At 35.6% G+C, this 144,179-nt stretch overlaps 7 protein-coding genes across 7 annotated transcripts; 2 read left to right on the top strand and 5 right to left on the bottom strand.

Moving 5' to 3' along the window:
- Nucleotides 1–3,043: 3,043 nt before the first annotated feature.
- Nucleotides 3,044–33,797, top strand: LOC117337895 (FACT complex subunit SPT16-like). The gene is made up of 25 exons (XM_033899037.1): nucleotides 3,044–3,168; nucleotides 10,586–10,684; nucleotides 12,342–12,506; nucleotides 12,845–12,904; nucleotides 13,208–13,300; nucleotides 13,800–13,946; nucleotides 14,423–14,574; nucleotides 14,985–15,157; nucleotides 16,569–16,733; nucleotides 16,860–16,972; nucleotides 17,935–18,099; nucleotides 19,943–20,058; nucleotides 20,381–20,463; nucleotides 20,902–20,972; nucleotides 22,235–22,362; nucleotides 25,444–25,579; nucleotides 26,322–26,448; nucleotides 26,765–26,883; nucleotides 27,368–27,493; nucleotides 28,009–28,197; nucleotides 28,613–28,782; nucleotides 29,677–29,806; nucleotides 30,712–30,853; nucleotides 31,354–31,422; nucleotides 31,657–33,797. The coding sequence occupies exons 1-25, from the start codon at nucleotides 3,100–3,102 to the stop codon at nucleotides 32,046–32,048; spliced, it is 3,399 nt and encodes a 1,132-aa protein (XP_033754928.1). The 5' UTR covers nucleotides 3,044–3,099; the 3' UTR covers nucleotides 32,049–33,797.
- A 2,021-nt stretch (nucleotides 33,798–35,818) lies between these two features.
- On the bottom strand, nucleotides 35,819–42,071 carry LOC117337898 (aurora kinase A-A-like). The gene is made up of 8 exons (XM_033899041.1): nucleotides 41,966–42,071; nucleotides 40,784–40,963; nucleotides 40,360–40,471; nucleotides 40,079–40,158; nucleotides 39,559–39,697; nucleotides 39,032–39,180; nucleotides 37,662–37,893; nucleotides 35,819–37,149 (listed from the first exon to the last, which is right to left on the bottom strand). The coding sequence occupies exons 2-8, from the start codon at nucleotides 40,915–40,917 to the stop codon at nucleotides 37,057–37,059; spliced, it is 939 nt and encodes a 312-aa protein (XP_033754932.1). The 5' UTR covers nucleotides 40,918–40,963; nucleotides 41,966–42,071; the 3' UTR covers nucleotides 35,819–37,056.
- Nucleotides 42,072–45,433: 3,362 nt separating this feature from the next.
- On the bottom strand, nucleotides 45,434–58,893 carry LOC117337896 (serine/threonine-protein kinase Aurora-2-like). Its single transcript, XM_033899039.1, has 9 exons — nucleotides 58,771–58,893; nucleotides 57,765–57,902; nucleotides 56,056–56,199; nucleotides 55,476–55,587; nucleotides 54,763–54,842; nucleotides 53,817–53,955; nucleotides 52,929–53,077; nucleotides 50,395–50,626; nucleotides 45,434–49,457 (listed from the first exon to the last, which is right to left on the bottom strand). The coding sequence occupies exons 2-9, from the start codon at nucleotides 57,890–57,892 to the stop codon at nucleotides 49,365–49,367; spliced, it is 1,077 nt and encodes a 358-aa protein (XP_033754930.1). The 5' UTR covers nucleotides 57,893–57,902; nucleotides 58,771–58,893; the 3' UTR covers nucleotides 45,434–49,364.
- Nucleotides 58,894–63,653: 4,760 nt separating this feature from the next.
- Nucleotides 63,654–74,472, bottom strand: LOC117337897 (serine/threonine-protein kinase Aurora-2-like). The gene is made up of 8 exons (XM_033899040.1): nucleotides 74,411–74,472; nucleotides 71,499–71,794; nucleotides 70,521–70,632; nucleotides 69,027–69,106; nucleotides 68,283–68,421; nucleotides 66,930–67,078; nucleotides 65,764–65,995; nucleotides 63,654–64,683 (listed from the first exon to the last, which is right to left on the bottom strand). The coding sequence occupies exons 2-8, from the start codon at nucleotides 71,747–71,749 to the stop codon at nucleotides 64,591–64,593; spliced, it is 1,056 nt and encodes a 351-aa protein (XP_033754931.1). The 5' UTR covers nucleotides 71,750–71,794; nucleotides 74,411–74,472; the 3' UTR covers nucleotides 63,654–64,590.
- A 5,004-nt stretch (nucleotides 74,473–79,476) lies between these two features.
- LOC117337105 (E3 ubiquitin-protein ligase RNF31-like) lies at nucleotides 79,477–109,376 on the top strand. The gene is given in 25 exon segments (XM_033897893.1): nucleotides 79,477–80,303; nucleotides 81,156–81,417; nucleotides 81,980–82,132; nucleotides 82,715–82,920; nucleotides 83,228–83,318; nucleotides 84,169–84,378; nucleotides 84,881–84,953; nucleotides 85,630–86,062; nucleotides 87,244–87,307; nucleotides 87,936–89,522; nucleotides 93,519–93,878; nucleotides 94,799–94,981; nucleotides 94,983–95,069; nucleotides 96,631–96,909; nucleotides 97,253–97,471; nucleotides 97,979–98,152; nucleotides 98,928–99,026; nucleotides 99,483–99,575; nucleotides 101,087–101,201; nucleotides 101,582–101,700; nucleotides 101,881–101,994; nucleotides 104,530–104,678; nucleotides 105,888–105,933; nucleotides 105,935–106,057; nucleotides 106,199–109,376. Coding segments are annotated over 24 exon segments (5,220 nt in total). The 5' UTR covers nucleotides 79,477–80,303; nucleotides 81,156–81,213; the 3' UTR covers nucleotides 106,238–109,376.
- A 215-nt stretch (nucleotides 109,377–109,591) lies between these two features.
- LOC117337106 lies at nucleotides 109,592–116,831 on the bottom strand. Its single transcript, XM_033897895.1, has 2 exons — nucleotides 116,381–116,831; nucleotides 109,592–114,143 (listed from the first exon to the last, which is right to left on the bottom strand). The coding sequence occupies exon 2, from the start codon at nucleotides 114,122–114,124 to the stop codon at nucleotides 112,100–112,102; it is 2,025 nt and encodes a 674-aa protein (XP_033753786.1). The 5' UTR covers nucleotides 114,125–114,143; nucleotides 116,381–116,831; the 3' UTR covers nucleotides 109,592–112,099.
- A 15,476-nt stretch (nucleotides 116,832–132,307) lies between these two features.
- LOC117338442 lies at nucleotides 132,308–135,341 on the bottom strand. The gene has a single exon (XM_033899795.1). The coding sequence runs from the start codon at nucleotides 135,336–135,338 to the stop codon at nucleotides 133,311–133,313; it is 2,028 nt and encodes a 675-aa protein (XP_033755686.1). The 5' UTR covers nucleotides 135,339–135,341; the 3' UTR covers nucleotides 132,308–133,310.
- Nucleotides 135,342–144,179: the final 8,838 nt, after the last annotated feature.

Genomic DNA, 144,179 nt, shown 5'->3' on the forward strand with positions numbered 1-144,179 from the left:
ATGATATCACAAATAATATTAATTATAATATAAAACATTTTGCTGATGATACATCATTATTTGTAATTGTAAATAATCAAGATGACCTTGATACACCTGCCATCCAAATTAATCAAGATCTTTCTACTATTTCTAACTGGGCTCATCAATGGCAAGTTCTTTTTAATCCAAATAAAACCACTGCACTAACTATAACCAGAAAACACACTAATAATCATCCTCCTCTACTCTTTGATAATCATCTAATTGCACAACGTGATCAGCACAAACATCTAGGATTAACATTTAACATGAGAGGTACCTGGGCTGAACATATTAACAATATTTACAACAAAGCCTCTTCAAGATTGAAACTTCTCTAATTTCTTAAATATAAAGTAAATAGAAATACATTGAAAACTCTGTATTTACCATATGTAAGACCTAGTCTTGAATATTCTTCTATAGTCTGGGATAATTGCACGGAAACTGAATCTGACCTACTTGAATCGGTCCAGGTAGAAGCCATGAGAATAATCACTGGTCTTAGAAGGGACACTTCTCATTATAAACTCTATTGTGAAACTCAATTTGAAACATTAAAAACAAGGAGAAAACGTCAAAAAATATTATTTTTATTCAAAATTATTAATCACTACACTCCCAGCTACCTCCAAGACATTATTCAACCATATATTAATACTAATACTAACTACAATCTTAGAAATGAAAGATACTTTAATATACCTGCTTCTAGAACTAGCTCCTATCAAAACAGTCTCTTCACCTCTTCTATGAACTTATGGAACTCTTTAGATCCTTCTATTAGAGATTCTGTATCTATCTCGAGCCTAAAAAATAAGCTTAAAACTGTATTCCATGTCTTTATTTCTGATGTTTTTCTTGACTGTAAGCCTAGGGCATTAAATATTCTATTGTGTCAGTTGCGTAATAATGCCAGTAACCTAAATTTTGATAAGTTAGTAATAGATCATCTAGTTCTTGATGGCTCATGCATTTGTGGAGCAGACTTTGAAAATTTGGTTAATGTTTTCTTCCAGTGCCCACTACTACTCTACCTTTAGGCACCATATCACTTCTATATACAATCGTGTGGGATTTATTAATTTACATATACTTTTATGTGGCGATATAGATTTATCTCAAGATATTAATCTATATATCTTAAATCATGTTTACTTATATATAATGAGCACTAAAAGATTTCAACTATTATGATTATGTTGCTCATCATTATTTTTCATGTCTTCCCTTTATGAAATTGTGTGTAAGTGAGTGTGAAAGGTGTGCTGTTTAGACTATGTATAATTATTATACCTATCTGCAACCGGTCTATGGAAAAGACTTATATAGGGTAATCCTGTTGTCTGATCCTATTATTTCATATATATAAATATTTAAAATAAAACTTAACAAATGATAATAATATACATAAATAACATTTAAATTTCTAATATAATTATGTTTATTGATTGTATGTATATTGAACATGTATTTGTATATATTTGGAATAATAAAATAATGTTTGAATTGAATCTAATATATATATATATATATACATTATGTATGTGACCCTAAGATACAATGTTCTCTTACCCTCAACATGTGTATCCGCAATTTTACCGGTATGATATCTCATTTTCTCTCACCCTTGACAGGAATGTCCGCAGTTTTACCGGGGTGAGATTTTCTAATCTCGCCCTAGCCTAGGGAAAAGACAAGCTACGTCACGACAGCGTAGTCTTGCATTGAGGTAACGGCAATATTATGTACATAAAAGGATAAAAAGGGTAAAAGAAAATAATCTTTCGCCCAATGGAAGTGAGACAATGGAATCTCAACCATCATGGTAAGATACTTAAGCTTCCAAAACTCGACAAACCTCGTGTTTGACAACTTAAGAATCCCCCCCCCCCCTTTTTTTCGGGTTGAGATCCCCCTGTCTCACTCTAAATGGGGTGAAAGATTATATTGTTTTCACTTGCGGCCTAGGCAGAGATCTCAACAATTTTACTGGTGTGAGATTTTCTTTTCTCTTACCCTGGACAGGGATATCCGCAGTTGTATCGGGGTGATATGTTCTTACCTCACCCTATGGAAAAGACAAGCTACACGTGCTCTTTGCACGTTTTCAACAATTGCATTTCGTCACGTCAACAATATCATGACGTCATGTAACAGTACAATGACGTCACGTCGACAAGTCAATCACGCCCCGTCAACATTTCCTTACATTGATGATACGTCAATATTAGATACATAAGAGGGTAAATAGGGTAAGAGAAAAATAATCATTCACCCCCATAGAAGTGAGACGGGGGAATCTCAACCCTCGGGATAAGATAATATTAAGCTGCCAAGCACTCGGCAAGCCTCGTGTTTGGCAACTTAAGAATCTTCCCCTTGGGTTGAGATTCCCCTGCCTCACTCCAACGGGGTGAAATATTCTATTAGGCTTATCCCAGTGTTGAAACAAGCTACGTACGTGCGCTCTTTGCACATCAACAATACGCCATGACAAAAAAAAAGAGAAAAAAATGACAATACAATGACGTCACGCCGACAATTCCATCACATCACATCAACATTTTCGCATTGATGTCAACGGCAAGAGAGTAATCATGGTAAGAGAAAGTTATTCACCCCCAATTTTCTCGTATTAAACATCCTTATCAAGCGAAAATACAACTGATATACTATAAGTGACCCTGCGATTACAGGAATTGGAGACTGTCCCTATCTGTTAGTAACGACGTAGGGAAATGACATCAAGTAACAATGCTACCTTATTTTGATCCACTATTCTCCAAATATTCAATCACAGTATGCCAATATTTCCTTACATTGGTGTAATCCATATTAGATACATAAAAAGGGTAAACAGGGTATATATATATACGTAGGAGAAAAATAATAAGTGGTTATTGAAATAAAGAAAAAAGAGTAAGCATTTCCAAACGTGCTCGACACTTTAACATTTTTTGTTCCGGAATTATTTGCCAGACTTCCGTTTTTTATAGTATAATTTACTCTGCTAATCTCCCGCCATTGCAGTGGAAAGGTGTTTTCAAGTCCGCTGACTGTGCATGAAACACGGTCATGGCTAATCTTCACGCCGATAAAGATGCATTTTATAGACGAATGGGGAGGTTTTATTCCGCATGGAATGTAAGTATTTGTATGTCAAGTGTTATTTGCGTAAATCAAACCCGGAGAGAGAGCCGAAAATGAGACGACTTTTTTTTCTTCTCATTTACGCACGTGAGATCAATTGTAAACAATGCCCGATAGTTATTTATCGACTTGATCTCGCGCTGTTAAACAAGTAACGGGACTGCTACAATAATACAAAACAAAATATTTGATATGACAAATCGATAATATCAACTAGGTCTACCTTCGGTTAGATTTTCTCTCGGTTACCTTGGACATGATGTCGCTGGCAATATGCCAGTGACCAGGCCATGGCAGTAACACCCGATTCAATAAACCGCGTTTATTCATCATAATAATACCTATTCAGTTATATTTACTATATATTGCACAACAAACTGTTGCCATTGGCTAATGATGAGTTTTTTCTTATCCCAACATGAAAAAAATCAACAAGAAAGTTGTGTCGCATATTTATTAATTAGGCCTTTAAAAAAAATGTTGTGTTTCCCCTTTCGTCTCTCAAAAAAATAGGGTAGGTAGGTAGGGATTTTTTTTTTTTTTTTTTTTTGGTAATTTTTTTTAGCAAATATTTCCCAAGGATGTATAATAAAGAAACAGAGAGACATAGTAAGCATCAAATTATAATCTTTAGAAACTTATGTTTGTCTTTTATATTAATGTACTTGATATCAATCAATATTTAAATGATTTGATATTTCAATTTTTGAATATTTATGCTCTAGGCTATATTTATGCCGTATGAACTTCAAAATCGTCATATTGCAGTGTTTGGACATTGTACTCAAGAATATAAATGTACATTTAAAGTTTGTAAACATAAAATTTGCAACAATATTGAAATGTTTCTGATTGTCTTGAAATCAAATGTCAAAAGATGACAATAAAACACTACAAATCATATTCGCGGTGTTTATTTTCTTAAATCCAAACACTCCGGACATACCGGAAGAACAGTTTAATGAAATCAACTTTCGTCTTTTCGTGATATCGGTAGAAAATATCACCACACATCATGGTATGAGGCAATGTGGTCATTATTATCCCCCGCGAAACACGTTTGCGGGGGATATTAAATTGGGGTCCGTCTGTGTGTCCGTCCGAGATTCTTTTCCGGGCTATAACTCCATAACCGTTCAACGCAGCTCCTTGAAACTTTCTGTATATATCAGACTAGTGCCCTAGTTGTGCCTTTTGCTATTGCGGACCTTCCATTTTCGGTATTTTTGCTGTCACCATGGAAACAGTCAAAAATACCAAATTACTGTTTCCTTAATAACTCTTACTTTGAGCTTGATAACATGTATTTGGGTTTGCATACTAACTGCGGGGCGTGGGGGATAATGCCAAGCTTTGCGGCCCCTTGTTTTCTTTTCATCCATATGACTACATTTGCAGACCTGCCAACTACTACTATTTTATAGTAATCTTTACTATTTGTGGTGGTCGTTACTCTTTTTTCTCTCGAAATAGTAGCAAATTACTCTTTTTGATGCAATAGATTTGGCAAGAATTGTTAAGAATTACTCTTTTTTTGCTCAAAAATGGGCCAAATTACTATTTTTGAATTTGAAAGGTTGGCAGGTCTGCATTTGTGAAATGTCAAAGCCATCACTACAGACGGCGTGCAAAAGTCTGCCATGTTTTTTTAATAATGCAAGCGTTTCCAAGACGTGAGTGTGTAACAAGAAAAACGGAAGACAGGCTAAATTTCCTGAATTTTCCGGATGACCCCCCCCCCCCCCAAAAAAAGATTAGGGTCGGTGGGTTAAAATAGGGTCGGTTGGGAAAGCGGAAACACAACATTTTTTTTTCTAGGCCTTACCTATGTTACAACATTGCTATATTTCCCAGTTATATAGTTTTCTTTTTATGATAACTCCCTTCCGTCAATAATGACGATTTTGTGGAGTGTTTTGGTGTTGGGTGCACAGTGGCGCTGAATTAAAAAGTTACTTTGTTACTAAATATAGCCAAATTCACTCTAAAGTTAACTTGTTCGAAATTTTCGTCCAAGTCACATTTATTTAGTCATGAAATATATAAATGCAAAAATAAAAATTCTTGTTGCATAAGTACCAAAAATTGATGCAATACTTCAGGTAGAGTAACATCAAGTTTCTTGATAGACAACGCTTTCAGTAAACATATCTAGAGTAAGATATTTTTAACGTCAGGATGCCTTTGGCACCTGCCGTTATAGTCGTGGTGGGAAAATGTTGTTAGTGACACTTTTGTTTCCGGCTAACAATTCCTCTTTTCTGTCATACAAATGATATACATCCGCAGCCTAATATAGTTCCTATTTTGATAGCAATTCAGGGATCACCACAATTTCAAAATGATGGGTGGAGGAAAATTTTTTGACAATTTTTTCTGAACATGTACTTTTGTGGATGTCATGCAGCCTCGCGGGCGAGGTTTCAAGAAACATCATCAATTATGACATTAAGAATAGAGATTTAATTATGTTGTTTGATTTAGTTCTAAATAAATATGCATTTTAATCATTTGCTCACTCTATGTCATAAATATCGTGTAAATTAAAACAAAATAACAGCTTATACCATTACTTTAAAAAACTACAAACATACATTCCTCATTTAAACAATCATCAATTTATTTTCACAAAACCATTTCAATCTCAATTCCAACTCGCTGTTCTTAAATATAACATTGAATAAAACAAACTCAAATAGCATCTTTTACTGTTATAAATATGATAAACATTCACATCAAGATCATATTGCATTGTCAAGTATTATAAGTTAAAACATTTCAATTATTAATTTCATAAATTGCACTATAATATTATCAGTGAACATATTAATAGCAACTATTATATCTATGATACAGCATCTACAAATCAAACTCAATGGCAACTTTTACTGGACATAATATAAGAATATATAAAGTATTTAAAGCAATGCAAAAGCCACAATATAATTTCAATTAAGATATCAATTCAACACAGTCACTATAATTTTCTCCTGAAAATAGTCTTCACTATGAACAATTGAAGCCAAACACAATTTGTCTCTCCAAATGACATAAACATTCTGCTGTTGCACAGTCCCTTCTAGAAAGAAGCAGCTTTCTTGTAGGGAACTCCCTGGGTAAACACCATCATCAGACAGTTCAAGATCCTCTGAGAGAGCCTGTTCCTGCTGGTGGTAATAAATAAATAAATAAATAAATATTTTTGAAAAGCTTGATGAATCTTATTGTGGTCATTACCATATTATAATTATGAACTTCTTATTCCTACAAATTTGTAATAAGCAAAACAATTAAAACCATCAATAAATCTTCGGAAAAAAACCCAAAAAACAAATAACATCAAATTAGAATCTAGTACATATTCATTACAAATGTACATGTTATTTTTTAATTACACATTGTATATACTTTAGGTGCTAATTAACTTATCTTTATTTAATAATAATTAAAGAAAATCAAATACCTAGATAACACTTATCAAATAATAAATAGAGAGATACATTAGGAGAGATTCTGAGATTATTTATATTATTGGACGTTTCGAGATCGTTTTTGGAAGGGAGATCACTCTAATAGTACTTTCTAAAAATAGCACGTGACAAGAAAACCAATGCACGAAATATTCATTAGATTATTATCATTATCTAGCAAATCAAATATAGGTTAATTGTAAGCTTACCTTGGTCATCTTCATACACAATTAATCCATGCGCATTTATGTAGCCGTGGCTTGCGCGATATATCAGATTTCAGTCTGTTGGCTGCAGGTTTGCTAGATCGGTTGTCGCGATCGCATGTCGTTCACATGGTGTTCCAAAAAAGGAGCTGATACTCCTCTCTTCATAGTGACATTGCCATAAAGTTTTCAAAAATGTATCAATGCTTCTCAAACATCGGCTTAGGTATTGATATTATCAGTTGGATTATCCCAGCTGAATATTAATTGTTGTGAAAAAAAAAAAAATCTTATCGGACCGTCGGTTTTTCCGATGTAGACGATGGTAACATTTTCTTTGATGTCCCGATCGACTGAAACCATACACTCACATCTGTTCCCATGGTCAGAACAGTACACCTACTATTAATTAATTGTCACCATCGATATAGGTGTGATCAAGAGATCAGTCGACCGTATCAAAACATAACGGTGAGGCACCTTACCGAGATCGCAAATCGTCAATTAGGCCTAGTTCACCTGTAAAAACAGGGGCCAACAGGTAATGAGTATCGGACGCTATAGAAACGGGTCAGTTTTCTGCTTGAAATCGATACAAAATAGGGGTGTGAGGTAACAATTACATGCGTGGCGGATCGAGTGAATTTGGTTGTGTAAGCGTGGCGGGTACCCAGCTAAGCGTGGCGGGCCGCCACGTTAAAACAGGCAATGGTGATCACTGCAATTATTGACACAGTTTAACTGATGTAAACCGTGTTTACTGCAATTATTTATATAACATATGAATGTTTGGTGTTCTAGACTATTTTAGAGTATAAATATAAACATTTTCCTCGTCAGTATATGCAATTTTGTTGGCGTAGGATTACGTAGTTCTGTCTCGATCCTGCCTCGAAAACGAAAGTAAAAAAATCAGTTTGATCGTCGTGGAAATTTACATGCATTCACAGAGAAACTATCCACGTACATGTCTTAGACTCATATGTTTATCCTGAGTTCATATGCAGGAACATTTTGTATAAGCCAAAAACCAACCCTATTTATGTAGTCAAATGCACCCGAGCATTCCACGAGATAACTTCAGCTGTCACGAACTCATCACTAATCGGCCAAAATGGCGGTTATGTCTAATGTAACTAAACCAAAGACCGTTCGCAGTTTCATTTTCATTTGTATGTCGCTAGAATACACAAGAAATATCACCAGGAATTGAAGGCAAGTTGTACAAACTACATTGCCGTTTTTCGTGAGGATTTTATTAAATAAGGTTATTATTTGATTATTTGAAAAGAATCTAATGATTATGATCTGTGACTGATATACTGGCGTCGATGTCAAAACTAGATATGTCTCGTTGGACAACGCGACCGCAATTTTCTATCGGAGTTAAAATATGTTACTAGGTGTCATAAAATAGATGTTTGCTAGGCCTAATTAACATCTTATAGTATAAATGAAATTAAAAAAACTTAGGTTGTGTACATCTTGGATTTTATCTTTGGTTGTACAACATGTTCTGTTAATAGACCGATTTGTCTTTCAGTTGATTTTTTTCAAAGTTTACAAGCAGCTTTACTGATTCAGGAGTATATCAATAATCTTCCACAAGCATTAAAGAAATAGGGAAAGAACTATACTCAGCTATTGGAAAGTTGTCAGCAGATAAATATGTTATGCATGTTTTCTTGAATATATATAGAATAGGAATAACCAGATTAAGACATTTCATCTGATACAAATGTAACTGTCTGACTATAAAATCCAATTTTAAATTTCTTATATGACCTCAGACCCTGACGTTTCTCAGGGTTTTGGCCCTTTGTTTTACGTTGTCGTAAATTAAATCGCCATTAAATAAAATATTTCTTTAATGTTTAATCGATTTTGTCTATATTTAGTAAATCCATACTCGTTCTGGCGTATACTACGCGAATTCACATATTACAGAGGAGCCCACTTATTTGCATATCGGTTATTTGAATATCCTGCTTATTTGCATAAAATTCTCAGGTCCCGATTTTTGTCTTCTTTATCTTTGTAATTTAATCCCGTGTATTTACATCGACTAAAACACCAACTCCCGCTTATATGCATATAAAAATTCCAAAAAATCGAGAAAAAATTAATTGATTTTAGGGTATTTTTGTGATTTTCCCGTAATAAAAGTTTTATGAAATGTGTTTTAACTTACATATTGATTCGACGCTATGTACAACGTTATCTTATCATTGGTTCACACTTCGTCATTACAGGTTACGTTCGATGCATCGATATCGACATTTAGTTATTATCCAGACCATATCAGTAGCAATGTGCAGAAGAATTACTGAATAAAATACCTATATGCCTCATCTTTTGATGAGATTTGTTTATTTATTATAGCATCGATCCAAACCTGTGTTCTGTGCACTTGAACACTGCTGAGGCAGGTTGCGATCGCCATGATTGTTTACTAGGCGCGTTGCATTGTGGGGGCATATTTGTAATGAATGACAACTCTTTGTGTGTGTGCGCCATTTTCCAAAACAAACCCAAACGACAATACACATGTCACAGTCATTTAAGACAGTCTATTGCTTCAGCAGTTCATCATCTATGATCAAACAACTAATATACTCATAGCAGGAACACAACGCATCTCGAGACGATAATGAATGTTAATTGAAACGATGACATTGTACATCGTAGTGCCAACCCACGCGCGTATGACCAATAGTATCGGACCAAGAGACTCGGAGTGACAAGTAGTAAACGATGAAGTGTATGCAAATATTTGTACATTTACAAAGAATAACAACCCATGTATTTCGTATTTACTCTTATATTTTAAATAATGTTGTTTTTTTTAAAATATATTTTTAATGCGAGTAACGTAAACAATCATATATAGCGCCTATTTTGAGTACCTACCTGACAATCTACATAGTGTATAAGAGGGGCCAAAACCCAACTCCGCCTATACGAATACTCCGGTTATTTGCATATTTTGTCATGGAAAATGGGCTATGCAAATAAGCGGGTTGCTCTGTATATATGCAAGTTGGCTTTTCCCCCCATCCTTATTAAAACTATCTATAGATTGTTATTGTTAGCATCTGGATTAGAATAAAGTAATCAATGGTAAATTGACGATTTTTGTCTTATAGCTGTGTATAGTTTCAGTAGTGATGGAAGGACTCAAAACTTACAGTGGTTTAATCTAACTACCTCATGTAGTATATCGATTTAGCAATGAAGTTTCTGTTGCTATCATAAACATACTTAGTTGCATATATTTAGCATAGTGTCAAGTGATGTCATCAATGCATATTTAGCTTGTGTCATATCCATCTGCACCGTACATCTTGCCAACATGGCAGCCTGTGACAAGCTTCAGAGCCTGCTTCTCTGGCTCATTTGCTGAAAATTTGGCTTCCCATCTTTCAGAGTTGTAAGGCCTAATAAGGAAAAATGATTAATTCAGTATTTCATTTTAAAACAATCTCTTTCGTGTATGAATTGACAAAACTTCTCTGTCATTTATATATAGTTGCTTGTGTATATCCACATGTACATTTTGTATTAAATTTATTACCTTATTAACCACCTACATGACTGTTGCTATGTTTCTTCTCATCGACTATACTATAGTTAGTGTTTTGTCAGTGCTCCAGTTTTGTACATTGAAAGCTGTGTTGACTAATAATGATCTTGATGATTATGTGACCTGTAATGATTAGATATGTTCTTTCACAGAAAGCTTCAGGTGGGGAACCTTTGGCACAGATGGATGCATTGGTGGCTGCTGTAGGGGTGGACGAGGAAGTAGTATACTCAAAATCTACAGCATTACAGGTAAATTTACATGTCTGGGTCTGGTATCTACAACAGTTCAGTAAAATCAGGCAATAAATGTACTTTTATTAGGTCATCTGACCCAAAGGGTCATGATCAGGATGACCTATAGTCATCGTGCTTCGTCCGTCGTCGTGCGCCGTGCGTAAATTTTTTGTTTCAAAACGCTACTCCTCCTTAACGCTTGGGTGGATTACTTCCAAATTTGGTTTGAAGCATCATTGGGGGAGGGCAATCATATTTTATATAAATGAGGCTGGTCTGACCCCTGGGGCCAGAGGGGCGGGGCCCCAAAAAGGGAACTTAGGTGAATATTGCTATAAAATCCTACTCCTCCTTTACCCTTGGGTGGATTACAACTAAATTTGGTGTGAAACATCATAGGGGGAGGGCGGTCATATTTTATATAAATGAAGTTGGTGTGACCCCTGGGGCCTGAGGGGCGGGGCCCCAAAGGGGGAACTTTGTTGAAATTTTGCTATAAAATCCTACTCCTCCTTAACCCTTTAGTGGATTTCAACCAGATATGTTGTGAAACATCATTTGGGGAGGGCGGTCATATTTTATATAAATGAGGCTGGTGTGACCCCTAGGGCCTGAGGTGCAGGGCCCCAAATGGGGAACTTTGATGAAATTTTGCTATAAAATCCTACTCCTCCTTAACCCTTTAGTGGATTTCAACCAGATATGTTGTGAAACATCATTTGGGGAGGGCGGTCATATTTTATATAAATGAGGCTAGTGTGACCCCTGGGGCCTTAGGGGCAGGGCCCCAAATGGGGAACTTTGATGAAATTTTGCTATAAAATCCTACTCCTCCTTAACCCTTTAGTGGATTTCAACCAGATATTGTGTGAAACATCCTTTGGGAAGGGTGGTCATATTTTATATAAACGAGGCTAGTATGACCCCTGGGGCCTGAGGTGCAGGGCCCCAAAAGGGGAACTTTGGTGAATATTTGCTTTTAAATCCTAATCCTCCCTAACCTTTTGGTGGATTACAACCTAATTTGATGTGAAACATAAGGTGACGGCAATCATATTTTTTAATGAGACAGGTCTGACCCCTGGGGAAAAAAAGATGGGGCAAAAGGAGCGCTAAGGTTAAACATTTCTTAAAAATGCAATTCCTCCTTAATGCTTTAATTGATTACAACCATATTTAGTATGAAACATCATTGGGGAAAATCAATCCTAATTTATATAAATGAGTCTTGTCTGACCCATTGGGACAGAGGGGCATGCCCCAAAAATGGGAACTTGGCTAAAATTTTGCTTTATGATGCTGCTCTTCCTGGACAAGCTAAATGGATAAAAACCAAATTTGATCTAAAACATAACTGGCTGCGATAAATAATTTATGGTAATAATGCTGGATTGAGGGGTGTGTCCCTGCTGTAAGTGTAAGTCAGATGACCGTTAAGGCCCATGGGCCTCTTGTTATAATAATAACCAGTGCTTGGGGGGGGGGGGGCAACAATAGGTCCATAGAAATTATTTCACATCAAAGCAAAATTTGCAGTTAACTTATGAAAATCTTTTCCTAATTCACCAATTTTCTTCCCAAAATTAGGGAATCAAGACTTGGGCAAAACCCTTAAAAAGCTCTGATACAATTCTCACCATTTCAGGGATAAAATACTTTTTACTATTTTCAGACTTGGCTGTTTGGGTATGAATTGACCGACACTATTATTGTCTTATGTGAAAATTCTATCAACATCCTTGCCAGTAAGAAGAAAATAGAATTTCTTAAGCAGATCGATTCCTCAAAGGAAAACGATAATGGTGTTCCAACCATTAATCTTCTTGTTCGAGATAAGGTGAGCATTAGATATATAAATTGTATATTAAAGATGTACTGGAAAAGTAACATGTCTGATGAAGTTAGCTCTGAGACTCCTTAAAAACATGTCTTCATTGAGATTTTCTTCATGCATGCCAATATATTTTCCCCCATATGGATGATTGCCAAATTAAAGTATAAGGACATTTTAACAGATTGAATCAATGTTTCAATGGTTTCTATGGATTATGGAAGATAAAATAAGGTTTTGGTTATGGTCGCTTTATTATTTCAGAGTTACAGCCATTTGATCGATAAAATAAAATAAAAATATTTTCCTTTTTTTTAATTGAATAAATATACATTAAATTGCAGGGCGACAAAGACAAGGCCAACTTCAAGAAACTGGTGACTGCTATTCAAGAGAGTAAAAAGGTAACTACAGAATGCAGATTGTTTCAACATTATATGTATCAATTGTAAATGAATTATCCCCATGATAACATGTCATGCAATTGAAAATTATCCTGTTCATAGCCATTGGATAAATTTATATATATGTTTGTTCTTGTGTATAACCATGGTATTTGGCTAACAAATATTTCCTCAAGTATATTGAACTTATAAAATTTTCAAACTTCATGATTAGATTGTTATTATGAAAAAATATATTTGTAGTGTTGTATATTTCACACAACAATGTGTTTGTCCATTTGAAATTTGATAAATAATTTTCAGGGCAAAACTGTTGGAGATTTTTCAAAGGACAAGTTCCCTGGTGATTTCATGAGCTTGTGGCGAGCTGCTCTTAAAGGAGAAGGTTTTGAGAAAGTATGTAAACTCTGATATCATGCATGTGTCAGCCTGATAGATTAGTGACTCCACCTGAGAGAAGGATCCCTTAGATCATTTGACAGAACAGTAAATAGGTGAAAGGTCTTGTGTTTGATATCCATCAGAAGAAAAGTGTTGAAAAATGAAATTATATAGTTGAAACATTGACACCCATGTAGGAGCCTGGAAATTAATTTGTTCCTACAAGTATGGAGGTTAATCTCTGAACACCTGTTTTGCTACATCTAGGCCCGTAATCTTTTTACATTGAAAGCAAAATTTCTACTGTCGTAATTGAAATCTTGTGGTTTTTTTTTTTTTTTTAGATACATCTAAACTGCATGACTAAATTTTGATTCAAGATGAAATGTAGCAATTTCTAAATTGATGTATCTGTTGTGTTAATGAATTGTGATGCGTTAATGAATTGTGATGACCATCCGTGATAATGACTTTCATGGATTGGTTAAAAATATTGTCAACTTAATCACTGCAGGTTGATGTCAGCTCTGTTATGGCGTATGTGATGGCTCCAAAAGAAGAATCTGAGGTGAAGGTTATACAGCGAGCCTGTACTGTAACTTGCGACATCTTCACAAAGTATTTGAGGGACCAGATCATGGAGATCATTGATGCCGAAAAGGTGAGAATATAATTGTGATATATATGAGAAGCCAAACTTGTTCTAATTAGTCCTGATTTGTTTCTCTCTGATGTCAAGTTTTGAAATATATTATCTATTAAGTGTCTATTTCCTGATTTACTTGTTGGGTCTAATTCTCGTAAGATTGACTGAAACTTTAGACACCTAGTGTGTTGACAGCTGAAATTCAGTTTTAAATCATCTGTATACATATGTGGATGTAGAATAAAAGGATAAAATGATAAGATGACAAATCATCCAAGTTATTTTAATGTACTGAACCAATGTGAAGTTTGGTTTAACGAACTACTGTACACTCAACACAATGATACCAATGACATTTAGGATCTCATTCACCATATTTGCCTAAATCATACTTCCAAGTGAATGTGAATTTTCTGTCTGCATCTGGTGCATCAGGTGCTTTATTGAATTTGATGACATTTGATCCAAGACTGATCTTGTCTGCCTGACAGAAAGTGAAGCACTCCAAGCTGGCAGATGGTGTTGAGTCAGCCCTTCAAAACAAGAAGTATGTGACAGGTGTGGACACATCACAGCTAGACATGTGTTACCCAGCTATCATACAGAGTGCTGGAAAATACAGTCTGAAATTCAGCACCACCAGGTAGGTACCACATTCAGTTCAGCACCACCAGGTACCACCTTTAGTTCAGTACCATCAGGCAGGTACCACATTCAGTTCAGCACCACCAGGTAGGTACCACATTCAGTTCAGCACCACCAGACACCACATTCAGTTCAGCACCACTTGATACTAAGTACCACCTTTAGTTCAGCACCACTTGGTACTAAGTACCACCTTTAGTTCAGCACCACTAGATAGGTACTGTGAAAGAGAATTGGTTTCATTCAGTATTAGAATTTATAGACATATATTAACAAATTTGTACTTTTATTGGCGGTAGGAACTTTGTTAGGATGACAATATACAGATTTTTGGCCACCGTCCTGTTACAACTGTAGTACTGTATGCTTGTTTAAAGATCAGTATTGACCTTTTCTTTGTATGTTTAGTGATGACAGTGTACTCCACTTCGGGACCATTATCTGTGCAATGGGAGTGAGATACAAATCCTACTGCTCCAACATTGTCCGCACACTGTTTGTAGACCCTACAGAACCGATGCAGAAGAACTACGAGTTCCTCACTCTGGTGGAAGAGGAAATTCTCGGGAAACTAAAGGATGGTAAGACTATGTGATTCTCAAGAGGTAGAAGGAAAAATTGTAAATGCCTCCATCAGTGATCTGTCTGTCCCACTTTCGGTTTTGCAGAATGACTTAAAATTCACAATTTTCATATGGTTCTTATTACAAAGAAATTTCTTACCCCGAAGACTATGACATGGTAATCATGTTAAGTTCTACATTAATCCTGGGGTGATTTCCTAACCAGAAATCCAAAGTTAGTGTAGGAATTCAGTGAGGACCTATTTGAAAGATATGCAAATAGTGTAGTTGTCTCCCCTTAGAATGGAGTCGTGAGGAATCTTTAAAAATATTAGCTCATCTGATCTTTGGGCCAGGCGAGCTTTGCCATGGTGAAGTATCCATCCAGTGTCAACAGTAACTTCTTCTCAAAAATCAAAATACCTAGAAACATGATATTTGGCTGGTAGGTTCCTAAAGTTAAGCCTACAACGTTTGCAAAAATAAATGACCTTGACCCATATTCAGGGTCAAAGTGGTCATATTTGTTAAAACACTCAAACAGATTATTCTGATTAACCACAGGGCCTAGATTCATATTTAGATGGTAGGTTCCTGAGATGACACCCAACAATGTTTTCAAAAGCAAATGCCCTTGATCAAAATCTAAATCACAACACAGGGGTCAAAGCGTTGATTGGTGCACAAAATCATAAAAAAAAAGGCGAATACCAGATTTGTAATACAGGCCCATAATCATTTTTTTTTGAAACTTTTGAATGTAGTAACACTAAACAGGTAAAAATTACCTTTTGATGGAGTATCACTAAACACGGGTAAAAATAAAAAAGTTGCACATTCTTTTTATCCCCTTTTTACACTTAAACTAGAATATTGATTTAGGTTTGTCCGTCTGTTACACTTTAGTTCTGTGCAATTACTGCAACAAATGTTTATAGATTTTATTCAAACTTGGTAACCGGGTTTAAAGCCTTAATGGTTTGGCCAAGTTTGATTGCCACTTTTGCCAGACTTTATTTGATTGAGTTATGGTCCCTTGTTTAACTAAAAGCATTGATTTCTGTCGTTTCCATAACAGTTGTTAACCAATTTTCTTCAAACTTGGTTTGATGCTGTAAGTGCTAGGCCAAGTTTAATTGCCACTTTTGCTGAACATGCTTTGGCAGTTATGGCTCCTTGATTAACAAAAAAAATTGTTTTCTACTGTTTCAAAGCAATTACTCCCAACATATATTATCTGAATATCATCAAACTTAGTTAGAGTTATCGCCCCTAGATTCAACAGAATTTATCATTCTGTCGAGCTATAGTGACATGTTTACTCCTCACCTCAAAAAAGTTGTTTTTTTCTCTACAGTATGTCACGAAAGCGGGGGATATGAATTTAAAAAAAAAAAAAAAAATATTAACTAAGTATATTATTTTGCAGGTGTCCGACTTAGTGAAGTATATGAACATACTGTGAGCTATGTCAAGAAGGAGAGGCCAGAATTGTTAGACAAGATGACGAAAAATATTGGGTTTGCAATGGGCATCGAGTTCAGGGAAGGTTCTCTTCTCATCTCGGGGAAGTCGAGCATCAAAGCTAAGAAAGGTGAGTTGGTAATCAGTTATCGATGCTAGAGGTGAAATATCAGCCAAGAAATGGATAGGATACTTGTATATGGCACTCAAATAAAAAGTAGTTTTATTTCAAATATTATCATTTTCCTTTTTGCAGGGATGGTGTTCAACATCAACGTTGGTTTCTCTGATCTGAAGAACAAGGGAGCAAAAGACAAGGATAGTGAAGTTTACGCTGTGTTCTTGGGAGACACAGTCATGGTTAATGAGGTACAACTTGATGTTTTAATGTGTATCTGTTTGTCAGTCTGTCCATCATTCAAAGACAGTTATTTGTTATCATCAGTATATTTATTTACAATTGCCATCCCTTAAGTAAGCCCCTTCTCATGCTTGAGCCCCTTTTTTTTCGATCTTGCCTATCTGATTTATAATTTGGATGTCTATTATTTTGTGAATTTTTAGAATGTCAGCAAGCAGATTTGAAAATAGAATAACATAGCTTAAGGAGCATTATTATTTATTAGTTTGCTAATCAGAACAGTCAAGATAAAAGCTTATATCACCATGCATCACTGTGCAGAGGTACCGTCTGTATACCAAAAGAAAACAGATAGAGCTAGAAAGCATCTAATTTGCATGAGGCCCGAAGCAGGTTATTTTTGCAGCACAAATTCACATGCAATATTAAAGTAGATCAGGCTTATTTTAGAATGCTCTATTAAGGTAGGTACTGGGCTGGTTATTATTTAATTTTATTGTTATTGTATTTGTGAATCCATTCTATTTTGGAATGAAATAGATACCTATAACATGCCTCATAAGCATGAAGGTACAGCGATTGGCCGAATACAGGTGAATGCTGAAGACAGCATTGTGAAATGATTTATATGTAATTATGGCATATATTTGCAATCAGTATCCCAACTTGTTTAATAAGTTAAATTTTATAAATTCTGCGTTCTATGTATTCATTAACCTCCATTATATAACTGCATTAAAGTTTCGAAAGGTTATCTGATCAATATTAGCCCCGTATCTTGACCGGTCAAATTGGGTCACTTTTCCAAATCGAACCCTCTCTATATCGACTAAATATTAATGTAAGATGCATGATCAGTTAATGGAAGTTCTATAAATTTTTATTTTGAAATGATTTGAAAATCATGTTAGTATCTTATGTATATGATAATGATACTGAATTCTCATGATAAACTCGCTTTTCTTCATAGGGAACACCATGTACATTGCTGACAACAATGAAGAAGAAAATCAAACATGTAGGAATTTTCCTGAAAGATGAAGAGGAAGACGAGGAGGAGGAGGAAGAGGAACCAGAACAAGAAGCACTCCTGGGGCGAGGACAAAGGAATGCTCTGCTGGGAACTAGGACTAGGGTAAGCTACTTACCTTCCATAAGGTAAAGGTCACTTTCTAATAATAGAACAGATTTTACTCTGAAATACAAGGGGTAGATAGGGTAATCTGTACAGCAGGGCCATTGCTGCTGTTTTAGACAGATATTTATTATGCCCGCGCCATGAAATAGGGGTGAGGGGTTGGTGGATATAATGTTACCCATGCCCCTCCCATCCTGATGCAATATAACTAGCTAAACCCAGGAACTGCTAGGGTTTCAGGGTGTCGCGTGGCATTTTCGGACATTTTCTAGTTATACAGTAGTTTCCCCCCCATATGAACTATCTTCTCGAAATAAATAGAATTGTTTTTCATGTGGGGGGCATTTTTCAGAGACACCACCAGCTATTGAATATCAAATATCAAAACATACTTACATAAAGAAATCTTGAAAAATAGGGTTTTTTACCCCTACCACTTTCTGCTTGAAAAAATGCAGCGTATTACATTGTATATACTGTTTTAATTTAATAAGTCCATTCTTTTGGATATACAGTCAAACTTGTAATAGTGGACACCCTTATATAGCGGACACCTGTCCATAACGGACACTTCCAGGAATCCCCAATGAAAATCACTATATAAATATCATGTATATAACGGACACCTTCCTAATGCGGACAGCGGACACTTATTTTTGTCCGTAAAGTTGTTAAAAATTCCGTATAACGGACACGTGAAACCATAGCCGTGTTGATCTTTGTGTGTAAAACGTTTCTAAATAACAAGCAAAGCCTTAATTACTCAACTCCCCTGGCAACAATGCTAACTTAGGAAGCCACTTCATCAGTCACTAATTGTCCTGTTACCTGTAAGTTGTTGTAACAATGGGCAGTAATTACAAGAGAGTGACCGATCGCCATCGGCAGAGGTGTTTGTTTACTCAACCGGTGACAGCTAAGCTTAGCCATTCAACCATAGCCTAGACAACAAGAATGGTCAGGGGGTAATTAAATCATTATCAAGACCAACAAAAGAGGGACAAAGCAATAGTTTTGTCTGTCATAATTGTTTTACTTACAAAATCCACCGTATGCAAATCTGACAGGGCAGGCACATGGTTGTCAGCCGCCATTTTCTCACACTCGGAACTCCTCGGAATATGACTACGTAACCTATTAAGAACAGCCGAAGAGTTCCGAGTGTCTTTGTATACACTACTAATTTACTGAACCAGAAAACGGTATTTATTAATTAAATCCCTACATGGATTTCAGAAAATATGTCTCAAAATAAATGCTTAGGAAAATGCACTTTCATTTATAAAGAGTTAATGTTGTAATAGAAAAGATATTTCAAACATATTTATTTTCCAAAATATTGAGGATTAATGAAAATTGTTTTACTATGATAAGAATTACCTTTACATTCTTGACTATGTTGAGTATTTGTCTGAATAGATATTCCGTATAGTATGATATTGTGAAGATTGGTTTAAAAACTATAGGCTTAATATAAATTATTAAAAATATCAACTTCAATTTTTGTGTCAGATGAATGATTGAAAATTAATTAAGCATTTATCTTTAATTATTTGTCTTTTATTCATTTGTTTAAGTGTTTAAATATAATAAATCAGGAGACATATAGTGTACTATAAACAGACTTTGGTTTGTTTCTTCGTTTATAAGGGACATAACTCGTTGAACCTCTATATAAAGGACACCTCTCTATAAAGGACACTTTTGTCTTGTCCCTTAGGTGTCCTTTATAGACAGGTTCGACTGTACATAGTTTACTGGAATAGCCAATCAGAGGAATATTGTTCATGTTCTTGTTAATGTGGCTGTTAAATATATTAATTTTGAGGATTTTGTTTAGACTGAAATGACAACAGAGGAAAAACGAGCAAAACATCAGAAGGAGCTCTCTGAGAAACTGAACGATGAAGCCAAGGAGAGGCTGAAGGGGATGAAAGGAGGCACAGAAGACAAAAAGTAAATAGATCCTTATCAATGTTTTCATTTAATACAAAGAAAATAAGAAGTACATTTGTGTCAAAAAAGAAAAATGACTTGATCTAATTGTTTCACTGTAAAATTAGATGTACTGATAATCAGTCATAAGAATATGACATGATTATGCAGCCAATTCAGATTATTAGCGACTTGTGAAATTTTTCTGAATAAACTTTCAAAACGGAAAAAAAAATCAAAGGACGTTCAATTAGTATTTATATAGGTTAGTAGTTAAACAGAAATGCTTTTAATTCAAGAATTGTCATCGCATCTTACATTTCTACATTTGTTTTATTTTTAGAGTACGAAGATCCAATGTTTCTTACAAGAATCCCTCATACATGCCACAAGAATCACAGTTACGAGAACTGAAGCTATTTGTTGGTAAGTTACAATTTGGACACAAATTTCTGGTTCATTTTCATACAGAACCTGTGTATGATAATTTGAAATACAACCTTTCAAGTCAAATTAACATTAAATTAGCTGTAGTATATATACAAACCAAGGTAATGGCAAATATAGTGCTATAAATGTCAGTAGAATTATTTTAATATTGGATCCCAACTGACAGTTGAATGATAGAATTTTTGTGTTTGTACATAGGAAGTTTTACAATGAGTTTTTGACAAATAAAATATAATTTTGTGATTTTTTACTCATTATAAGTTGTGTGTCTAGTGCCAGACTAATAAGCTAATTATCCTGCATTCATGCTATATATAATTTCCACCTGCTATTAATGATAAATTACATACACATTTTCCATGTTGATATAATTGGTGAAATGATAAATAAATGCATTCTGTTGTTTGTCTTCAGATAAGAAGTATGAGACAGTGATCCTTCCTATATTCGGGATTCCCACACCTTTCCATATATCTACAGTAAAGGTAAAAACACTTGGAATCAAAATACACTTTAAATCAGTATTAAATATTAAAAACTTCAATACTTCATTTATCATACAACAAAGAAGAAGACTAGCTTTAGAAGAATGACATCAAGGGTAACTTCATCTACTAATGTAGTTTTCATGCAATTTGTAAATATTGTTAAAGTGTTTATTCAATTGTAATCTTTTTTATGCTGTAAACATACTTAATTTGACGCTTTCAAATTTTAGCATAAAACCAACTTAAGACAGTTTAAATAGCAGAATGATGCAATAGCTCACCAACAATGATTGCCATAGAAACCAATGTAGATATGCTACAATTAGGGCAATCATGATTTAGCTGAATCCTTTCAGCGCAAAAAAAAATGCTGAAATAAGATAACCGCTTAAGTAATGTAAGTTAACAGTATTTTGTACAAGAAGAGTATTTTAGAAATAAGTTTTTTCTAAACTTTTGAAAACAGCAGCTTCCTTTATCAAGCAAAGTGTGGCAATTACTAGTATCATGGTCTACATACAGTTGATAACTACTCAGTGATGTCAACTGTCAACGGTCATACAGAGACATTTGGTCTCCAGGTGTATGCTGACAGGAAGATAATGTGCAACTATTTACCTTGCATACTCCTGCTTTCATGTACTTTTTGGCCAGTAGATAATGAAGTGCATGTGATATGTCAATTCATTAACCTTTGTTTTTATTAGACTATATTTACCATTGTATGGCACTGCCACTATATAACCCTACCAATTCAGTTGCGAGTTCACCAGCTTATGAACTGCCAACTGAAATTTGAATTTGAAAATTTCAAAAAAAAATTGCACGACAAATAAAAAATCTTAGATGGTAAATATAAGCATTGAACGGCTTTCAGTTGGCATTCATAGTCAATATGAATGCCAACTGGACAGAGGCAAATTAGCCTCTGTCCAGTTGGCATTCATATTGACTATGAATGCCAACTGAAAGCCGTTCAATGCTTAAATATATATATATGGGTAATTATGTCCTGCAAATTTGTGGGGGCCATTTAGGGGACACATGTAGCAGTGCCCTTTTACAATAAGTACTTTTTGTGAATTCCCCTTCATTGTTACTGTGTGAAAAGTTGGTGGCCCAATTTCTAATTGGACCTGCAGCTACCAATAGCAGAATTGTACTCTATGCTTTAGCATGTTAAGAAAATTTGCAGCATCAACGTTCCTGTATGGGGTTGCAATTGTCAATTTATCATTAAAATGTGCATATGATTGTAGAACATCAGTCAGTCAGTGGAAGGTGACTACACATACCTACGTATCAACTTCTTCCACCCTGGGTCAGCACTTGGCAGGAATGATGGAAACCTCTACCCACAACCAGATGCAACATTTGTTAAGGAAATGTAAGCTATTTTGTGCTGCATTTTATGTGCATGTTATTTTTGCCTTTCATAGGTCATTCCTTTTATGAAAATGCTTGTTTCATCAAGATTAGCCACTTGTTTCAAAGTTGAAACAATCAATGTTCGTTATTGATGAAAAATTATCTAAATTCTTTATTTTGCATACAATTGATTTCACAAGAATATCTTTTTAGCTTGTCTCTTCGAAGAAGGGAGAGAGCTAATGTCGGGGTGACATTGGCATTGGTTTTCCAACTTTGGTACAAGTGTTAAAAGGCATTAACACTTTATAATTGTACTAGGGTACTGATATTTGACATAGGGTTCCTGTAGGTTAAACTATTCACTACCGGAGTCAAACTATGGGATTTTTTTGTGTGGAAAAAATGCTTTATGACGTGTTTTGGACTTGGATATTTAAATACATTTTTGAAGATATCAGAAATTTTTCAGCTATTTATAAAAGATGTCTTTTAGGCTGAGTATCACAAATTAATTCTGTAAAGTACACAATATTAATCTTATTTATCCAATATGCAAAACAATACCAATTAACATATATTAATTTTTTATTGACATACATTTGTGGGACAAGCTATGCTGTTCTACAACAGCTCTTGTTATGTCTATTTCTGGGGATGTTTAGCTGTGTTTCACTTATTTCTACGTTTGTTATATATAGAGAAATTGTTTAAAATAATACTCCAATCTTCTTGTGTATGCCAATTAAGTTGCATGCATAAGTTCCATTCAATGAAGCATCATGCCTATCTAGCCACTCACTGGCAGCCGTTATGACAAACTGAAATGAGTAGCACCAGTTTCACTTTCAGTGTTAATACTCCCGATACATTTCAGTATTAATACTCCCGATACATTTCAGTATTAATACACCCGATACATTTCAGTATTTATAATCCTGATACATTTCAGTATTAATATTCTCGATACATTTCAGTATTTATACTCTCGATACATTTCAGTATTAATACTCTCGATACATTTCAGTATTTATACTCTCGATACATTTCAGTATTAATACTCTCGATACATTTCAGTATTAATACACCCGATACATTTCAGTATTAATACTCCCGATACATTTCAGTATTAATACTCTCGATACATTTCAGTATTAATACTCTCGATACATTTCAGTATTAATACACCCGATACATTTCAGTATTAATACACCCGATACATTTCAGTATTAATACTCTCGATACATTTCAGTATTAATACTCTCGATACATTTCAGTATTAATACTCCTGATACATTTCAGTATTAATACACCCGATACATTTCAGTATTAATACACCCGATACATTTCAGTATTAATACTCTCGATACATTTCAGTATTAATACTCTCAATACATTTCAGTATTAATACTCTCGATACATTTCAGTATTAATACTCTCGATACATTTCAGTATTAATACACCCGATACATTTCAGTATTAATACTCTCGATACATTTCAGTATTAATACGCCCGATACATTTCAGTATTAATACACCCGATACATTTCAGTATTAATACTCTCGATACATTTCAGTATTAATACTCCCGATACATTTCAGTATTAATACTCTCGATACATTTCAGTATTAATACTCTCGATACATTTCAGTATTAATACTCTCGATACATTTCAGTATTAATACACCCGATACATTTCAGTATTAATACACCCGATACATTTCAGTATTAATACTCTCGATACATTTCAGTATTAATACTCTCGATACATTTCAGTATTAATACTCCTGATACATTTCAGTATTAATACACCCGATACATTTCAGTATTAATACACCCGATACATTTCAGTATTAATACTCTCGATACATTTCAGTATTAATACTCTCAATACATTTCAGTATTAATACTCTCGATACATTTCAGTATTAATACTCTCGATACATTTCAGTATTAATACACCCGATACATTTCAGTATTAATACTCTCGATACATTTCAGTATTAATACGCCCGATACATTTCAGTATTAATACACCCGATACATTTCAGTATTAATACTCTCGATACATTTCAGTATTAATACTCCTGATACATTTCAGTATTAATACTCCTGATACATTTCAGTATTAATACTCCTGATACATTTCAGTATTAATACTCCTGATACATTTCAGTATTAATACTCTCGATACATTTCAGTATTAATACACCCGATACATTTCAGTATTAATACTCTCGATACATTTCAGTATTAATACTCCTGATACATTTCAGTATTAATACTCCTGATACATTTCAGTATTAATACACCCGATACATTTCAGTATTAATACACCCGATACATTTCAGTATTAATACTCTCGATACATTTCAGTATTAATACTCGATACATTTCAGTATTAATACTCTCGATACATTTCAGTATTAATACTCTCGATACATTTCAGTATTAATACACCCGATACATTTCAGTATTAATACTCTCGATACATTTCAGTATTAATACGCCCGATACATTTCAGTATTAATACACCCGATACATTTCAGTATTAATACTCTCGATACATTTCAGTATTAATACTCCTGATACATTTCAGTATTAATACTCCTGATACATTTCAGTATTAATACTCTCGATACATTTCAGTATTAATACTCTCGATACATTTCAGTATTAATACTCCTGATACTTTTCAGTATTAATACTCCTGATACATTTCTGTATTAATACTCCTGATACATTTCAGTATTAATACTCCTGATACATTTCAGTATTAATACTCCTGATACATTTCAGTATTAATACTCTCGATACATTTCAGTATTAATACTCTCGATACATTTCAGTATTAATACACCTGATACATTTCAGTATTAATACACCCGATACATTTCAGTATTAATACTCCTGATACATTTCAGTATTAATACACCCGATACATTTCAGTATTAATACTCCTGATACATTTCAGTATTAATACACCCGATACATTTCAGTATTAATACTCCTGATACATTTCAGTATTAATACTCTCGATACATTTCAGTATTAATACTCCTGATACATTTCAGTATTAATACTCTCGATACATTTCAGTACTTACCGGAGTTCAAACACAAAGGAACCTGGAGAGATATCGGCACCATCCTCCAACCTTAACACAGCCTTCCGCCTTATCAAAGAAGTACAGAAGAAATTCAAGACACGAGAAGCTGAGGAGAGAGAAAAAGAGGTGAGCAAGATTCTATTAAGCTTTATTATCGGTGGTCTGGTGGCACAGTGGTAGCACACTTGACTTTCATCTAGTCAGACATGGTTCAATTCCTCCATCGACATGAAGAGGTTATGGGGATTACTTGTTTTGCGATTGTTGTAACATAAAGTTTACATTCTATAATATAGTTACACCACAGCTTCTCTAGTTCTGGGAATTGTTTAAACTGATCTTGCTTTTTCAAAATTAACTGTTATTGCTCTTAAAAACTGATCTTGCTTTTTCAAAATTAACTGTTATTGCTCTAAAAAGACTTGAAAAAAGCTTTTAAAGCAGCAACATAAGCTAGGAAGTTAGATTTGGTGTCAAATGTCTTGATTATTCAATAAGCTGTTCCAATGTGTTGTAGTTACATTTATATAAAAAAATTCTTGAAAAAAAGAAGTTAACAGCTAATTGAATGATGCCTATTTAACTTAGGATTTTGATGTAAGAGATTCAGTATGTGTGTTTTATGTTCATCAGATTAAGACAATTGATCCTTTGATTGAGGGTCGTCAGGGATAGGAATCCATTATTTCAAAAGTTCTTGATTTGATCCTTCAATCACATCCCTAGTTCTACTGTCACAAACTGGTGATTACCAATGTCATATTTCCCAGCGGTCTTGTCCAGATGTATATATATTTGACCATTACAAAGCTGTCTTGTCCAGATGTTTATATATTTAACCATTACTAAATTGACATTTTAATTTCAGGGAATTGTCAAACAAGACACACTCATCATCAACCCAAACAGAGGAAACCCGAAGCTGAAGGACCTCTACATCAGGCCCAACATCGTCTCCAAAAGAATCTCAGGAACACTGGAGGCACACACCAATGGTAGGTGGCTGTGAGATTGGCTTCCATGATAAGTCTAGAACTGTCAGGCCCGGAGCTGTAAAATACTTAAAGCGAAGATTCATAAGTATCTAATTCTTCCTTAATATTGTGCTCCTTGGTGCTTGACTGTGCCATAGTGTCTTTCACATTGACGTTAGGTCAGTTATATTGCATTGATGTTTGTAGGTTGGAAAGAATGATCATTTTACACAAACTTAATTTCTATTTTACTTGAATTGATATGTTTTAGAAACTTTTGTATTAAAGCTTCTTGATAATGTTTACTAAGCAAATACATTATGATAAAAACCTCCAGGTTTCAGATTCACATCTGTTCGAGGTGACAAAGTGGACATTTTGTACAACAACATAAAGCATGCCTTCTTCCAGCCATGTGATGGAGAGATGATTATTCTGCTCCACTTCCATCTGAAGGTAACCAGCGACATTCTGTTCATTGATTAAAACAACCTCCAATGATACACAGTTTTGTGGCTGAATAAGATTTCAGAATTTCATACACTTCATTCTGTAAGAATTTGTTTTTCATTTCTAATTATGATATCTTTTGAATATCATACATTATAGACCAAGGGTTGCAAATACAACAATTGTTTTATAAATTTATTATGAAATTCAACATCCTTTATTTCCATTGAGATACTGCACAACCTGCTCTGTCACACCTGGAAAATCTACCTGAAATAAACTTTGTAGCTTTAATAAATAAGCCTTTTGCAATAATTTCACACCAGCAGAAGGTAAATCTTATAAAAGGATTCAAGAAATAAAGAAATCCTATGCATGATGGGTGCTGGAGAAAATGTGAAAGTGTTTGAGTAAAGCCACTGCTTCACCATCCATATCCCATGAAAATTGTTATGCATCTTCTGAACCGAGATGTTATTTTTTTGCACAGCATGCCATCTTGTTTGGTAAGAAGAAACATGTCGATGTCCAATTCTACACAGAAGTTGGAGAGATCACAACAGATCTGGGAAAACACCAGCACATGCATGACCGAGATGATCTACATGCAGAACAGGTATATACAGACAATTTCATGTAGATTTGATAACATGTGTACTGTACTGTAAAATCTTCCCACAAGAAAAAAACCAAATGGTATAGTGAATAGATTTCATTACGTATGACTCCCCAGGTTTCAATGAAGTTATGATCAAAGACAGTAAGTTTTTCAAAATATTGAAACCGAAATGTAAAATTGAACAAATTTTGTAATATTTGATCTGTAAGTTTCAATGCAGTCTGGATCCAGAAACCAAGCTATAAAAATGAATTTTCCAAAATACTCAAACTGTCTTCGGGAATGTAAGTGTTTGACATATTAGCTACTTGCACTGTAACTTTAATATAATATGACTGATTTAGTACAAATCAAATAAATTTTTGGACTAAAAAAATAGGTTAAAAAGAGTTAACAATACTAATAAAATGGTTTTGCCTCATTTACTCAAAATCAGATTTTCAGTTATAGATAAATGAAGCCAATGTTTGCCAAATTTCACTAAGTATGTATTTTTTTGTTATTTTTTTTAGGCTGAACGTGAGTTGAGACAAAAGTTGAAATCAGCATTTAAGAGTTTCTGTGAAAAGGTAGAAGCCATTACGAAGCAAGATATTGAATTTGATTCTCCATTCCGAGAGCTTGGTTTCCATGGCGCCCCGTACAGGAGCACAGTGCTGCTACAGCCCACAAGCGGTTGTGTTGTTAATTTTGTGGAGTGGGTAAGATGTTTTCTGTCACTCTAATCTGCAAAAACAGCACCCACAGTATATTAATATATCTGATAAAGTCAACCAAGAAATGGAAACTAATCGCAGATCACTGCCCAGGCTACAGATATCATATATAGGACCATAGTACAATAGGATTTCTTCCAGATGTAATTAATTATTCGCTTCAAGTTTAAATGATAAATGAGAAGCTCAAACTTTTAGAGAATGGTAATAGTGTAGAATAACTTTTAGTATTGTGTGAAGGTATACAACACTTTCGAACAGTCTATACTTGTTTTTGAATCAATCGTAATTACTCAGAGATGTAGCTCATTTGCATGACTTACAGAGATATGTGAATTATAGTACAAACATCAAAATAATCACTTAAATGGAAACTTGATCTGATTTCTGTTACCAACAGCCACCATTTGTGATTTCACTGGAGGAGGTAGAATGTATCCATTTTGAGAGAGTCCAGTTCCACCTCAAAAACTTTGACATGGTGTTTGTGTTCAAAGATTACAGCCGGAAAGTAGCCATGATCAACTCCATACCAATGAACGTGTTGGACAACGTCAAAGAATGGCTCAAGTAAAGATAACATTCACTACTCCACACACCTAATGTATCAGCTATCAAAGATAATAGAACTCCAGACACTTGATACATCAGGCGGTAAAGATACCATTTAATAATCCAGACACTTGATATGTCAGGCAGTAAAGATACCATTTAGTACTCCACGCCAGGCAGTAAAGATACCATTTAGTACTCCAGACACTTGATACGTCAGGCAGTAAAGATACCATTTAGTACTCCAGACACTTGATATAACAGGCAGTAAAGATACCATTTAATAATCCAGACACTTGATACGTCAGGCAGTAAAGATACCATTTAGTACTCCAGACAAACGATATGTCAGGCAGTAAAGATACCATTTAGTACTCCAGACACTTGATACGTCAGGCAGTAAAGATACCATTTAGTACTCCAGACACTTGATATAACAGGCAGTAAAGATACCATTTAATAATCCAGACACTTGATACGTCAGGCAGTAAAGATACCATTTAGTACTCCAGACACTTGATACGTCAGGCAGTAAAGATACCATTTAGTACTCCAGACACTTGATACGTCAGGCAGTAAAGATACCATTTAGTACTCCAGACACTTGATATGTCAGGCAGTAAAGATACCATTTAGTACTCCAGACACTTGATACGTCAGGCAGTAAAGATACCATTTAGTACTCCAGACACTTGGTACGTCAGGCAGTAAAGATACCATTTAGTACTCCAGACACTTGATACGTCAGGCAGTAAAGATACCATTTAGTAATCCAGACACTTGATACGTCAGACAGTGAAGATACCATTTAGTACTCCAGACAAAAGATATGTCCACTTCATGATCCTTTAAGATTGCACATAGATCTTAATCTTATAAAAAAGAATTATTTGTGATTTGTCTGATTTCCAGTTCCTGTGATGTGCGGTACACTGAAGGAATTCAGAGTTTGAACTGGTCCAAAATCATGAAAACTATTACTGATGATCCTGAAGGATTCTTCGACAGTGGTGGCTGGACTTTCTTAGATCCTGAGAGTGATGTATGTATATTTCTCACCTGAAACAAACATTCATGTGACCTGATATGATCACCTTTGTCTGTAATGCCCATGAACGTTCTCAAAATAAGAAATAAATTTTATGCGTCAAAAAAAAAAAATAGCATGCATGCAGGAAGCTTCCATGGTACAAAAATATCTGATATTGTGAATTAAATGATTTAGTACCCAGGTATGGCCCAAAGGACAAGTTTCAAATGGGCAACGTTAGCTTGGTCAATGAAGTATCAGACTATTGCAACCTGAAGTGCTGGTCTGAAGTGCAGGACTGAGGAGCATGATTCAGTTCCTCCCTGGCTTCTACTCTTACAATTAAAGGGACAAATGGCTTAAATTAAAAAAAAACTGATTGTTCAATAGCGTGCCTGTAAACAGCCTGTTCGGGATTGGGTCTCCTTGTAGTAGCTGGTAGCTATCTCACTGAAACATACAGGAGGCATGTTGTGGGGTAAAGGACGCAACTATGACAACACAGGATAATCTGTGATCCAGAGGTTCTGAAAAATGTCTTGGTTAGAGACCAAACCACACCTTGCATCTTCACTTTATGGTGATTTAGTCAAAAACAAATCATAAACTTTTCTATCAATGGAAAAATGGAGAAAAATAAATGCTACTCTCAAATTTCTAACGAAGGTATCAAACTGAATGTCATGGATTGTCACTTGACTCAAAGAGTCCAAAATTTCATCAATGAAAAGATGTGGAATATTAGTGGTAAACTCCAATTTTGATTTTTAATTGAACATCTTTGCCTTGTTGCAAAGTTTGGCCTATAGAATATAAGTACACAATATCCGTCAGATGAGTTAATGTATTTTTTAACATTGATGGCTTTGACGTTAAGATGTGTCAAACAAAATTGAGAACAAAATTCTTACTTATAGGCAGAGCAAGTTGACGATGATGACGATGAGGAAGATGAGGCATATGCACCTACAGATGAGAGCAACCCTGGAGAAGACAGCAGCGAGGATTACTCAGAGGAGGAGAGCGACTGGGAAGGAGAAGAGGATGAGGATGATTCAGGTATATAAAACCTTCTAATGGTTTGATGTCTTAAAGATGTTCATTTGCAGAAATATGAAAATTTATGGCATGGGGAGTCGCATTGAGCCTGTATCCTGTATCATGGACCTGTTCCTTCATCAGTATTGGAAATAGACAAGACATACTACCAAATTACAATGTCTGTGCTTGGGAAGAACTATGAAATTTGTATATTTAGCTATTCCAGTGAAATCTTTTCCTACATCAAGAAAAGAAATTCTATGCATGGTGGGTGCTAAAGAAAGTGCAGCTTATTATATGGTACTGTTTGAATTAAATTGATTCTTTCTGTGTTTCTTCTTTGACAAGCTTAAGACTCCTCCTGTTTGGGGGTTAGATATTTTATGAGCATAACTCTTTTAAACATTGAGGTGGCAACAACATATTTAAATGTTGGTTGGTGTCATAAAAAAGTTAGATGGACAGTTAAGGTTTATTCATTGATGATCCATGAATAAAATAATAAAAACTATTTGCAGACGAAGACCTTGGGTCCAGTGAAGAGAGCGGTAAAGATTGGGACGAGTTGGAAGAAGAAGCTCGCAGAGGTGCATAGAAATCTATTGTTGTGTTTCATGAAAAAACAGCTCTTCAGCTAATTTCGTTTAGTATCAATAATTCTTATCAACAAATAATGCAAAAAAAAAAAAATTCAATTGACAGTTATTTATACACAATATTTGGTATTCATAAGCAAATCGCTTTCATTTTAACAACAATTGTTTGATAGTCTTGAAAACTTTCCTGAAGTTGAAGTTAATTTAATAATTCTAATATTGTAGCCGATGCTGAAGGCGATATGATGGTGGAAGAGCCACGCAGCCATCACAAGTCTCATCACAAATCTCATCATCGATCGCCGAGCAAGTCATCATCCCACAAGTCTCATCACAAATCTCCAAGTAAACCCAGTAAATCTTCTCACAAGTCTTCTTCCCATAAATCACCGAGCAAGTCTTCATCACATGGAAAATCTTCCTCGCATGGAAAATCTTCCTCACATGGAAAACCCTCCTCACATGGAAAACCCTCTTCGCATGGAAAACCCTCCTCGCATGGAAAATCTTCTCATTCATCATCCCACAAATCTCCAAGCAAATCGTCATCCTCTTCCTCCATCAAGCGGAAGCGGGAAGCAAGTGGAGATCGATCTGAGAAGAAGAAAAGGAGATGAAGAGATGCTGAATCATCAACAGATGTTGAATGAGAATAAAAATGGGAAATATCATGTACATTTAGTGGGCATGTTAAAAGCTTATCATCATGCTGTTGAAAACATTTATCCGACATGTCCTTTTAATCATTGTTATCAATGTCAGAACAAAGAAATGTGATATTGTACTTTAAGTTGTTGTAAGTACACATGTTACAAGCATTTTACTGCTACTATGTATATTATTGTTTTTCCTGACGGTATTTCGTATGATTGCAACCTTAAACATATTGTAATATTGCACTGAAATTACATGCAATATATTCTCACTAAACTACTCATTTCATATGTGAAAAGTTGTTCATATATCACAACCAATATTAGGTTTCAGGTTTTGAGATATTATTCATCAATAAAACTTGTTTTTGAGCGTAACAGGAATTGATTGTACAAAGTAAGCATTTAATATTGCTGACAAACGTTTTACTCTATATACAAAATGTAAATACATATGATGTAAAAAGAGAATGAATATATTGGGGTTTTACAAACAATAAATTAATTCAATAGTGGTCGTGATATACGATTATTACTTCACATACATGCTTACCAACCTTAAGAAAATGTTCCATCTCGTTTCATCTTGGCTTATCTCATCAGTTAAGTGTCCTGTACATAAACATTTATAATGCTTACATGTGCATGCCAGTTTATGAAGAATGTAGTTGGGACCACACTTCTGAACGATCCTGCAACATTTACATCATCATAGTTCCCTTGTTATTGTAAACCTAAAGACCAGGGCTGTTTTCGTTTTTGTGGACCAAACAGAACGACCAGTTGGACCGTTGTTGTTCGTTTATGAAATAAACACGGACCTGATGATTTTATAATTGTTTTCAGACGAGCCTTGACAAAGACTCCCAAGGCATATATTAACATTTGCAGGTCTGTCAAGATACATGTTTGAAATATTACATTTAAAAACTAATGAACCGGTTTGTCCGCATAAACGACCAGGCTCCTGTACTCTGGTACAGCATCTTCATAGATTTGTTCAACATTTAAAAAAAAATCCATTTGTTTTGGAAAATGACATGTTGCGTAACAAATAACAACCTAGGTCTAGTCCATGTTTGGATTCATGCTAGGTCACCTAAAGGTTTAACGTAGCAATATAATCTTTGTGAAAGAAAATAGGGAAATTTTCATTTGCTTGGTTAAATGCAAAGAAAGTTTCAACTTCAGAAGACTGCCACAACCATAGTGAACCAAATGTACAGGCTGCAGGATCTTAACTATTTATTTATGGAAATAAGGTTTACAAATGGATAAAAGTATTCGCTTTCCAAGAAGCTAAGAGGAAAACCAACCATAACCAAACAACAGCATTGCGTTACATGGAAAAGCAAACAATGTCCAACAGTACTGTATGATCTCTGACTTTATCAATTACATTTTGTTTGCAATTAAGTTGTGCCTCTACGAATGGTGACAACACAGACAGCAGATAACCAACCATTGCCTGTAAATTATACTAGTGAGAAATGATTACTGAGAGGATGCAAATGCAAATGAGCATTAATTTCACATGTTACTGTGTAAACATTGAGAAGATGGCAACTTTTTACTGAAACATTGTACTTTGGGGGCTTTGCAGTCAAAGGAATGTATAAAGACTATATCGAAAAATTACCAGAGTATGCATTCTGCTACACAATATATGGTCTCGTAATATCAGTGCTAAATAAAAGAAATGAACATCATAAAGGATTTAGTTATATCTATGATTCATAGTAATTTTACAAGCTAGAAAATTCAACGGCAGTAGATAACTAATAATGACAATGCGATTTTAAGTAAAAAGGAAACGCATTATGCTGAAATGATTGTACCAATAGGGACATCTTTAAGTATGAATTTAGTAATATAAACTGACTTTATAAGTTGAATAATTAAATACAAAACTACATCATACAGCCATTGTATCCCACTAGGACTAGTGTTTATAATGTTGGAAGCCAAACTCCCAGAAAAAAACTTAAGTGGAGGGAGGAAAAGAAACAAATTCTATGCATGGTGGGTGCTGGAGAAAATGGTATTATGACTATAGTCCTGTTTGAAGCTTGAATTAAACATTTCTATGGGTGATCCCGGTCTGACCTCCCTTTTGAGATGGTGGGGAGAACTAGTTTTCCTCTCCATCCGGCTGTCATGTACGTATGTAACGTCAGTTTGTCAGCACTCTAGCAGCTTCATTATCCCCTCGCGACGAAAGTCGGGGAGGGGATATAGCGTTCCGTTCGTACGTACTTATGTTAACTTTTTGTCAGCGCTCTTGCGACTTCATTTTTGAACGGATTCTGACCAAACTTCATATATGGGTCCAGCATGGGAATACCTCGAACGAGTTCGTGTTTCAGGGTGCCAAGGTCAAGGTCAAGGTCACTGTTACTATTTATAGAAATTCTTTGTCAGCACTCTTGCAACTTTATTTCTGAACGGATCCTGACCAAACTTCATATATGGGTCCAGCATGGGAATACCTGGAACGAGTTCGTGTTTCAGGGTGCCAAGGTCAAGGTCAGCATTACTATTTATAGAAAATCTTTGTCAGCGCTCTTGCGACTTCATTTTTGAACGGATCCTGACCAAACTTCATATATGGGTTCAGCATGGGAATACCTCGAACGAGTTGTGTTTCAGGGTGCCAAGGTCAAGGTCAAGGTCACCATTACTATTTATAAAAAAAATCTTTGTCAGCGCTCTTGCGACTTCATTTTTGAACGGATCCTGACCAAACTTCATATATTGGTCCAGCATGGAAATACCTCGAACGAGTTAGTGTTTCAGGGTGCCAAGGTTAAGGTCATGTCTATTGCAGTTCAGTGCAAATGACAACTGATGTTATTTCAATGTCCTGCAATAACCCCACCCCCCATTTTGCGTCAGAGTTCATGTGTTAGCACGCGAGGGGATTTGTATCGTTTGCGATGCCTTGTTCCTTGAGGGATTTTGATGGTAGTGCACACAATGATAAAGGATCATATCATGGACAAGTTTGAGTGTCAGGGGTGTTGGGTCAGGGTCATAATTAATAATTTTAGAAAATCCTTTGTCAGCACTCTAGCAACTTCATTCATTCATTCATTCATTGAGTTTGAGTGTCAGGGTTGTTGGGTCTAGTCAAGGTCATTTACTATTTTTAGCTCACCTGGACCAATTGCTACTAGTCCTGAATGCCTGAATGGATTTTGATGAATTTGGTCTGGAGCATTATTGGGCAAAAGGGATCAAATGTATAAACGGAGGGTGTGATCTTTACAAGCACCTGTCACAAGTTAATTGCCATGTAATCCTTTAACATTGTTGGGAGTAATATTCATGTGAATACCCAGTAATAAATTGCACATTATGATCTGTTAAAACATTTATTTATATCATATTGGTACAATTTCTCACTTTTTCACACAATTCACTAAGCTTGCACAATTATTAAGAAATCACGATAGGACATACTTGCATATTGCTCCAACCTATAATTTGTGATTATCCTCAGTGAAGTCAAGATTTATCTTGATAATTTATGGAGAGTGTATTGAGACAATGCATAATAACTGATAGTACGGTAGATCATCCTCGATACTCTAGGGATTATGTTCACCTTTCACTCTATGCACCACTATCCTATCGGGGGGGGGGGGAGGATCTGATCAATCAATATCATAAGCTGATATGTTTTTTTTTACGAAGACCACAGAGAAGGGAAAATCAAGTTTAAAGCCAGCCAGTTTAACAGCATGCTGAAAATTTGTTTAATGTACATAATAGGAAATTTGTTTTATCGACAATATGGTAATGACTGAGAATTCAATTGTATAATATATTCCAGAGGTGCCCAGAGTGGAATTGAATGTAATTCCTGAAATATCGAGGATGATAGTAAACATGTCAATGGATTCAAATATCAATGTATTTATATATATATAAGGGAACAGTATCTTTTATGTGATTTATGAAACAAGTACAAAATTTCTTTTATTATCCGAATCAAAATGAAACTGTAAGAAGTAATAATTCTTATTCAATACAAGTTGAGAAACAAAATGGTTCAATGTGTTTTTGACAAATTCTATTGTTTTCAAGTGGAGCTTAAGATGAAAATCTAGTATCGTCTCCTATATATTGCCATAGGAATTCTGACAAGATATTAAGGTTAACACACAAGATATAAAAAAAAAAACCACAGAAATTAAAGTAATGAAGAGTTCATAGGGAGAGTAGAATAACCCGTTTGACTATTTGTCTGTAGTGAGAAGGATAGAATTATATATAGAACACATTACAAAGGGACACAAAGGATGATGCAGCTTTAGTCTACATGATAGAGATACATGTATATTTCACGGTGACGCACACACGCAGAAAACACAATCCTAAATATACTTCTATACTACATGTAAAACTTCAGGAATGACAACCAATTTTTTCCAGATTAGCTGATTCCAAAAATATATGTATATTGTGCCCACAAAAAAATGGCTGAAATTTGTGACAAATTCATTTCTTTTAATATCATGACACTGGATCTAGTTTCATGTTTATTTATATTCTATTGAATACACTGAATGCCTTTTTGGTTTATGCGTATCAAGATCTATTGTCCACAAACACCAGTTTCTCTCACAAATCTTACTGTCAGTATGTTTGATAATCACAGTAAAACAGGTGACACAGCGCCAGTGTTAAGAAATATCACAAAGTTGTACCATCACAAATCCTTCAGTCAATGTTTTGGGACCCAGGTAGGCATGGGCATTATGTTGATGACACAGATGTCCCAATCGCCTTACACAACACCCCACATCCAAACACTGCTTGTATGCAGCATCGTTGCTATTTTTAACATGATATCCTTTTATCTTGAATGACTGGTTGGTACTGGGATATTGAAGAATTTGTTTCCTTTTCTTTTATCCTCCTATCTGGAGAACTTGGACTGCCCCTTGCATTCTGATAATGATTTTTTCTATGGTGCTGCTGGGCGCTGGTTTTCTTTGATCCAGGGATGTTCCAGTACCTTTTCCAGAGTAATGCGCTGACTGGGGTCATGCTTTAGCAACTGAAAGTGACAAAAACAATGAGATTTCATCGAAGTTCATACAGTACTTGAAAGTAAAAACAATTTAACTATTGAATCTATTGGACGGAACTTCACATTATTTTTTGCTAAAAAAAAATGTCTGTAAAACATGAATGTCCTTGTTCCTATGGGAACAATGTGTTTTGTGACTACCTTTAATCCTGTAACCTTGACCAATGACCACCAAAATGTGGTCAGACAAAGAACTTGATGTTAATCAATGATACCCCATGTGTAAATATGAGCCAAATCTGTTGTTTGGGGTTCTAGTGATATTTTATAGATTTGGAACAGGACTGGACAGACAGATAGGACATGTTTAACACCATATGCCCCTCTTCCCCTCACAAAATGGTGATGGGTATAAGAAAAAAATTACGTCACCTCTGGAATAAACTTAAAAAAGGAAAAAAAAATAGCACTGTTTATGTAGCTTATAAAATTGTACATTAACTCATCTTAATCATTTCAAAATCGGACTAATATCTCACCATACTAATAAGATTTCTAGCTGGATGGGACACATATGGAGGGAACTGAAGATCCACTTTGGTTATCCGTCTATATGTATCTGAGTTGGTCTCTGCCTCAAAAGGAGGTTTCCCTACAAGGAACTCGTAACATAGCACGCCCAAACTCCACAGATCCACCTTCTCATCGTGAAGTTTGCCCTCAATCATTTCTGGAGGTAGGTAATCTAAGGTTCCGCAGAGTGTGGTTCTCCTGTAAGATATCAGATGTTGGGTTTAAAATAGGCACAGGTTATTCAACGGCTTACCAGATATGAGATAAACCGAGAGCAATAAATATGTCTACTACCCAGACACAGTTATGACACTTAAGTTATTGCATGGAAAATCTATTGATATAGCACTCCTGAATAAAACAAGATAGTGTTTACATATGTGCAGATGCTTTTAAATTTACAAATTTGAGCTTGTTAGGTAATTACTGTATAATGCCTAATAAGGGCACCAGGTGCGGGTATTTAGGGTCATATCTTAGTAATTATTCTGAAACAGACTATAGCCTCTGGCAGTCAAATTTGGTGAGCAAAATTCCGTTACATGACAGTCAAATGCATTTGCTCACTGATCACACATGAGGTCACATAACCACCAAAGTGAAGGACTTGGTTCATTGCTTTTGTAATAACAAACACATAGTGTATATACCTGGGGGATGTACATGTAAACTTCAACCTGCGGATGTTTCCTGGAAGAAGTCTGAAGTACACTTTACTGAGAAATATGATTGGTACTTCAAAGTTGTGGTCAGCCTGACATGTCACAGAAAAAAATGCCCCCCTACCAAAATCGTGTTACTCAAATGGCTCAAGAATGTGTGATTGTGTCCGAGATGCTTAAAAAAGTCATTCAAAAAGTATACTTCTAACAGTATAGCTATGGATAAATCCATCACAATTTAAATTGTGTATACTTGTATAATCTTGTGTGAAATCAATGGATTTATTTGTGGATGTAACATTCTTAACCAAGGTAAATGTGTGTTTTTGTCCTTCACATTAGAACATTAGTGTATTGACACCTTTATTGGGCATTAAACAATATACTTGAATAAGGTAAGGGTATATGCACTTAGAGACTTCCCAATTAAAAAATTGTCCTAGATGGCTGTGGACTAAATAGTTAAGATTGATAAGCTATTTAAATGGACATATTTCGAGTCATCTGGGTACTCTGGTCTTCTCCAGCAGTAGACCCCTTGTACACTACTAACAAGGGAGATTAGAGTTTCTCTATGGTTATTAGTTTATATACAGAGTCCATGCCCTGAGCACTTGAGGCTTTAACCTGGATAAGGTGGTGGTGTGGTCCGACTAGCTGAGATTTTCACTTACCTAGACGAGGGAGCATGAACTGACCAGCCAAAGTCAGCGATTTTTAGATCTCCTGTAAGTCCAAGGAGGAGGTTCTCGGGTTTGATGTCCCTGTGGATGACCTTTTTACTGTGGCAGTACAGCAGGGCACTAGTCATCTGGTACATATACTAAAACAAATTGAATGGAGAAATATGTCTAGAGTACAGTAACATGAAAGACAGTCTTACAAGTAGTCAATTAAAAAACATTTTAAGCTCTAAAGCAGCTTTCACATTCCACTAAAAAGATGTGACCAGTATCAAAAACTTAGCCTCTATCTCCTATCATATCTGCCAGTCAAACGTCATTAATATCTGATAAGATTTTAAGGGTTGACACTAACCTCATTATCTTGGCAGACCACGGGGCTAACAGATTTTGAAGTAAAGTGGCAATGGTATGCTTTCAGTTGGCAGCCAGACTTGTACAAGCCATGAACAGATGGTTTTAATCAGATTAGTATTTCAACAATCACCCTCAATTTATTTTTTACGAACTTAACATACTGTTGCTGTCCGTTTCTCATCAAATCTTGTATTCTTCATGAGCTCCTTGTAAAGTTCTCCCTTAGGGGCATACTCCAGGACCAGGTAGACTCTTGTCTTGTCATGGAAGTATTGAAACAAGCGCAGAATGTGGGGATGGCTGCAACGTTTGGATAAATATTCCATTATATTAATTCACTTTTCAAAAATAATACATCGGAGGTATTATCATGACAACAAAAGAATTTTTACAATCAATGGCATCTCCATTTGAGATATATCCATGTAATAAATACTCTATCCTGGGTTATGTCGTGCTTTAAAGGCAATAGGACTCTACTGTGAAATTGACAATGCAGCAAAAAATTTTCAGGTTCCAGACATTATTGCAAGCTTGGAATTTAAGATAAATATCACAAAGAAAAATTTTGAATTCATTTAATTTACACCAACTTGACACCTAATATGAAGGCTTAACATCTCCCTTTCCAAATCTTAACAAATGAGACTACATACTTGGACAAGTCTATCATGTTCCTACCTCAGATGCGACTGTATTTCTATCTCCCGTCGAAGCTGGTGCTCAACACCGGCTTTCTGTAACTGCGACTTAAACAGTACCTGAAAATGTTACAATAAAATTTATCAATCTGAATACATGCAATGATAAACAAAGAAGAAATCTTCATTTACTATTTTTTTTCTTTTCTTTTTATTTTTGGAAACTTTCTTTCAAGAGAACTAGAGTTAATTCCTCTTTAATAATGATCAGTCCTTCTAGCAAATACTAGATCCAATCTATGAGGATTCCCAATAACTTACCTTTATTGCTACAACATATTTGGTGGATTTCTCTCTGGCCAGGTACACATTCCCAAACTTTCCTTTACCCAATGGCCTCCCTATATCAAAATCCTGCAAACACCACTGTTTTCTGAAAATAAAACATGCCAAAATTTTATATGCCCAAACATTTTTTGTACATAACTAACAGAAAATCATTACCAGAAGTATAAATTATCATTTATATTTTATTTGACCTTCAATATCAGCAATCATTATTGTAGGATTTTGCTAGGCAAGTCAAGAACACCATTTCCAAATTGTGTGAAGTCAAAATAGTATTAAAGAGTAATAAATAGAGTAGCTGCAGGTACATGTCCTTAAAATTTGGGGGAGACCCACAGGAAAAAAATCTATGACTCAAATATAGAGATTATCTGAGTTTCCTTGTATCAGTCAGTACCTTTCAGGTTGTGCACAAGTGGATGTATTTTCTTTGGCCTGTAACAAAGCTGTGCCCGGTTTAACTGGCGAGATGATATCTGGACCACTAGAACTGTTGAATGGTTTCAGTACACGGCCAGGCTCCTTAGCCATCTTAGAAAGGTCACTAAATTACTGTGCCTATCAGCTGATTGCACACCTGGAACACAAAGGCAACGTTTACTAAAAAAAAGAAATAGTTAAGTGATCAGGATCAAATGAAAATAAGAAAGCTATTACATCTTTTGAAACATTACCAAAAGTTACATCCTTTAGTTTTTTCCAGCTCCAAACGTTTGAGCTTCCCTTATTTCATTTAATCTTTTTTTTTTTTTACTAGTTAAAGTACAAAGTATGTGGATAAATACTAAAGTGCATCTAGATGAAATTATACCATGCTCTGCTTCTTTATTTTGCACTTTACTTTTGGTCTCATAAGCGATCATTTTAAAACACTTTTTTTTATATAGATCATTTCAAATTGAGGGTGGTATTTTATGCATATGTCTAATGGCAGGACAGGGCCACAGGCATTGGCATAGCCATGTTTTCCCACAGTACCCTGCCATAATTTTTTTAATTGCTATATTACATGCGGGGCTGGCTGGCAAAGACAAAATCCTAGTCTCTTTTTTTTTCAGATTTTGATCTAGTTCATTATATAAACTAAATCTAAGCTGCAGTTTAATTATATATAGGCCTATGCAAATTAGATTTATATATGACTAGTGCACGCTTTTCTATGCTATTGCGTTCATATATATCGGTTTTAATATATAAATAGAGTTCATGGTATTTTGTTTTTATGGTGTATCGTACCGACGTTAATGGAACTTGATTTGATAATATGGTGGAACGTGTTGGAAGAGAGAGGGGGGGGGGGGGGGGGGGGGGTGACCGGAAATATATACACACTTCATTCATAAACACACATCAATAAATGATAAGTATTCATTTCTATTTCATATAGGCCTACAGTAGCGAAAATAACACACAAATTCATTATATTAACATTGGACAGAAGTTCAGATCGCGTTGAAACTGACAAAACACCAGCATGTTTCCCGTTTCAGTTATTGCCAGCAATATTTATCATAAATTTCAACCTGGTCCAAATATATAATTATCAATATCCTCAGTTATAGTTATGTTTAACCCTTACTTGATCTGCAAATATTATCAAGGCTAAATAAAGAGATGATCAACTTCCATTGTTGACAACACCGACGTAGCTCTCTGTGTAGCGGCGGGTGCGATTTCCCGAAGTTCCGTGTTTGAAATTCGTGTCGGGCTATTTGATTGGTGGATTTCAGTAGCACTAAAATATGTCCTGTGTGGAGTACGAAAAAGATACGCCTGGGAAATTTAATCGATCTGTTACTTCGATAACCGGCTTGTATTCGATTATTTACAAAAATATTAAATGTCATTAAAATAATCAAGTACTCTGCAATATATAATTTACTTGATCGAGTCATCGGATAATGTAATCAAAGGGAGATAATCGATCCTAACTGGAAATATTTTGTTAAGACGACCAGTAAAGGTAATTTATGTTCCTAACGTTATATATTGACCTGATCATGTACTTGCTTTAAAGTTCGAGTTGAATATACTTACAAATAGCTTTGTTTTATGTAATATATATAAAATATTACCTTACAAAAGGTTTTCGTAAAGGAAAATTGCACTATAATAAATGTCTAAGCATAGTACCGGTATTTCTTGGTCAACATTATAAAAAAAAAAATAATAAAAATCAAACTTTCTCCCTCCTCTGTTCCATACTGGGTACGTCCATATCGAAAGAACGGACTGTCAATTAGATAATGTAATATACATTGTTTTTATTGAGTAAATTCCACCTAGAGTTTGAGATAAACAACAGATCGAATTCGGAGCAATGTGTTCAACATTTTCTTCATTTTACTGAAAGGTCTATAATACTAAGCTGAACACATATTTTCATGGAATCAATAATTTATAATCAAGATTCATAAACATTATTTAGAAAACCACAACACAAAATGTCAAGTCTCCGTACTCTATTTAAAAACTTTATTTCACATAGGGTAATTGACTTGGCTTGAAAAATGCTAAAATGGTACTAATTCCTTTTTCTCATAGGCAGGATTTCCATAAATTAATCAAACCTCTTGTGTATAAATAAGACACAGCTAGACTAAGACCATGGCTGTGAATTCCATTATATTTCTGACGGATTATAAGAAGAAATACAAGATAGTTTGGTGAATTACATGACTGCCTGTTCCTAAATAAATATTGATTACTCTGAACATTCTACTTTCTTTTAAGGATTGCCAGTTAAAATCTTCATATAGTCGCATTTCACATCTAAAACATATGGCATTGAAAAACCTGTAATAGATTCTAATTCTGGCAGCTTCATACTGTAGGTTTTCAATAGCTTCAGTGTCTCCTTCGTAGCCAAGTTATCCCAAACCTCACAGATACATTTCGGGCTTAAGATATATTTTTTTTCTAAGAGTTGATGAATACTTCTTGGTTTTATTGCTATAAACATGAACACTCCATTTGGCATCACTACTAATATCAACTTGTTAATGCTTGGGAGACATGTAGAAATAAATGTTTAATTAGTTCATATGGTAGGGTGGGGAGTTAAGATTAATAACCATTAAGCACTTCGTTGTCACACCAAAGATTTGGCTGTTCTAGATCAAATTTTATAACTGGCTCCAATTCGGCTGAATTCCAAGTTGGATGTATCATCAAGTGAAATCAATGATTTTGAAGCTCACCGGCAGCAGCAATCACACTATGCACTCATTTTTTATGCATACATAAGCATGTCATTTTGAAATTATACGTCACATAACATCACTCCTAGACCTCTAATGAATGTATAAACCAAATTAGAAGGGCGTGAGGTGCACTTTTGGACTTAAAAGCTTTCCAAAAACTTACCCCAACAAGTTTGGTCTTGGGGTGGGACGTCGGCGTCGGCATGGATGCGGAGGCATATGCCGGGGGTACAGCATTAGCTCAACGTTACTAGTAACCGGTGAGCTAATAATGAAAATGCACCAAGATAATCAGCTGTTGATGTTAAAACTATTCCGAAACCATTCCTCGCCCAGCTCTTCATTCTTCCACACCCTCTCATGAAAGGGCCAATGACAATATACTGGTCTAGTTCAGATTTGGTTATGTTTTCTTTTCTTTTAAACAGAGTTAAGGCAATCTTCGTAAAGATTTTTTATTAAAAAAAAGAAGTTACCAAAATTGGAGAGCCATGAGGTGGGATCTAAAACAAAAATCACTTTGATAAATTCCATTTGACCACTTGTGGAAGAGGCACTGTCCATTTCCCTCTATTGTGTCACCCTGTGCTTGTGGTATCTGGATATATCTTGGTAACTTTAAATTTCTCTCTAAAATTATCTGTTTATTATATACATTATATACATTATTCTGGATTCTTCATCATTACAGGCACAACAATTTCATTTAAGAAGTATCAACATGAGGGTACTGTAGTTTCTTTTCAATCAGCTACATTTGTCTTATAAAATTATGCCCATATGGGATTTATATTGCCACATTTTGGAAGTTCATTCCTTTAATCCACAGTACAATAGTAATGCATTTTAATTATTCATTTTACCTGATAATTTCTTGGGTGCAACTTTGAAATTTAAACCAGGCTAGTTGGTATTTTACTGAAGACAACCAGCTTTGATCTGAGAGGGACCCCAAGATATTTCAGTATTGTACACACCCAAAATGAAATGTTGGTAGCTGCTTCAGGTGTGCTCTTTCTATAACTTATAACACATCCAGACGCGGACCAGGAATTTGAAAAGGGGGGGAGGGGGGGGGGGGGGGGGGGGGGGGCAGTAATTTAGTAGTAATGCGAGCGCCATAGGCCCGAGCCGAATTTTTTTTGGCGAGGGGTCTGGGAGCCAAAATTTCGGAAATTGAAATGATTATAGCAAATTTTGCAATCTTTCAGGGATAAGATTTTCTATAAGCGATAAAATTCAAATTTTGAATATATTTGACCAATTTGACATTGACAATGGGTCAAGGTAATTTACCTGGTATATGAGGAAAACTTTACAGCATTCTTTTGCAGGTACATACTGGTCAAATGTCAGGCCTTGATATCTTAATTATTAAATTTGAGAAGATTCTGAAGAATTTTTCTAACTCAACTCTGTGACCTTGAAAAAAGGCCACGGTCAATTTCATGAGAAAATTTTATAACATATTATTCTAGGTACATGTAGTTGATGGCAAAATATCAGACCTCCAAATCTTCTGGAACTTGAGAAGATTCATGGAGGTTTTAATATATTTGTTGATCCTGGCCTATGACCTTGACAATATGTAAAAGGGTCATTCATGAGAAAACTTTATTGTACTCTACCACAGGTACCTCCTGGCCAAAATATAGGGTACACAGTTTAAAAATTGTCAAACGGTAGCCAAAATATAAGGTACACAGTTTAAAAATTGACAAACGGAAGCCAAAATATAAGGTACACCTTATAAATTGACAGAGACAGACGAATGGACAGAGACAAACCTAATGGTCACCTCCGGTTTATCTGATAAACTAATAAAATGTTCACTTCACACCAAATTGATAATAATACTATTTATTTACATATGGTAGAAATATACATTTTGTATCAAAACTACATCTGTCTTACTTCCACAATTACTCAACCATTTCTATTTCCATACATTTACAACAGTTCACTCAGAGAAGCATGTCATGTATTCTCATAGATCAGTCACACTTTGTTACTTGCATACAGAATTAAGAATAGAGAACAGCATCAAGGATTCAAGAGTCAGCAAATTAAACAAACATACAAAAATCTATTTCCATCTTCTGTGTCAAAACAATTAGAGTCTGTCAATCAAAATTGTTTTTAATGATATATAATATGCTACCTAACCAAACTGTACTTCCTTCCAAAAAGAGTTCTATTGAATTCATTTATTAAAATCATGTGAGAGGTAATGTATACATGCCTATTGTTAATAATTGAATTATTTATTATTACATATCAACCAGCCTTAAAGCTTGATACTCCTGAAGTTATGTTCATTTTTGCTACCTGCATCACTGGAATGTGTAATTGCAAAATAGAATGCTCAGTCAATCTTTTGAAAAAACTACAAAGCCAAACGTATGCCCCTTTCTTCATTATTTCAGAATGATCAATTTTAAAATAGTAATCCAAGAAGGTTCACAAATAATAATTTATCCCTCTCCAAACTTTAATGCCAAGCTATTACACTAGGTGAGGGGGCTCATTTGAGGATAAATATGGTACTAAACTATTTGAGGATAAATATAGTACCTAACTTTTACACTAGGCCAGGAAGGGGTTAATTTTAGGATAAATATGGTATTTAAGGTAAAAAGAGTTGGTCAGTGTGACTTGTGCCAAAACAGGGTAAGAGAAAAATAATCATTTACACCCTTGGAATTGAGATGGGGGATTTCAAAACTCTCGTTAAGATTCTGTTAATCTTTGATGTCATATTCTAATGTTACACCCGACAGCTTTTTTAATTGATTCAACTGTCTAATATTTTGTTACTTGGTTTAAATTGATTCCAAAAATATGATCAGTTCAATTCTGTAACTTACAGTTTGATTACAAACAATCTAGGTAGCAAAGATATATTCTAATAATCACTTCACTGTTCTTCATTAATCTGAATCTCAACAAAATATCTGTAAATAAGAATGCGTTATTCTAAACTGATGATTACTGAAAATGCTGATGCTAAGATACTTATACATGTAGATCTTCATCAGAAAGACGTCATCAGTGATAATATCTGACATTTCATTAATATCAAATTGTAAATATCTATATATCTATCCATTAATTACCCTATTATGCATCAAGTAAATCTGTGTAAAATTTTCATAACTCTCAACCTTACATCCAAATAAAACAAACAGCACAAGGTTGTGACATTGCAGTGAAGACAACAGATATGGTGAGGCTCATCTTTTGACAGTCTACGAAAAAAAATCCTACAACAAATATTTTATATATCAAATACATATTTTCTTGTTAATTCGAAAAAAGAGACATTGATTTTGTATGCATTTCATTTAAAATTGACAAGCTCATCCTTTAACAGTTTTCCTTTAATCTTGTCAGTAATAGAACATAACTACATGAATTAGAGATGGAAGGAACCAATGCTTAGGCCAGACAAATTAATTACTGGGTTCTCAGGCCCTCCTTCATCTGCTTTGAAGCAAAAATAAAATCCCCTCATATCAATAGTTTCCCGATTGGATAAAAAATAATCTCCCTCATTATTAGAAGAATGTGTGGAGAAAAGCATGACCAACAAACCTCTCTCCTGTAATATCCATTATATTTAACCAAGAAATTAGAGCACCTGTTCATTAATGTGAAACAAAGAACCATGACAAATTATTGTTTCCCATATTTTGAAGCAGTTCATATGTCTAGAAAATGTCTGTAAGACATAAATGCCCACGCTGCCACTTGACACCTCGAAACCTCAGCAGTTTCTGAGATTAGCTAGTTACATTGCATCGGGAACGCGAGAGGATGGGACGGAGATGGGTAACACTATATGTTCCCTAATTTCATGGCAAGGGCATAACAATGAATAATTGGTTTGAAAAATAAAAACAAGAAAATGTCCGTAAGACATAAATGCCCCCACTGCCACTTGACACCCTAAAACAGTTTGGTGAGGATCACATCAGCAGTTTCTGCAATTAGCTACTGTAAATATTTCCAATTAGCTACTGTAAATATTTCAAGTTTTGTTTGATATTAATCGAGTCATTATACATCGTTTTGGACCTGAATACGGTAACTTGCTCAAGTGAGATTACATGTGTGCGGTGCGGCTCACGATCAACTAACATAAATCCACATAGCCTAATTGCTGATAGATATACAATTTCAAGGGAATTAAACATCTAAATAACCATTTATTTCTTTGATTATTTGTTCAATATTTACTTACTACATGCTTTATATATATAAGTATTAAATCACAATCCTACTGTTGAGGGAAACGATTACAAATCTCGCATTACATTCATGACATCCATGCATCTGACTAGCAAAGGCTTGTACCTGCATATAGTGCACAGTGGATGTTTTCACTTGTCAAATTTTGAAAAAAAGTGTGCACTATATGCGAATATTTACGGTAGTTACATTGTATTGAGAAGGGACAGGACGGGATGGAAAATTGACCCCAGAACCAAGTAATTCATTTATTTAGCCTTAAACTAGCCTTAAAATATCAACAAAAGATCAAAAAAAAAATTAGCACTACACTTAATAAAAGATCACACAACAGTCACACCAGAAAACCATTTATATCCTGTTCTCAATCTATAGGGCATACCAAATAAATAATGTGATTTTCACTATCCCAATCAAACATTCAATACACTTCAAAATCACACACACTCAGAATATCACATTCTCTTTCAAGATCTGATAGTAAGAAACAAATTCAGAATTTTACAAAGTACTAGATGATTTTGAGATAAGGAATTATTCCTTATTTCAAAATCATTCAGCGTTTTGTAAAATTATATATTTAATACAGCATTGAGTAGGAACAATCTATTAACATTTTGTCTCTGACCTCTTCACTGAAATCCAATCATTTTTGAAATCAGTAAAACTATTTTTCATTTTTTTTTTTATAGTTTTTAATTTTCCTAAAGAATTTGCATATTATGCAGAATAAGCCCAATACAATAATATTTTCAATATTGGCGCCAATTGCCTTTACAAGATTTGGGCCAGCTGTTAATTTATCTAAACACCTTTCAACACTTATTGGTGTAGAAATCGTGCTGTCTTCATACTTAATGTATGTCTACAAAATATTTTAAAGAAAAAATAATAATCTTTGATGACTAAAAAATGTATTTCGCTCTGAAAAAAGAGTTTCATTTGACACTGGAAAATATCAAGTAGGTAAAATCATATTGGACGTTTGTCTGTGTAACACTATCTGTTTAAAATCAATTCAGTGACCAAGAATATTGACTGGTACAAGGTAAAGTGAGACAATCTTATCACTGGAGATAGTTACCACACACACGGAATGTCAATACACTTCAGCATTTGAGTATGATGATTAACACATTACATGTATTAATACATCAGGACCAGAAATGAGTCGTCCCTGTAATGCCCTCAGAAAAACCAAACACTTCTGCTGAGTAGAGATCAATAACTTTGACGGAGAGTGGAAAGGTGAGTTCCACAGCCTGGAATATCTCGAGCATGGATCTTCGTGTAGTTAAGCGGCGACATCACCATGATACTAAGTATATCCTCTCGCCCACAAAAGTCCATGATATCAGTTTGACCGACAAACGAGGTAGAGTAGGAGCATCAACCACTGTAATGATTTTTTTTCACTCAATCTCCAGTTTTTGAGAACAAAGACATGGTATCTGGATGCCCATGCTGAGAATACAGTCATGGAGTCCAGACGATCACAAAAGTGCTTTTACACAGAACTATGGTCTACGATGTTATAGGACTTAGATTGTCTTTGATCCACGGGTGTTCTAGTACTTTGTCCAGGGATATCCGCTGATTCGGGTCATGTCTCAGCAACTGAAAGCACAGCAAACAATTATGAGGACCACAATTATCGAAATGCATGCTACATTCATATGTAACTATATGTACTTATAATTTAGTTTTTGCTATAACAAATGTTTCTATTGGTTTATTCATTCTATCAGATGGTAAGAGACATGACATCCTCTGTTTGGTCAAAAATGCTTTGTTTTGATACAATAATTGAATTTTTAAATACAGATGCTTTCTTTTTTTTTCAGTTTTGAAATCAATAAGGATTAAAATACAGTAAATGTGTGCTGATTTATTTTGGCACACTAAAATTTTAGCACAAAGCCCAATTTAAATAGATTAGCTGAAAGATAAATTAGTGCACATCAATGCTTGCCATATAAAGAATTAACAATTAACGCAATCATAATTTAGCGGAATGCTTTTGGAACAAAAATTGCTAAAATAAGTTTACCGCTAAAATAGGTATTTTACAGTAAAATTAAATTGGTCTATTGACCAAATATTGAAAACAATTTTTTCAGAAGTCTATTTAATAGTTCATTCTGATTGCACCTCCATTTTCGTTCCATACATCCTTGAACCATTTCAATATCTAGTTCAATACTTAAATAGACAGTTAATGGGTATGGCAACATTTGGACACTGCATCATAACCTTCAAGATTGATTATATCTTACAGTAGACCTGAGGAAGTAGGTCAGCCAATATCATGACATTTGAAAATGTACAGGGCTGGATAATGATTCTGAAGTGTACTTTGTACTCTCTTTCCCTTTACTGAACTTTATTCATGCTAACTATCCTTCGATATCAATGCAGATTAATTTCACAAAGTATCTATTGGGTGGAAAACAGAAATTTGAATTATGAATTTCCAAAGAAATAAGTTGTTACATGTGATATTTGTTTAAATCAAGAGTTAAAAAGATTAAGCAGAAATAGATTAAGATCTCACATTTGATATAAGATTTCTACCAGGCTCAGACACATATGGAGGGAACTGAAGATCCACTTTTGTTATCCGTCTATATGTGTCTGTGTTGGTCTCTGCCTCGAATGGAGGTTTCCCCACAAGGAACTCGTAACATAGCACGCCCAAACTCCACAGATCCACCTTCTCATCGTGAAGTTTGCCCTCAATCATTTCTGGAGGTAGGTAATCTAAGGTTCCGCATAGTGTGGTTCTCCTGTAGAAATGATAGATGTTAAACATATATATACATAGTATATACCATTTGGATTTTGAATCCTTTACATTATCAAATTTTTATTCATTTATTATATTAACTAGAACTGTCATCCAAATGATAGATTAATAATTTCTTGTTCCCTAATCCACCCAAATTGTTCAAATTCAATCCTTAATACTTGTTAATTAATGGTAAAATGGGGGAAAATAACAGCACAAAAACAGTACTTAAGCACAAAAACAGTATTAAGTATAAATGCGCCATTTCATTGTACATGTTTGCAGAAAACAGTTTATAGGACAAGATTCTGTCTACAAATAGGAAAAGGGGCATTAATGCTATTAAGGTAATGGTGAACAACATCTGTGTATGCAGACAACATCAGGAAAGTCTGAATGCAACCTGGAGGAGTGATATTGATCAAAATAACTAAAAAGTTAATACCAAAACAACTGCATGCTATAAACATCTTGTGATATTGGAGGTTGGGTAGGGTGATCATCCAGTGATATTGGAGGTTGTGTTGTGTAGGGTGATCATCTTGTGATATTGGAGGTTGGGTAGGGTGGTCATCTTGTGATATTGGAGGTTGGGCAGGGTGGTCATCTTGTGATATTGGAGGTTGGGTAGGGTGGTCGTCCAGTGATATTGGAGGTTGGGTAGGGTGGTCGTCCAGTGATATTGGAGGTTGGGTAGGGTGATCATCCAGTGATATTGGAGGTTGGGTAGGGTGATCATCCAGTGATATTGGAGGTTGGGTAGGGTGGTCGTCCAGTGATATTGGAGGTTGGGTAGGGTGGTCGTCCAGTGATATTGGAGGTTGGGTAGGGTGATCATCCTGTGATATTGGAGGTTGGGTAGGGTGGTCGTCCAGTGATATTGGAGGTTGGGTAGGGTGGTCGTCCAGTGATATTGGAGGTTGGGTAGGGTGATCATCAAGTGATATTGGAGGTTGTGTAGGGTGATCATCTCATGATATTGGAGGTTGTGTAGGGTGATCATCCAGTGATATTGGAGGTTGGGTAGGGTGATCATCAAGTGATATTAGAGGTTGGGTACGGTGATCATCAAGTGATATTGGAGGCTGGGTAGGGTGATCATCAAGTGATATTGGAGGTTGGTAGGGTGGTCATCCAGTAATATTGGAGGTTGGGTAGGGTGGTCGTCCAGTGATGTTGGAGGTTGGGTACGGTGATCATCAAGTGATATTAGAGGTTGGGTACGGTGATCATCAAGTGATATTGGAGGTTGGGTAGGGTGGTCGTCCAGTGATATTGGAGGTTGGGTAGGGTGGTCGTCCAGTGATATAGGAGGTTGGGTAGGGTGGTCGTCTTGTGATATTGGAGGTTGGGTAGGGTGGTCGTCCAGTGATATTGGAGGTTGTGTAGGTTGATCATCCAGTGATATTGGAGGTTGGTTAGGGTGGTCGTCCAGTGATATTGGAGGTTGTGTAGGGTGATCATCAAGTGATATTAGAGGTTGGGTACGGTGATCATCAAGTGATATTGGAGGTTGGGTAGGGTGGTCGTCCAGTGATATTGGAGGTTGGGTAGGGTGGTCGTCCAGTGATATAGGAGGTTGGGTAGGGTGGTCGTCCAGTGATATTGGAGGTTGGGTAGGGTGGTCGTCCAGTGATATTGGAGGTTGTGTAGGGTGATCATCCAGTGATATTGGAGGTTGGGTAGGGTGGTCGTCCAGTGATATTGGGGGCTGGGTAGGGTGGTCGTCCAGTGATATAGAAGGTTGGGTAGGGTGGTCATCCAGTGATATAGGAGGTTGGGTAGGGTGATCATCCAGTGATATTGGAGGTTGGGCAGGGTGGTCATCTTGTGATATTGGAGGTGGGGTAGGGTGGTCGTCCAGTGATATTGGAGGTTGGGTAGGGTGGTCGTCCAGTGATATTGGAGGTTGGGTAGGGTGATCATCCAGTGATATTGGAGGCTGGGTAGGGTCGTCGTCCAGTGATATTGGAGGTTGGGTAGGGTGATCATCCAGTGATATTGGAGGTTGGGTAGGGTGGTCGTCCAGTGATATTAGAGGTTGGGTAGGGTGGTCATCCAGTGATATTAGAGGTTGGGTAGGGTGGTCATCCAGTGATATTGGAGGTTGGGTAGGGTGGTCGTCTAGTGATATTGGAGGTTGGGTAGGGTGATCATCCAGTGATATTGGAGGTTGGGTAGGGTAGTCGTCCAGTGATATTGGAGGTTGGGTAGGGTGGTCGTCCAGTGATATTGGAGGTGGGGTTGTAGTGGGAGTTCTGGACTCAGGAGGTTCAACAGGAGCAGAGATTATTCCTTACCTGGACGAGGGAGCATGAACTGACCAGCCAAAGTCGGCAATTTTGAGGTCTCCTGTGTGTCCTAGGAGGAGGTTCTCAGGTTTGATGTCCCTGTGGATGACCTTTTTACTGTGGCAGTACAGCAGGGCACTGGCCAACTGGTTGATGTACTGTAATATTTATACAAACTTGTATAAGATAACAGTGAAATTCTACTCTATGTCCTACAACAGAGGTCATTGGATGATACCTAATGTGATACGACATCTAGGTCTGCTAATCTCGGAGTCAACAAAACTAAGAAATGTAGCAATCTTAACTTGGAAAATTGAAAATTTGCATTTTCAAGTTATAATTTTATGAATGAGATTTTACTTACCACCTGAAATACTTTAGGATATTATCTCCCTTAACTCAGTTCGAACTTGTCCAAAAAATCAAGTGTCTCACTAACCCAATACATTCACTGTACAATTGACTCTTGAATACTCAGACCTTCCTCAATTTTATATTCTGCGATGTGCAGTTAAGGTAGATAATATCCTAAAGTATTTCAGGTGGTTAAGTAAAAACCAAATGAAATAAAAATAACACCCCTACGGCACAAATAATTATGAAACAGTCTAACATGAGCCTATTCTTAAAGTATAAAGTACAAGTAGCTTTTATTTTTGTTCAAGAATTTCTCAAACATTTTCTCTTGAAATCATTCTTAAAAAGTATTAATCAAAAAGTGAATTCAATTTGTATTTAAATTAATATAAATAAATATAATGATGCAAGAAATATCATTTTTTCCCAATAAATCAACAAAAATGGTTGTTTATTGTCATTCAGGACAGTAGGACACACCCCACTACTAACCCTTTTTCTATAAATAATGATCACATATTGTTTAATATGGCTTACAGTGACAGTTCGATTCTCATCAAATCTTTTATTTTTCATCAACTCCTTGTAAAGTTCTCCCTTTGGAGCATATTCCAGAATGAGGTAGACCCGTGATTTGTCGTGGAAATATCCAAACAAGCGCAGGATATTAGGATGTCTACAATAAAGGAAATAAGTCTTATTCCATAATTTTGAATTACCTAATATGATCATTTTAAACAAATCTGCATGAACATATATAAAAGATAATGCAGATTTGTCAAATCCATAAACTGATCAAATTTTAAAATGAGAGCATGTCATGTTTTTTTTAAATATGAAATTCAGCGATATAGCTACTTCAGCCAAACAAAACTGATGGCTTTAGCAAAGTCATGGCAGACTCAAAACTGGTCTAGTTGTGTATATAAACAGATACTGATATCCAGTGGTGATGTACTGATAATTGAAAACATTGATTAAATTTGACATTCAAGTCTAATCCCCTTTAATCAATTTCACTTATAAATGTCAGATTTAGGTTTTAAAATGATGGTCAGAAAAAAAGATACACACTCATTTATTGTTGTTTCACTTTTTTTTTAATAATCTGAGATTAATACTATAGACATAATCTGTTCATCATTATCAATTTCTCACACTTATTCCTACTTGAAATAAAAAATAATTCAGATGTGTATTATTTACAATCTAATGGTCCGTGAAGTTATCAGACACTTCAGCTAATGGCTATACACTACAATGTACATGCAATACTTTTCATATGGAAGACACTCTGGAAATTTGCTTTGTTGCTAGGGTTAAGAGTTGGGTTAACCATAACCCTATTGAGGCAAACATGATTTCCAGGATTGACCGATACCGAGGCCTGATAAAATTTTTAGAAACTGGACTGATTCCAAGCACTAAATCCCTCACCTTACCTAACATACATGCTCTGTTGACATGTGTATTTTGTTCCTACCTCAGATGGGACTGTATTTCTATCTCCCGTCGAAGCTGGTGCTCAACACCGGCTTTCTGTAACTGTGATTTAAACAGAACCTGCAAAAATAACAAACACATAACTGTGAAGCAATGTCAAGGGAGATGCAAGGAAGAAGAAAGTTATTCAAAAAGAACGGGAAAATATAAGATCCCAAATTCAGTTGCCTCTAAGATCATGCAATGGGGCAGCAGGTGTAATTCTTATGACCTAACTGCAGTATGACTTGGTTAATCAAATGACATGAATAGATATGATGGACATGGTTAATTTATCATTCAAATGAAGACATGAATAATCAAGCTATATGTATGTAAAATTTGAATATTCAAATGAGGACATGCATAATCAATCTACATGTAAAATTTGAATATTCAAATGAGGACATGAATAATCAAGCTACATGTAAAATTTGAATATTCAAATGAGGACATGAATAATCAAGCTATATGTAAAATTTGAATATTCAAATGAGGACCTGAATAATCAAGCTATGTGCAAAATTTGAATATATGTAAAATATATACAATGTATGTAAAATTTGAATATTAAAAGAGGACATGAATCAAGCTATGTGCAAAATTTGAATATTCAAATGAGGACATGATTAATCAAGCTATAGGTAAAATTTGAATATCCAAACGAGGACATGAAAACATATTGCAATACATAAAGCATTATAATTGCCTTACCTTAAGAGCAACAACATATTTGGTGGATTTCTCTCTAGCCAGATACACATTCCCAAACTTTCCTTTACCCAACGGCCTCCCTATATCAAAGTCTTCCAACGTCCATTTTTTTCTGAAAATCATGACTGATATTAAATTTTCTAAACATCAATATATTAAAAGATTATACTAATCTTTATCCTGCCTCTACCAACAGAATCTTACAACAGAAATCAAAACCAGAGTAGAACATTCTCTTAAATGTTTCCTTTCTACATATACATGTATACTTCAATATTGAAATGGTTATACCCTGGTACATCGACAATATAGACATACAGTCTGTTTAATGTTAAATCTATCTTTGTAGTTCACATGATGGATACTTGTGAAGGAACTACCTTCTGTTAACTCAATTACCTCACATTATTGACACACTCCCTTGGAGTTTGAGTTATCAGAGTTTTACTGTATTTTAAATTATATTTCTTTTCTTCAGAAAAATCATAATTTTCTATTTCATTTACCATGTTTGAATCTGTTTTGAGAACTGAAGATATAAATAGTGCTAATTTTATTTCTCAACAGGATCTCTCTATACCTTGTTGCTTCTGAAGACATATGAGTTTTCTCTTTGGCCTGCACCCTGCCAGTGCCTGGTTTGACTGCTGCAGTGAGATCTGGACCACTAGAACTGTTGACAGGTTTCAGTACACGGCCAGGCTCTGCAGCCATCCTTTGATACCTGGATTAAAATATTTCATCATAATGATTGAACTTGTCTCTTTTAGCAGATAGTCTTACAGACCAGGGAAAACTTTTGCAATTTTATATCTATATCATAGCTCACTATCTTTGGTCTTAAGCTATATCAACTGATATTAATCACGCACATTGGCCCGGATAGAAGCACATGAGGGGTCTTATTTCAGTAGGAAACCAAAGTACCTGGAGAAACCTATGTGGTCGGGCAGGTGACCCCATACCTTTTCACATTGGTTTGATCAGGGAATCATAACACAAAAACATGATTATCAATACGTATATACCAGACCAGTAAAAAGATTTTGCCAGGTATATTAAGAATAAAACCCATCCTAAAGTTTGGAAAATTGTTTGGTGTTTTATTAAAAAAAGGAACAAAAAAGAATCAGTGTTGAACAGTTTTCGAACAATTTGGAAAATATATGAATTTTGATAAAACCTAAGAATAGCTCATCTTTTTAATATATTACTATAAACTGACACATTCTTAATTACAGGTATAGAACACAAAATTCCTTTTGCTTAACTAATTATAAGCAAATAAACAGATTGTCTTCAATTTAAGATGATTGAAATGCCTTAACAAGAAATAAATTATCTAGATATATATATAATAAACAATTGCAGATTGGGAAAATTTAGAATGAAAGTGGCAAATATAGTGCTAAATTGTAATTTTCAATTGAGAATAGGGCCCATATAGTTTGTTTGGTTTGTTTTTGTTTAACGTCCTATTAACAGCCAGGGTCATTTAAGGACGTGCCAGGTTTTGGAGGTGGAGGAAAGCCGGAGTACCTGGAGAAAAACCACCGGCCTACGATCAGTACCTGGCAACTGCCCCACGTGGGTTTCGAACTCGCAACCCAGAGGTGGAAGGCTAGTGTTAAAGTCAGTGTCGGGACACCTTAACCACTTGGCCACCGCGGCCCCCTAAAATAGGGCCAAATAAAGAACCCGGAATATAAGGCATACAGCATGAGAGGCACATATTTAGACACAACATGATCACAAGACATCAAAATCTCTAACAATAGAATCCATTGTATGATCAGCTTCAACTGTGATCTGACATTTAGGCATGTTTGATGCTATTTGAAATACCACTATCAGGCAGTTCCCGACGATTTAGTGGTCACAAGCTTCGGGGCTTTCATTAGTTGATCTTTGATAGGTTTTTGATCAGGGCTCCCTAAATTGAGTTTAAAGAGACATGTCTGCCATAAGACCCTCCAGATTTCTGGGAAACTGTGGTTTGACTTCTGAAATTGCTAAGAGTTATAAAAGGTTAACTGAAAGCTCAGCCCCAGTTCTCATTTTGAGAATGTGACCTTGACATCAACTGGATTTTTATCGTGGGCGTTGTCATCATTTAAGCGAAGACATTTGTAACTATGAACACATTCAAAACACTTAATCTTAATTATTTCCTTTGTACCTATTCAAATGTCTCCATGTATTTAAAGCTATATTTTTATCCCAATGGTACCAATTTCAAGTTTAAAGATTTTTTTATATACTGGCATTCTTTCATTGGTTTTTGTTTACCTAGCTGAATCTGTGGAGGTTGGAGTTTTCTCCTGCACCCTGCCAGTGCCTGGTTTGACTGCCGTAGCAAGATCTGGACCACTAGAACTGTTGACAGGTTTCAGTACACGGCCAGGCTCTGCAGCCATCCTTTGATACCTGGATAAACATTGTTTTAATTCCTTGTCACATATATCGCTGATAATATATAAAAATCAGAGCATAATCTATCTTGCTGAAATCAGATAATGATGGTGTCAAAATAACACATTTAAAGATTTAGGAAAGCTTTTAAAGATGATTAATTATAAGTTTGCAGCTATATATTGCTGTATTGTACCTGTACTGTAGACACAAACTGAACAGGCAATATATATGCCTGTCACATTGGGAAGTAACATCTGATAGAGTGATCCATGATTAATCATGTGTAAATTAGGTATATAACATACACAAAGTTGACATTGATCAATGTCTCCACTGGACAAAACAATATCCCCTGATTAATTGTGTATTCATATTTTGTCCCTGAATTTTAGGTCGACAAATTGATGTTTGAACTATATAAAGTATATTGTATGTGATCGATAGTAAGTGAATCATTGAAAAGGAGAATGCGATTTTCAGGGGAGGGGGCTTGACACATTCTTTGACGCAGAAACCCGAAGGTCCGAATTCCTGATCACTTCTAATTATAAACATATAATAGGCCAGTACCTCTTAAAGCTTTCGGAGTGAAGTGTCGAGAGGCTTCTGTTTTAGGCCTGAACTTGTTCATGTTTATTTATAATTAATATGGTATAGGTGACGACAACATCGCAGATCCAAGATGTGGGGAGTATACTAGATGCATGCCATAACATATTTACTAAGAGCAGGTTGCGCTAGTGAGTGTGCTTCAGACAACGTTAACACGCATGGCATCCGCCATTAGAACAAGATCATGCATGATCGTAAATTCTTCAACGATTTCAAATAAATTCATGTGTATATTCAAGCACTAGCTTCAGTTGAGCTAAACCATTACCTGTCCGACGGCCAATGTTGATCGCTACTGGCTAAATATTATTTTATATTTTGGGTTCAACAAGTACGATCAGTGTGTTGACATTGGAGCTAATCAGTGCGATTTCCCGTATTCAGTGTTTGAAATTCGTGTCGGACTTTTTGATTGGCTATATCGTGTTTCGATAAGGAAGTAACGGACACTTTCATTGGGTTGTATAGATTTTTGTTAGAAATATCACAATATTAATGAATTTCTTATCCAAATTCTCAGATTTGGCGGAAATCATATGAAATGTACGATATAATGCTTTTGGAATGAAATTTCAGAATAATTTCTACACTTTGCATCTAAAGTCTGAAACGGAAGACGGTTCACTGAATATCCGGAATTAATGCAGAGATGTACATTGTCGAATTTCAATGAACAAAACGTCTTATTATTTAGTGATAAAGTGAAATATTTGATTGTAGGTTAAAAATAAGCTATCTTAAAGATAACGATGAAAAAAAAACTTTTTAATGTGGCTGGTTGGGAATGTTTTCGAGTCGAAAAAGCGAAAAAAAAACCTTTTTTTTTTAGATGCGCTTTCGGGTCAAAAAAGAATCATCGTTCTTAATAACCAAATATTGGTGATTTTTCACCGTACTTTCTCATGTCGAAAAGTGACATTAATGAAGACGGGCCTCAGTCAACAGTAGGGTAGTCACCAACTATAGCTATATCTATATATCTATAGTTTACACACACACAAACAAGGAAGCAACGATTTGCTTATTTTTTGTTATTTCCCTCACTTTACTATGGGAATGAAAATTAGTTTAGATCGAGACCCAATATCTACTTAAGTGGTTCTTTCTCTTTTTATTTTCAAATAAAAGAAGAGCAATAGATGTACGTTTCCTTCCTCTCAATGCTTGCTCTGCTTAACGAAACAAAGTATAACTGATAGGCCCGAGTTTTCCGTTTAAATATGTACAAGAAACAATTTGGTAATTATATAAATATACATTGTACTTTATGTATATTTATTTCACTACAATATAAATCAAAATAATTCTATACCACTACTTTACTAGGAGTCTTGATTGAGCATGTATGACAGGGTCCTACCGACGAAGGGCGCGTGACTTTCCCTCTCAAAATTACAAGATACGTGTGCAAGAAGAAATCAGACTGCACTGCAATCCTATAACGTTAAAACAAACATATTATGAAAAGATGTACGCATTTTTCTTCTTCGATTTCAGGAATAACACATTTTAATTGCCTCGCCAACTGGTGCAGTTTCCAAATTGGAAAAATATTCACGCGTTTACTAAATTTGTTTTTTGATTGCAATCTAAATATTTGCACAACGCCAATTTTAAAAAAAAAGAGTCGTTCCATGCAAAATCCCCATATTCTTTATGAGTGTTTTTCCAGAAGAAGAGGACAAGTTTTACCGTCCGCCTGTAATATTCTCTCCTGAACGTAAATCACAGAAACGTATAAATCACATGGCAGCAAAACTTGTATCAACACTATGACAATGTCCATTGTTTATTCTCATAAACAATAGTATGAACAGGATCCATTTAATTTTTCTCAAAATTATGACCGTTTTCAACGTAGTCTAATCTATATTTCCCGTTTTCTAGAATTATTTACAAGGTGCAGACATGATCTGAAAGTATATATCATTGCAATTTTTCTCATAATGATGAACATAAGATTCGATTGATTATAATCATATTATTAATTATACGTACTAAATGCTGATTTAACCTCCAGACGTTTTATGGTTTAATGCTATTAACGCATACATTTATAGTCATTTGTTTGTCTCGCATGTCCATGGGAAAATTAGTTTAAGTCATGGTGCGGTGTCTGTCATCCAGCGTCAATCTTTTACTTAAACAACATCTGATTAGCCAAAAAGGCCTATAACAAAGATACTTGGCCGGTTGGTTCCTGGGGTGACAACCGACAACCGACAACCTATTATGATAAGGAATGACCTTAACCCATATTCAAGGTCACAGGGGTCAATGCCTAAAATCATCAAAGCAGTGAATATCGGTGAGCAATTTAGAAAATTCGGCTTCTGGTTACAAGAAACTTTAATTGATGAAGCGTGAATTTGCATTAGCTCGGGAACGCTCCATCCCAAGTAAGGCATTTTTGCTCCCTTATGGTATTGTTCGTATATTTTTTACGTCGACGGAGTAAGAAAAAAATGAAAAAGTAAAACCATGGACAATGGAATTCTACAACTGAACTACATGTATTTGGAAGACCAACACAGAATTTTAAGATAAGTAGCGGTAACAAACCTTAACAAGAATTCAAGATTGCCATTTGTTTCGGCCCAATCTCAAAATTAAAAATACATAACTATAGGGACCTAGTGGAAAAGGTCTGAATTGATTTTGACCAAATTTGGTCAGAAACATCCCTTGGAAAAGGGAACAAAGGGTGACGTTGGCTCTAGTCCTCTACTGGAGGGGCGGGGTTTAGTAGGGGAAATAATCGTGTAAACCGCTACTATTCATAACTTACTGAATGGATTTTGACCGAATTTGGGCAGAAGCAATCTTGTACGAAAGGGAACAACATTTGTATATATGATGGCTCTGAACCGTATGGGACCGACGGGTCCGCCCGATGATCACTGAAATATCCAAGGGGGCCGCAATAGCTCAGTCGTTAGAGTGCCTGTCACGCAACCCCAGGTGAAGATCAGAGACACGTGGTTAGTCACTCCCTACCTGTGTCGGTTTGTGTTTCTTGGGCAAGGCACTTTACCTTATTGCTCTGGATGACATGCGACGGCCCTCCCGTATGTTGTTAACGCTATCTCACGATACCCACTTGAAAATAGACCAAGGTCTTTTTTTATCAGGTAACTTCATATAAACTTGCATATCCTATAAACTTTCTGGGAAAATATCAAACCTCTTGGTCTGATATCTTGGGAAGAGGATTTTCAAAGGATTTTTCTCTATTCAGTTCCAATGATCTTCATTGCGTCAAGGTCAACTAAATGAGGAAACTTTATAGTATTCTGACCTAGAGACCCAGTGAAATGAAATGCGAGACCTCTGGGTCTTTTGGAACTTGATAAGATTTTAAGTTTTCTTTTTTTTTTTCTTTACATATTTGATCCTGGTTTCCTTGAAATTAGGTAAAGAAAATTTTTATAACACTTAATCCCAGGCACCTGCTGGCTGAAAATAGGTCAAGACAATTATAGCAGGAAAGGAAGATTTTTGAACTTATTGACATATTTGACCCAGTGACCTAGATAATAGGTCAAGGTCATTGGTATGAGGGAACTTCACATCACTCCATATCTGATCTCCAGGTCATATACAAACTAGAATAGAAGATTAACGAAAAATATTTCTTTACATATTTGACTGTTACCCTGAAACTAGGTCTAGGTCAACTAAATGAGGCAAATTTAAGTACCTGCTGGCAAAATATCAAGTCTCTGGATCTTTTGGAATTTTAGAGGATTCTTGAAGTTTTAACATATTTTATTCCTGTGATAATAGGTCAAGGTCGCTCAATTGAGAAAATTGTAATGTACTCGACCCCAGGCACTAGCGGATCCAGATTGGGGGGGGGGGGGGGGGTCCTGGGGATTATAGTTTTCTAGAAGTGAAAATTTGATGGAGAATGCTATTTAGTACTATTACGCCATAAGCTCACCGACACTTTGTGCCATATGAGCAAAAAATGTAATAAAACAATAGTAATGTTTTATTTTTATTATCATTTTACATCATAAAATATGTATATGTATTTAGCAACTATTGAAGTGTATCCTGTTATAATACCATACATATGTATTTCATGGGTACGATTTCTAAGCATACACATTAAAATGAAAATCAATAAAAATCTCACATTGGTGTGAAACGTATATATTACGATAATCATAAGAAAACCAATGTGCATTTCAAAATGTCATGAAATCTATCAGCATAAGATTTTATCACACAGACATCTCTGTCATCATCACTTCTGATAATAGCAATCTCAACTACAGAAATTATTCCAGGGTCTTTCCCTGTTAACTTTTAAATTGTTACTTGTAAAGACAGCACATTTTTACAATTAACTATAGAAATGAACTCACTCCATATATTACGGCTAAAAATCTTATTATTTATAGCAAACCTCACAATCACACCCTCTTCCATTGTCACATTCAATACATAACATTGCACATGGTTTGGAGACATTCATCATTATAACGATAATCTGTAGTCTCCTTTTTCTTTCTACAGCATTTTAACCCAATATTTCTAGAAATGTAATCAGGGGAGATAACTGTATCAAAGCTAGAAGACAATCACAACATCTCATGGAAATTTCTGGTAATCCTAGGAAGATTTCCAAGGATTGCCGGATATTTCCCCCGCGAGATGTCGTGATTGATGGAAGAGACTTCCAGGGCTGTTATCATTTACTGCAGTACAAACAGCTGAATCAGAGTTGTATGTTTATGATATATGATTTGATGTTGCTTTTGGATGAAATTGGACAAAGACTTCCAAGGCCTGTATATAAATATCTGTAGGTCCAGAAGTTTTAAGCTTGAAATCTGACGAACTGGTTTGTCTGAATAAGCAAACAGGCCCTGGAATCGAACATCATGTTAGAGTTATTGGTTATAATGTTAATTATTTTGCAGTTAGCTATTTGGCCAATCTAATTAAAATTAGACTTGTAATTTCTGCTCCTCTACAATACCCTATGATACACTTCAATATTGCAGTGAATCGTAGAGTAATGTAGAGGAGTGGAAATTACAATGCTAATTTTAATCAGATTGCTATTTGGCGTACATGTATTACAATCCCCTTGTATCAAACCCTAGATATCTACCAGAAAAAAACGACTGTACTATGTCATTGGTAAGACACATTTTAATATACATGATCAGCAAGGTCTTGTCAATAATAAAATGAAAAACATAAGATTAAAAATCTTTCCACTGTGGCACCATACAGAATGTGATCTGTGATTTATTTTTCACATTTTGCATGACATTCAATACATCATAATAATTGAATTCATTTGAAAAAATATATATAACAGAGTATTCACTGAATTACATGTCAAACATGCGATGAAAATGTATACCATCTTGTCAAAATATTTACATTTATCAAATACAACTGTCAAACAGTGTGTTCAGGGCTGTTTTTCCTTTTTTTTCTGTCCAAACAGTTTGTCAGATCATTTTTTACCAGAGTTGTTAGTTTAAGAAATAAGGATGGCCTAATGGTTTTATGTCACTTTCCGGTTAAGACTTTTATAAAGACTTTAAGTCTTGTATCAACATCTGGAGATCAGTCAAGATTTATGCTGGATATGTCACATTAAAAAATATGACAATCCGGTTTGTCTGTACAAATGAACAGGACCCTGTTTGACAAGTAACGCTCATGCCACACCAGGAATGACATCCAGCAGTAGATTATTACTACCATTAGAGGTATTACCAGTACACACACATTGAACAAAACAAAACTGAAAATTCTCTGACTTGGTGTTTATATCCAGTCAGAACTTTTTTCCACACAGAAATATTTATGTATGACTGTCTGGTGAAAGTCTTCTTCTCAGGTCAATAAATAATCACAAAATAGTATTAAACAACTCCTCCGCATCTCACACTGATACAGCACCAATTAAACGGTAGGTTTTTCCAAATATAGTCATATTTTTTCCAAATATTGTATCCATTGAAAGTTTAACTGGACTTCCATGTTTCCAATCCAATCCTGAAAATACAGACACAGGGTCCAGACGATCACAAAAGTGCTTCACACAGAAAACAATATTCTATGACGTAACAGGATTTACATTGTCTTTGATCCACGGGTGTTCTAGTACTTTGTCGAGGGGTATTCGCTGATTTGGGTCATGTCTCAGCAACTGAAAGCACAGCAAACAATTATGAGAATTAAAATCTTTCCTTGCTTTTAAGTTGCTACATCTCTGACAAACAGTATAAGAACTGATTGAAATGCATCCAGAAAAAAAAATCTATCATTTTCCACTTGATCGACTGTATTTTATATTCCACTTTCATTCTTATAATCAATAATTAATAGGATGCTGGAATTTTTTTCCCTTCATTTTTGGTGTGATTTAGATAAATTTCAATACTGTGGATTCCATTTTATGCAATTTCGTGAGAAGCACTGTATACACTGTTTGTGGAAGAATTTCTGTTGATAATGTACCATGTCAAGTAAAATTTCTGTTGATAATGTACCGTGTCAAGTAAAATGTCTGTTGATAATGTACCGTGTCAAGTAAAATTTCTGTTGATAATGTACCATCTTAAAGTAAAATTTCTGTTGATAATGTACCATGTCAAGTAAAATTTCTGTTGATAATGTACCATGTCAGGTAAAATTTCTGTTGATAATGTATCATGTCAAGTAAAATTTCTGTTGATAATGTACCATGTCAAGTAAAATTTCTGTTGATAATGTACCATGTCAAGTAAAATTTCTGTTGATAATGTACCATGTCAAGTAAAATTTCTGTTGATAATGTACCATGTCAAGTAAAATATCTGTTGATAATGTACCATGTCAAGTAAAATTTCTGTTGATAATGTACCATGTCAAGTAAAATATCTGTTGATAATGTACCATGTCAAGTAAAATTTCTGTTGATAATGTACCATGTCAAGTAAAATGTCTAATGACAAGGTACCATCTTAAAGTATTTCTGTTCATAATGTACCACCTTAAAGTAGCATGATTTCTGTTGATAATGTACCATCTTATAAAGTAAAATTTCTGCTACACTTGTATATCTAAATCTGGTACAACTTTTCCCCCACATTTTTCTTTCATTAAGCAATGCAAGTGGAAAGAAGATTATACGATGCCCTACTTCAAGAGTTGTTTTTAAATTAAAGCTAATATTGACTTTCACACAATGGACACTTTGTTATGTCAATGTAAAAATTGTACACAGAATCTGTGTCCAAGACCATACCATGCTGATAAGACTCTTAGCAGATTCTGAAACATAGGATGGGAAACGAAGATCCACTCTTGTTATCCGTCTGTAAGTTTCCTCATGGCTAGCTGCCTCAAATGGTGGCTTTCCTACAAGAAACTCATAACATAGCACGCCCAAACTCCACAAGTCCACCTTCTCATCATGAAAATTTCCCTCAATCATTTCTGGAGGTAGGTAATCCAAGGTTCCACATAATGTGGTTCTCCTGTAAAAATTCAATTAAATTAGAGTTACACAAATTGTCAGGGCCAGTAAACCAAGTTTTTATGAATTTATATTGGTAAACAAAAGTCAACAACACCTAGAGTCAAGTAAAAATTGGTATTTAAACCAATTTTATAACAAGAGATCCAATGGGCCTGTATCACTTTTCTGCTTCTTCTGCAACATTGAAGTTGATTCAGGTGATTAATGCGGATGTTAAGCTGATTTACCACTTTATTCAAATATGAAAGTCAGGTTACATATATATACAAATTGTGTAGCCCTTCATCCCTTCAAGCAGACTTCTGGCCTAACATCAGGTCTCTGGGTCTTTTGGTTATTAAGGATAAAAATATTTGACCCTTTCGACCTTAAAAACAGGTGAAGGTCGTTCATTTGAACAAATGTGGTAGCCCTTCATCCCAGCATGCTACAGGCCCAATATGAAGTTTCTAGGCATCTTAGTTAAATTGAGAAGTCATTCAAAGATTTTAGCATATTTGATCCCTGTGCCACTTCGTTATTGAGAAGAAATAATAAAAAGATTTTAACAGGTCAAGGTCATTTATTTGAGCAAACTCAGTAGCCCTTCATCCAAACAAACCACTTCATCCCAAGTGATTTTATCAAAGCATATGTATACATGTATTACTTGTATCTGTAAACTGTGGGTCTTGAGATAATAAAAGGCCTTGGATCCATAATAAACCTTATTAAATTGTTTTTCAATTAATTTAGGCATAAATTATTTGTGTTTTTTCAGATAATATTTGATCATCGGCCAATCACTAGTCTTTTATTTGATGAAGATGAGTGAGTATACCAGGTATTTTTTCACTGTGCTAAATGAATTTAAGACGTTTGAGCTGTCCATTGTTAATTGTGTGAAGGGGTTTAGGCTGAAAATGAAATGTAATTGTAAATTTTTTCCTTACCTAGACGAGGGAGCATGAACTGACCAGCCAAAGTCGGCAATTTTGAGGTCTCCTGTGTTGCCCAGGAGGAGATTCTCAGGTTTGATGTCCCTGTGGATGACCTTTTTACTGTGACAGTACAGCAGGGCACTGGCTAACTGGTTGATGTACTGTAATATTTATACAAACTTATGTAAGAAACAAAAACAAACATTTCTGTATTTAGGGTCACTTTGCAATAAAACTTTAAAATATTCTTCCAAAAGAAAAAAATTCGAGAGATCTACAGATATACAAAAGTTCATGCCAGGTGGACAGATGGACTACAATGTTATACCATTATACTCCTGTTAAATTTACAAGATGCCCAGAGGGCCTGTATCACTCACCTGGTTTCATGAGATATGAAACAAGAATGATGCTTAAGTATATTTGTCGCTGGTATTGCTATGTCATTATATCATAAGCATTTTATATGGGTACATGTACATTGGTTTTATTGTAATTCTAAAAATGTCAATTTAGCCAAATTGACCCCTTTTGGCCCTGCCACTCAGCCCACAGGGGGTCAGCCCTGTCACTTGTACAATTTTGAATCCCAACCCCAAAGGGTACTTTATCAGGCAAATATGAGCAATATCCATTGTTTGGGTTCAGAGGCGAAGTTGTTTATATCAATTTTGCCAAATTGACCCCGCCCCTCCAACCCCCAGGGGTCAGCCCCGTCATTCGTACAATTTTGAATCCCTACCCCAAGGGGACGCTACCAAGCAAATATGAGCGATATCCATTGCTTAGTTTCAGAGAAGAAGTTGTTTATATCAATTTAGCCAAATTGACCCCTTTTTGGTTCCGCTCCTCAGCCCCCAGGGGAGTTAGCCCACAGTCAAATATGAGCAATATTCATTTCTTGGGTTCAGAGGAGAAGTCGTTTATATCAATTTAGCCAAAGTGACCCCTTTTGGCCCCGCCCCTAAGACCCCCGGGGGGTCAGCCCCACCATTTGTACGATTTTGAGTCCCCACCCCATAGGGATGCTTTTGACCAAATTTGGTCAAATTCTGAAATGTGGTTATGAAGAAGCCAATTGTTGACGGACAGACGACAGACGCCACGGTATGACATAAGCTCACCTTAAGCTTGGTCCTTTGGACCAGGTGAGCTAAAAACTAAAACTTCACTCAATATATATATATTGGACATTGCAGAATCTTTTAACATTTTTTTTACTTCAGGCCCATGAATCTGAAAATGATGTCCTGAGGACAATCAAGAGGTTAAAACATGTCTTGTTCATATGGATGTTGAGAATCCATTTTTACTACATTTTTGTATTCTATTTCAAATATAATATTATGTTTAAGTAAAACTTACCGTCACTGCTCGCTTCTCATCAAATCTTGTGTTTTTTGTCAGCTCCTTGTAAAGTTCACCCTTTGGTGCATACTCCAAAATGAGATAGACTCTGGTTTTGTCATGGAAATATCCAAACAAGCGCAGGATGTGAGGGTGTCTACAACAACACAAGTCATGTATATATAGACATCTGATGATAATGGGTCACAATATACAGTATAGTATGTATATATAGACATCTGATGATAATGGGTCACAATATACAGTATAATATGTATATATAGACTTTTGATGATAATGGGTCACAATATACAGTATAGTACGCCCAGTATATTAAATGATAATGACAGATTGCTAAACAGATTTTTTTTGTACATTTACTGTGGTACTGAGATTATACAACTTCTCACCATGTAGGAAGTCACCCCTACTACAGGTATTGAAATTTCATAGGAATCTGATATTTAATATTTAGTGCTTGAAATAAAAAGAAAAGACTAAAAATAAAAAACAAAAAAACAAGACAATTTAGAAAATCAAAGTCCCCCATCCATACCCCATGACCTCCAAACGGTCAAAATGTAGGTCAGAGTGACCTAGTTTTTATACATGACACACCACATTATCTAAGTAAACTCATGTCCCAATTATGAAGTTTCATTGTCAAGCAATTTAGGAAACAGAACAAGGACAAGACAAGGAAGGGCACAACGCAAGTGGAACATTTGAGAGTTATACATGAAATGTGTATACTGTGTTTACCTTAGATGGGATTGTATTTCCACCTCACGCCGAAGTTGATGTTCTACACCAGCTTTTTGTAATTGTGACTTAAATAGAACCTGGAACAATAAAAAAACAGTATTTCTCAGAATCTTGTTTTCATCTATAAATCAATTTTAACGTGTATGTATAATGTTGAAGCACAGTCGAAACAACTATATTTTAATGACAATTTTTCATTTCAGACATGTGTCACTGTGATGATCTGTCTTATCACTTTTTCCTGACCTGACTGGAGAGTTTCCTTTAGAATACAGGTGTATAATCTCCAAAATCATGTCAAGTACTTGGGAAATTTTTTTCAAATATTAGTCGAACTTGTTGGACCAGAGTTGTTGATTTTTTTTTAATTTGGACTGATCGAGATGTTTTGTCTAACTTTCTAGCAGGCCTTATCTAAGTGCTCAGCAAAGGCTTTAAGACCTGTTTTAACATCTGCAGGCCTGTTAAGTAGTGATACATGACAAAAGAGACAAACTAGTTTGTCTTCATAAACAAAAAGGCTCTTGTTAGTATTAATTTACATTCTTGTGCTTAACCCTTCCCTTTGAAAAGCAATTTTGGTTACAATAGTAGCATACAGAGGTACAGACAGGGCTTTTTATGGGGGCTTTTGGGGGCCATTAATGGGCCCCATTCCCAATTGAAATTATTTCATATTTAAGCCAAATTCCAAAAATTTGCAGTTTACTTCTGAAAAAAATTGTTCCCAATTCACCGATTTTCTTCCCAAAATGAAACATAAAGGTCCCTTCCCAAACCAGTGAGAAAAAGCTCTGACAGACCCTGGTGTGTTTCATGTTCATGTATTACCATTATCTTGTTACAATCTAGTCATCACAAACATGCTTAATTTAGATATACAGGACACACGAAGATAAGTTTATTTCCAGAAGTATTTATATCAAACTTATATCAGTTACCTGCTGACTCAGCTTGATGAAATTTAGTTTACAGCTATCAGTTACTGGCAAAGTTCTCGACTGATAAAGTGATATACAGTATTTAGAATTATGAAGTACTGGTATGTCATTTCAAGTTTTGTTTGATGTTGATTGGGCAATTATAGTAATATACATCATATTGCACCTGTATACCACAATTTGTTCAAGTGAGATCATACGTGTGCAGAACACACATGGCCCAACAAAGATAAATCCTTGTAATTGCTGATAAATAGATCTACAATTTCAAGGAATTAAACATCAAAATAGCTATCTATTTCCTTGATTATCTGTTTAAGATTAATTACTAAATGCTTTATATAAACAAGTATTACATAATTATCCTTCTGTCAAAGGAAACGACGATTACAAATCTCGAATCACATTCACAACATCAATGCATCTGACTGACAAAACCTTGTTCCTGCTTATAGTGGCTGTGGATTTTTTCACTTGTCATTAAAATAAAAATGTGTACTATTTTACGGTAATCAGTATATTATCTATCAACCTCAACTTCAGTCCTTACCTTCAGAGCAACAACATATTTGGTGGATTTCTCTCTGGCCAGGTACACATTCCCGAACTTTCCTTTACCTAAAGGTCTCCCTATATCAAAATCCTGCAATGACCATCTTTGTCTGCAAGGAAACCAGATAACATATAATGCTGCCAAAATTTGTTTCAGTTTGTAAAGAATTAAACACAAGAACTCAACATAAAATGTCAGAACAACAAAAGTCTTGAACTGGGAACATAATCATTGTAATATTGTTATTACAATTATTAGATATGTAATAATGAATTCAAAATTATCGGTCACAGCCAGTGAAAAGGGAGTCAAATATATATCAGGTATAAGCCCACACACCCATTTTTCACATTTTCTCTACATAGACCTATCACATATCTTCGGGAATAAGCCCATCCCAAATTTTAATGTCTAATCCACAATGGAAAAAAAAAATAACTAGAAAAATGAAATGAAGACGTGGAAAAAATTATTGTTTTTTTTCTGATTAAAATATTCTGATAAAAAAAAGATTTACATATCGTAAGCCAAAATGTTATAAAGCATATAGCATCCACAACAATAACATACAGTATTTGTTTGTTATATTTCATCTAATTTTGAAACTTTAGGTCTTTTCATTTCAGCTGTTTTAACAGAATAATATTCCTGTTAAGAAATTCAAACTATGATAAAAAACATGAATTATTTCTTTAAATGGACATAATTACTGTCTAATAAAGCAATAGAAAATGTGTTTATTTCCACACAGCATTATTTTTAAAGTAGAATTTCAACAGAGAGGACAGTTTTTATTTGATTCTGGGTACACTACTTGTACTATGAATCATTATATCTTATCAATCTTTACAAATGAAACAAAATACAAAATGTCTGAATAAATAAATAAGCCTTAAGTGGTACTGTACGTGGTAGTTTCTATAAACTTTAGCAGGATTTGAATTTGGTGTTGCCATATAAGGAAATTTGACGTACCCTGTACATATTGGTTCTTTGGTTGGGATTTGCTCTTTCACATCTTTCTCTGCACTAGACTTGGCTTTAGGGGCGGGGTCAGGACCTCCATCAGTCTTAGGAGTCTTCAGCACACGTCCTGGTTCTGTTGGGTTGGAGATCTTTTCCTTGGCTTGTACTCCAACTATCCTGGGTTTGACTGCCGTAGTAAGATGTGAATTCCCTTTAGTGGCATTGACAGGCTTCAGCACCCGTCCAGGCTCGGCAGTCATCTTTCAAAGACCTTTAGTAGTGTGTACTTTCTGCTTATTTGACACCTTGAATGAAATTTTTTTTAGGTAAAACTATATGTATCAAACAGTCTAAGGCAAAAAATATTATCAACACTTCAAAGAAAAAGAGGAAAATACTATGGAAGTCTGAATTATTCTGGTGCTTATTTTATGTCAATCTGGCCTCATGCAATCATCAGTGCTACACCAATATAAAATACTGAAAATATATAATAAGATGACAATATTTTGGAGTACTTGTGAAATACTTGCTCCAAATGACACTGATATATTTTAGTGGATGTGCCACCGATTTGATTTTTTTCCCTTCAGTAATCAACTTATTAATAAGAATAAAGTCAAATTTATCACATAGTCACATCTATAGTATACTGAATATAAGTCAAGGTTATTTCTTGTCACAAGTTTGGTCAGTGTCTATATAAGACTCAAGGAATTTCAGTTCTCCAGATGGAGGCTGCCATTAAACTTTTAACATATGACCCCTATATCCTTCAAATTGTGTCAAGGTTATTTTTTTCCCCTAAATATGTCAGATTTCCTTCTAAGAAGCCATTTGCCAAGTAACATTTATAAACCCAACATTATATGGCATTCATAAACCCATCCATGCCGATGTCTGCAGCTTATTGAAAATGCTATTGGATAGATTTTTGCTGCCTATCCTCTGGTAATGAGTTTAGATAATGTTCCCAGGGCTTTTTCTCACTGGTTTGGGAAGGGTCCTTTTTGTCTCATTTCGGGAAGAAAATTGGGAAAGATTTTTTTCAGGAGTAAACTGCAAAGGGGAATTTGGCTTTAAAATGAAATAATTCCAATGGGGAGTGGGGCCCATTAACGGCCACAGAAAGCCTTTAGAAAAAGCTCTTGCTCCCTTTGCTTATTTCAAGATAAATATAGTAATCTGTATACCATATGCTTATTATTTCAAGCTAATTGAGATGGACAGGAGAGACAATGTAGTCCACACTATCTTAAAAACTTACAGGTATGTCATGTCAGATTAAGCTGGGAAATCTCTGAATTGTACTTCCCCATATGATATGAAATAAACTGATTGTACAAGATACATGTGGACAGTTTAATTGTTATACCTTCAAATTATCTACTTCTCATGATCAATAGAACTAGATTATTGCTGAGTTGTTACACATTGCCAGTTTCCTAGTCATTAAATTCTATGACAATAGATCTAGAAGACACCAAAGTTTTATATCTAGGAGTCATATATGTCAGAGCTGTCCAGTGACTTACAGACAACACATGGAAACCACAGCAAACAAGCAAGGCATTATAAGCAGACCTCAATCTCAGAAGAAGAATTTGTAAGTACATGTTAAGTCAGAATGCACATGTACAGTAGTAACTAATATATTAAGAGCAACGTTAACCCTAGACAGCAACAGCAACTTTGGCCTTGTTAGTGTGAAACCTCACCTGGACCTAGCTTCATCAATATTCCTTAACTTATATAATGAAGGAAAGTCCCTTAACTAATTTTTTTTTGTCTTAAACCATATAATGCTTTCCTATGAACATTTCGAAGTTAAGGAATTTACTTGAGTTAAAATGGACTTTCTACTTTTGGCATCAATCAATATTTGGCATTATTATTCAACTTTTAATGGTTGATGATGTTGACCTATCAAACATTGAGAAGATCATATAATATGTATGTATCATGTGTGGATGTACTGCTAAGAAAGATGAGGAACATAATTCAATACTGATTTTCAGAAATAGCTGATTTGCAGGAAAGTAAAGAGTCAAAGTAAATAATTTCAGAAGGACAGAATTGTGGGTAAAAATTTAGAAGGAAAAGTACACCAATGGCTGTTATAAGATAAGATTTCAAACAGCTAATTAGGGTTGGTGCCTGAACTATTAATCTCCTAGTAAATTATATACCATATAATGTATCTTGTGTTTTTCTGGTTTTCTTTTTATTAAGATCTAGATCTGGTCTTTGCATCCCCCCTCTTCATGCCAGTTACCCCTTTTATAATGCTTCATGTTGGACAACTCTGGGGAATCCGAGTCAGGTTGGGTGCTTACACATTGGTGAGGGGCGATGAGCGAGGGATGGGGAGTCTTGAGTCATTAAAGTGTATCTGGGGGAAAGTTACGGAGGTAACATGTATAGGTATACATACTTGTATCTGGTATATAGCAGTGTTGGAACCAGAGGGAGGAAAGTAAATCATCTTCACGACTTTTAAAAGCCAATCGATGAAATTTAAGTATATATTCTGCACAGTACATGTACAGCACCACCTAATAACGACTTTGTTTAATTTGTACAACTTCAAATATTGTCCATTTTACTTTATCGGTGATTCGATTATCTGTTTATGTTTTCAATGTCGTTATGGACTAATATTTTAGCATAGTATATTTCAGCACATATAGTTAACTTAATATCTGTCCAGTAGATTATGCTAACGTTACCACGGAATTTTATATACAGGCCTATCTACAGTAGACTTCACATGTAGCCTATCTGTGACTCGTGAAAACGAACGATTCAGGACTATATCATCTGATAATTACAATTCCTTTAGGCTTTAAGGCATTAAAACGAAAAAAAGCATGACTAAAACATATAAATCCTACAAATCCCCTTCTTCTGCCATACTGTACCTATTCCAACCTCAAGATTCCGCACCAACATGAGCCGCAACAACGTTCTCCAATTGATAGATGGTGTTGTGTTTGAAGTTCGTGTCGGACAATTTGATTGGCTGAATTCACTTATTTCCGTATGCTGCAGAACTACTTTCGTTTCGCCAATTTCATTTTATTATTTTTTTATTGCTGTTTATGTTATATTATTTACATTTTCGATAGCAAATATATTCTTAAAAATCAAATATGAGCATTAGATTCGCTTCTTAATAAAAAGAAAAACTTAAAAATAGGCTAATTACCTATTTCCGGAATCCGAAGACGGTTAATTTATATCCGGAACAGGTGCTCGGCGACACACATATCTTTGTTGATGAAATATTATTCTAATTTGATTGCTATTCAGACACCAGTTGTACAGTCATGGACTTATAGATATATATTTTTAACTGTATAATTAACGGTATTCGTAGTGGGATTTTGTTCGACAATTGAAAAAAAATCCCCAAACACGAACAATTTAATATAAATACCCAACGATGTATAAAGTATGTTCTATACTAAATATACGTCGTAGGGTATATAATTGTTCGTGCAGAGACACACGTGTCGTTACAAGCAGAGACACATATAACTATCTATTATAGGTCTCTGCTACTAAAGTAACTTTTTTACTACTGGTCTAATAATTTCAGATACGTTTTTATATTAATTTGAAATAGAGATATCGATTTATTTAAAATAAAGCAAATATTTATCATTCAAATGCATATATCTTTTTAAATGCAAGTATCTCTACATTTATCTGTATTTAAATCATAGGTAGTTGTATTTAAAAAAAATATGTCTAGTCGTTTGGGGTTTTACCCTTCATCCATAATTCAAATACCATTTTAGAAACAGACATCTCTATATTATTTCAAAATGAGCAGGGACATATACATATGCATGTCCATAAATAGAGATCGATGTGTCTTAATTGAAATACATCACTGGAATCACTGGATGACTTCAATCTAAGTCTTGGGTGACTTCTCTGTGATGTATGGTGGCGTTTTCCCATAAATGAGAAATCATCTTTTGCGACTTCATTCCGGTTGCACACACACTTTAGTATCATAAAATTGTATTTACACTTTGAAAGTTCTGAAACACATAATATATACTCAGAGTGTGATGTTGATATTTAATAGTCCTACAAACAAGTTAATGTAGCTAATGAAAAAGGTAGACAAAACGACTGTAACCCGCACATCGGTTAACGAGTAATCCACTAATAGAATAACCAAATGCACAGTTTGTGGAATACTTGTGTCACAAACACCCATGACATGGAGTTGAGCTGGGTTGTAATATTACTGTTGTTCTTGGTGTTCCAAGTGTGTAAGGTTAGTTGAACAAGGGTTCGAATTTCAGGGGGTGCTAACGCCAGTGCTCATTTAACCTGCCATTAAAGCTATTCACTGACAGAGCTGAAACACACATTCTGGTAGCGAGTTCCAATTTAACATAACCCTGTTACAGAAGTTTTCTGCTTTTTACATGTTTTTTAATAGCTTCTTTGAGTGGCCACGAGTAGCGCTGTAGTCACACAGTGTAAAGAGTTTGTCCTTTTCCAAGCTTTCCATGTTATTTAGAATTTCGTAAACTTGTAGCATGTCTGCTCTTTCCCTTCGATATTCCATTGTTTTTTGCTTAGATCCAACCTCCAGATGTTTTCATTTTTCAACGTTCAACTTCAACATCAACCAATGTTCTGTCCATTAACACATATTGTTTATACTGAGCTGTAGATTAAGTTGTTCTTCTTGTGTCGAGTTTTTGGTGTATAATTTGGAGTCATCGGGAAATAGCTTGGTGGTACATTGCAGTAGTTCTGGTAAATCATTTATGTAAGTTAGGAAGAGTAAAGGCCCTATTACACTTCCTTGAGGGACTCTGCTTAGGACGGATATGCTTTCTGATTTTACACCATTTATGACAACTTGTTGAGTTAGACCCGTAAGGCATTCAGCAATCCCTTTTAACAATTTCCCAGTGATTCCATATATTGTTCCATTTTGTGGAGTAGAAGTCTGTGACAAACCTTATCGAAAGCTTTGCTGAAGTCCATGTATTAATGTGTCAATGCTGTTTCCTTCGTCCAACAGTTTAGCCCAGTCATCCATTGTCTCAAAAGTTGCGTTGTGCACGATTTTATTTGTCGGAATCCATTTTGGTGTGGACTGAAAAGGTTATTTGCTTCCATATGTTCTAGGATAGCGTCTCTGATGATTCGTTGCATAATTTTGCATATGGCACAGTTGGAAGGCTAATTGGTCTATAGTTACAGAGTTACCAGCTAGCTTGGCTCATATCTTGATTTTTTTTTGTGTATGGGTGTTACACGTAGTTACATGAGCATGTCTCCGATCGATTGAAGAATACTTTGGTCTAAAGACTTGTTGAATATCATGTTAAGTGATTTTTTAGTTCGTTTATTGTTTCTTTAATAAATCTGGGATGTATGTTGTCTGGTCCTGCAGCTTTGTTTGGTTTTTACTTGTTAACAGCCTTTACTAGCTTTTCTTCTGTTATTTCAACACTGTTTATTAAACCATTGTTACCACGTTTCTGAGTGTTGGTGGAGGGTTGTTTGTATCTTTGATAAAGACTGTTCCAAAAAATCTTACCATGGCATCAGCTGTTCCTTTATCATCCTGGGTAAGTATTCCGCTTTCATTCTTAACTTGTTGGATACAAGATTTTGTTTTTGTCTTTGACCTAACATGCTTTCAAAAGAGTTTAGAATCAGTTTTTTTTTATTTTCTCTACTAGGTCTTTTTCAAAGTTGTATTCAGAAGTCCTTATATTTTTTGTTGTCTGGTTTCTGGCTTCTTTATAGGCTACCCAATTGTCTTGAGTACTACAATGTAAGTACTTTTGCCATTTCCTTGACTTAATTAAGGTACAGCTCTCTTTCAGCACACCAACCAAAACACATGTTATGAAATTGAATATTCAAGTTAAAATTTTGAAACAACCAAACCTTTGAACTGATCATGTATTAATTGAAATAACTTATGTCCAATCCTTAAAAAATGTTTAAACTAAGCTTTAAACTAAGATTTCGTTCGCCATTATGGCAAGCCAAGTAATTTATTCGCGGAGCAATGTTGATCCAGTATTTTACCAAATATATATGATATAAGATATCGTATCTTCCCATACTCAAAATAAATGGGAGAACTTCAGTCCGATTAAAAAAAATCCGTATGCAATATCTAGATTCAGGAGAGCAACGCAGAAGGCTGGAAAGATTAATTTCAGGCGCGGATCCAGGATTTTCGAAAGGGATGATGGTAATAGTATTAGTACATGTAACTTTGTGCATTGATTAAAATGTACAACAGCCTATTCTTATGGCAAGCCGTTTTAACATTTAATCCTATTTCCTCTTAAGGGGATATTTTTTCACTTAAGTGAAATTCTTATTTCACTTAAGTGAAATTCTTATTTCACTTAAGTGAAATTCTTATTTCACTTAAGTGAAAAAAGAATTTCACTTAAGTGAAATAAAACATAATGCAAATAAATGTTAATATCCCTTAAGACGAAAAGAATTTCACTTAAGTGAAAAAAAATTATGTGCAGACATAATGCAAAACACTTGTCCCATAAGTGAAATTCTTTTCATCTTTAGGTAAATAAAACTGACCATATGTCCATAAAGTCACTCTGTCCTCCTATCCACCCCATGGTATAATGGAATGAACCCTCCCCTTGGACCTGTCAACTAAGAAACAGCGTGAGTAAACTTCAACTTTGACACGTTCTTATCACTTACCATAATGGAAATAGATAAAACATATATTTAATGGAAATAAAACATAAGTGAAAGTAAATCATATGGGAAATAGTATTGATTTTATTAACAACAAATGAAGTAGAGAAAAGGTCTCGAATTGGTCAGAAATTAAACACCCAATGCTTGGTCAATAGATGGACTAGTCCATATCTGATTCATGAGAGTGGGTGTCCGATTTACTCAACAGCAGCATTTGCATTATGTTTTATTTCACTTAAGTGAAATTCTTTTTCACTTAAGTGAAATAAAACATAATGCAAAAAAAAAAGTCTTTTAACCTTAAGGTAAAAAGTATTTCACTTAAGTGAAATAAATTTGAAGCCTATTTTACCTTAAGAGGAAATGGGATTAAATGTTAAAACGGCTTGCCATATATTCTTGTTTTATAATTATCATCTTTGTCGTTACAATATAAACAGAGATGAATTCATATTCTATATTAAATCGCATATTTTATCACGGGTTTAGATATATGTATTTATTCTAAATCCGCGATTTTATCATTTTATTTTTAATTATCTGTTACGAATTATTATATATCCGTGTTGGACTTTACTTTATCTTGTTACGGTCTTCTCTATGTTTGAATCGGTTGCACTTTGGGGGCTACTGAGGCATACCCAGTATAAAAATAGCATCTTGGAACTTCCCATAATATTTCACAGTCTTAAAATAGAGTGATGGTCACGTGACGAGACCATTTGGACACTTTCCAACATATTTATTTACGGTTTGAGCAGTTGGTGAAGAGCTTCAGATGTTTTAATTGAAGAAGATTGTGTGGATAACAAAATGCTGATTTTTTTACGGCTATGGTAACCAAGAAAACTTATGTAATCATGCCTTCATGGTCGAACCATTGCATTTACCTGCCACCTGGCCGTCTCAGAAGATTTGAATTTGGAGTTTTATGGTTACCACAACGTTAACCTGGTAATGTCAAGGGGTTTTATAGCGAGATGTGTTTTTATTTTGCGTGCACTTTATCACATTCAATTAAAATTTCGATTCAGATAGCGATGAACAGTTTGGCTAAATGCGATGTCATTGCGTCGCCGATATAGGCCTAAGATTATGGATGACTCATTTCATGGAGGCCATATAGGCCATAGCGTGACTTTGATAGGTGTGTATTCAAAGTACAGTAGTCAAGTGGAGTTGTTTTTTATCTGTACTGTATACATGGGGTAGATATGGTGAAATCTTACATCAAGGGAATGTTTGATACAGTAGGAAAGGCATTGATTTTGTACTACGTACATTTAGATTTTATGACATGAAGATTTATAGACTATAGCAATCCATGATATAAATTTTCAAAAATTGGTGTTATTTATATTGCAAAGCTATTTATAGTGCTTATCATATCAGGTGAATTTCTGGTATGAAGTGTTTATATATAACACAAGGATTGAGTAAGAACCTATATACAGTGTACTGTACATAGTTCAAAATTATACACACAGGAATAATTGTCATAAAATTTGTGTCCGATATATATGATACAATGTATGTCAAATCAGATTTGCGAACATGTACAGTACGTTATTCAAGTTTTGTTGTATCATTTAACTTATATATGATGACAAATGTAAAATTTAAGCAAAAATAACTTCATTATTAATGCAGGGATTATATATCTACTTTCACTTTACACATGTAAGTCTAAGCTTACATCGGAAATCCCAATTCAAACAGGAAGTATTTTAAATGCTAGCTTAATTGTTATGTGAAGTGGAATTCCACATAGTGTACTGTTCTTCAGAGCATTTTTTGTGGAACATTACTACAGCATATTGAATACATATAATGGAAATAACCAATTTGTTTAATTAGTGCGGAAATGAATAATGTATAATTGGTCAAATTGAAGATCTTATGTTACAATATAGCTGCTACTTATATATAATGAGGTGTTTGAAGAAGTGATTTAGTGGACTTTAATTGATATATGGATTGTTATTTTGTCATGAGAACCAGGAAGAATGTTAATCAGTGGTGATAAAGAAAATTCCACTAATAACTTTTAAAAGAAAATTTAAGAGATGAGTTACAGAAATGGTAAGAGATACATTGAGTTTGATAATGAGTATTCATATACATGTATTTACATTTGTAGCTAAAAGATATGATTGTTGATGTGTGTTTTGGTATCTGTACATTTGACAGTAGCAGTGTTTTGATAATCAGTTACGACTTGTTCTGCACATATTGAGGCTGCTTATTGCTAAATGAAGAGAAAAAGGATAGTATTTTTGCTATGTGGCATAGTTATAAAATTAAAAATCATGTAATACACAGCAAAAAAAAAAAAAAAAAAAAAATCAGACAATGTCCAGCATAAATATTTGTTTGTCCAGAGATGATCCTCCTACATCTTTTGACCAATCTCTTTGAAACTTAATTAGTATGCATTGTAATCATGATATTCATTTGTTTCCATGAAAAACGTTCTGATTAAACAATTTCTACCAAAGTTATTGCCCTTGGCTTCAATATTTGATTTTTTTGTCTGGAGATCTGCCACATTTTTTACTGATGTCTTTGAAACTTTGTAGGCTTATCTGTATATAATTGTGGTTCCCGGAAAAGCATTTTGATTCATCTACTATTTTTTTTAAAGTTATTGCTGTGTGCTTATTTCTTTGCTGGCTTTATAAGCATGAAATAAAGTTGTGTTGAATGATTTGGAGAATAACACCTGTTCTTGTATTCCTCAAACTTAGAAAAATTAAACATTGTTCTTGTAGTGAAAGTGAGGATAATTGCTAGTATGTCATCTAACCACTCGTAAAGTGATGTAAGTCTTATTTCAATCCAAGACAGTATGTTAACACTTTTTGGCATTGGACTGGTGTGTATTGTTCCACTCTACAGTATTCTTGCTTGTGATAACTATCTTTTTATATCCAGGTATCTGTCCTAACATAGACTGGTGACACATTCAGCTACCACCACCTTCTGTGTCACCATGGAGAAGCGTTATATGACAGTAGACAAGGAGTCTTTGGCTCAGGGAATAGCGGGCATGCGAGCTGCCTTGATACCTTATGTACTAGAAAATATACCTCAGAACTGTACTAAAGAAATGTGTGCTTTGTGTCGAGTGCGCTGTGACCTAAACATGAAATACCGTGTGATTGACATGGAGAAGTTGATTCGTGAGAACTCTGAGGTAAGATTTTAACAAAGGACAAATAATTCTATCTGTCGTCCTCTGTAAACAATCCTTGTTATCACCATTTCTAGAGAAGAACTAAAGGATTTTTCTCAAATTGCATTTGATGGCTGCCCTTGGTCCTTAGTTTTGCCCATTTGATTTTGAGATTGGTCCAGAAAACAAAATGGCTGCCAGACAACTGTTGTTGTTTTTTCTTGAGAAGCGCTAAAAGTATATTTTCTCAATCTACAAATTTGTCTCTCTTGGTCTTTTGTTGTGTCCATTCAATTTTGAGCCTGATTGGGAAAACAAAATGGCAGACAGGCAGCCATCTCTGAGTTTGGCAGTTGAAGATTGTTTTTGTTATTTCTTGAGAAGTTCTTGAAGGATATTTCTCGAGCTTCACTTGTAGGTCTTCCTTGGCCCTAAATTATGCCCACTCAATTTTTTTGTTATAAATTATGATCAGACACCAATATTCCTGCAGCCATAGAAAGGGAAAACTACAAGTTTTCAATACCCTACAATGTACAATTCATGACTATTGTTGATATATGTTGATATGTTTGCATTTTAGGAACTGGAACAACTAAAGAAAATTGGTTTTGCCTTCAACATTCTTGAGAAATATGCACGTCATTTGCTGAAACCACTCAAAATTAGAGCAGATATGTGGAGATATGTCAAGTTCAGCAACTCTTTTTTCAAAGAGCGTGTGGATGTTATCAAGGTAATGGAGTAATTTGTCTTGGTGTAAGGTGGTATTGTACCCATCTAGTCCTAATGTTATTATGGCTGCCAACAGGACAGCACACCTGGTTTCGATCTACTGCTGTTCACCTGATAGTACAATTTTTCATACCTGACCTTTAGCTAACATATATGCTATATAGTGTAGCAACGATGGCGTGAATCACTCCAGCTCTATTAATCAGCCTTTTTTGCTTAAAATGGATTTTTTTTCATTTCTGTGCTTAAATATATTCATCAGTATGGTATTTGCTTTACAGTACAGCATGTCCCCTTAAACTACACCTGTTGTCATATCATATCAATCAGGTTTATGGCCCCAGTAATGCATGCAAGATACCCCTCATGTCCGACATGTACAAATGTTCAGTAAGGCTAAAGTTTGTATATCATATGATTTTATAACAAGGTAAAAATATTGATATGGGGAATAAGGTCAGAGTTAGGCTATATATACCATATTTATCCACAAATAAGCCTCTGCCCACAAACAATTTATAATTTTACTTTAATTTGTAAGTCAGTAGGACTCGCTGTCAATTACATTACTTGTTTTCATCAGGGAGGTCGAGAAATCATGCGGAAGATGGGATATACTGAAGATATTGATGGGGGCATGGCGTTCCCAGAGGATAAAGACAGTGAACCTAATGTTATAGTAGAACTTATCTGCGACATTATTCTCATGAAATATGAAATCACTAACCTTCTGAATGGACAGCACCCAGCACCAGATATTCTTGCCGATCTGTTACAGCCATCCACAAAGTAAGTACATTGCTTTGTGTAGGCATGCCAATGGCCCTTTGTTTGAAGTCTCACCAATAAGTTAAATTATCAAAGTTAAGTGTTTATTGAATGCTAAATACTACACTGGTGATCTGTTAAACTTTTCTAATAAACCCCTCACTCCCCCCCAACCAGATAAATTGATATATCTTGTTTTGCAATTGTTATAAAATAAAGTTCATAGTTATATTACATTCTTTATATACATATATGTACATCATTGAAGACTTATTAAGTTGTGTGTGGACATATATACATAAAAAAAATTGTTAAATCTATTTTGCAGACACGAGTTGCAAGTGTTGCACTCAATATTGGACTTCAGACGAAATAACAGAGACACATCAGAGAAGAAAGAACCTGTTCAAAATTTTGTGGTGAGACAAAAAGAGTCTTTTCAAACAGTCAAAACCTAATTAATCTCTTGAAACTGTAATGTCTTTACAACAAAATATTTAATTCATTAATGCATCTTGTCCTTGAAAGACCAAGGTTAGGATCATCATACTCACTACACAGTGTCTTGTACATTTAGAATAGGATCTGTTTTGGTTACTCTATCCAAGTATTGCCTCTAAAAATCAAACTCGGGTACAAGGCCAATGGCTTTGACTACATGTACCGTAAAATGAATTTTCACTCTTGTATTTAAAAGGACATGTCTTTTCTTTTATACAATTTGACGCTTCTGATTTCTTGGAAAAAGTGATTTGGCCTCTGGAATTGTTAAAAGTCAAGGGTCAACAGGAAGCTGTGTACTCTACATATTGTACTAAACTGAAATACATGTATACTTTTATGTTGTTGGTATACACAAAGACACTGTCCTATGAACCTGGTTTTAATTTCAACAAACAAACACAATACAAAGGCTTCTATTGTCATTTTTTTTCCTGAAAAAAATCATCATCATTAATGGAATAAGTTATAATCGGAAGAACACAGGGCCTGACAATATATGTATATGCTGAAATTAAAACTGAAAAAAACCCACAGGGGCCTGTTACAGTCTGATCAATTTTACTATGTAAATTAGTCTATCTGGTTATTGAATTAAATTTTGTTTCCATTAATCAATGAAATGTCACTTATTAAACATTATTCTGCAAACTCTAAATAAACCTATCATAATTTTTTATGAATGATTATGATTTCTGACTGTCATTTTTGTGACTTGAGAGATCATGTTTTTTTAGCTTCACTCAACATCTATTGTTTGATTTCTAGATTCCCTTAGTTAAGCCTGCTAAAATTATACCCACATTTCCGGGGACAGAGGGATACACTCAGGATTTTGGACAGGAAGGTTTTACTATGGGACTTCCTGAAGAGGTGAGGGAACAAGCCCCTGGCCACAGGCATCCTGGGGCACCCCACATACCAACCATTGTCCAACAAGCCATGGACTCTGTAAACACATCAGAGAATTCAGGACAGGTAAGATGCTCTCATTTGTAGGTACATGTACAGGGCTTTTTCTGAGGGCTCTTTGGTACCTTAAGTGGGCCCCATTCCCAAATTGAAATTATTTCATATTTAAGCAGAATTCCCAAAATTTGCAGTTTACTCCTGAAAAAATCTTTCCCAATGCATAAATTTTCTTCCCAAAATGAGACAAAAAGGTCCCAGCCCATACAAGTGAGAAAAAGCCCTGATGTACCATGTACTTTCAATATCCACACTAACAGACCCAATAATAATAATTTGAAAATTTCAGCCTATAAAAGTAGCAGGCTCTATAGAAATGATGTGAAAATTACAGCCCACAAAAATAGTTGGCTATACAATAATGATGTGAAAATTACAACCCACAAAAATAGCCTGCTATGCAGTAATAACTATCCCCAAATCAAGCTGTCAGAGAGTTTGGGTTGTAATTGTATTATGTTGTATAAATACACATTTAATGATCTGATAATTTGGTTTTATTTTCATTCAGCAACAAAAATCCAGTTCCGTTGGTGATGTGAGCTCTGAGGTGAATGAGAATGATCAGTCATGTAATAGTGTGGGTGAGTATGGATTTTCATTGAATAGAGAAGTTATAAAAGGAAACCATCAATTTGCATTCTCTGTGTTCCTTCCAATATTGACATCCAATATTAATTTTTTTTATAATGCATACTGTTGAAGTTTTTTACCCGTGTCTGCAAGAATTTTCTGAGATTAGTCTAATGATATTTGATTCAAACTTCAATCCGCTTGTCCAGGAATTTCTTTGAATTTGAATTCAATTTTGAAAATCCATGGACCATCAACAATTCTACACTCTCAACAGCATATACACTGCTGGTCACAAAAAATGCATATTTAAAAGTGAATTCTGCATTGTAAGTATCTTACTTGTACCTAATTAACACCAACAAATAAAATAAATGACAAGTGTCCTGAAAAATGATCTGATCACTAATAAGATCAAAAGTTACCGAATATGGATGGGTTGTATGATAGAATTTTTTTGGGATACAATTAATTACTTATCCGCTTAAAAGTTAAAAGATAAAAGTAGATGCTCATGCTTTTGGAGAGTGGTAATAGTATAAAGCATGGAACCGTTGGTAATGTATAAAAATATACAACAGTCTATTCTTGTTTTTAGTTGATCATCAATACTCTTTGTCAGAGATGTAATGTCTTTCAGAGATATGAGAGTGAAATGTGCCGTATATGTTTTCTGTTTCTCTACAGTGTGTGACATCTGTGGTAAGCAGGCACCTGATTTGGTCTGTTCACAATGTGACAACAAACAGTTATGCACCAACTGTGACCAAAGATGGCATACACATCCTAAACGCAAAAATCACCAGCGTCAAGATATCAAGTCTGGCAGAGGAAAGACAGACAGCATGAAGGGAGTACCTTGTAGTGAGGAACTAGGCCTACCAGAAACATCTCCGCTGCAAACACCAGTGATGTCACAGCTAGGTACACCTGTTGATGCGACTGTGTCCCAGACAGGGGTACCTGTAACAAGTGAGACCACACCCCCTGTAGGTGTAACAGAGGGTGGACAAGTCTCCCAGACCCCAGGATGGACTTCAGAGGATCCACCTGGGATACCAAATATATTAAATGATCTGAATTCTAGTAGCCTGAGGATTGAAGACAACATCCAGGGACAGTAAGTCTGTGTCTATTCTTGATACACAAGTGGCTACTTTAACCTCGATCTGTGCACTTCTGCTGAGATATGTCACAGTGAAATTTGAAAATGAAATGATGTCTGATTTTGTCCAAATATGGTATGTATTATTATACATGTAACATATTTTTACACTAAGAATGCTATCATAGTATCAATTATATAGGTAAGTGTTAATGCATGCAAGAAGTAGTTTAGGGGACACACCAATATGATATATACGGTAAACCTCCGGTTAGTTCGAACAAAATTAAATAAATATTGATGAGCCTGTTCGAATTGTTCGAAATTATGCTTCAGAAAATAAGCGTGAGTTCGAACTATTCGGAGTCAATATCGACGAAAATCTCGGCAGAGTAAAATCATTAGACACATCCATCGTAAATCTGATACGTAACAACGGCGGCCTGAACAATGGCACATTTATAAGTAAGTAAAATGATAGTATTTTATTTAATTCAATGTTAATTGATCGTTAAACGTTCTTCATTTCGCGATAATTATGATGGTTATTGCGTGAAGCCGCTCGGGCAATGCGTAGCTACAGTAGGCCTCAAAACAGTACAGTACACGTTTCATTTGTGACACAAAAGTTAAACATTTGTACAGTATAATCTTTGCAGGGTTATATTTTTTTATCTCAATCAGAAACTATCGCTATATTATTGTAATAAATGGTCTCTCAGCAATCAGCTGTCTCATGCGTGGTGTATTTTGCAATGTTGAAAACTTAATCTAATAACATAAACGTGCCTGTTGGTCAAATTTAAGTCTTAGCATTTTTTCTGGGTCGGTCGTCGGGGCCAGGTCAATGGAGTTTGGTGAAAAAAATCCTACTTTTACGTTCTCCATTTGACAAGTTCGAACTATCCGAAATACTGTCAGTTATAAACAACCAGAGTTCGAACTATTACTAGCTAAACAAATTTGTTTTTCTAGAAAAAAATGTGTGTTCGAACTATCCGCGTGTTCAAACAAATCAGAGGTTTACCGTACCTCATAATTCTTCTCTTATGAAGAAAGAAAATGATAGAACATATTTTCTGGATTCTTTATGATCAATTTTCCAGACTTTATCTTAGACTGATAATATTTAACTAACAATTGCAAATAATGTATTTTGACTGGTTCATGGCTCTTCCATTTAATTTTACCTACAGACAGGAGAGCCAGTCAATGGTTACCTGGCAGACACAGCAGACACCAGTGGCAGTGGCTAAAATGGTATTCAAACTTTTGTTTTTATTTCACTTTTCCCTGATGGAGTGCATGTATGTTAGAGATCACATGTGTACAGTAATGAATATATATATAAACAGTATAAATTGTTATTTTTGTGATTTGCTTCCAAAACTGTGTTTTATTGTTTTTTTTTGTTTTTTTTTAATCTTTGCAGTTTCAACATCAGTTGTATTCTTCTGTGTCAAATCAAAAAGCAACAATGGCATTTTGTTGATTTAATTTTTTGTAGTCACGTATACATGATATACAGTATGCTGAAGATTTCTGATTATTTTCAAATTTAAATTATTGAATTATCATTTGAGTGGGTTTTGAGTTCTGATAGCAACAACTTAAAACCACAGAAATCCTTGGACCTGTCTCACAGTGACAGCTCATGACTACCGGTACCGGTACATAAATTAAAAAAAATCCTTAGCTTAATATTACAGTTACTGTAGTACTGTAATTTGACATTCTGATTTCATATATTATTTAACAAAAATGTAGTGCAAAATTTAATGAATAAAAAAACAACTTTACCATTTTTTTTACTGGATTTTCATATGATTCATTCACAAAAACATTTTTTTAGATAATATTGTTAAAATCATGTTTTGTATATATGCAGAGATCACCCAGTCTCCCTCAGCAGAAGGGATCTATGACTAACGCAGCACCTGGTGGGCCTCCAACCTCCAAACTTCTGCGGAGGATTATGGATATACAGGATCTTGACAGGAGGGAGTCAAAGATCCACATTGACCTGGAAATGTTACACCAAGAATTAGAGGATGTAGAGGATCGCTCCTCAACCCTTATTGATGAAGGGGCAGATTTTGATGATGAAGAATACAAGAGTCTAACGAGGAGGAAGTTTAATCTTCAGAAAGAGAGAAGGGAGATCGAAAAATATCTGCGGGATGTTTTTCCTCATGAGAGACAAAAGGGAAATGCTGATAAAGTCAGCCAGCAAATTTTCCGTCCACCAAGTTCTATGCATGGGCTGCAGATGGACCCTCAGTATCCTGTTCAAGGACCAAGAATGAATGCCAGCATGATAGGGAACAGTGCAGTACTGTTTGGGTCTCAGGAATCTCCTTTGAGTGCAGCGGGTCAGCAAATTGGATACGGAAGCCCAGAAAGCCCGCCCCTAGGTACCTATCAACCACCAGGTCATCTTATTCATCCTCCAATGTCTAGTACACCTGGTCCGACTAAGGGACAAAAAATGATGGATGTTTCATCTCAGAAAGTCATGGACGCAAACTCCAATCAAAGTTACCAGTTATCTCCAGCTTCAAATGCAGGAAGTATAGACTTATCAAACCAATATACTCTGGTTCCTTTGACAACTCTTCCCTACAATGTACCAGCACCTCAATCGCCAGGCATGTACACCAGTATGGGTATGCAGTATGGCCAGAAGATATCCCAGCCACCTATGCCATCTGTACGACCATTTGAACAAGGTCAAGGTCAGTTGTCACAGCAACACAGCCAAAGTCATGTCCAAGAATACTCTATAGCGTATCCTCCTGATAGTCAGCAGGATATGTCACATGAAAAGCAAGTGTCATCCAAGAGCAGTAAACCTGACAAAACTCAGACAGCAGATCCTATGGAAATATTAGCCAGAACGGAAAACACTATCAATGAAGGTCTTCTGGAGGCCAATAGAGAGTCAAATTTAGAGCCACATATGCCTTTTACACTACAGAAAGTGCATTACCCCCCACAAGAAGCTACAATATTACCATTAATTCAGACTACTGCACCTGGACTGAAAGAGAGGGAGTTTCAGGTTACTTCATCAACACAGGATAATAATTCAACAAACCTCAATTCTACTCTGCTCAACAAACAAGTGCAGAGTGAGAAAAAGTCAACAAGAAGAAGCCAGAACTATTCCCTCCCTGCTCCGAGTAGTTCTGGACAACTTCCTGGAGCTGTGACTCGGAGTAAGTCTGAAGGTGCCCCCTCTAAGTGGATGTGTGAGCACTGTACTTATTACAACTGGGCAGACACTAAGGTGTGTGCTATGTGTAGCAAGACAAGTCAAAACCCTACTTATATATACGACGAGGCTACGACAGCAGCGATAAATACCACGACCAGTAGCGGAACACCAAAAACCCTCGTGGAAGATGAGGAGGAAACCAAAGTTCTTGACCAGGCAGTTCGTCATGGACAGAGAGCATACAATGAATACAAACAAGTGAGTATTAAAACACACTTTAAGCTGAAGACAAAACCACAACAGATATGTATACTAGTCCATATATTAAGGGACAGATAGGTATGTATACTAGTCCATATGGACAGATAGATATGTATACTAGTCCATATGGACAGGGAAATCTCGCGTGATACCCAGTGCTAGATTTTTCTATCTCGTCCAATCTGTCTGGTACCTTTACGTGAGTTTTGGCGGAATTTTAACCCATTCATGTATTCATCTGCGCAAGTGACGTAGTTAACCAATATTATTAGAAATATGTGCATTCAAACTGTTTTTGTCATGTATACTAGTCCATATACTGATGGACAGATATGTATGTATACTTGTCCATATACTGATGGACAGATAGGTATGTATACTAGTCCATATGGACAGATAGGTATGTATACTAGTCCATATGGACAGATAGATATGTATACTGGTCCAAATACTAATGGACAGATAGGTATGTATACTAGTCCATATGGACAGATAGGTATGTATACTAGTCCATATGGACAGATAGATATGTATACTAGTCCATATGGACAGATAGGTATGTATACTAGTCCATATGGACAGATAGGTATGTATACTAGTCCATATGGACAGATAGGTATGTATACTAGTCCATATGGACAGATAGATATGTATACTGGTCCAAATACTAATGGACAGATAGATATGTATACTAGTCCATATGGACAGATAGGTATGTATACTAGTCCATATGGACAGATAGATATGTATACTGGTCCAAATACTAATGGACAGATAGGTATGTATACTAGTCCATATGGACAGATAGGTATGTATACTAGTCCATATGGACAGATAGATATGTATACTGGTCCAAATACTAATGGACAGATAGGTATGTATACTAGTCCATATGGACAGATAGGTATGTATACTAGTCCATATGGACAGATAGGTATGTATACTAGTCCATATGGACAGATAGGTATGTATACTAGTCCATATGGACAGATAGGTATGTATACTAGTCCATATGGACAGATAGGTATGTATACTAGTCCATATGGACAGATAGATATGTATACTGGTCCAAATACTAATGGACAGATAGATATGTATACTAGTCCATATGGACATATATTTCTCGCACCTCGGACAGGGAAATCTCACGTGATACCCAGTGCTAGATTTTTCTATCTCGTCCGATCTGTCTGGTACCTTTACGTGAGTTTTGGCGGAATTTTAACCCATTCATGTATTCATCTGCACAAGTGACGTAGTTAACCAATATTATTAGAAATATGTGCATTCAAACTGTTTTTGTCATGTATACTAGTCCATATACTAATGGACAGATATGTATGTATACTTGTCCATATACTGATGGACAGAAAATCAACTACAGATAAGCATATGGATAGGGGATGAAGGTAGCTCACTACAGTAGGACAGCCTGGCCATGGGCAATTTTTTTGTTAAGCAAATAACTCCTGTATTATGATATGCATAAAAAATGAAAAAATAAATGTACACTATAATTGGTATATTCAGTATGAAGAAGTACATACAGGCTTCACATTTGTTAAAACAAAAATTAATAAATTGGTTCCGGATTTTAAATTGCCGGATTTTCCGCAAGTGTGTTTACACAGGAAATTTAGTTTTGCCTACAGCGAAAAATGGATGCCCACAGTAAAGGTGAGATAGCGGAAAAACTTAATTTACAACATATGTTAAAACAAGATTAATTCTGTCTTTGGGATAGAGATATTTAATTTTAAATACCGTATAGCGGGAAATTTTAGCGGGGCTTTAATTTTGCGATTTGGCGGGTCCGTACAAAGATCGCCAAAATTTAACCCGTCAAATTTTAACACCGCCAAATAAAAGGACACGAACATTTCAATTTCCCCAATAGTTTCCGTTCTGACCGCCATTTACCTTTGATAACTCAAGATAGTAACGACTGGTGCGTAACGTTGGTTGTTGCCTGGCAACTGTCGGCAAAAATGCCGATAGGTACATGTAATAGGAATAGCTAGTGAACAACTACTCACGATACATGTATAGCAATACAAGTATGACATAAATGGCATCATAATTAATTTTTGTGAAAACAAAGCCATCTGCCCATACCATTCAATGAACTGGTGTTAACACTTTACCTGTAGACTCATTGTTTAACTTACCTGTACGTATCCACATCATACAATAGATGACCATGGCGATATCTTACGGTTGATTAAATTCTCTTTGTCTGTTGCTTGTACACATACTCATATAAACACTAATTTGACAAATCTACATGTATGTGTTCGTCTGAAATTTTTTGGTAATAGTTTCCGGTTACGAGACAGAGGATCGATAATACACAACACACTTAATCAACATGAATTGGATGTATGGACATAACATAATTATCTATATATATCGGTAGGTAATATATGTGCTCAACGCCAAATTAAAACCCTAGATTTAAGGGAAATCGCCAAATTTTATGACCGCTAAAATTTCCCGCTATACGGTAGGTTTCAGAAAAAAATTGTGTAGAGAATTGTGGTATTTTGGGTCAAATATCATAATATTTTGCAATTTTTGAGCATTTTTTAAGCTGTTACCATGGTATTCACAGCTCTAAAAATCACAGAAAATATCAGTTAACTTATCCTTCAGAGCTGTATTAAAATTGCAAATGTTGTACAGATTACAAATATATATACTTTATTAGAGTTTATATGTAGGGTTAACTGGCAATGTTTACATATCTAAGACGTGTCATATTTTTCAAAATTGGGCATTTTTACTGTACACTGCTACCGAAGGACATTATGAAGATATGATGGTGTCCATGTATCATCGGGGCATTACACTTTACAGTGTCATCACACTGAAATGTCACAACATTGTCATGACAGCATTACATCCCAGCAACATGGTGAACTATTCAATACCAGCACTTATTAGAGGCAAATATCAGACAAAGTTGAGGATGAACTAATATAAAGGAATTCCAAGTGAAAGCATAATTTTCTGTGTATACTCTGCTATCTTTACATTTAAGCTTATATGGCATAAAATGTGGTGAGTTTATGGTGTGGTGCAGGAGTCATCGTCCAGTATCTGTTGTCCATCATCTGTCTGTCTCCGTCAACTTTTAACTTCTTAATATCATAATATCTTTAATATCATAGGCAACAGGGTACTGATATTTGGTCAGGATGTACCTGATGAGATAACATACAAGTTTCCTCTATCCCCCAGAGTGGGCAACAGGGTACTGATATTTGGTCAGGATGTACTTGGTGAGATAACATACAAGTTTCCTCTATCCCCCAGAGTGGGCAACAGGGTACTGATATTTGGTCAGGATGTACCTGATGAGATAACATACAAGTTTCCTCTATCCCCCAGAGTGGGCAACAGGGTACTGGTATTTGGTCAGGATGTACCTGATGAGATAACATACAAGTTTCCTCTATCCCCCGGAGTGGGCAACAGGGTACTGATATTTGGTCAGGATGTACCTGATGAGATAACATACAAGTTTCCTCTATCCCCTGGAGTGGGCAACAGGGTACTGATATTTGGTCAGGATGTACCTGATGGGATAACATACAAGTTTCCTCCATCCCCCGGGAGTGGGCAATATTTGGTAGTACATCAGAGAATGAAACTCTTCTTCTTCTCACTATGGTGAATGCTAAACACAAGACTTAAAGTTAAAAATTCCAAGTGGGCTATCAGGTGACAAGAAGGTTGTATGGAAGAAGAGAGAAAACTAAAAGATGCTTGCGATGGGTGGCACGTATAGCAGAGTCATCTGCTGTTATTGATTCTCTTGATCTTAAAGACAAGTTTTCATTTCTGGCAATATTAATTGCTCCTTCCATTTAGTAACCAAACTAAAGCTAGATCACTGTACCTACATAGTTGTTAATGTCTTTGAATGTACCATGGTATAAAAAAGGTATCATTGATGAAGATGAATTGTGTATTCTCTATTTTGATTTATAGGTGGAAATTGAAAAGAAAGAAGCTCATGAGAAATTTCAAGAACTGCTAAGACAGGAAGAGGCAGCTAAAGCAGCACTAACTAAGAAACCATTGCCAGCAGATTGTGTTGGATTAGAGTTGGTTGAGGCACCGTCAGCCAGTAATTCATACCAAACTGTGAAACCAACAGAACCAAAACCTGAGGAGAAAAAAATTACAGCAGCAAAACCAACGACACCATCACCTCCGATGTCATTTAGCAATGCAGGATTCCAAGGAAGCAAGGAAATGAACTTCACAGAAAAAATGAAAGAGTTGAATTTGAGAAAGAAACAAGAGTCTTTGATCCAGGAGGGACGTAGTCTCATAAAATTGCTAAAGGTAAAAGTGTATATTCTCTTAAATCATACACACAAATACTGTATAGATTTCAGGATTTTAATCTATGAAACTCTCTCCAGTTTCTATATTGATTTACATCTTTTAATTTGGTTCTATCCTATGTATCAGCCACTGCAGTATTTTGAGTGTTTTTAGTCCCCCTCCAGTATGTAGTTTGTATTAAGGTGGCTTTCTATACTATAAATATAATGTAAACCTTTAAATGAGTCATGAGATCTACAATATTCATGTGAAAAATATCTGCCCAGTTTTCAGGGAAATGAATTGTGAGGTTAATACATGGATTTAAAAAATACCTTACATTATTTTTCTGTTTACTGTCATAATTGGTATTAAATATTAGTGGTTGTTTACATACTGATGATAATAACCAACCAATTTTTTTACATTCAAAAAACACATTTCTTGCGTAATATTCAATGTAAAGGGTAAAAGTTTCATACTTTTTTCTTTACACATTATATACATGTAGTTGTATCAATTAAAACAGATGTTTTTTTGTGGCAATATCATAGATCCTATGCATCTAATAAATACCTTGATCCTCTAATTTGTGTACTGGTAGGACATTTTTATGGGTTAATTTTGAGGGTGAAAATGTTGAAGAATGCAATTGTGTATGTATATTCTGTACAGTTAAATAAAAACGGTTAAAATGATGTCGAGAAGGTGCCAATTTCAGTCAGTTTATGTAAATGAAACTGTCAGACAGATAAAAACTATGGAAAAGAATTAATATCTGCCATATATTGGAATTATTTATTGTTTGTATTTTCTGCTAAAGATCCATTTTTACACTCCCTTACTTCACCACTAGGATTCCATGTCATAATTTGTTATATTTGGGTACATTTTGTTCATCAACATTGTATAATCATGTAAGAACATCTTTCCTACAGGAATCTGAGAAGTCAGGCTTTGCTTTGGAAGATATCTTTCTTGGTTTGAAGAAATGTAACCAGGACATTGAGAAAACTATGAAATGGCTAAAAAATGATTGGCAGATGGCTGTGGAAACTCTCATCACCATGGTAACCAATGAAGGAAGAAGGATGGAGCAAAATGAAATTGGAGAGCTTTCCTTTCCCTGAGGCCAAAAAGGCCCTGCGGGAAGCCAGTGGTGATCTAGACGGAGCTGCTGCTATCTGTATTGCCAACAGACGGGACATGGTGAGTCTGGGAAATAACTGGTATATGATTGGTTTAATGAGAATAAATGGTAAAATATAATATTTTTAGGGTAGGACTGAGAAATGTCAAAAGTTTTTGTCATTAATCTCCTCTGAGAAGGGAGTTTTTGTCTGTCCTTCCTCAGAGATAAGGAAGCATTCTTGATTTGGTCTTGATTTTCCTCAGACTTCCTGAAAAAATGAATAAAAATAATGTGATGTGTGTTAATTTTTTTGCTACCCATTGTCTCCAGCTGTGGTAGAGTTTTGTGGGAAAAAAATAACCAAACTTTAGATAAACAAAAACATTTACTACATAGCATGCACTGAAGGGATCATTAACACAAACTAAATTTATTTAAACCGCTGAGCTACCGGAGAAAATTACGGGTGCTAACATAGCCTACCACCAAACGGCATTTTCCAATCCATCACAAACATTTACTCTTGCTACTCTTTGTCTTTGTATTGATGTTATTATCTATGACGTCATGATCCGCAAACACTTACCTTAGTAATTATTGTATTGTACAAAATTGTCCTGATGACGGCCGCCTAGCGGCCGAAACATGTTGACGATATAAGTGCCATAATAAAAAACCACAAATGTTATGGATGTTGAGAATCCTTTATTCAAGAAATTAAACTAAATTTATGTAACAAAGTATTTGTAATGCTGTTTGTCCATCATTTCATCTGTCATTCCATCCATCCTTATCACCATTTCTGGAAGTCCAAGTGATTATTTTAGCACAATGAAATAACATTTCATTTGTTGGAATTTCTATATGATTTACGAGAGACATAGATTGGTATATTACCAGGCATGGAGTATGGATTGCTAGTTTCAGGAAAGACTTCTGAGTATGATGCAGATTTTCCACCTGGGATTTGGGTCATGTCAGGTCATATGCCATATTTGAAAAACCTCCAGGGACCGGCAAAGTAGAAACTACCAGCATACCACAAATATTAATAATATCAATCAAAGATACTACCGCACTGACATTGTATACACTGCTTGTCACCCAAAATGCATAAAATGGCATCCACAGCATGTAAATATAACTTATTATCACCAAGAAAGGACAAAAATAATACCAGACTGGAGTGTCCTAAATATGATTACTTTTAAGAACAAAAGCTACATACACAATACAAAGGTCAGAGTTCATTGTAGAATTTCTTAAGGATACAATTACATGTTTATTCGCTCTAAATTAAAAAGATAGAAAGGAAAACTTTAACTTTTTTGGAGGGAGTTAATAGTCTAAAGTATATAACTTTTTTGAGGGAGGTAATAGCCTAAAGTATACAACTTTTTTGAGGGAAGTAATAGCCTAAAGTATATAACTTTTGGTATTGTTTGATAATATGTAACATCCTATTCTTATTTTAAATTGATCATAATTACTCTTTGTTGTACAGTGTAGTATGTTTAAAGCACCTGGGGTAGTGAAAGTAAATTTTTGTATTGTTTTATATGTACAATGAATTGAAGAAACATTTGATTCATAACTGAATTTTCATTGACTTGATGCATTGTTTTTTTAATTTTTTAGTATAAAGAGATATCCAGGAGAGGAAATTTTGCCCGAGAACAGATACTGATGGCCATGCTGACAAATAAAGGTGATGTGGAGGCAGCCCTCGATGAACTTAACCTGGCCAGTATCCAACCATTCTATGAGCGAGTATGGGCAGAGTTTGACAATGTACCACTGGCAGCTGGGGCCATGGCTAGGCCAATGGACATGCAGGATGAGATAAGTGTGACGAACAGTATTCTAAGTCACCATGACTTCTGGACCTCAGTCACCGATAAGAATGTGGATATGAATGTGAGTTCATCTTTGTGTATATTTAAATCTCCAGTGAAGGGGATTTAAAGGAAGGGACACATAAAATATCTGAGGCTATAGCTATTGTTTCAAAAGGTTGTTTTACCTATAGTCAATTAAAGATTAATTCCTAATTTCTTCGGACACTTTTTGAAAAACGTGATGAAAGCATAATATGTATAGAATTAAAGAATGAAATTGTAAAATTGCAAATTATCAAATCAAGTTTTTACTGACTTCAAGAGCATTCATTGTTTTAATGAATTTGATATTTGAAGTTTAGTCTGAACCTTCGAAAAAGTAGCCGTACTATACTGTAAGTAACTATGTTTGTGTAACACAGCGCCGGGTACGGATGATACTTGTGGAAGGAAAACTTCAGAGCTGGGGCCGAGCTGAAGTGGTTATCAAGATTCTAGACATAGATGTCGCCACTAAAAAAGTGGAGGCCTCCCTCGGAGAAATCGTGGAAGCTGTGAAGAATTGTCAGGATTACAAGAGTTCACTTGTGTACCTCAGTCAGGAGTGTGAGATCTGCACGGGCAAGTTCGCTATGAGCAGGGTCAGTGTTTATCAGAAATGTATATTTATGCTTAACGAAAATTTGAGTGTTCATTTTATTATACCTCCATACCCTCCAGCTTCCTATGGTGGTGGTGGTATACAGTGATCAGCTGTATGTACATGTGTCTATGCAAAACTAGTGTGCAGGATTTCTCATGAAACCGCAGGCAAATTAATCTTTTTAATGAGATTTTCGGGGGTGTGGCTGGGTGCATGGGGTGAAGCAAAGTGAGCAAGTTGGGGTTAACTACAAAATAAGAATGTAAGCTCCTGCACACTTTGCTTTTCTGAATTTCTAGTTAAAGTCTTTTACAAATTGTTATGTTTGGTGAAATTAAATAAAGTCTTTAAAATCCCAAATTTTAGTTGTTGGTAATCAAATTTCTCTGGATCGCAAATACTTGACCGAGTTCTTAGGAGTGTAATATCTTTATTAACTCTTTCATATTCACAGCATGATTTGTTGGAAAGTGTAATTTTATTTTTATTCAAAATATGATTTCAGATTCGCAGTCTTGGTTCCTGTGAGTGTAAGATTTGCGTAGATTGTATGAAGGGCTATTTTGAGGTGTGTATCCGAGAGAAACATGTCCGTAACCTGAATTGTCCACTCTGTAACCAGCCGGACATGGAGGACTCCGAAACAGCTACCAACTATCTCACCTTCCTCACAATGCTGGTCAGTGATCTCAACATTAACTTTACAGTTCTGTCGCAATATCATTTACCAGTAGATATTGTAGTAGAAATCTGTCTTCATCAACACCATAATGTGCAAAGTCTTTTGGTCTGGGTAAATGAAAACTGTATTTCTTGTAAATGACAATTTAAGATTCTGATGTTTCAGATTCTTAGACCAAGTGTGAGATTAATATGAGATCAATAGAATCTTTCACTCCCTTGGGGGTGAGACAGGGGAATCTCGTTCCAAGGGAGAAGATACTTAAGTTGCAAAACACAAGTCTTGCCAAGTGTTTGGAAGCTTAAGTATCTTACCCTGGGGTTGAATGATTATTTTTCTCTTATCCTGTTTACCCTCTTACATATCTAATATTGAAGTTACATCAATGCCAGGAAATGTTGACATGACATGATTGATTTGTCAACGTGATGTCATTGTATTGTCGCTGTGACTTAATAGTATTGTTGACTTGACGAAATGCAATTGTTGAGAACGTGCAAAGAGCATGTGAAGCTTGTCTTTTACCTAGGATGAGATAAGAAAATCTCACCCCAGTAAAACTGTGGATATCCCTGATCAGAATAAGAGAAAACCTAATCTTACACAGACAGTTTACACAGGCATTTGTAAAGTCCAAAAAAGAAAGATTTTTTCCAAAGAATTATAAAAAAAATTCGATAATCACACTCAAGAAACCTCTTCTCTAGAAGTGATAAATAGCCATTGAATAAATACAGTTACATATACATTTGTATTGGTAATGTTTTTACAGCTGCAGACAATTGTCAGTCAAGAGGATCTAGAATTGTATGACTCAAAGCTAAGAGATTGGAACCTTCAAAAAGACCCCCACTTCCGCTGGTGTGCACATGTAAGTATATTAGACTATGTTTTATTTTTTTAATGATTTTTAAGTACTGTCCATCTTCTATGTTTATGCACTTTAATAGCTTCATTGCTTCAGGGATTTTTTATCAAATTTCATACAATGATAAAGAGCCGTAATATCTCGGACAAATTCGAGTTTCATGGTATTTTGGTCAAGATCACCGTTACTATTTTAGCAGGGGCCACTAAGGGACATGTATTGTTTTTGGAATAACTAGTATGCTTGTTTTGTATGTAAGTTTCAATTGTGGTTGTTATAATTTTTGTAGTTGTTAATTTGATATAAATCAATATGTGTGTGCTATTATAGATATTTTTGTGAGAAGTAGTGTATATGCTGTCAGGGATGTAGTATGTTCAAGGAAATGATGTATTTAAATGTAAACTTATATGATCAGTGATTATTGTTGCCAATATTATTGTCCTTGCTACCTTTCAGTGTGGTAATGGGTTCATATGGGACAGACATGATATCCCTGGAATGATTTGTCCTCAGTGTAACAAGAAAACCTGTTACAACTGTAAAAAACAGGTAAGCTACATAGCTTTAGTATAAAAAAAAACCAGAAGAGCTACATAGCTTAAGTCTAAAAAAACAGGTAAGCTACATAGCTTTAGTCCAAAAAAAACCAGGTTAGCTACACTGCTTTTGTCTAAATAAGTCAAGTTACCTGGTATTGTCCTTTCTGAAGCACCTGGCCGTAATGTTCATTGTGCTTGTTTATAAATCTATAGCTATGAATTATTTTCAGCTGGTTTTCTGTTTTATGTCACAATAATGTGTGATTGTGCAACTGTAAATCACATGACATATATCATAACATAACTGTGTCACTATAAATCACATGACATATATCATAACAGAACTGTGTCACTATAAATCACATGACATAAATCATAACAGAACTGTGTCACTATAAATCACATGACATAAATCTTAACAGAACTGTGTCACTATAAATCACATGACATAAATCATAACAGAACTGTGTCACTATAAATCACGACATAAATCTTAACAGAACTGTGTCACTATAAATCACATGACATTTATCATAACAGAACTGTGTCACTATAAATCACATGACATAAATCTTAACAGAACTGTGTCACTATAAATCACATGACATAAATCATAACAGAACTGTGTCACTATAACTCACATGACATAAATCTTAACAGAACTGTGTCACTATAAATCACATGACATAAATCATAACAGAACTGTGTCACTGTAAATCACATAACATAAATCTTAACAGAACTGTGATCTATGTAACCCTGGTAAATACTGGCCACAATATACTGTTCGGCTAGAGAAATCTTCTCTATAGCTTGATCGTTTGAGCGTAAGACTAGTAAGCCAGAGGTACCGGGTTCGATCCCTAGCGGAGTGATTTAAATTTGTTACTTAAGCATTGAACTGTTTTTGTATGGTATTTATGATCTATTTGAACGACAGAGCTTTGCAAGCAAACAACATAATGTGCGCTAGCGCATTAGGATTTGTTTGCTTGCAAAGCTCTGTCGTTCAAATAGATCATAAATACCATACAAAAACAGTTCAACGCTTATATTTACATTTTCCAACGATTTGATTTTTTTCCCTTGGACAGATCATATTTAAAGAATTCATAATTCCCGCGTTACCGACAGGCAACACAAATTTTAGTCGTTAACTGGAACAGCCTTCATGTCTCGTGCAGATTGGCAAACAAAATCGGCAACAAAATAGTGCTTGAAAAAAAAAACCAACAATTTATTATATTCAACATTTATTACAAACAAAGTATATGGCATGTTTTCTCATAATAAATTATTTGACAAAAATATGTATTTTTGCTCAAATTTATCTATAACAATGCTTCAGTATATTGGCCCGGAACAAAATATTGCGCAGGTCTGTGTTGTATTACTACGCTGATACTGTCGTGTGATGCATGGCACTTAAACAAACATCAACGACACAACTCTCAAAAAGGCTTTATAGTGACAATGCCATACAAATGTAAATATATCTATATGCTACTAATTTTCCTCTAGTGGGAGGACCAGCATGAGGGTTTGAACTGTGAGGAATTTGAACAATGGAAGATAGATAATGACCCAGAAAACCAAGCAATGGGAGTTGCCAGACATTTAGAAATCAATGGAATCGGTATGTGTCTACAGCTCAAAACGTTATTTGTAATACGAATAATTTCCACAAAATTATGTGTAGAGAGTATTAATTTAAATACATTAGGCAGTAAAACCAATTTTATTATCATTTATTAGAATCAATGGTGTTGCCAAATTTGTCTCATTTCAAAAAATTAAACAATTTGATTTGATGCAACAATGTTTCATTTGAAACAATACGTAAGAAAATTGTTTTGTTTTGAAAGTAAAAATTTGCTAATTTTTTTTTTAAATACATTCTTAACCTACAGTGCAGGGAGGATCCTTAAAAGAACTGAAGCCTATATTTAAGAGTTGCATATCTGACAGAGTTATTGATACATTTTGATATGTCTTGTGTGTTTTTGTTTTATAAAGACTGTCCCAGCTGTAAGATGAGATATGCCCTGGCTAAAGGAGGCTGTATGCACTTCAAGTGTCCCCAGTGTGGCCACGAATTCTGTAGCGGCTGCTCACAACCTTTTGTCAAACAGGGGGTAAGTTCTATGATATATACTTGATGAGATATTGGTGGTCATCAGTCAAGGTTAATGGGTAAAAATCATACATGACTACCTGGTAGTTTTGATGTTTAGTATTATCACTGATAGTGTTAACGATATCTGATGTAAACATCGGGAGTGTGAATTTGACAAATGTTATGTTGGTTGTTGTAGCCGTGTGTTGGATACCAGCGTTGTCAGGGTAAAGGGATACACAGTCATCATCCACGCGACTGCTTCTACTATCTCCGTGACAACAGTGTTGAAGACTTACAGAGAATACTCAGGGTGAGTATATACTTGACACAGAAATAACTACCGCAGAAATCAAGGAAACATCAATATGTCTTCTCTGTAGTATGGCTTGCACCTATGTCCTTTGTGAATTTTTGAACCCATGACCTTTCTGTACTTTTGAACTCCATGATCTTCTTCGTTGTATTGAAATTCATTACCAATGGTATGGTTTAAACAAATGACCTTTGTATAGATTTGATCTTCATGACCAGTATCCTTTGAACCTATGACCTTTGTATAGTTTTGATCTTCATGACCAGTATCCTTTGAACCTATGACCTTTGTATAATTTTGATCTTCATGACCAGAATTCTCTGAACCTATGACCTTTGTATAGTTTTGATCTTCATGATCAGTATTCTTTGAACCTATGACCTTTGTATAATTTTGATCTTCATGACCAGTATTCTTTGAACCTATGACCTTTGTATAGTTTTGATCTTCATGACCAGTATTCTTTGAACCTATGACCTTTGTATAATTTTGATCTTCATGACCAGTAGTCTTTGAACCTATGACCTTTGTATAGTTTTTATCTTCATGACCAGTTTTCTTTGAACCTATGACCTTTGTATAGTTTTGATCTTCATGACCAGTATTCTTTGAACCTATGACCATTGTATAGTTTTGACATTCATGACCAGTATTCTTTGAGTCTATGACCTTTGTATAGTTTTCATCTTCATGACCCGTATTCTTTGAAGCTATGACCTTTGTATAGTTTTGATCTTCATGACCACTATCCTTTGAACCTATGACCTTTGTATAGTTTTGATCTTCATGACCAGTATCCTTTGAACCTATGACCTTTGTATAATTTTGATCTTCATGACCAGAATTCTTTGAACCTATGACCTTTGTAAAGTTTTGATCTTCATGACCAGTATTCTTTGAACCTAATGACCTTTGTATAGTTTTGATCTTCATGACCAGTATTCTTTGAACCTATGACCTTTGTATAATTTTGATCTTCATGACCAGTATTCTTTGAACCTATGACCTTTGTATAGTTTTGATCTTCATGACCAGTATTCTTTGAACCTATGACCTTTGTATAGGTTTGATCTTCATGACCAGTATTCTTTGAACCTATGACCTTTGTATAGTTTTGATCTTCATGACCAGTATTCTTTGAACCTATGACCTGATTGAACCTATGACCTTTGTATAGTTTGATCTTCAATGACCAGTATTCTTTGAAACCTAAGACCTTTGTATATTTGAATCTTCATAACCCACTATTCGTTGGAACCTATGACCTTTGTATAGTTTGATCTTCAGGACCAGTATTCGTTGAAACCTATGACCTTTGTATATTTTTGATCTTCATGACTAGTATTCTTTGAACCTATGACCTTTGTTAGAGTTTTGACATTCATGACCAGTATTCTTTGAGACCTATGACCTTTGTATAGTTTTGATCTTCATGACCAGTATTCTTTGAACCTATGACCTTTGTATAGTTTTGACATTCATGACCAGTATTCTTTGAACCTATGACCTTTGTATATTTTTGATCTTCATGACCAGTATTCTTTGAACCTATGACCTTTGTATAGTTTTGACATTCATGACCAGTATTCTTTGAACCTATGACTTTGTATAGTTTTGATCTTCATGACCAGTATTCTTTGAACCTATGACCTTTGTATAGTTTTGACATTCATGACCAGTATTCTTTGAACCTATGACCTTTGTATATTTTTGATCTTCATGACCAGTATTCTTTGAACCTATGACCTTTGTATAGTTTTGATCTTCATGACCAGTATTCTTTGAACCTATGACCTTTGTATAGTTTTGATCTTCATGACCAGTATTCTTTGAACCTATGACCTTTGTATAGTTTTGATCTTCATGACCAGTATTCTTTGAACCTATGACCTTTGTATAGTTTTGATCTTCATGACCAGTATTCTTTGAACCTGTGACCTTTGTATAGTTTTGACATTCATGACCAGTATTCTTTTAACCTATGACCTTTGTATAGTTTTGACATTCATGACCAGTATTCTTTGAACCTATGACCTTTGTATAGTTTTGATCTTCAAGACCAGTATTCTTTGAGCCTATGACCTTTGTATAGTTTTCATCTTCATGACCAGTATTCTTTGAACCTATGACCTTTGTATATTTTTGACTTTAATGACCAGTATTCTTTGAACCTATGACCTTTGTATAGTTTTGATCTTCATGACCAGTATTCTTTGAACCTATGACCTTTGTATAGTTTTGATCTTCATGACCAGTATCCTTTGAACCTATGACCTTTGTATAGTTTTGACATTCATGACCAGTATCCTTTGAACCTATGACCTTTGTATATTTTTGATCTTCATGACCAGTATTCCTTGAACCTAAGACCATTGTATAGGTTTGATCTTCATGACCAGTATTCTTTGAACCTATGGCCTTTGTATAGTTTTGATCTTCATGACCAGTATTCTTTGAACCTATGACCTTTGTATAGTTTTGATCTTCATGACCAGTATTCTTTGAACCTATGACCTTTGTATTTCTAAACAGGACAAGAAGATGCACTTTAACCAGGACGCTCCAGATGCAGAGAATATGGGCAGCACCTGTCCAGTGATGGAACAGAAGGAAATAGACAGTAATAAGAAGGATGAGGCATGTGGACGAGATGTATCAAAAGGACATGCTGGTCTGTGTGTGTAAGTAAATACTAGGAATACTGGCTGTATTGATATCCAGATCACTTACAAGTATACAGGATACTTTGTCAGATTAACTCATTCATCCCTGAAGTGTCATAATGAACTATTCCAATGTTTGAATTGGAAGAGTTGAGATGTGTCTTCAGGGGTAATTGAGTTAAGTGTCTTATACACCAGTACTTCTTCACATTTAATGAATTATATGAGGAACTCTATTAAGGTTTATAATTTATACTGGGTACTATGTTAGATTTGGACATTTATACTGGATACTGTGTTATGTTTAGAGATTTATACTAAATACTGTGTTAGATTTGGAGATTGATGCTGGGTACTGTGTTAGAATAAGAGATTCATACTGGGTACTGTATTAGGTTTAGAGATTTATAATTTTACTGTTAGATTTAGAGATTTATACTGGGTACTGTGTTAGGTTAAGAGATTCATACTGGGTACTGTGTTAGGTTAAGACATTGATGCTGGATGCTGTGTTATGTTAAGAGATTTATACTGGGTACTGTGTTAGGGTAAGATATTTATAATTTTACTGTGTTAGATTTAGAGATTTATACTGGGTACTGTGTTAGATTTAGAGATTTATGCTGGGTACTTTGTTAGATTTAGAGATTTATGCTGGGTACTTTGTTAGATTTAGAGATTTATGCTGGGTACTTTGTTAGATTTAGAGATTCATACTGGATACTGTGTTAGATTTAGAGATTCATACTGGATACTTTATTAGGGTAAGATATTTATGATTTTACTGTGTTAGATTTAGAGATTTATACTAGGTACTGTGTTAGATTTAGAGATTCATACTGGATTCTGTGTTAGATTTAGAGATTTATACTGGGTACTTGTGTTAATTTTAGAGATTTATGAGGTGTACTGTGTTAGATTTAGATATTTTGTTTCTGTGTAGGGTGTTAGATTTAATTACTAATAGGGTAGGATGTTGGATTTGATTATTATACAAGGTACTGTCAGTGTGATTAATATAGATCAACAATGTTCATTACACATAGTTCTGTATTTCAATCTCTGTCAAGGTTAGTGATTTATAAGGGATTATGGTAGGTTTGGCAGCCTTCAAGTAAATTGCACTTGGAAAAGAATGTCAAATTTAGAAGTCTTGACAGTTCATTATGTTATTGAAGATAAACAATTGTCAGTAATAACCATTATTTTTTATTTGTTGTGGTTTAGGATTCATTATAAGGAGTATCTAGTGGGGGTTTTAAACAAGAACAAGGGCAGATCCTATAAACATTCTCAGTGTTAATGAGATGAAGAATCTACTGGAGAGAGAGGAGAAGAATATACCATTACAAAGAGATGAAGAGCGCGATGGACAGTATAGAAGACGTCTTGTCTCGGTATGTATTGATGTAAACTGCTCTCACAATACCTTATGAATAGTATTAATTTTATTTGAAGATTCTCTCCCTTAAATTTAATGCACAATATTGGTTTATTCTAAAATCATGTATTTTTATTACTTTGTTGTCTGCTTGCAGTATATTAAGGAGAAATTGCCTATCAAACGACACAGGTAAGCAGAACAAGTACTCTGTTGAGCAGGATAGATTATGAAGGTACATCCAAAACAGACACATAGACATCCAACAACAGAAACCTTGGTCACTCTTCAAAACAGGCAGCCAAAGATCCCAAAGGATGCAAGTCATTCAAGGAAGCAGAACTGATCAAACAGATAATAAAAGACAGTCAATTCCTGGTTATAACTATTAACAGAGGTTACAGGTCTTTACAGACGACCAAGGACATTGACAGTCCTGACAGAGGACCGAGGACAATAACGGCAGAGGACACTGGTGGTCCAAACAGGTAGTGAAGACATTGACAGTCCAGAAAGACGGCCAAGGACACTGGCAGTCCAAACAGGTAGTGAAGACATTGACAGTCCGGACAGACGGCCAAGGACACTGGCGGTCCAAACAGGTAGTGAAGACATTGACAGTCCGGACAGACGGCCAAGGACACTGGCGGTCCAAACAGGTAGTGAAGACATTGACAGTCCGGACAGACGGCCAAGGACACTGGCGGTCCAAACAGGTAGTGAAGACATTGACAGTCCGGACAGACGGCCAAGACTGGTGGTCCTGACAAATGGTCAAGGTCACTGGTGGTCCTGACAGATGGTCAAGGTCACTGGTGGTCCTGACAGATGGTCGAGGTCACTGACGGTTCTGACAGATGGTCGAGGACACTGACGGCCCTGACAGACAGCCGAGGTCACTGGTGGTTCTGACAGGTATCCGAGGTCACTGATGGTCCTGACAGATGGTCGAGGACACTGACGGCCCTGACAGACAGCCGAGGTCACTGGTGGTTCTGACAGGTATCCGAGGTCACTGACGGTCCTGACAGATGGTCGAGGACACTGACGGTCCTGACAGATGGTCGAGGTCACTGGTGGTCCTGACAGACAGCCGAGGTCACTGACAGTCCAGACAGATGATCCAGACTGACGGCCCAAGGACACTGGAGGTCTTGACAGACGACTGAGGACACTGATGGTTCTAACAGACGGCCACTGACAGTCCGGACAAACAACAAGATATGAACGTGCAGCTAATCTTAATTGCTGCAGATACAGTTTCTGAAGTAACACTTGCTCCAGGAACCAACGTGCTGTCTCAATACCATACCATAAAATGCCACGCAGTGCGAGATCCAAGACATTACCAGCACGAGACACAAGATTTTGAAGTATTGGAGTGACTTGGCCATAGAATACATTCTAGTCATTGAATCCAGTGTTAATATTTCTAGGAGTTTGAGGACAGCCTGTGATCACCTTAAAGCATTAACATTCCATGTCACCAGATAATAAAAGATGTATATATATGGCAATTCTGCTACGCAAAATATCTTATTTACTTTCTCATTGTATTGATACATGTAATGCTGTTATCTCACTGTTCCATGTTTGTTATATTTCATAATAAATACATTGTATTTACATGTCATTAACATGTTTGGTAAATTTATGTTTTTGTAAAATGAAATTTTATTCTAAACTAACATTTTACATAATTGAGGAGTTACGCTGTACATATTAGATGTACTGTACATATAATTACATTTTAAGCTTGTTTTTTTGTTTTTTTTTAAGTAAGTACTAATTAATTTTACTAACATTCATACATACAATTTATATGTAAAAGCATTTTCATTATATATGCATATATTATGTAAATACGTTTTAGTGAATACCAAAATCTACGCACCAAACAAATTTTTCACTTGATCAATGGTGTCAAGTGAGCTTTTGAGATATATTGTCATCTCGATTTTATTGAATAATTCTTTCTTCATGAAAACACTGACGACTGATTGATTTATACCAGGAAGTTATCGTTAAATAGTATTATTGAGGTTTTCGGGATATGTACTGTAATCATATTTGATATATTAATATTTCATTTTCTGGCAATAAGCCCATACCAAGTTATAATGAAGCACATCCCTATCTGTAATTCTTAAAAATGACCAACAATTACTATTTCAGTGTCCTGTAATAGGCCCAGCTGCTGACTTTGAATGTCAGAGTTGCTTTGTGTTTTCTGCCTCAGCTTATTGCAGGGTAAATGCATAAATTAATTTTAGTAGTTTTCTTTGAGGTGAAACATGCATGTTAAAAAATTGGAGAGTGTTGTCTGGACCAGATCATTTTACTCTGGTCTAGTTTTATTGAAGTGGATTTGTATTTTCACATTCTTATTAAAGATTAGACTTTCTCTACAAGACCCTGGAAGATGTAGCTTAACAATGTTTTAATCAAGAGTTTCACCATTTACGTTTTCATTGGGATTAAAAAAACAAGCTTGAAGTTTTATTGCAGTTCTAATCTAATTTTTTAATTGTTATTTTCATACATGTTCTCACTGTATTACCTAGATATTTTTAATTTGTTCTGTTTCACATTGTTTTGCGCTTATTTACAACACTTCGTGCATCATGTTGTCATCTTTTCGATAAGTGGATATTTTGATTTTCATTCTTGTTGTGTTCGTATACTGTATTTATCCAACAATAAACTCGTGTGTAGGCTTACAAACCATATTCATTCATTGTGAAAATCATATCATGTAATAAACCAAGGCATTACTTCCGTTAAGAATAAATAGCAAGAAAATATGTTTCATGGCTCTACAATAAGCCAATCCTCATACTTTAGTGAAAGTTATGTTTGCCCGCTAGCCTTACTGCAGAATAAATACGGTATTACCTTTTTGTTGATGTATTTCTCTGTTCATCTGGATGTTTTATGATATAATGTCGATGATGTTGTTTGCCCAGAATATTTTGAGTCATAGACTATTAACACCAAAAGATGAAGCCAGTCTGTATTATTTTAGCAAGTGTTATGGGAAATTACTGATTTGCTCTACCATATTTTTGTAAAACATCATTTTCTTAGGTTGATATTAATCTGAAATGGTGATATTTCAACTCTTTGCTTTTTTGATATCATTATGCATTTGATGCGAGAAAGTTATAACATCACGACGGAAACTCGTGGAACCTACAGACAATCTTAGTTCTGATATTGTCCTTAATTGAGAGGTCAGAAAATACTATATGTAATTGGTGTTATGACAATGATACTAGGAAGTTATGTGATAAATATGTTTGTTTATATGTACACAGTAAATAATCTTGAATTGCCGAGCCGTCCATGCTCTTTGAGATGTGGCCGCATGGAGTAGCCGCATAAATACTCCATTTTCTAATCAGTATATTTGGGGTGGGCTCATTTTCTTTTGATTATTTCTATGATCATCAGATGCTTTTCTCGTGTGGTAATTATACAATGAACAAAAGAATCCGGTAGCTCAGTGGCGATCCTGGAGTTTTTTAGTGAAATAAAAAAGACTTGTTGATAAAAAACACAGTGATTTATTTTCTGTTAAGAATTACATATATATCAACACAAATACGCAAAAGTTTAATTACTCTTCTGTTTAAAACAGATACAAAAAATGTCCGTCTACATAATGACTTTATTAAAACTAAATGTTTCCTTATATACAAAATATGTAGAAGTAATGATTTAACTTTTTTATGTCCCACCATTTCGTGGTCGGGGGCATAGTGTTACCTTTTTGCTCTGTGTCCCTTGGCAAGGAAAACTCGCTCCTCTTCTCTAAGATATCATTTTCACAGTATACATTAAATGCTGCGTGCTTTGCATTATATACTGATAAAAATTTGTGAATGACACAGAATTATGGCAAACAATTGGGGCTCACCTCTGTGGGTGGACTTAAGTATTATTTATTGAGATAAACAACAACAACAAAAACCGCATAAATTCACATATAAAAAAACAAAGATTAGCGGCAAAATTACGTCAAAGCAAGTATTAAGTTATATTTGAAGATATATCAATTGCTGAGAATGGAGGGAAGGAACGTTTTCGCTTTATAAAACGGTCACTTTTGTTAATTTGTCCAAAAATGTACTAATAAAAATTTTAAAGATGGCAACGGTGAAATTTTTTCCTGGTGAAGATGTTGGCACTCTTTCCTTTTAAAATGAAATTTGAGAAAGATCTATGCAGAAATTTAGATAAACTTCCACTATCAAATGTAAATGTTCGACAAACTTTTTAAAGACACTATAGCAAAACCAACTTTCAACTCTCAAACGGCTGTTGAAAAAAAAAATCGATGATAAACTTTCTGAACAGTATAGCAATAACAAACTTCAACTGAAAAAATTCAAAATGGCCGCATATCGTCCATTTTATTTTTCAATCGGTATCCAAATTCATCAATCACAACTAGACACCAAGTCAAATTAACATTTACATACAAAATTTAAGATAGATAGAATAACTTTCTTATTCTAAGCCTTTAAGCCATTCTTCCAGATCGGTATCCAAATTGAATAGCATAACTAAGGACCAAGGGGAACCTATATATGAAATTGGAAATGCCATTAAATACGTTCTGAGAAATAGCAGTAACAATATTCAACCAGGCAGAATTCAAAATTGCCACCTGTAAGCCATTTTTTTCTGACCAGGCTCAAAATTCAAGATGCACCATTAGGGATCGTGTTAAACATACGTAAGAAATCTGAGAAAGATGCATAAAATACCATGATAAATATCGGTAAAAATGATTGTTTACGGACAGACGACAATCTAAAGAAATAGAATAAAACATAAAATAAACTCTTCTTGATGTCAACAAGAAAAGAAATAAATTGATATCGAATAAAGAATAAACAAACATATTGACCAGCTGTTACTAGAAAATTTTAACATCCTCACATTAAGTAAACATGTAAACGGATATTAAACACTGAGCATATTCAAACGTTCACAAATTTACCGATCAACGAGGATTAAAAAAACATACGAAAATAGAACTTTTATAGTCAGGGCAGGGAACATTTATAACGCCGGGCCCGAAAATATTGGCTAATGTTTGACACAGAACAAAACGAAATCTTAAAAAAAATGTAATATTAGTTCTGATGATAATGTCAATTTCTTTATTTCTGTAAATAAGTCAGCTGATCAATTTTTCACCACTGATTCAGATGTAATAAGAGGTTGAGAAAGGCTGTTGCTAGATTAAGAGTATCTTCTCGGGGTAGAATCGGAGAGAAGGCAGTGGTCAACTCCTATACCACTTAATACAATGTAGACGGATTTGTATCACTTGGGGAAAAAAACTAGATTAATACGTGTACCAATCTACATAAAATTATAATTGCAATTACCGGTCCTCTACGATATGCTGCAATACACTGTATTACAGTGTTATTTTGACCCTTTTTGGCCCCGCCGATCAGCCCCTCGAGGTCATTCAGGGCCAATATATGCATACCATCAATCTGTAATCCCATGCTGATAATGTTGACCAAGACATCCAAACTAAATCAAACAAAAGTAAAATTTGCCTTCTCCGGGGCAAAAGTGAGACGCCAGGGTCAGGAAATTCAACAATTTAGTAAAGCATTTTAGCCTTCAATTCTAAAGAATATTTAATTCTACCTTATTTAAGTCATCAGAGGATGTTTTTGAAATTTCGGTTAATTTTACCCTTTTGGCCCTCCCTTCAGCTCCCGGGGATCAGTAAGTGCCAACATGTGCAAAACATTAAACAGTCATCCCATGCTGGTAACGTTAACGTGGTAGGAATGAATTTCAAATGGACACCAAACAAATGACAGTAAAAATGTCATATCACCATGTAAACCATAGTTAAGTTTTACCCTCTCACCAAGGGCAAACGTGAGACCCCAAGGTCATGAAATTCACAATTTCTGTAAAGTACCTTAAGACCCTTCATCTATGAAGAGTATTGGATTCAAAGTTATTTTGGGTCTTGCAAAGATGCCATGAGAAGCAATACGCACAGATGTTTCAGTGGCTGTTATTGGGAGTTTTGTAAACGTTCAATTCTCGCAATAGACGGGTTTTTATACTGCAGACATCTCTCACCACCTAGAGAATCACTATATTCTCTAAGGGCTCTGTGTGTGTCCCCAACCATTTCATAACAAATCCCGAGGAGGTTGTGTACTATCCAGTGTAAATCACCTCCCTGTTCTTTATCATACTTCACGGCCCGAAGGTGAACCAGTGCTGAGTCACGTCTCCTGGTGTCGCCAAGTTCGTGGTAGCACAGGAAGGTAAGGAATATGGCATACGGGAGTGGAGGAATCGGTACTTCATTAATGCATTTTGTGAGCTCGTCGTGTAACTGGGATGGAAAGAAATCATAATTGCTTCTTAATATAACGTCTGATATGATGGCCATTTGATACTTTTGTAGTAGCGTATATCCACGTCCACAACATATTTGTCGGTACCTATCTTTGTCTATTGACTTGGACCCAATGCCAACATATACTTTAGATGCCGAAAAAATGTTCTCACACAACTGAACCGATTTCATGTAATTGCCAGTCTGGTAGTAATAAGTTGCCAAAATCAACTGTCCTGGACTTGTGCTGAGTGCTGCGAGCGGCTTCATGAAGGTCTTGCACTTCCGTATGGACTTGTATTTTTCTTTATTCCCTTTTCGAGTAATGTATTCCCTGAATGTGTCCGTCCCTTTACACGACAGTGACACAACTGTTTGGCGGTAGGCAATGAACTCATCCAAGTCAGGCTGTGATTTAGATAGCAGGGCCAAGAGCCTACATATTTGTTTGGTATTTTTTGGCATCCGTGTAAATACCTCCATATCGCTGTCAGATTCTACTTCTTGTGGAGGAGGAGGTAGTAACCCTTTCCACTCTCCCTTCATAATATTTTCAATGTGTTCTCCAATAGCTGGCTGTATGAATGTTCCAACTGAAAGACACCCCCAGTTCATATGATACAGCTCCATTAGATAGCGAACGAGTTTTTGTTTGTTTCTACCGTTAAGTTTCCCCTGAAACATATTGTTCCCTATAATGAAGTAATTCGGGCAGTATCCAGCATTAATCCACGCAATCAGTATCTTCAAACACAACATGAAACGTGGAAATGTATTCTCGGATTTCCAAAACAAAGGGGGAGTATTTTCTACTACAAAGAATACAACCGTTTTCATAATATACGATGAAAGAATATCTGTATCACCGATAACATCTTTCAACCTTTCAGATATTTGTTTAAGAAAGTACTTGAGAAGTCCATACGTTAAAAACTGTTCATGGCTGAGAGAATGAACAAGTTTCCTTTCGGCAGTCGCAAATGATATCCTCCATAGACATGTATCAGCAGACGTTTTATCTCCTACAGGAACAACATGACAACCATTTTGTGAAATATCATAAATCAAAGCTTTGTCTGGCCATCCATAATGACGGGGTCTATTCAACCACTCGTTTGCGACTTGTGGCAAACTATCACATTTAAAGCACGAAACAAAATCCGTGTCAATAATGCCCTTGGCCTTAATAGTAGCTGCTGGTCCACTAGTTGTCATATTAGTGTCCAACCCAGTAGACCACATATCTCGATTCTTCTTTGCAAAAATCTCACTGGATATAAAATGCGAACCCCCCTCAGGGACAATGGATTCCACTATCATTTCTAGGCATAGTCGATGAGTTTGAAGCTGTTCCAATTTTACATAACATGGCCGAGAGGCAGCTTTCCTCATAATAAAAAGAGTCCTGTCTCTGTCCTGTGGTGACAGGGGATAGATATCCTGATTCGAGCACATAACCCTCACTGTGTTGTTAACTATCATCATGTCTGTGTCGGAGCCAGGCATCGGACCGAAACCCTCAGATAAACTTCCCGTGTTAACTCTGTTTGTCACACTATTTTCCTTACATAGATACTCAACCATAATCATTAACTTCCTTCGGATGTCCACCAACTTTCGACTCCCTATCATCCTGTCCATGATGTGGTGAAGAATCCAGGATTTCTCATAATGCTCCTCCCGATCTGCCATCTCATGTATCGTGATGTTCCTGTAAATGTATCAATGAGAAATGTTAAAAGCTGTTATTGATATGACACAACTGATAGTAAACAAAACTGCTTACAGCTCAAGGAAGTTACCTCTGGTTTACCTCAAACGGATAACCTTAGCGCGCTACAATGTCATCACCAAACAATGATACTGTCCATATGTACTGCTGATAACCAGTTTAAAACACTTTGATCACATTATTTACTTTTCACTTATGAGGTGATCTGAGCTAAAATCGCGGTGGCCGAGTGGTTAAGGTGTCCCGACACTTTAACGCTAGCCCTCCACCTCTGAGTTTCTAGTTCGAAACCTACGTGGGGCAGTTGCCAGGTACTGAGCGTAGGCCGGTGGTTTTTCTCCGAGTACTCCGGCTTTCCTCCACCTCCAAACCTGGCACGTCTTTAAATGACCCTGGCTGTTAATAAGACGTTAAACAAAAATAAACAAACAAAAGAGCTAAAATCGGGTTGATTTTTTTAAGTTTTTTGTTTATGTATACCCATATGACGTTTTACATCATTGCCATGACATTTAATGCAATATACACAATTGATCATGTTGATCGAATTTCAGCGTAAGAGATAAACTCGAATGGAACAGATTTTCTTTGAAAAAAAAATGTAATATTGAACGTTTTCAGACATTGTCATTGACATTGACAACACATCGTTTATTGTAATATTGTAATTTAAACTGAATGCTGCATAAGAATAACCTTGAATTTGAAGATCAGGCATTATATGACCTTGCTCTGATACGTTATGCGCAACACCCCTCTTCCTATAGTCATCTCTCTAAAGGAGCATTTTCATATGAAAAACGTTTAATCTGACTTGGCCTTATTTCAATTGGCAAACTTCAGCTAGTTTAACACACTGCTTTGGTATGCAAAAAATAGTGTTGTGTTCCGGTCGTCTCCACGGTCGTTAGAAACATATATATACATATATATACATCCGGAAATGTCGTTATGTGGGATCGTCTGTATCGAAGAGAATTGGATAATGACCAAGTTTGACCTATTCGTATTTCTTTCTGCTCAGTCATGAATAATCAAGAAATTAAGATATCGAAATAAAGTATCGAATTTTGTGTTTAGTATTGCCAAATTTGAATTGAGAAATGTTGTCTTAAAAGTATGGTATCATTGGTTTGATGCTTTCAAAAAGTCATCAATATTACGAGAAACTAGAAGAAAGTTCAAAACATCTCCATAACATTTGATTTTCTTCTAAATGTGTATAATATAGATGATTAGACACTAAAGATCAAATGAGAAAAAATGAAATAGTAATAAAAAAAGAAAAACACTCAAGCGAATAGCCATAGATTATCGAATTATGGTCTTGATTCTTAAAGAGGTATGGCCTGTTGTGACCTAAAGATTATCGTTTTTAAAATACAAAAATAGATGTCAAAAACAGATTTTTCGGAAACAAACTGCGTAAGATATTAATATTCTGATTTGCGAAAAATATGTTTGTAAGTTGTAATGTATGTTTCATTATATGGCCGTAAAATTCATTGGGCTATTGGCAACTTTCGAGGAGAGGGGGTTTCTGAATTCAAATACTGTTTTGACATATAGCACATCGGTGGACCAACTTTACATTGTCTTAATTCATTCTATGTACCAAAATCCTATTCCTAAGAAAACGGTATCGAAAAAAAATGATGCACAACTTGTGTGTGAAAAATGTCATGCTTGAAGTGTAATCTGATATCTTGTTTATGTCACAGCCGCATTACACAAATAACACACTGAATCACTGCAAACAGTTAAACTTAAATCCAACATCCTGATTTGGTGAAATTACACTCTTTCTGCTTATGGCTGTTGTTTACAATCTACGCGGTACTCTTGTAACAAGTGATATATAGGGCAATCTTCTAACTGAGGGGGCAACTAAAACTCCTGTATATTAAGCTCTTTTCTGAAGACGATACCCTTTTAGAGAATCGGAATCCATTAAATTTCCTTATGGCAAAAACTGTCACCGATCGCTAAAGCTCTCCTTTCCAGATAGTTAAAAACTGTTCAAAGCTGAGAGAATGAGCAAATGTCCTGTCACAGATGCAAATGCTATCCTCCATTGTAGAAATGTGTCGACAGACGTTTTATCTCGTACAGGAACATCATCTGATGTGTTATATTTCTTTTGATTTATATTATCGAAATGGCATATATATTGCGAAAGGTGATGCAAAATACATTGATAATGTCACGAAACTTACCAGAGTTAATTGTTGTTTTTCCTTCCAGAAGAATCCATCCCACAAAATCTAAAAGATGAAGAACATATGCCTGCTGTTTTCTTCATCACTGTTTGTTGTCAGAATGCATTATTTCACGAAATACCGACCATTCACTTTTTCTTTATTTACATTTTACTTCTCGTTTTCCTGTTAATATTTCCGTATTTTTACATAAGTTGTCCCCCTTGGTCGGATATGTTTTTGAACAACTCACATCAATGGAATCTAGCCCATTGTAGTACGGTCCGTAAACACGATATAATCTCAAAGCTAGAGAGAAATATGTCTAGCCATTGGGTCTGTCCATGGCAGAAACAACCTCGAAAATACAAGATGGTTTGCCACAACAGGGACGTACACTATTCAGTCACAAGTAGGAGTGTAGGTTGAGTACCATATACGACGTGTTACTGATTGTTTATATACTTCACCAAACAGAGTATAGCTGTCCGAGTATCCAGGCACCTAGTCATAGTGACAGAAAGACACTTCCTTGTTGCGTTATACAGATATTCCTTTGACATAGGGATTTCGTCATCCGTATAAAAATAAACTCATAATAATTCCAACTTTCATTTTCTGTGTAACTAAGATATATCATTATAAAGGATACCACCAATTGTAATTTCCACTAACGTTGATACTCTATACAGTATCAATGTTGTTATTCCAGACCTGTAATATGTATTGGGTTCACTCCACAGTGTGTGCTTAGATGCCATATCAAGATTTTATTTTAGCTAAATAGATACTATTGCACGCAGGAATTTAGCTTTTCTTTCAGATTTCCCTGTATGAAGAGAATTGTATATCAGTAACAGATGTATGTGTCTCGCAATTATGTGCAGGACTTAACCATTTGGTTTTACACAAAGGTGTTTAAGCCTTAACACGAATGACATACTTAAAACATGAAGCTAGATCAAAGTCCCACGTCCAGGAATATTCAGTAAAAGATATGAAATGTGGACTTAGGGATCAGAAAGAAATGATAGATGAACAGTTTAACATCATATTTTTTTTGTTTAACTTGGAGGTCCAATCTCTAATGACTTGAATGATTTGTGGCACAGAAGAGATATTTCAGTGTAATTAAAGAACATATTTTTTGCCTTTACTGTCAATACTCGGACAAGCATCAGTGTGCTAACCCTCCTTCTTCATACAAATATACACTTTCTAATCTCCATGCTGTGAGCTCTGTTTGCTGTGTTTAGCTACCTTATATGTCGAAATAAAAACCAGAAAACAAATATGTGGCGAAATAATGGCTCACTTTTTAGAAGTGGCCGCAATATTTATTTTTAAAACATTTTAATTTTAAATCGAAGAGTTGTTATAATCAATTTAATATAATTTATCTTTCTTGAACTTTATTATAAATGAATTAACAAATATTTTATAATAAAAAAACACTTGAAAATATCAGCAAAGGTGAGCGGAAGAAAACATAATCCGCCATATTACACACAATCATACAACAAATCTGCATAAAAATATAACTAAGACTTCCTCACATGTAGAATGTCGCCTAATATAGGTTACACACAATCATACAACAAATCTGCATAAAAATATAACTAAGACTTCCTCACATGTAGAATGTGGTCACACTGTGGAAGGTGCAACCATATAATAGTGTACAAGAAAAACAAAGAAATGACTGAAACCTGGATACATAAACCAGGAAGGGATATATGGGAGGGTAAGCACACTGATAATTTAAATTTCATTTTTTGATGTTTGAATTCTAGATACGATGGCGTCTTCTGAAATTTTTTCTAAGTGTTGGGGTGACCAGCTGAACTGACCAATGAGCGATGACCTTTGCTCTACGACCCCCGCATGTGGGTTAATGTTGCATTTATAATAAAAAAGAACAAAAAACGTCATGTTTTAATATAAATTCAATATTTAATGACTTCCCGGTTAGTTCTGTTTGTTTTCTTGATCGGATTTTAATGTTAGGTGTCCAACGTCTTTATCGGGATGTTTTCGTCGTTCCTCGTGTTCTCGCGTTGTCACGTGACCGGCACGAAGGACTACATTAACACTTGCTCGGTAAATATGGCCAGAGCACCCGACCAACGTATTTTGTCGTACAAGCAAATATGATACACTTATTCATCGTGCTAAGAAACCGAGAAAAAGTGCGGTACATTTTTCTATTTATTCAAGTATGGTTACATAACGGCGTTATAAACTGGTGTTAATTGAAGAAGTGCCGGTTAATTGACTACTTTTTAAGTAATTTTGACGATGTTTGTCATTTTCGTAAGAATGTACAGCACTTTTCGTTGTTCTCATACAATTACCATCACGCTCTTACCTGTTTCATAAGTATTGATTTAGGGTAGTTGGGTGCTCTAGGACGATTCATAGAGCAAGTGTTAATGTTCATTCTCCAATATTGGAACTCTTCAGTGTTTTAAGTATCGAAATCAGCATATAGAAACGAACAAAGGTTAATAAACGAATGCAATGGATCGTAATTAATTCAATTTAATCATTTACAGATGATTTCCAAAGACATAAGGTATAGTTAGAAGTTTTCGGTTGTACACATGCAAGTTTGTAAATTCGTCACTGTGATAAAACCACCGTCCTCGTCGTTGCCATGACAGCCGATCGAAGCTGCGATCACGAATGCACTAACAAAGTGAAAGTTGAAGTATTTTTCGCAACATGCCGTTTAAACTTAAAATTACATTCACACCTCATATTGATTGGGGTTGTTTAATCATACCTGATCAATTGAATTATCAGAAAACTAATAAAAACACTAAAAAACACAGACTGAAGCCTTCGTGTCAGGCAGTGCAGACACAACGCGGGATCTGTAAACAATGTGACGTCATTGGAATGTACAAGTTGCAACAATGTACAACAATGTATGTTTTACATGAATACACTAATGAGCAACAAAACGGGACGCAACATTAACCCACATGCGCCGGATGTGACGCTTACCATACATGGGTCAAGAGGCGTGGCTACCCATATTGTTGATTTAGTATTAAAAGGAATGTCAGTTTGTGCAACAAACTGTATTAAACTTTATGCCATCAGAAGTAACCATAGACACGACCTTGTCTTCCGTATCATTTCGCCTTACAAAAAGAAAAACATCTCATCCTCTTATTCGATTTTGTTAACTGTATGGTCTTAAAAAGGCAATTTTTATAAACTGTATATTTCTATTGTTATTGAATCGTGTACATTAGATATAACGATGTAAGTCGAATTGAAATCCAAAACGCTTATGGTGCAAATTAGATCTTTGGTATTCGATTTTCTACTAACATCTACTGAAATATAACAAAACTTTATCAAACACGTTCTGTTTGTGCCATCAAAATGTAATATGTTTACTAAGTAAATGTCCATTACCCTCTCCATTACATATATGTATAACTCCATTCTTACTTTTCCAATTTATCGCGCCTTTGAATTTCCTAAAAGTAGATGTAAAATCTGTTTTACAACTATTGCGGAGCGTTTCATCTTATAATTATCACGCTTGTAGGCCGGATGGAAGTGCACAAGGGGTCTTACTCTAGTAGGATAAAGGGGACAACCACGGACAGTTCACCACATATCTCTGGGCTTAGGTCAAAGTTGATTTGCAAATGTTAAAAAAAAATATCTTAATAACAAATCAACAAATGTTGTTTGGAAGGGCGGACAAAGTCAACCGAGTTGGAATGTATCCATTGTTGTAGGCTGATATGATGTATGTAACAGCGATATCTCCTTACGTGCTTTTCGTTTGTGACATACATCACAATAGATGTGGTGTCACTTTCTTGTGACATTAATAAAATATACGACCAAACATAACACCCATGTTATAAAGAATATTGCGCATACCACAAGTAATAAGCGTTGATACAATGATGTTATGACAATGACTTCGTCATGCTTTGATGATTTTAGAGCAGACTGTCGATACTTGGTTAATAAAATATTTCCTTTTTCTGTTACATGCTAAGGCGTCTACATGAAAAACGTGTTTTGTAAATATTCAATATAATAATTGATGATCATAACCTACGCGCTTGTAGGATTACCGAGATAATTTCAGGAGAAAACTGGGTCATTGCCAATACTTATAAAACGCACATGTGATGACTAAGAAGGGAAATTTAAGGCTGATTTTATTTCAGACTTCCTTGTTCAGAGGAAGTTTTTTTTATTAAGGAGAGATGAACGTTGATTACCTGCTACCAAGGGGTGTCATGTTTCCACACTAGGGTTAAATCTTAAATATTAGTGACGCATTTAAAATCATGCTGACATAGATATCAGATAAAAAAAAAACACAATGGCCGTGCTTCTGATCTCAGTTTTAAGGATTAACTCCATTTTTGAAATTCCATAATTTTGCCCCATAGCATCACCGACAACTTATTGGTATCATGTTCTGTGCAACGAATTATTGGTATTATATTCTGTGTGACGAATTATTGGTATTATGTTATTTTACCGAATAAGATGGAACACATTTTTGATGCAGTTTCATGTTCGTGATATACAATTAACAGAAGCTGTTACTCAATTCCAATTTAACGATACATTCTTTTCGATGCAATGCCCGGTCACCAGATAAGGGGCCAATGTTCATCGATTGGTATTTCTAAACGACTTAAATTGTCTTCCATAGATTACAGCGGATGAAAATGCCAACACTACGTATCTTAAGAAATATCTCACTGAAACAGCATTTATATTACAAATAATCAACACATAAATAATACCAGTTTACAATAACAATTAGAGTATACATTTTTACAATTGCATGTATTTACCTCAGCAATCTTTAGCTTCACACCTCTTTTACATCAACGGCGTTACCTTTAAGGCTAATACACTTTCTTATTATCAAATCATATCCATCATTGTTATAAAAAATGGCGGCATAATTGAAAGAGAAAATATAAGATACAGCTGGACATCTTCAATCACGGGGAAAATAATCAATGACGTATTTTCACTATCACTTAGTGTTAGAGTGAGAAAAATGCTACAGAAAAAATTAAACATTCATCCGATTAATCAGAAACTGAGATCGATGAGATGCATAACACATAATCATATTGTATAATTGTTTAATAGCGTCAATAAAAAAGACACATATATCAACAATGAGCCAGTATACACAGTACAAAATTAGTACATTTCATAATAACAACAATGTGACAGTTTTACTATGTTTTAGTTTTACGACTGTGTATACTTGTAATGGTATTAGTCTCAAATCAGGGACTTACTTGATACCGAAAACAAAACTATGGGTAATTACGGGCGATTTGATAAAATAATAGTCCACACTTCCATGGCAATGACTTGAAATGTAAACGTTCTACTTTATGGCAGGAAATTGAAATTTTCATCAGGCCCATTGAAACTCGTGTTAGTGATAGATGCATAACACTGCTTATTGCGACCGGAGTGATTTGATGGACTGGTATGATTAAGGTATATATAATATGATACCAGCGAACATGCACATCAATGTATGTACGACATTGGTAAAACATATTCAAAAATGTAAAACATAAACATTTGAATCTATCAGAAGATAAGTCGTCGAGTCATAACAAATTATTACATATGCAAAACAACATGTCATGTAGAATTTCACATTATCAGACACCTGGCTCTGTGATGCTAGTCTGCACATTATTACCAATGACCATTTGGTGATTTGAATTGTTACTATCTCAAAAAGTCAACGCATTGACTTGCATTTCCGAATAAGGAAGAAACTAGTCGTTTAATTGGTGATTTCCTTCAATAGAACTTTGGACGGAGAAGATAACGTTCTTCTGTCTGTACCTTTGAAGGATATCAGATATCACTAGGCGACATGTAATCATTGCATACGAGATCTCCTGGAAATTATTGGCAGTTTTTTAAACGTTCAATTTTCGCCTTAGACGGATTCATTGACTGAAAATATTTCCCACCACTTAGAGAATCACTGTTGTCCCTGATGGCTCTTGGTGTATCGCGTACCATTTCATAACACAATCCGATGAGGTTATGTACAATCCAGTGTGTAGCACCTCCCTGTTCCTTATCATACTTCACAGCCCGAAGGTGGATCAGGGCGGAGTCACGTCTCCTGGTGTCGCCAAGTTCGTGATAACAGAGGAAGGAAAGGAATATAGCATACGGCAGTGGAGGAATTAATACATGGCCAATGCATTTTTTGAGCTCGTCGTGTAACTGGGATGGACAGAAATCATAGTTTTTGGTGAATATCAACACTGATATGATGGCCACCTGATACTTTGTCAACATATACTTTAAAAGGCGAGATCATGTTCCCACACAACTCAACTGATTTCATATAATTGCCAGTCTGGTAGTAATAGGTTGCCAAAATCAACTGTCCTGGACTTGTGCTGACTGATGCGAGCGGTTTTATGAAGGCCTTGCACACTCGTATAGACTTATATTTTTCTTTGTTTCCTTGTCTAGTAATGTATTCCCTGAAAATATCCATCCCTTTACATGACAATGACACAACTGTTTGACGGTAGGCAATGAACTCATCCAAGTCGGACTGTGATTTAGATAGCAGCGACAAGGATTTACATAGGTGTTTGGTAGCTTGAGTCGGCGATGCCAATATCTCAATATCGCTGTCACATTCTACTTCCTGTTGAGAAGGTAGTAAGCCTTCCCACTGCCCATGCATAACACTTTTGATACAATCTCCTATAGATGGCTGTATGAATGTTCCAACTGTAAGACACCGCCAGTTCATATGGTACAGTTCCATTAGAAAGCGAAAGAGCTTTTGTTGGTTTCTGTCTTGCAATTTCCCCTGAAACATGTTGTTCCCTATAATGAAGTAATTCGGGCAGTATCCAGCATTAATCCATACAATAAGTATCTTGAGGCAATACATGAAACACAGAAATGTATTTTCTTCTTTCCAAAACAAAGGGGGAGTATTTTCTACTGCAAAGAATACAACCGTTTTCATAATATACGATGAAAGATTATCTCTATCACCGATAACATCTTTCAACCTTTCAGATATTTTTTTAAGACAGAACTTAAGAAGTCCATACGTTAAAAAATGTTCGTGGCTGAGATAATGAACAAGTTTCCTTTCGGCAGTCATAAAGGATATCCTCCATTGTAGAAATGTGTCAGCAGACGTTTTATCTCCTACAGGAACAACATGACAACCATTTTGTGAAATATCACAAATCAAATCATCTTTGTTCGGCCATCCATATTGGCGACCCCTATTCAGCCCCTCGTTTGCGACTGGTAGCCAACTATCACATTTAAAAACCCAAACGATATCGATGTCTGAAATGCCATTGCTCTTAAAACTCGCTGCTGGCCCATTAATTGTTATATTCATCCCCATCTGAGAAGACCATGTAAATGTAAATTCCATTCTGGAAAATATGTGACTCGACTATATTTTTCACTGCCTATCCATATTACCCGAGATTTGCCTTTATTTACCTTTAGCCCGGATTTTTTGTAAAGGGTATTTATTTAGAAAAGGATTCTTTTAAAGAGCTTCTAATATCGTCTAAAATGATTGATGTATCATCAGCATAATGAGAAATTAGTGTTTGCGATTTTCTATGTTGATTCCTTTATCAATATTATTAGTCCTGAACCTAATAGCTAATATTTCAAAACATAAAATGAAAATGTAAGGGGAAATCGGATCGCCTTGACGACAGCCTCTTTTAATACTAAAAAATGTAGATAGATTTTTCTCCTTGGTTTATAGAAGAGACTGTATTCGCATGTAATGTTTTAATCCATCTACTTATATCAACTCCAATGTTAAAATAGTTAATGCTAACGGAGTCAAACGCCTTTCCAAAATCTATATATATATAATTATCAAAAGCATACCTGGAATTTCATTTTCTTCTGCATACTGGATATCATAAATTAATCTTATATATTCCCCGATATATATCTCCGTTATAAAGCCTGTTTGGTTTGATCATTGTTTATTTATTTATCCAAAACTCTTTTAAATACACATGCTATTGACCCTAAACCTATCTTATATATTACATTAGGAAGAGAGATGGGTCTCCTTTTTCTAAAAAAAAAAATGTCGGGATTTATTTTAAAAACTGATAATTCCCTCTTTATCAATCCAAAATAAATTACAAATCAATTACAAATTACAATAAAAAAAAGTGGCTCCCCCAAAACATTTTTTCTGCAGTAAAACCGTCCAACCCTGGACTATTTTTTTTTTTTTATATATTTTTAATGTCTTTTAAGCTTCAGCCATAGAGAACAGGATTCTGACTGACTTAGTTAGGAGCACCATTAGTAACACTATTTTAAAAAAATTTTTTACCTCCTCTATATAAATTTCTCTTGAATAAATTTTCATAAAACAACTTTCTTTCATTTAAAATATCTTCCTGATCTCGTATAATTTCTAATCACTGTCGACTCGCCACCTTTAGGGCGTTCCAGGATAGGAGTCGAAACGCGCAGTGAGAGGTGGTCCTGGCTGACGACGTCGATGGATTTCGCAGTCAGAAGACTGTATGAAGGTACTTTTCCAACTGGGGAACCCAGTGACTGCCAGGAAAGACTGGATCACAACCAAGAACAGAATGGTGACACTGGAAAGACAGATGGCAACTAGGAACAGACTAGTACCGGGGTGTAGTGGGGTAGCATCCCATTCCACAGCTTCCGCGAGGAGGCAACCTACAACCAGCTACGAGTAAGAATACAGAACAACACCCCCAGAGTCTTCCGAGAGGGGGGGGGGGGGGGGGGGGGGGGGGGATGAAAGACTCAACATGGCAGATAACACGGTAACGACTAAGCTAGTACAACGGACTTTGACTGGAGGAAAGACGAAAGAGACGAAGTGTAAGTGTGGGAAGGTCTGCAAGAACTTGCGTGGATTGCGAATCCACCAGGCGAAAGCGAGGTGCCAACCTGAGGAGATACAGCAGCAGCGCACAGGTAGAAGACCTGTTGAGACGCAGGAGGTTCCCAGCCAGGAGTCACACCACAGTGCTGAGGACCTCTCCGCTGATGTGTCATCGCAGCGAGACACCCCGAATTCATTAGGGGGAGAAGCGAGCCAAGGGGCTCAAGTAGACAATGACCACACAGAGAGGAGGGAACGGGTGAAGTGGCCCAAGATAGTCGACAGAAGCAGATGGAAACAATTTGATGAAGACCTGGATAGTATATTGGAAGCAACGCTGCAAGGCGGAGTGGAGAAGAAAATCAAGTCACTGACAATGATTGTTTATAAAGTCAGCTGTGAGAGATTTGGTGTAGAAGGGAAAAAAGCAGAAGTAGTCCACCAGCCTAACAGGAGACAACAGGAAGTGGGGAAGCTTCGGAAAGAACTGAAGGTACTGAGGCGACAATTCAGGGATGCTAATGAGCAAGAGAAGTTTGGATTACAGCAGTTAAGATCGGTCATTAGAGGAAAGTTAACAACACTACAGAAGGCGGAGAGATCTAGGAAGAGAAGAAGAGATACAACAAGGAAAAGAGCAGCATTTATAGCCAACCCATACAAATTTACAACCTCACTTTTGGGTGGAGAGAGATCTGGCAAGTTGGAAGCCTCAAAACAAGAAATAGAGCAACATCTGGAAGAGACACACTATGATGCTGAACGGAACAATCCTCTTGGCGAGTGTGAAAGGATACCATCAGAGGAAGAGCCAACAATTCCATTAGATGAGAAGGAACCAACCTGGAAGGAAGTTGTAGAAGTGGTGAAGAAAGCAAGATCAGCACCGGGGCCGAGTGGTATACCTTACAAAGTTTACAAGATGTACCCGAAACTTCTACGACGGCTCTGGAGGCTACTGAAGGTGATTTGGAGGAAGGGGAAAATTCCAGAATGCTGGCAGACGGCATAAGGAATATTTGTTCCGAAGGAGAAGAACTCTGCATCCCTAAACCAGTTCAGAACCATATCACTCTTGAGTGTAGAGGGAAAAATCTTCTTTGCCATACTTGCCAGAAGGATGACAACATACATGACATCTAATGAGTATATAGATTCTTCTGTGCAAAAAGGAGGGATTCCGGGATTCCCAGGATGTATCGAACACACCAGCGCAATCATGCAGCTTATCCGGGAAGCAAAGATTAATCACCGAGACTTAACATTGTATGGTTGGACCTCGCTAATGCATACGGTTCTGTCCCCCACCAACTGATCTTCAAGGCTCTGGAACATTATCACATCCCGGAACATATCCAAACAATTGTGAAGAGCTATTTTAGTAACATCAGGCTCCGGTTTACAGTTGGAGAGATAACAACATCATGGCAAGCACTTCAGAAGGACATCGTGACTGGATGCATGATATCTGTCATACTCTTTGTGATGGGGATGAATTTGATCATCAAGGCTGCAGGCAGGGAAACTAGAGGTCCTAAAACTTCATCAGGAGTGCGATTACCACCAAACAGAGGATTCATGGACGATCTGACGATAACAACTACTACACATGTTCAGGCACGATGTATCATATCCGCTCTAGAGGCAACAGTTGGATAGGCAAGGATGAAGTTCAAACCGGGGAAATCTAGATGTCTCATCTTGAAAAGAGGGAAGGTGACCAGAAGGTTCAAGCTCTCAATACAGCAGGAGGAGATACATACGATTGTGGACAATCCAATCAAGTGTTTGGGGAAGTGGTGTGATGCCAGCCTGAATGACAACAGGAACATCAAACGGTTACAGGCCCAGGTAGAGGAGGGTTTGAGGAAGATCGACAAAACAGGGCTGCCTGGGAAATTCAAATCCTGGATTTACCAGCATGGACTTCTTCCTCGCCTGACTTGGCATCTTACACTGTACGAAGTTACCACTACTACAGTTGAAGCTCTTGAGAGGAAGATCAACAAGTGTCTACGACGTTGGTTTGGAGTCCCTCCAAGTTTCACCAGTGTGGGCCTGTACAGCACAACAGCCAAACTACAACTACCCATATCATCATTGGTGGAAGAGTTTAAGGTGGCAAAGGCTAGGCTGGTGATGACTGTCAGAGACTCCAAAGATGAGAAGGTCAGGAATGCTGGGATTGAGACTCGGACAGGACGAAAGTGGTCAGCAAGCAGCGCGGTTCAGGAAGCAGAAAGTAGATTGAGGCACGGCGACATTGTTGGGACTACCTGTATTGGAAGACAGGGGCTTGGGACAACACAAGTGCAAAGGTGGGGAACAGCGGACACAGTTAGTAGGAGGAAGATGGTCCAAGACAACATCAGGAAAATGGAAGAATAGATCCGGAAGGCAAAGATGGTGGAAATGGGAGCACAGGGTGCATGGACCAGATGGGAGACAACTGAAAGGCGTCTTACATGGTCAGACATCTGGAAGTTGGAACCATGTAGAATCCAGTTCCTCCTGCGTTCAGTGTATGATGTTCTACCAACGCCTACCAACTTGCATCGATGGGGAATGACAGAAAACCCCAACTGCTCGTTATGTGATCGTCCGGGTAACCTGGCCCATGTACTGTCATCGTGCAACACTACTTTGACCCAGGGGAGATGTACATGGAGGCACAACAAGGTTCTACGGGAGCTAGCTGACACATTGGAGAAAGAAAGGCAGAAAAAGAAGAGATGTATGAAACAACAACCCTACATCAACTTTGTAAGATCTGGAGAAACAGGCAGCAAAACAACAGCATACCAGAGAGGGATACTGGATGGAGCTCAGAACTGGGAGATGCGGGTTGACTTGGGACAAAGACTGGCTTTTCCAGAGGTCGTCCAAACCAACCTTCGTCCAGATATTCTACTCTGGTCACAGCAAGGGAAGAGAATGATAATGATTGAGCTTACTGTCCCCTGGAAGGAGCGTTGTCAAGAGGCATACGAATGGAAAAGAGAAAAGTACGCCAACCTTGCTGATGACGTGAGAGCAAAAGGATGGTGTGTGTGGGTCATGCCAGTAGAGATGGGGTGTAGAGGATTCCCTGCACAGTCCATGTGGAGGATGTTTGCTGCTGTAGGCATCCGGGGGAAAGACCGAAGGGCAGCTGTACAACGACTGGCAACAACAGCAGAGAAGTCGTCCAGCTGGCTTTGGTGGAGAAGGGAGGACAAGAGCTGGAAGCCATCCATCGACGGGCAGTGATTTGGCCAATCACTGTCGACTCGCCACATTTACGGCGTTCCAGGATAGGAGTCGAAACGCCCAGATAGAGGTGGTCCTGGCTGACGACGTCGATGGATTTCGCAGTCAGAAGACTGTATGAAGGTACTGTTCTCCATTATCATTTTCTATCTTAGGAATTATCTTTGAAGTGAAAATTCTGTTTTCTAAATTTAAAAAGTATTTTGTATGCTTTTTGCCTTTTTAACTAACTAATCTAATAAAGCTTCCCTTCATTCTGTGTTTTCTTATATTTTCTAATTCCCCTTTTCCCTTCAACTTGTTTAAAGTAAATATTGTCTTGAGCTTCTAGCGAATTCATTGACTCTATAAGCCGATTTTCTTGTATAAGTGACTGTTTTTTCTTGCAAAAACAGTGCGAGATAGTTTTGCCCCTAATTTCAAACAAAAGTGTTTCTAGAACAAGTTGGTAATTTATTTGAAATTAGAAATAGTATTCAAATGCTCAATGTTTTACACAGGTAAAACATACTGCAATTTCACTTCAAAAATAACCTTATCGATTAATCCATTATGCTTTATATCATGTAGCAGCAACAAATTAATTTTCCACAATCCTTTTTCTTTCTTAAATTCATCAAACTTTAAGGAGATAGAAGGTGAGGAATGATCTGATCTATAACCAAGTATCTATACTTGATTTCTGTATATGATTTACCATATTATCAGATATTTATTTATTTTTTTAAATCCAGACGAGCTTGTTTTATAGGATTTATTCTACGCTAAAGTATATCTTCTTATATGAACTTAAAACATCCTCAGAGTGTCCATGCGCTTATATATAACGAATAGTATATCTTCCTTCTTCAGTTTACACGTATTTGGCATAACTGGGGCTTTTACAGTCGATTGCAAATTTCCTGTTTTTTTTTTCTTTTTTTCTTCTTTTTTTTTTGACAGTAGCCATATGCATGTAATGACTAAGAAGGAAATAGCCATTTCTTATTCCTATATTTTAAAAATAAAAGACGAATCTGTGTGAACGGTATTGAAAAAAATATACCGATTAAAGATAAATATAAAGATAAAAAGATAAAAAATAAAGATAAAGATATGCCTTGCATATGGGGATTAATCTTGAATATGAGGGACGGATCTAAAACATGATGACTCGCCATGAAAACGGTTAATACAATATATTAATACATATATAAAGTGCATCCTACATCATGTATAGATATCTAAAAGGCAAAGAGGTTTTAATTGGATTGATGGCATATAAGAGTCCATTTACATCTTATTTTTTTCACTTAAAACTTTTAAAACTCTGTCTAACCTAGATCATCCCGTCTTGTTAATTACTTTGTTACTCATTTTCTAGGTACATTAATGAAAGAATCTCAAATTTGGCTCCATATAATATCAGATGTATGAAACGAAAAAGAATTTTGAATGATATGAAGTCTTTTATTTTAATCGCAAAAAGAAGCAAATATTGGTCAGCTAATCACAAAGCGGGTGTTTTTGCAAGCATTCGTTTTATGAGTCTAATACAATATGTATGATGGTTAGATTTTTAATACTATTTTTGACGTACGCCAAATGCATGTGAAATAATGAAATAATGAGAATAACCACACTGTCCTTGCTTGTAGAAAACCACTGAAAAAAAATCTTAATGACGATCTTCCTTTTTGGAAACCCACATTTTGGATTCCGCAACTGATCCATTACTGGATGTATATATCTTTTGCTTATTTTTCTCAGAAAATGAATAACAAAGTTTCGTACAAATGGAAACTGGTCACCATCGTACGACAAAGGCGTCTCTGCTAAGATAAAGGTATATTGTTCATTATTTGTATTCCTTAACTACAAATGTATTGAAAATTGTATATTGAGATTGCACGAGAGATAGAAATACAAACATTACGGTATTGTAAGATATATATCAACCATGTCAGGGACTTCTGCAACACAAATGACCAATGTGTAATGTAATATCAACATACAAAGGAATGAATGGATAAAATCTTCCTTGATGTCTGTATTGATGTTAACACGACACAGAGAAGTGTCTTTATCGAAGAAAAAATCAAAAGCAAGTATATAAAAACATCCTTATAGAGAATAAAGTGACAAGGCAAAAGTACAAAATGGGTGTATAGTAGTACGTGCTGATCTGTATAATCATCGCACACATACCTCGTTCACATTAATACAGCATATAAAGAACGTATTGAATTTTTATTCAGGAATATTTATGGAACCAGCCTCATAATTGTTCACTTTAGTTTACTATGAAATGGAATCCCATTGAAGAAACTCCTTATCGTGTAACTAAGTAAATTTGTGTTTTCTACACTGGAATTTGTTTTAGGACATAAATCAGCTGTTTCACCTGTGTTAATATTCGTCTAAAATAATGTTACACAATTCACAAAATGAATGAGGCAGTACAAAACCAGATCGCCAATGCAAACAGTGAATGTAGTCTCTCAGAACAGAAGTTCGCGACCCAGGGGGGCAGGGGGGCAATTTCTTTTTACCCCTCGTAAAAAGAAAGAAAATCGGCTCGCGCCTAGGGCGCTCGCATTATCACTTCTCTTTTGAAAATCCTGGCTCCACGCCGGATCCCGAATGATTGCAAATGTGCTATATTCATTTTCCGCCTGGAACCCCAGACCCCTCGCAAAAAAAAATCGGCTCGCGCCTTAAGCGCTCGCATTAACATTAAATCACTGCCTCCCCCCGCCCCATTCGAAAATCCTGGCCCCCAAACCCCCCGTATTATCACTTAATTACTGTCCCCCCCCCCCCCCCCCCCCCCCCCCCCCTTTTCGAAAATCCGGGCCTGGTGATTCATGTTTTACTATAAATAATATATCCTGATTTGCGTATTTGCGTACATAACTTATTTTGTACTACATAAATTATCATGGGATGTTGAAATGATAATTATTGGCTTATTTTGCGGAAATGGCATACGATTTGTTTAGTGCGTAAAATTTAAGGTTAAAAAAATATTCCAATTTAACGCTAAAAGTCACATTACATGTGTGTTTTTTGTACATTCTTTTCAGATGATGATGCAATGTCCGGTCTCCAGATAAAGGGGCCAATGTTAATCGATTGGTATTTCTAAACGACTTAAAGTGGTTTCCATAGATTACAGCAAAGGGAAACGCCAACACTACGGTATCTTAAGAAATATCTCACTGAAACAGCACTTATATTACAAGTAATCAACACATAAATAATACCAGTTTACAATAACAATTAGAGTATAATTTTTTTACAATTGCATGTACTTACTTCAGCAATCTTTAGCTCCACACCTCTTTTACATTAACGGCGTTACCTTTAAGGCTAATACACTTTCTTAAGTTATTATCAAATCATGTCCATCATTGTCATAAAAATGGCGGCATAATTGAAAGAGAACATGTAAGATACAACTGGACATCTTCAATCACGGGGAAATAATCAATGACGTATTTTCACTATCACTTAGTGTTAGAGTGAGGAAAATGCTACAGAAGAAAAAAATCATCCGATTAATCAGAAACTCAGATCGATGAAATGTATAACACATAATCATATTGTATAATTGTTTAAAAGCGTCAATAAAAAAAGACTGATAAATGTCAACAATTATACGAGATGTTATAATCGCCGAGTTACATAGAGGTTCAACAACAAGTGGAGATTGTTTATCATTTTTATCAACCTCAAGTTAGTTAATTTTCTAATTTTGAAAAGACACGAGGTTTAGCGAGTTAACTGACATGAGACAAATGTTCCAAAATGATTTTTACATTTTTGTGTTTGGGATATATATTCGTAAAAAAGGTATAAATGAATACGATTAGAGACAGCGATTTAACCATTTTGTATTACATTTGTTCATTGTTTTGATAATTCATTCATGGCTATCGGGATCCACTGCATATCGAGAATCAAGGGGGAGGCGGGTTGTCAGTTTTAGTTCCCTAGGCCTATAATTGATGCAATATCTCGCTTCCGTGCGTCCACTGCATATGGGAATCAAGGGGGAGGTGGGGTGTCAGTTTTAGTTCGCTAGGCCTATAATTGATGCAATTTCTCGCTTCCGTGCGTCCTATTTTACCATCATCAAAATATATTTCGTACGACTCAAACCCAACATTAATCGACATTTCCATGAGGACACCCCTTCCACCCAGTTATGCTAATGTTGACCACCGGCAAATCCACAAAATGTGTCCATGTAGATCTTTTGAAGACAGACGACGAAAAAAGAATAAGTGATAGTAAAAATAGTATGTTGTCAAAGGCCAGAAGTTAGCCAATCAGATTTGTTGGGTGTCACAAATGACCAATCGGAGGCTAAGAAAGTGGTTACACATTGCGGCGTGTAAACAACAACAATAACACACTGCTACGAATTGTATCACGTGCCATATCAGTTGTGAAACAAGCGTAGTTATGAGATAAACATGTATCAACAATGAGCCAATATACACAGTACAAATTAATCAAGTACATTTCATAATAATAACAGCAATATGACAGTTTTACTATGTTTTAGTTTAACGACTGTGTAGACTTGTAATGATATCAATCTCAAATCAGGGACTAACTTGATACCGAAAATAGAACTAGTCGTTTTATGTGGTGATTTCCTTGTACAATTCAACAGAACTTTGGACGGAGAAAATAACGTTCTTCTGTCTGTATCTTTGAAGGATATCAGATATCACTAGGCGACATGTAATCATTGCATACGAGATCTCCTGGAAATTATTGGCAGTTTTTTAAACGTTCAATTCTCGCCTTAGACGGATTCATTGACTGAAAATATATCCCACCACTTAGAGAATCACTGTATTCCATGATGGCTCTTGGTGTATCCTGTACCATTTCATAACACAACCCGATGAGGTTATGCACAATCCAGTGTGGAGTACATCCCTGTTCCTTATCATACTTCACGGTCCGAAGGTGAACCAGTGCTGAGTCACGTCTCCTGGTGTCGCCAAGTTCGTGGTAGCACAGGAAGGAAAGGAATATAGCATACGGGAGTGGGGGAATTGATACATGATCAATGCATTTTGTGAGCTCGTCGTGTAACTGGGATGGACAGAAATCATAGTTTTTTGTTAATATCATCTCTAATACGATGGCCATTTGATATTTTTGTAGTAGCGAATATCCACGTCCACAACATATCTGTTGGTACCTGTCTTTGTCAATTGATTTGGACCCTATACCAACATACACTTTATATTTCGAGATCATATCCCTACACAACTCAAGTGATTTCATGTAATTGCCAGTCTGATAGTAATAGGTTGCCAAAATCAACTGTCCCGGACTTGTGCTGACCGCTGCGAGCGGTTTCATGAAGGTCTTGCACTTTCGTATGGACTTGTTGTATTTTTCTTTATTCCCTTTTCGAGTAATGTATTCCCCGAAAGTATCCATCCCTTTACATGATAATGACACAACTATTTGGCGGTAGGCAGTAAACTCCTCCAAGTCAGACTGTGATTTCGATAGCAGCGACAAGGGCCTACCGAGTTGTTTAGTAGATATATGTATAGTTGAAAATACCTCCATATCGCAGTCAATTTCTTCGTCCTGTGGAGGACGAAGTAACCCTTTCCACACTCCATCCATAACACTGTCAATACGATCTCCTATAGATGGCTGTATGAATGTCCCAACTGAAAGACACCGCCAGTTCATATGGTACAGTTCCATTAGACATTCAAGGAGTTTTTGTTTGTTTCTACCGTTAAGTTTCCCCTGAAACATGTTGTTACCTATAATGACGTAATGTGGACAGTATCCAGCATTTATCCACGCAATCAGTATCTTCAAGCACAACATGAAACACAAAAACGTATTTTCTTCTTTCCAGAACAATAGCGGAGTATTTTCTACTGCAAAGAATACAACCGTTTTCATAATATACGATGAAAGAATATCTGCATCACCGATGATATCTTTCAACCTTTCAGATATTTGTTTAAGAAAGAACTTGAGAAGTCCATACGTTAAAAATTGTTCATGGCTGAGAGAATGAACAAGTTTCCTTTCGGCAGTTGCAAAAGATATCCTCCATTGTAGAAATGCATCACCAGATGCTTTATCTCCTACCGGAACAAGATGGCAACCGTTTTGTGAAATATCATAGATTGAAGCTTTGTCTGGCCATCCATAATGGCGAGGCCTATTCAGCCACTCGTTTGCCACTGGTGGCCAACTTTCACATTTAAAACATGAAACACAATCGCTGTCATGAAATTCATTCATGTTAAAAGTAGTTGCTGGCCCATTAGTTGTCATTTCCGTGTACATCCCAGTAGAATATAAAGCTCGTAACTTCTCTGTATAAATCTCACTGGATATGAAATACACATCCCGATCTGGGACAATAGATTCCAATATCACTTCCGAACATAGTCGAGACATTTGAAATAGTTCTAATTTTACATAACATGGTCGAGAAGCAGCATTCCTCATAACAAAAAGAGTGATGTCCCTGCCATGTGGTGACAAGGGATATATATCCTGATTCGAGCACATAACCCTCATCTTGTTGTTAACAAACATCATGTCAGCGTCAGAGCCTGGCAACTGACTGAAACCCTCAGATAAACTTCCTGCGAAAATTTTCTTTACCACACTGTTTTCGTTAAATAGATACTCATCAATCAAAATTAACTTCCTTCGGATGTCCACCAACTTTCGGCTCCCTATCATCCTGTCCATGATGTGGTGAAGAATCCAGGATTTCTCACAATGCCCAACCTGGTCCTCCATCTCAGGTATCGTGATGTTCCTGTGAACATTTAAATGAAATAAAAACAATCTTTGGAAGCTGTTTATGATATTACTATATCATTTCAATGTGAATGTGTTGGGTGAGTTAGATCTACATCTCTGTGGTCGGGTTGAATTGAATGAATATAAATATACTTTACTAGATAATCAAGAATATCAAAATCCCTATGTATTGTAAAAGGTATTACTTATTTATCACAATAATACAACGCAATAGATAAATACTCACTATTTCTGAAATAACTATATAACATGCGTTGATTATTGTTGAAGATATTTTTGAAATAAAAATTCAAACAATCTGAGACTGCCTCTTTTTCTCCAAAGAAATACCCCCAATCAATTATCTATCTACACAGTTCATAAGCTTTAAGAGTCTAAACTAGTTATAAGAAAAAGTACAGTATCCGTTTCCGTCCTTGTAGCCTCTGCCCATGTAATGGTGAAGCTGTGACAATAAGTCTGTTTACAAGAACAAACACAAAGACATTTTTTTTTAAAAAGTGCTTTTAGGTGTTTTATAATCTGCATTACCGACAGAGTGTGGACTATGAACATTTTATGTAGAACTTATAATGATTCAACTGGTTTGATTTTAATGAATATTTCAGTTTACTACAGGTTACTGTGTATTTGATTTGTTTGACTTATTGTAGGTAGAATCATGACCGACACAATTATGTTCTTCATAATTTGATTAAAATCATAATGAGATAAAAAATAAAATAAAGCTATTATTCAATCAGAATACTGTTTGAACAAACAAACAAAAAAACAAACAAAAACAAAAGTCTTTGAGAGGCAAATTTCGGTTTCTCTTCAGTAATCAGTAAATTATTGAAATACATACAAGTTTAGACTAAAGATTATGGTCATACGACAAGTCAGTCACAGAAATGAATTTTAGAAACATGTTGCATCTGCCTAGAAAATCTGTACGAAAAGATGTTAACAAAAGCCAGTAATCAATTTGATTGGATCCATTGGTCACAACTTCTAAATGGCCGTCGACCCAGTATACAAATATGGGTTAAATTTGACAGACCACAGTCAACAAACAAACAAACAGTGATATCTGAGTATTAGCTCCCCGCTGAGTATTGTGTGAATCAAAAGATTAACGATTTGAGGATGGCCAACTCCCTGTTAATCAATACCTAAAGCCGCATAAACCAAATATCGTAAAATTCTAGTTACACACATATAATAATGGCAATCCAAGATGCTCATTCACGCTCTCTTAACATTAAAATGACCATTGGAGTGGAAGCTATAACTTCCAACTATAACTGATCAGTAGAGATAAACTGAAAGCAAATACTTAATTCTTAAATTATAGCAATATGCATACAACAAAACATCGATATAATTAAGATCCTCGCAGTGCAAATGATATACTCCATTGTAGAAATGTGTTGGACAGACGTTTTGTCTTGTACATCTGTACATTTCTTTTGATTCATATTGGAAAAGGTAATGCAATTTCAAGAAACTTACCAGACTTAATCGTTGCGTTTCCTTCAAGAAGAATCCATCCCACTTAATCTACAAGATGAAGAACGTAGGGCTGCTATTCTCTCCATCACTGTTTGTTGTCGGAATGCATTATTTCACGAAATGCAATTTCCTTTATTTACATTTACCACTCGTTTTTCCTGTCAATATCTCTGTATTTTACATAAGATGTCCCCCTTGGTCTGATATATTTTTGTACAGCTCACATCAATGGAAACTATCCCATTGTAGTACGGTCCATAAACACGATAAATCTCAAAGCTAGAGAGAGATATGTCTAGTCATGGGGTCTGTCCATGTCAAAAACAATCTCGAAAATACAAATTGGGTTGCCACAACAGGGACAAACACCATCCAGGCACAAAAATGAATTAATAACCTGCGATTGAAGGATTACCGAGATAATTTCAAGAGAAAACTGGATCATTGCCAATACTTATAAAACATACACGTGTTGACTAAAGAAGGGAAATTTAAGGCTGATTTTATTTCAGACTTCCTTGTTCAGAGGAAGTTTTTTTTATCCGGAAGAGATGAACGTTGATGACCTTCTGCCACAGTGCCTGCCAAGGAATGTCATGTTTCCACACTAGGGTTATATCTTAGTGAATATTAGTGACGCGTTTAAAAGCATGCTGACATACTAGATACTGGTATCAGATGAAACACACAATGACCCCGATTCTGACCTCAGTTTTAATGATTAACTGCACTTTTGTAATCCATCATTTTGTACCGTAGCATCACTGACGAGACCGAAAAAGACGCAACACCTTTTTGATGCAGTTTCATGTTCATGATCGACAATTTTCAGAATCTATCTCTCAATTTAAATTCAAATTTAACGTTAAAGTCACATCACAGGTGTGTTTTTTTCTACATTACTTTCAGAAGATGCTGTAGGGCCCGGTCACCAGATAAAAAGACCACGATTGGGTTCATGGTTCATTGATTGGTATTTCTCAACGACTTAAATTGGTTTCTATAGATTACAGCAGATAAAAACGCCAACGCTACGGAATCTCAAGAAATATCTCACTAAATATATATACAAGGGATCAACACACATATAATAACAGTTTACAATAGAATTAGAGTATAATTTGTTACAATTGCATGTTTCTATTTCAACAACCTTCAGCTACATAACTCTTTTACATTTACGACATTACATTAGAGTTATTATCAAATCATATCCATCATTGTCATAAAAAGTATGGCGGCATATTTTGAAAGAACATGTAAGATGCAGATGAACATCTTTAATCACGGGGAAATTTATCAATGACGTACTTTCACTATCAGTATTAGAGTGAGAAAAATGATACAGAAAAAATAAACATTCATTCGATTAATCAGTAACTCAGATAATCAGTATAACAAATAGCATTACGTATAATTATGGTTTGGTTTGGTTTGGTTTGGTTTATTTTGTTTAACGTCCTATTAACATCTAAGGTCATTTAAGGACGGCCTCCCATGCGTGCGACATGTATGCGTGTGGTGAGTGCGTATGTGTGTTTTGGGGAGGCTGCGGTATGTTCGTGTTAAGTCTCCTTGTGATAGGCCGGAACTTTTGCCGATTTAAAGTGCTATCTCACTGAAGCATACTGCCGAAGACATCCAGCAGCACACCCCACCCGGTCACATTATACTGACAACAGGCCAACCAGTCGTCCCACTCCAAATATGCTGAGCGCTAAGCAGGAGTAGCAACTACCATTTTTAAAGACTCTGGTATGTCTCGGCTAGGAGACAGAACCCAAAACCTTCCTCACAGCGGCGAACGCTCAACTAAAGGCCAAAAGTGAGGCATTGTCAAGGGAGACATTAGGAAGAAGAAAGTTGTTAAGAAAGAAGAGAAAAGATAAGATCCCAAATTCAGTCGCCTCTTACGATCATGCAATGGGGGCAGCAGGTACAATTCTTACGCCCTACCTGCAGGGCAGCGTATAATTATGCGTGTCAATGTAAACGACTGATAAATGACCACAACTATACGATATCATGGTCGCCGAATTACACATGTGTCAACAATGAACCAATGTAACACAGTAAAGAGTTACACATGTGTCAACAATGAACCAATGTAACACAGTACACAGTTACACATGTGTCAACAATGAACCAATGTAACACAGTACACAGTTACACATGTGTCAACAATGAACCAATGTAACACAGTACAGAGTTACACATGTGTCAACAATGAACCAATGTAACACAGTACAGAGTTACACACGTGTCAACAATGAACCAATGCAACACAGTACAGAGTTACACATGTGTCAACACTGAACCAATGTAACACAGTACAGAGTTACACATGTGTCAACAATGAACCAATGCAACACAGTACAGAGTTACACATGTGTCAACACTGAACCAATGTAACACAGTACAGAGTTACACATGTGTCAACAATGAACCAATGCAACACAGTACAGAGTTACACATGTCAACACTGAACCAATGTAACACAGTACAGAGTTACACATGTCAACAATGAACCAATGTAACACAGGACAGAGTTACACATGTGTCAACAATGAACCAATGCAACACAGTACAGAGTTACACATGTGTCAACAATGAACCAATGCAACATATTACAGAGTTACACATGTGTCATCATTGAACCAATGTAACACAGTACAGTTACACATGTGTCAACAATGAACCAATGCAACACAGTACAGAGTTACACATTTGTCAACATTGAACCAATGTAACACAGTACAGTTACACATGTGTCAACAATGAACCAATGCAACATAGTACAGAGTTACACATGTGTCATCATTGAACCAATGTAACACAGTACAGAGTTACACATGTGTCAACAATGAACCAATGTAACACAGTACAGAGTTACACATGTGTCAACACTGAACCAATGTAACACAGTATAGAGTTACACATGTGTCAACATTGAACCAATGTAACACAGTACAGAGTTACACATGTGTCATCATTGAACCAATGTAACACAGTACAGTTACACATGTGTCAACAATGAACCAATGCAACATAGTACAGAGTTACACATGTGTCATCATTGAACCAATGTAACACAGTACAGTTACACATGTGTCAACAATGAACCAATGCAACACAGTACAGAGTTACACATGTGTCAACATTGAACCAATGTAACACAGTACAGTTACACATGTGTCAACAATGAACCAATGTAACACAGTACAGTTACACATGTGTCAACAATGAACCAATGCAACATAGTACAGAGTTACACATGTGTCATCATTGAACCAATGCAACACAGTACAGAGTTACACATGTGTCAACACTGAACCAATGTAACACAGTACAGAGTTACACATGTGTCAACACTGAACCAATGTAACACAGTACAGAGTTACACATGTGTCAACAATGAACCAATGCAACACAGTACAGACTTACACATGTGTCAACATTGAACCAATGTAACACAGTACACAGTTACACATGTGTCAACAATGAACCAATGCAACATAGTACAGAGTTACACATGTGTCAACAATGAACCAATGCAACACAGTACACAGTTACACATGTGTCAACATTGAACCAATGTAACACAGTACACAGTTACATATGTGTCATCATTGAACCAATGTAACACAGTACAGTTACACATGTGTCAACAATGAACCAATGTAACACAGTACAGAGTTACACATGTGTCATCATTGAACCAATGTAACACAGTACAGTTACACATGTGTCAACATTGAACCAATGTAACACAGTACAGTTACACATGTGTCAACAATGAACCAATGCAACATAGTACAGAGTTACACATGTGTCATCATTGAACCAATGTAACACAGTACAGTTACACATGTGTCAACATTGAACCAATGTAACACAGTACAAATCAATCAAGTACTTTTCATAATGATAACATCAGTATGACAGTTTTACTATGTTTTAGTTCTGATGACTGTGTAGACTTACAATTATATCAAACTCAAATCGGTAACTCACTTTATCCCGAATATAGAACTATGCCTAATTTTGGCGATTTTATGAAGTAATACTCCACACTTCCAAGGCCATGGATGTAAACGTTCTACTTTATGACAAGAAATAAAAATCTTCATATACATTCACTAACAAGAGTGATTGGATGGACTGATATGATTAGGATATACAAAATGATAACGGGAAACATGTATATTGATTTTTATCTGATCGTTATATCAAACACATAAGAAAGTGGAAGCGCATTAAAACATAACAGAAATAAACTCCTCCGGTCTTAACAAATTATGTAACACATGCAAAACAATGTGCCATGTAGATTTATCGGACACCAGACCGTGTGATGCTAGTCTGCACATTATTACCAATGACCATTGGGTGATGCTCAATAAGCATTTCAAATGAAAGTACACATTGTCTTCTGTATAACGACGGCCCTTTCGGGTCAATCGCATATTTAGTGAGGTCACGTGACCGGTGACTGTAGCAACATTAACACCGTTATAGATTTTTCAAAGTGCAACCTCTAGATCACCTTTTACAACGAGGTATCTGGAATCAATAAAAAAAAGAATATATCAATATCATCTAAAAAGTCCTCTGCACCTGATTGATTTTAACGATTCCCTTCAAAAACGTTGATTTATTGTTGGGGAAAGGCCCAACTATGGCGTTTTTGACTTTATCATTGAACTTTCCCCTTATTTGTCAGTGAAATCATTCAGGTACAGAGCAAAATCTACATAAATGAGTTAATTGCCTTTGGAAAAACTATGATCGATTTTAATGTTCATGTCTCAATATTGGAACTCTTCAGTGTTTTTAGTGTCGAAAGGCGGCATAAAAACGAGCAAACATCAATACACGAATGAGGCGAATCGTAATTAATTAAATATATTAATTTCAGATAATTTTCAAAGACATACTGCATCATGTAGAACGTTTTCAGTTCAACGTACAAGTTGGTACATTAATATTGTGCTAAAATCACGGTTTCCATCGTTGCCCCGACTGTCGATCCCGGCATCGATCAGGAATGCGGTAACAAAGTGAAAGTTGGAATTCTTATGTGTAATTTGGCGTTTTCTTAAAACTCTTTTTAATTTTTTTAACAGTACGTAATTTAGCAATTCAATTTTTCCAAAGATATACACAATCATTCCATTCTTTATCATTAGCTAAAATTCAACACTATAATAAAGAGAATATTATATGAATGATCTATTGTGTAACTGCTAAATAACGGATATGTACTGTTTTTAAGAAAGAAAGAAAAAGAATGAGAGACATAAGTAATTAAAGGAAAAGAAGAATAGAATCAGCGCAGAAAAAGTGTAGTTAGATAAGAGGGATTAGGGTACACGAGGATATAACAATGGACTATGAAGTACATGTATGTATCTAATACAGTTTAATTAATGATACATAATTAAACAAATTTATTTTGGATTTTCGATGAATAGATTTGAGTAAAGGGCGAGTGTTGGTTTAAACATATTTATTTGCCTTTAAATGGTTCATAATTATAGTGACAAATAGGATTTGGGCACAAGTTCTCAAACTTATCGAGGCCCTCTCCTGAACATACATCAAATGTTTACAGTGTATAAAGGCTGCATATAGGCTATAAATAAATTTGTAAATACTTTACAGTGAATTAGAATTACAATTACAATTTCAATTTCAATTTCAATTTCATTTGGACCTTGTTATCTCGAGCTCTCCTGATTGCTAGAAATGGGACTGTATCAATTTTAATAATATAGACTCAATAATAATTAAGTTGTGTGTTCAATTTTTTAGGATTATACATTGCTTATGATTTCTGGATATGTGATAATTCATGTTCAAGATAACAAGGTCCGACTGTTATTATTTGGATAAATAGCACTGTTGAAAAGGATAAGCTAAGGAGAAAAAGAAAAGAAAAAAAAAAAGATAGAAAGAGAATAGTTTAAAACTGGTTGTTGACAGCTGTTTCGATGCCCAATTTTTTGCACAACATTTTTTACCTGGTTGCCGCATGAATTGATTAAAAGTTGTATTTCTTAAAAAAGATGTTGAGGTGCTAAAAACGGTCTGTATCTTTAATGTATTTGCATACGTAGTTAAAAATCTCATTATTCAGGTCTTCAGACAGATTTGGGTTTCCCCACAACAAGGTATTAATATCATATAACAAAAAGTCTGGAAGATTTAAACTTCTGAGATTGTTTAGTAATTGATTTCTAGGTAGTGTATATAAAGGGCAAGAATAGAAGAAATGAAAATTGTTTTCAAAATCTCCGCATGAACACGACGGATCGTTAGTTAAATTGGCCCTAAATAGATCATCCTGGAGAATACTGCATTTATTTCTAAGTCTTGTGTGTAAAATTGTGAGTTTCCTGTCTCCCATAGTGAGAAATTTTGGAGTTGAGATTATATCAGGTTTTATTTGATTTTTAAAGCCAACAAGAGAGTTAGTGGTTTTTAATGTGGGGGCAAGGGAATTCCATTGGGATATAGAAGAGGGTATAAATGATTTCCTAAATAATTCGGTCCTACATCTTGGGATTGTAAAGTCGTTTAAGTTTCGAGTGGAATATGCAGATGCTACAGAGCGCAAGTTTGGTAAAAGATCTGAAAGATAATTTGGTGTCATATTGTTTTGAATGCGAAATATAGTTGATAGTTTTAATTGTTTACGACGTTCTGACAGTAGTTCCCAACCTGTTTCATAATATAAAGATTGTCTTGATGCATAAACAGGTAAACCTGTGACTATTCGAGCGGCCAATAATTGAACTTTTTCAAGTTTCTCTGAGTCCTGAAGAGAGCAACCGTCCCAAACTACAGATGCGTATTCTAAAAGAGGACGGATATATGTTTTATAGAGTATTGATAATGAAAATCTGGACACTGTGTATTTAAGTTTTTTTAGTAAAATTAATTTTTTATAAGCTGATTTGGCAATGCAATCGATGTGGTAAGACCAACTACCATCACTTGAGAAATTGAGCCCTAGATGTTTATGGTGTTGAGTAAATGACAAGCTGACATTTTGAAAAACAATATCTGGTATTTGTGAGTTTCGTCTTCTTGAGAAAAGGATAGCCTTAGTTTTTTCAGCATTAAATCTCATCATCCATTTTTTAGACCAATTTTCTAATATTAGCATATCATGATTAATAAAGGCTTCAATCTCCTGAGTAGATCGGGATGACTTACTCAGTGAGGGGCGAGTGTTAAGAGTGAAATATGACCCGGATATCAAAGGTTAATTTAATGGCTGTTCAGTTATCTCTCAATTACAGATGGTCTTGCCATTAG

This window comes from Pecten maximus, chromosome 11 (genome assembly GCF_902652985.1).
Source record: "Pecten maximus chromosome 11, xPecMax1.1, whole genome shotgun sequence".
Taxonomy (NCBI): Eukaryota; Metazoa; Mollusca; class Bivalvia; order Pectinida; family Pectinidae; genus Pecten; species Pecten maximus.

What these genes read in the sequence shown, in the direction of transcription:
- LOC117337895 (XM_033899037.1), top strand. Translation starts at nt 3,100, where the DNA reads ATGGCTAATCTTCACGCCGATAAAGATGCATTTTATAGACGAATGGGG. An exon ending in ACACAGTCATGGTTAATGAG is followed by an intron (nt 16,973 to 17,934) that starts GTACAACTTGAT and finishes TTTTCTTCATAG; the next exon opens with GGAACACCATGTACATTGCT. An exon ending in ACTGGAGGCACACACCAATG is followed by an intron (nt 26,449 to 26,764) that starts GTAGGTGGCTGT and finishes AAAAACCTCCAG; the next exon opens with GTTTCAGATTCACATCTGTT.
- LOC117337898 (XM_033899041.1), bottom strand. Translation starts at nt 40,917, where the DNA reads ATGGCTAAGGAGCCTGGCCGTGTACTGAAACCATTCAACAGTTCTAGT. An exon ending in GAAATACAGTCGCATCTGAG is followed by an intron (nt 39,698 to 40,078) that starts GTAGGAACATGA and finishes CAAACGTTGCAG; the next exon opens with CCATCCCCACATTCTGCGCT. An exon ending in CTAGAAATCTTATTAGTATG is followed by an intron (nt 37,150 to 37,661) that starts GTGAGATATTAG and finishes TGTCACTTTCAG; the next exon opens with TTGCTAAAGCATGACCCCAG.
- LOC117337896 (XM_033899039.1), bottom strand. Translation starts at nt 57,892, where the DNA reads ATGGCTGCAGAGCCTGGCCGTGTACTGAAACCTGTCAACAGTTCTAGT. An exon ending in GAAATACAGTCCCATCTGAG is followed by an intron (nt 53,956 to 54,762) that starts GTAGGAACAAAA and finishes CCTTTATTGTAG; the next exon opens with ACATCCTAATATCCTGCGCT. An exon ending in GTAGAAATCTTATATCAAAT is followed by an intron (nt 49,458 to 50,394) that starts GTGAGATCTTAA and finishes CTGTGCTTTCAG; the next exon opens with TTGCTGAGACATGACCCGAA.
- LOC117337897 (XM_033899040.1), bottom strand. Translation starts at nt 71,749, where the DNA reads ATGACTGCCGAGCCTGGACGGGTGCTGAAGCCTGTCAATGCCACTAAA. An exon ending in AAAGAACCAATATGTACAGG is followed by an intron (nt 70,633 to 71,498) that starts GTACGTCAAATT and finishes GTTTCCTTGCAG; the next exon opens with ACAAAGATGGTCATTGCAGG. An exon ending in GAAATACAATCCCATCTAAG is followed by an intron (nt 68,422 to 69,026) that starts GTAAACACAGTA and finishes GTGTTGTTGTAG; the next exon opens with ACACCCTCACATCCTGCGCT.
- LOC117337106 (XM_033897895.1), bottom strand. Translation starts at nt 114,124, where the DNA reads ATGGCAGATCGGGAGGAGCATTATGAGAAATCCTGGATTCTTCACCAC.
- LOC117338442 (XM_033899795.1), bottom strand. Translation starts at nt 135,338, where the DNA reads ATGGAGGACCAGGTTGGGCATTGTGAGAAATCCTGGATTCTTCACCAC.